The sequence below is a fragment of the Anabrus simplex genome, chromosome X, assembly GCF_040414725.1.
Source record: "Anabrus simplex isolate iqAnaSimp1 chromosome X, ASM4041472v1, whole genome shotgun sequence".
NCBI classification, from domain to species: Eukaryota; Metazoa; Arthropoda; class Insecta; order Orthoptera; family Tettigoniidae; genus Anabrus; species Anabrus simplex.
Genome location: NC_090279.1, coordinates 160,050,106 through 160,183,029, shown reverse-complemented (window position 1 = coordinate 160,183,029; position 132,924 = coordinate 160,050,106). Strand labels below are relative to the sequence as shown.

At 39.3% G+C, this 132,924-nt stretch overlaps 1 protein-coding gene across 1 annotated transcript; it reads left to right on the top strand.

The window, feature by feature from the left end:
- The first annotated feature begins 18,655 nt into the window (after positions 1-18,655).
- Positions 18,656-91,778, top strand: LOC136886210 (serine/threonine-protein phosphatase PP1-gamma catalytic subunit B). Its single transcript, XM_067158951.2, has 7 exons — positions 18,656-18,853; positions 19,354-19,485; positions 19,687-19,917; positions 56,226-56,440; positions 79,115-79,228; positions 85,615-85,758; positions 89,561-91,778. The coding sequence occupies exons 1-7, from the start codon at positions 18,799-18,801 to the stop codon at positions 89,654-89,656; spliced, it is 987 nt and encodes a 328-aa protein (XP_067015052.1). The 5' UTR covers positions 18,656-18,798; the 3' UTR covers positions 89,657-91,778.
- Positions 91,779-132,924: the final 41,146 nt, after the last annotated feature.

The following is a 132,924-nucleotide window of genomic DNA, read 5'->3' as shown; positions in this document are numbered from 1 at the left end:
TTATTTACTAATTTTACGCCCACCTTGGAGCACTTAAATCAATACATTTGAGTTAATTTCTTCTTTTTCTTCTGCCAGAACGTTTTCATCTTCCAACCTGGAAGCCCTTTGTTTGTCCGATATAGTACATTGTTTCCGTTCAACTGTTTTTATTTATAATAAATAAGTATTGATAGGTGGAACACATTTCTTGTCTGTACAGTGCATCCAATCAATACGGAAAATGAAACTTATAAATAATAAGTCGTATATCGTATCATCCCTTCCCAAAATATTTAACAACAATCAGTTTATTACCTAGCGTAAAGCTTGTTCAGCACACCAACTCTCATCCCAATTTGGTAGAAGCCATCAGCTGTTGTCTCGAGGATGACACCCAAGATTGACCTTGCATCTCCTTTTCACTTGTTCTTCTAAGCACGTATACGCCTCAGTTCTGTGTGTTTTAATAGCCCAAGTTGACTCGTCTAAATCAGTCAGGGAGTATTCATTATTGTCTGGAAGACATCCTTTCTCTCTGTTCTCAACCTCTGTTCCTGTTGGTATGTTATCCTCTTGCACTGGAGATTTGCTATGATCATTATCCTGCAACATTTCAGTCCCTTTATCACTAGTAACACTCACCTGATTAATTATATTTTCAAGGTCGTCCTCACTGAACATTCGCCAATGATTCAGGAGGTCAACTTGGTGAAGACAAACCATGTTTAGGAGGGCATCCAAATATCGCTTCGTTCGGGGACCTTTTAATTCCAAAATGTATAGCGCTGTTCTTCACTAACTGGACAAACCTTAGTGCACGGCTCCACTCTGCGGTGTTGTGCTCCTGCATCGATGTAGTTAGCATATTTTCTACATCTTGATTTGCTCGCTCTATGCTACCTTGGCTCTGGCCATGCACAATTTAAAATTGGCCCATAGTTCAGTTAAGCTGTTCATTATTTTATTAACAAACTCTCGACCATTGCCTGACTTCACAATGGGCGAGCGACTAACAACATAAAAATGTCAATAATATTATTGCATACCTCCTCAGCTGTTTTGGACTTCAGTGGCCTGGAACAATGAATATAGTGAGATGGTTCTGATAAACCATTATGAATTTATAGTCTCCATCTGGTTGTGATTGGAAGTCAATGAGATCAACTTGACATCTGGAATTTAACCCTTTGAACAGCATAGTAGTGAATACTATTCCTTCCTTCTGACCATTGTGTTTTTGTAAACAAGGCTCACATAAGCTAAGATAAATATGAATATCTCTGTATCTTAAAGTACTTTGACAGCATTTCATAATTCGGTCATGTCCACCATGGCCAGTCGTTACATGAGCATCATGCAGTTCTTCATTGTAAACATAGTATCCAATTTTGCCTTCTTCAGTAACACGTTGTGTTAATCTTGTTATTCCATTCACCTTGAGCTCTTCATGTCTCTTCAAAAACTTGTAGTCATTGCCGTCACTCTTTCAAAGAGCTTTTAGAGATTTAACCTTGCTGATAAATGACTCGTACTTTTCTCTGTCCATGAAGACAGTTATAATTGGGGTTTCCCCGTTCCACTCTAAGATGTTCGCAGAACTTCACTGATTCAATTATAGCTGCACTGTTGTATAACATAACAATATAATTACATTCATGTCAATGCCTGGTACCATTGTTGGACAATAATAATAATAATAATAATAATGGCATGTGGGCTCCGGAGAGACGTGGTGCAGGTCTTCTGAATTGACGCCCGTGGGAGACCTGCATGTTGTGATGAGGATGAAATGATGATGAAGATGGCACATACACCCAGTCTCCTTGCCAGGGAAATTAACCAATTATAGTTAAAATTCCCAACCCTGCCGGGAATCAAACCCGGGACACCTCTAACCAAAGGCCAGCAGCTAACCATTTAGCCATGGAACCAGACATTGTTAGACACTAATAGTAGGTCATGTTAGAGGACAAATATATCAGTCATTTTAATCACATTCATAGCCGGTAAAATTCACAACCAAATTAAACATGCACCATTAATCTGCCACTGTACAAATCCACTAACTGGGGCCAGTGATGGTACACCTTCACTAGTGGATGTGTGTTATTCATTTTATGGTAAGCTTTCACTGATCATTTTAGTGATGGTGTACATGCACTAGGGAAGGTTTACCTTCCTTAACCATCCACTTCCACTATACCATATACAAATGATATGAGTAAAGAAGTGGGATCAGAGATAAGGCTGTTTGCAGATGATGTTATTCTGTATAGAGTAATAAATAAGTTATAAGATTGTGAGAAACTGCAAAATGACCTTGATAATGTCGTAAGATGGACAGTAGGCAATGGTATGATGATAAACGGGGTTAAAAGTCAGGTTGTGAGTTTCATAAATAGAAAGAGTCCTCTCAGTTTTAATTACTGCATTGATGGAGTGAAAGTTCCTTTTGAGGATCACTGTAAGTACCTAGGTGTTAATATAAGGAAAGATCTTCATTGGGGTAATCACATAAATGGGATTGTAAACAGATCTCTGTACATGGTTATGAGGGTATTTAGGGGTTGTAGTAAGGATGTAAAGGACAGGGCATATAAGTCTCTGGTAAGACCCCAACTAGAGTATGCTTCCTGTGTATGGGACTCTCACCAGGATTACTTGATTCAAGAACTGAAAAATCCAAAAGAAAAGCAGCTTGATTTGTTCTGGGTGATTTCCGACAAAAGAATAGAATTACAAAAATGTTAACAAACACAAATCTCACCTCGAAAACACACAGCGACCCCCTACCACAAGCCAAGTCAGTATTCAACATCCCACCCACAGTTCCTTCCCCTACGCCCCCTACTGATGTAACAGTGCTTAATGCTCAGTCCACAGTCCCTTCTCCTACGCCTCCTACTCACTCTCCACCACACCCGCCCCATGCTTATAACACAAGAAGCAGAAACACGATAACAAGTAATCTCAGTACTGCAAAAAGCACAGCTAGGCACTAAAGCGTGAATAAAGGGGTAAGTGAAATTCCATCCACAAGAATTTCTCATAACAACTACAAACAACACACTCATAATATTCTTTTGTTACAGACACATTCATCCACAAATGTTGCAGAAAAACAATACATCAGTAACTAAGCATCATTTATTGTTATGATCAAACCGAGCTCGATAGCTGCAGTTGCTTAAGTGCGGCTGGTGTCCAGTATTACATGTGATAAATATCATTTTTGATCCGTATTGATGATATTTGATTGGAATAATAACAATAAGTTAATTTATTAATTTGACCATCTAGTCTTGACTTTGTTGATTTACATTGACATGTTAACTAAAATGGTACATGTTTCGCCTTGTATATAGGCATCATCAGCCATTACCTTAACCTTGAAATAAAATAAAACTAATTTATAAAAAGCCTTGAAGAGACTTGAACTAAAATTAACATATGGTAAAAGACTAGTACAATGTTGGTTTTAAAGATATTGCAATGAGTGAGGAGTTTACAATTGGTGAAAGTATTTGCAATATTGACATTGGAAGGCTACTATTATAAGTAAAATGAACAAAGCAACAGTCTGTTATAATCAAATGGTAACGTAACAAGTTACCCTCACCATCGTCAAATGATTCAACTGTCACATTGCCTTTTCGACTAGAATGTCAATAAACCCATATTTTTAACAACGTTTTAGCATCGCATCAAATTGAGATGGTCCATAGAGGTCCAATTTAAATATTGTTCATCAACCTTCAACTACAACTTCGTATTTTTTCATCAAAGTGAACCACAACTTCACCATATGCCATTGACTTTCGACTTTTATCTCATGTATAATCAAATAATTACAGGTCACTTGACCATCCTTCAACATTATTTTTTGAATAAATACGATTTTGATCATCATTCTTGTCACTGTCTAATTGTAACCGCTGGTCGGTCAACATAATTTTAATTTTATAGCAATCTTACCCCTTTTCAACTTGTACACCAGTGACATGCCTGACACCATCAGCAAGAAATTCTACTATGCTAACAACTTAGCCATCGCTGTCCAAACTGTCACATTAGAAGAGGGGGAAATCATTCTCTCCAATAACTTGGAAACCTTGAATGCATACCACACGAAGTGGAGACTTTGCCCAAATCCAGCTAAGACAGAAATATGCTCATTCCATCTGTGTAACCAAATAGCACACCAAAAACTCAACATTGTGTTCTGCCAACAAAGAATTAAATATAATTTTAACCCCAAGTACCTTGGCATCACCTTAGACTGTTCTTTAACATACAAAAAACACCTGGAAAATACAAGTCAGAAACTTAAGTCAAGAAACAACATCATGAAGAAACTAGCGGGTACGACATGCGGTGCTGATGCATCCACACTACACATTACTGCCCTCACCATGGTTTATCCAGTGGCTGAATATTGTGCCCCAGTGTGGCAACGTAGCGCTCATACTAGGAAGATCGACGTCCATTTGAACGAATGTATGAGAACCATAACAGACACACTAAAATCTACCCCAATCCCATGGCTACATACTATCAGTAACATATCACCTCCGGAACTGAGATGACAGGAATCAACTATACGCGAGTGGAAAAAGTTACACCATCCACAGAATAGCCCAATCCACGAGGTCCTTACTGACCTACCTCCTTCTCGTCTTAAATCAAGGAACCCAACATGACATGACATAACTGGCTTCAATATCCAGGAAAATGGCATCAAAGCTGCTCTGCATGTGTGAAACACCAAAGCATCCAAGAATCCACAACTGGACTCCCAGGATTTCACCTGAAGAGACACCAATGGTCTAAACTCAACCGTTTAAGAACAGGCCATGCTAGATGTAATGCCATGCTACATAAGTGGGGACTCCCGAGAATCCCCTGCTTGTGACTGCGGAGCCTCTTTCAAGTCAGTGCAGCATATTATTGAAGAGTGGCCCCTGAGGAAGTATTTTGGACCAGCCCAAGATGTCATCAGTGCTACACCTCCCTTCTTAGAATGGCTACAGCAACTGGACATTGATTTGTAAATGTGAACACTACCAACATCCTTGTCCTTGTATATAGTGTAAATTTTCTTTTTCTTTTGTATACTTGCCATACGATAAATAAAAAAATAAAACTGTTTGTGCCGATGTTACTTTATATTTTACAAACGGATTCATGGAATTCCCATTAGGAAATAACCATAATTAGAGCTACATCTATGTATATAAGATAAGAGTTTTGTCTGTAATTGCTGAGATTTTTAAAAGGCTGGTATTTCTGTATCAGTCATGTCCACAGTAACAAGGAAATGCACTTTTTAATTTTCCGTAATTTCTGTCTGTCTGTCTGTCTGTCTGTCTGTCTGTCTGTCTGTCTGTCTGTCTGTCTGTCTGTCTGTCTGTCTGTCTGTCTGTCTGTCTGTCTGTCTGTCTGTCTGTCTGTCTGTCTGTCTGTCTGTCTGTCTGTCTGTCTGTCTGTCTGTCTGTCTGTCTGTCTGTCTGTCTGTCTGTCTGTCTGTCTGTCTGTCTGTCTGTCTGTCTGTCTGTCTGTCTGTCTGTCTGTCTGTCTGTCTGTCTGTCTGTCTGTCTGTCTGTCTGTCTGTCTGTCTGTCTGTCTGTCTGTCTGTCTGTCTGTCTGTCTGTCTGTCTGTCTGTCTGTCTGTCTGTCTGTCTGTCTGTCTGTCTGTCTGTCTGTCTGTCTGTCTGTCTGTCTGTCTGTCTGTCTGTCTGTCTGTCTGTCTGTCTGTCTGTCTGTCTGTCTGTCTGTCTGTCTGTCTGTCTGTCTGTCTGTCTGTCTGTCTGTCTGTCTGTCTGTCTGTCTGTCTGTCTGTCTGTCTGTCTGTCTGTCTGTCTGTCTGTCTGTCTGTCTGTCTGTCTGTCTGTCTGTACATGCATCACGAGAAAACAGCTGAAGAGAATTTAATGAAAATCGGTATGCAAAGTCGGTGAATAAGTCACAACAATCTAAACCATAAATAATTTTATTTATACTGAGTTAAATGGTAGTTTAGGGGAATGCCTAAAATTTAATTCATCGTCGCCATAAGACCTATCTGTGTCAGTGCGACGTAAAGCAACTAGTAAAAAAAAAAAAAATAATAATAATAATAATTCTCAAATTTTTTTTGTTATTAGTGGTCGTATCTTAATGAAAATCGGTAGGTAAAATCAGGAAATAACCCGCCACAATCCAGGATATAAATAATTGTATTCATGCTGAGTGAAATGGTAGTTTAGGGAAAGGCCTAAAATTGAATTCTCAAATTTTTATGTTATTAGTGGTCCTATCTTCATGAAAATTGGTATGCAAATTCGGAGAATAAGTCGATATAATCTAGGTCATAAATAATTTTATTCACGCTGAATGAAATGGTAGGTTAGGGGAAGACCTAAAATTTAATTCTCAAATATTTGTTATTAGTGGTCATATCGATGAATACTACATAACTAGAGTTATAAAGTATTAAATTTCCAATTATTTATGTCTTATATATTGTTACCACACCGGCTATGACCACAGATATATTCATGAATTTGGATTTTTGTTACTAAGTCCATATCAGCGCTGAGTCACGAGAAAATAGGTAAACAGAATTTAATGAAAATCAGTATGTAAAGTCGGAGAATAAGGAACTACAGTCTATGCTATAAATAATTTTATAAGACGCCCTAATATCACAAAGTCAAAAGAAAACTAAATGTGGGATAGAAAGTTCATAAAATTGATCAACAATAACTTTACATTGACCATTCTTTGTTGTGAAGTGCTTTGTGTCTTCTGTTGCCACTCACCTCCAATAGATAGGATTACTGCTGTGTACCAAGTATTTGTTTTTAATTTGCTTTACGTCACACTGACACAGATAGGTCTTATGGCGACGATGGGATAGGGAAGGGCTAGGAGTATGAAGGAAGGGGCCTTGGCCTTAATTAAGGAACAGCCCCAGCATTTGCCTGGTGTGAGAATGGAAAACCATGGAATACCATTTTCAGGGCTGCTGACAGTGGGGTTCGAATCGAGGGGCGTATTCTCCTTGAATGCAATGCATTCATTGCATGCGTTATGATAACACAAAGAACTGTCTGATGTACGATTTTAGGTTGTTTCGAGTCAAATATTAACGATTTCATCTCTCAGAAGTTCAAAAGTTCCACGCAGCTGTACTAGTTCCGTTGCTTGACTACGTGTGGTGCTTGTGTAGTCTCACCGTCTACTCCACTCTAGGAAGAAAGAGACAACAAATGGAGGAGTTAAGGATGTAAGGCATTCAATCTTAAAATTGCATTCGGTGGCAGACGTAGTTCTGAAACCCTCCGAACGATGTCGCCACAATTAAAACTTGGTCAGAATTTGTCACCCCATATCCGTGCTACCCTCTGCCATCTGTTAGCACCTTGGAGAAAGTCGGAAATCTATTTAATAGATTGGTTGCTTGATCATGAGTGTCTATGGTTATATTAATATTATTATCATTTTTTAGAGCAGTGTATACTTTATATTTATATGCTTATAGCCAGCATGGTATAATATATTCTGGAATTTACTCTTGTTCAAGCGGATATAGTCGTGAATTTATTTTACTTCTGCTTCATTGATTACCATTAAATATTTTAGTGTTAAAGGGAGATTTATGTATATTGTGATTGTGTTTAAATAGTTGAAAGTAAAAATGTTGGTTTGTGATACCAGTGATGTAGGTGACTACTTTAAACCATTTTATGGTCATTGTCTATTTGTTTTTTAAGTTTTTTATTTTTGTTTATCGTAGCAATAATTTGGATAATTATAGGATTCTATTTTATTATATACGATTTAGTGATTTTTATTGAGTGAGAAGTGTTAAATTTGAATAGAAGTTCAATTGTTATAACCTTTTTGTTTGATTGGATATCACTTTTATTTATAGGGTTTGTATTATTTATTTCAGCTTTAGTAATTTTTTATAGAGATGAATATATACATGGTGATTTGACTATCAATCGATTTATTATTTTGGTATTAATATTTGTACTATCAATAATATTCTTGATTATTAGACCAAATTTAATTAGAATCTTATTAGGATGAGATGGATTAGGGCTTGTTTCTTATTGTTTAGTTATTTATTACCAAAATGTTAAATCTTATAATGCGGGTTTATTAACAGCTTTATCTAATCGAATTGGGGATGTAGCACTACTGATAGCTATTGCGTGAATAATAGCATATGGGAGATCAAATTATGTATATTACTTGGATTTTGGTAAGGATTCTTTTATTATAATATTACGGGAATATCGAGTTACAGCCAGCTCTATTGAAATAGGTAACTGTCACAAAAGCATTGATACGGGTGGATTTCGTAAGTTTCTAAAATTCTGTAAGGAGAAAATTGAACCTTCTCCACTCTACTGTGCTTAAGTATCTGCTCTGCCAGTATTGGACCAGTAATGGAAGAAAATTCAATTAAGTTTGTTATTGAAGATAGTAAAAGTTTTATAATTTATTTCAGGACATTCGGGAACTACAGTATGCTATTCATCCTTCCTTTTTGTTGATATGTACAATAATAGCCCTGTCTAAAGAGGTTGCGGAGAAACTCTTCTGTGAATTGTTATAATACGAGGCAAGTATATTTCAAACCGCACCAGTTGGCCGTGCGGTTAGGGGCGCGTAGCTGTGAGCTTGCATCCAGGAGATAATGGGTTCGAACACCACTGTCGGCAGCCTTGAAGATGGTTTTCCGTGGTTTCCCATTTTCACACCAGGAAAATGCTGGCTGTACCTAAATTAAGGCCACGGCCACTTCCTTCCCACTCCTTAGCGCTTCCTATCCCATCGTCGCCATACAACCTGTCTGTGTCGATCCGACGTAAAAGCAAATTGTAAAAAAAGGGGGGAAGGATATTTCAAATACCGTTGCAAAGTAGCAATGATTCTGAACGTTAGCTGAGAACCCGAAATGTTCTATTAGAGGAAAGACAACCGAGCAGCAGACACCACGAACCGATCGTAAACGTTCTCCATAGCAGCAGCACCAGCAGCACTAGTAGTACATGAATTGGACATACACTACACGGGGAAGGATGCAGCACGGAAGCAATGCATATGCTAGTAGAGGAAGAATATTTTGAAGGAACTGTGGAAAACTTACAAATCTAGGCTGTCTAGCTAGCTTATATAATGGCAAAATTCACAGGAAATGTGTCAGAATTCGGGGCTCATATGGAAGTTTCAAGATTCAAAAAGTGGGAAGATACGACAGCCGAGCGACATCCGAACTGGTTGCTTACCAATGTAGCGAAGGTACGAATCCCAGCCAATACATGTGGCTTTTTCAAGAGAGCAATTATGTCCTTATGATTACAATATCAAGAAAATTTAAAACTTCAAGGGAGCTTTGTTTTATGAAGAAAATTAGACTGAACACCTCAGCCCAACTCACTGGCTGAGTGGTCAGCGTTGAGGCCTCAGGTTCAATTCCCGGCTGAGTCGAGGATTTTAATCGCGTCCGATTAGTTCTTCTGGCTCGGGAACTGGGTCTTTGTGTTTGTTAAAAAAAAATTCTCAAATATTTTTTTATTATTAGTGGTCGTATCTTAATGAAAATCGGTAGGTAAAATCAGGAAATAACCCGCCACAATCCAGGATATAAATAATTGTATTCATGCTGAGTGAAATGGTAGTTTAGGGAAAGGCCTAAAATTGAATTCTCAAATTTTTATGTTATTAGTGGTCCTATCTTCATGAAAATTGGTATGCAAATTCGGAGAATAAGTCGATATAATCTAGGTCATAAATAATTTTATTCACGCTGAATGAAATGGTAGGTTAGGAGAAGACCTAAATTTAATTCTCAAATATTTGTTATTAGTGGTCATATCGATGAATACTACATAACTAGAGTTATAAAGTATTAAATTTCCGATTATTTATGTCTTATATATTGTTACCATACCGGCTATGACCACAGATATATTCATGAATTTGGATTTTTGTTACTAAGTCCATATCAGCGCCGAGTCACGAGAAAATAGGTAAACAGAATTTAATGAAAATCGGTATGTAAAGTCGGAGAATAAGGAACTACAGTCTATGCTATAAATAATTTTATAAGACGCCCTAATATCACAGAGTCAAAAGAAAACTAAATGTGGGATAGAAAGTTCATAAAATTGATCAACAATAATTTTACATTGACCATTCTTTGTTGTGAAGTGCTTTGTGTCTTCTGTTGCCACTCACCTCCAATAGATAGGATTACTGCTGTGTGTTGTAACCAAGGTTGAAATTTACAGAACACAACTTTTATTGCTTCACTTTATGATATTTACACAAATAACTGAAATTTATTTTGAAGCAAAAAGGAAAATTGAATCTTGAGAAAAGTCTGTCTTTATACAATATGTACAGGTTTACAGTCTTTATATACACTTCTATCTTGAAAAGATAGTCTTTGTGAATTGACACGTTGATAGTCGAGAACTATCTGGCACACTAACATGAATGTCCTTGAGAGTCCTTGTTTGTTGAAGTGCCTGAATTCCTAAAAAGCAAGTTCAATTGATTGAAGAAATTCCACCTAGCGAAACTAAGGGAGCTTGCATAAATTAGGGAATGAAAATGGCTTGTAAAAGAATTACGGAACATAGGCAGCGGAAACAGGTAAGGGAGCGGTGACCAGAGGTGAAACCTCGTACTGCCAGAAATTCAGTCCACCTGGTCGAAGCACATTTTCAAGAGGAGTAGCCTCCGTGCTCGACGTAGGGTGTATTCTGGAGCTGGACACCGGGGCAAGTGGGCCAGTGAGCAGGCAGGGAGCTCCTATTTATAGTACACTCGATGGTCAGGCACGCGCACTGAGGGCTGCGCGTCGAAGCTAGCAGAATGATACACAGGCGCGCGTGCAGCTGGCTGACGGAGCGAGACGGGAGCGCCGGACATACAACACCCTCCCCTCCTAAATACGCCGGTACGGCGTGAAACGGCGGCGGCGCTGGCGGCGACTGCGATGCTGGGGCGGAGCTGCTGATTTCTCTGTTGTATTGTCCGGAGCTGGAACTGGGCGGAGTGGCGCTGTCTCGTCCTGAAAGGAACCCATTGTTATTAAATGATCTAAGGCTCGTTCAGCAATAGATTTATCTGGTTTAGCAATAGCATCAATAGCTGGACAGGGGCGGTAGCGCAGACGTATCTGATCTTGATGGCGGCAGATACGTTTCTCCGTAGTCTGTATCTCGTATAGACGATGACCCAAAGATCTGCAGATGACTCCAGGTATCCAGAGTGGGTTGGATTTGAATGTCCTGGTGTAGACCTTGTCGTTGAGGGAGAACTTCGTTGGTGAGGTCTTATGCTGGGCCGGAAGAGGCTGTAACAGAGAAAGTAAAGTTCTGTGAGGTCGTCCATGGAGCTTCTGTGCAGGAGTGATATTATCCGCGCCGGGTAGAGTTCTGTAGGTGTTTAAGAGTTGGAGCAAGGCTTGGTCTTTAGTTAAGCCTGAAGAGACAGCTTTCTTCATACTTCTTTTAAATGTTTGTACGAAGCGTTCAGCTTCACCATTAGATTGAGGGTGAAAAGGTGGTGCTAGGATATGACGAATGCCATTATGTGTACAAAAGTTCTGAAAAGCAGTAGCTGTAAATTGAGGTCCGTTGTCTGAAATGAGTACTTGCGGTAAACCTTCTGTAGTAAAGATTTTCTGGAGAGCACGAATGGTAGCTTCGGTTGTAGTAGTCGAATGCATATCCACGACATATGGAAAGTTTGACAGTGAATCGATGACTATTAACCACATGGAATTGAGGAAAGGACCTGCGAAATCGATGTGAACTCGTTCCCATGGAGTAGTAGCAGGAGGCCATGAAGCAAGATCAGAAGACGGGGCGTTCTGATTCGTTTGACATTGCTCACAATGACGTATTAGCTTTTCGATGGCGGCATCAATACCGGGCCAGTAGCAGTGTTGACGGGCGAGTTGCTTTGTTCTGGAGATACCCCAATGGCTTTGGTGTAATAATTCGAGAACTTGTTTCTGTAGGCTAAGTGGGATAACCACTCGGAAGATGGTGCCTGCTTCTAGTAATACAACTCCGGCACGAGTCGTGAGACGATGCTGCATACGATGATAAGGTGCCAGGTGGGCAGGAAGTGTGCTCTGAAGAGGCCAACCGTTGCGGATGTAAGTACGTACAGTAGCAAGTGTACTGTCCTTATCCGTAGCTTTAGCTATGCAGGTAGCATCAATAGGAAAACTGGATACAGTATCTTCAAGTTCTATGTCCAACTGAAGACATTCAGATTCTTGAGAATCGAAGGCAGTATCAGGACCAACGGGTAAGCAGGAGAGGGCATCAGCATTACAATGCTGGGATGTGGCTCGATATACAATCTGATAGGAATAATCAGAAAGGAACATGGACCATCTTTGAAGCTTTCTGAGGGAATTCACTGGGATCTTATTACCAGGATGGAATAAGTGTACGAGAGGCTTATGATCGGTAATGATCAGGAAATGGTTGCCATAGAGATATTCATTGAAACGGCGAATACCAAAGATGATGGCTAAAGCTTCTTTCTCTATCTGTGAGTATCGACGTTGATGGTCATTAAGTGTTTTCGAAGCGAAGGCGATGGGGCGTTCTTGTCCATTACGATCCTTCTGGGAGAGAACGGCACCGACACCGTAGTCTGAAGCGTCAGTAGCTAGCGTGATGATCTTGTCGGGCTGAAAATGAGTGAGTTGTATAGCTTGAATTAAGGCGTTGTTGATTGTTTTCCATGCCTGTTGGCATTGCGGAGTCCACTGAAACTTAACACCTTTTTTACGTAGAGCGTTTAATGGAGCTGCCACTGTAGCGAAGCGTGGAATGAACTTATTATAATAGTTCGCTTTGCCTATGAAGGACTGAAGCTGCTTGAGGTTCTGAGGTGCTGGCATGTTTACTATCGCTGAGACATTCTGTGTACTAGGACGAATTCCATTCTTATCAAGTATATGTCCTAGGTAGTGAACTTGAGGTTGAAAAAAGGTACATTTAGCGAGATTCGCTCGTAGGCCATTGTCTTTCAATTTCTGGAGAAGGAGGCGTAGATTGGTTAGATGTTCCTGATGATCTTTTCCAGTAACAATAATATCATCCAGGTAGTTAGCACAACCGGGAATGGAGGCGGTGAGTTGAGCCAAATAGCGCTGAAAAATAGCTGCTGAGGATGAAACACCGAATGGGAGCCGCTGGAGCTGGAGCAGTCCGAGAGGAGTGTTGAGTGTGAGAAATTTCTTAGATTCTTCGTCTAAAAGTAGCTGGAGATATGCTTCTTTAAGATCAACTCGAGAGAAGAATTGTCCACCAGAGAGACGACGGAATAAGTCTTCTGGACGTGGAATAGGAAAGATATCTGTGTCGAGTTGTGCGTTGACTGTAGATCGAAAATCGCCACAAAGTCGAACATTACCATCAGGTTTCTTGATTACCACGAGTGGAGTAGCCCATTGACTAGAAGTAACTGGTACAACAATTCCAGTTTGTATCCATCTTTCTAATTCTTTCGTGACCTGGTCTTGAAGTGCTAGGGGTACTGGACGTGCCTTGAGGAAGCGAGGCTTAGCTCCGGATTTCAGCTGTATGTGAGCTGTATAGTTTTTTGCTGTTCCGAGCTGAGAGTCGAAGACTTCAGGAAACTGCGCTAGGAGAGCGGTAACGTCAGAAGTAGGATGCAATGTAGATACGACGTTAATGTTGTCATGTATCTGGAAACCAAATAAGTTAAATAGATCCATGCCCAAAATGTTTGATGCAGTGTAGTTGTTAACTACGAGAAGAGGAATGGCCTTCTGAATTCCTTTATAACTAGCCTGAAGCTTGATTTGACCTTTGATGTCAATTTTCTTCTTGTTAAATGTCACGAGCTGGATGTCAGCTGGAGAGCATGAAGGTGAACCTAAGTTATGGTAGGTAGTCAGGTTAATAATAGAGACAGGTGATCCAGTGTCTAATTGAAAATCGACAGATCGATCAGAGAATGAGAGAGGAATGATGATTTTGTGAGAATCCTTTGTGGGAAGAATAAGATTGATCTGATCAACTTCCATGTCTTGGCGGGGCTGTATATGCTTCCGGCGTGCTGCAGTAATCTTAGCAGGGCGGAGCGAACTTTGACAGACAGTCTTAATGTGTCCAAGTTTATTACATCGTTCACAAGTAGCTTTGAAAAAACGACAGTCACGACGTTCATGATGCTTGAAACAACCTCGGCAGGAAGGCAGGAGTTTCGAGGTGCTTTTAGAATTGGGCTTCCGTGTAGCATTGCGAGAGGGAACCTGGCGAGAATGCTTGGTGGAGAGCGCCTTATCCGTACGGTTCACTGTAGCAGAGGACTTGCGGGCCTGAGGCGAGACTTGTGCAACTTCGTGTGGAGAAGCTATGGCTGCGGCAGTCTTGGTAGTAAGCTCATAAACCGTAGCAATACGCTGGACGTCTTCTAAAGAAGGGTTACTCTGCTTGACAGCGTCGAAACGTATTTTGTCTTCAGGAGTATGTAAAATTATCATGTCCCGAATGAGAGAATCAGTGTAGGATGAACCACAACCGTCCTTGGAGCAGATGAACTGGCAGGGTTTAGCTAGACCACGCAATTCAGTTATCCATTCAGTATGTGTCTGATGGGGTTGCTTTCTGCTCTGAAAAAATTTATAGCGAGCAGCCACTATGTGAGGAGCTTTGGCATAGTGTTCCGTGAGACGGGCCAAGAGCTGCGTGAAGGGTACTTCAGATAAGTGTTCTTCCGGACTTAATTTACGTAGTAATTCACACGTAGCATTGCCAACCGAACTAAGAAAGAGTGCGCGGCGGCGTTGATCATCTGTGACAGAATGGCAGATGAAATGCTGTTGTAAACGGGCTAAATAAACTGACCATTCTTCCTTAGCCGGATCAAAAGCAGAGAACGGAGGAATAGCTGATGGCTGTGTAGAGACAGAAATAGGTTGAATAGCCTGAAGTAATGCTGCCTGTTGTTGTTGCATAAACTGTTGTTGTTGCTGCTGTAAGGCTTGGAAGACCGTAGCGAGTTGTTCCGCAGTAGCCATTGCGAGATGCGTGCAAGAAAGAGTAAGGTAAGCTGTGTGTCAGAACTGGTTGGAGTGTCGTTGTGTTTAGCACGTCGCCGTAGAGTTGACAACTGGGCCTGTTGAATTGTAGTGCCGTGTTTACCTCGTCGCTATAGAGTTGGCGATTGGGGCTGATGACGTGTAGTTTGTTGCTTTTTACCTCGTCGCTATAGAGTTGGCAACTGGGGTCGAAGAATTGTAGGTTGTTGCTTTTTACCTCGTCGCCATAGAGTTGGCAACTGGGGTCGAAGAATTGTAGGTTGTTGCTTTTTTACCTCGTCGCCATAGAGTTGTGTTGTAACCAAGGTTGAAATTTACAGAACACAACTTTTATTGCTTCACTTTATGATATTTACACAAATAACTGAAATTTATTTTGAAGCAAAAAGGAAAATTGAATCTTGAGAAAAGTCTGTCTTTATACAATATGTACAGGTTTACAGTCTTTATATACACTTCTATCTTGAAAAGATAGTCTTTGTGAATTGACACGTTGATAGTCGAGAACTATCTGGCACACTAACATGAATGTCCTTGAGAGTCCTTGTTTGTTGAAGTGCCTGAATTTCTAAAAAGCAAGTTCAATTGATTGAAGAAATTCCACCTAGCGAAACTAAGGGAGCTTGCATAAATTAGGGAATGAAAATGGCTTGTAAAAGAATTACGGAACATAGGCAGCGGAAACAGGTAAGGGAGCGGTGACCAGAGGTGAAACCTCGTACTGCCAGAAATTCAGTCCACCTGGTCGAAGCACATTTTCAAGAGGAGTAGCCTCCGTGCTCGACGTAGGGTGTATTCTGGAGCTGGACACCGGGGCAAGTGGGCCAGTGAGCAGGCAGGGAGCTCCTATTTATAGTACACTCGATGGTCAGGCACGCGCACTGAGGGCTGCGCGTCGAAGCTAGCAGAATGATACACAGGCGCGCGTGCAGCTGGCTGACGGAGCGAGACGGGAGCGCCGGACATACAACACTGTGTACCAAGTATTTGTTTTTAATTTGCTTTACGTCACACCGACACAGATAGGTCTTATGGCGACGATGGGATAGGGAAGGGCTAGGAGTATGAAGGAAGCGGCCTCGGCCTTAATTAAGGAACAGCCCCAGCATTTGCCTGGTGTGAGAATGGGAAACCATGGAATACCATCTTCAGGGCTGCCGACAGTGGGGTTCGAATCGAGGGGCGTATTCTCCTTGAATGCAATGCATTCATTGCATGCGTTATGATAACACAAAGAACTGTCTGATGTACGATTTTAGGTTGTTTCGAGTCAAATATTAACGATTTCATCTCTCAGAAGTTCAAAAGTTCCACGCAGCTGTACTAGTTCCGTTGCTTGACTACGTGTGCTGCTTGTGTAGTCTCACCGTCTACTCCACTCTAGGAAGAAAGAGACTACAAATGGAGGAGTTAAGGATGTAAGGCATTCAATCTTAAAATTGCATTCGGTGGCAGACGTAGTTCTGAAACCCTCCGAACGATGTCGCCGCAATTGAAACTTGGTCAGAATTTGTCACCCCATATCCGTGCTACCCTCTGCCATCTGTTAGCACCTTGGAGAAAGTCGGCATGTTTACAGCGAACGGGACGCGCAATTACCCCAGTGAGAACCCAACGTGACGAAACTGACCAATGCCACTGGGGTGACTTACCTCCAGTGCTTGAGTTGTGGCTAACTAGTGAGTTAATTCATTGTGTGTTTTGCTGATTAGTGAGTTCATTCTGTGTGTGTTGTTCCTGTGCTATTCGTCATTTTTGGTGTTTTATTATATTTTGCGCACAAGTGGTATTAACGATGGATGAGTCTAAAATGGATGTAATTGTAAATCGGTTTAAAAAGCTATTTACTGGCCGTTCGTTTGATGGAAAGATTCAAATAGTTAAAGCCAGGAGAGACCTCTACCTTCCCTTATAAATTTCTTCTTCTTCTTCTTCTTAATCTGCTTACCCTCCAGGGTTGACTTTTCCCTCGGACTCAGCGTGGGATCTCACCTCTACCGCCTCAACGGCAGTGTCCTGGTGCTTCAGACTCTGGGTTGGGATACAACTGGGGAGGATGACCAGTACCTCGCCCAGGGGCCTTGCAGGGGATGGGAAGGGATAGACAAGGAAGAGGGAAGGAAGCGGCCGTGGCCTGAAGTTAGGTACCATCCCGGCATTTGCCTGGAGGAGAAGTGGGAAACCATGGAAAACCACTTCGAGAATGGCTGAGGTGGGAATCGAACCCACCTCTACTCAGTTGACCTCCCGAGGCTGAGTTGACCCCGTTCCAGCCCTCGTACCACTTTTCAAATTTCGTGGCAGAGCCGGGAATCGAACCCGGACCTCGGGGGGTGGCAGCTAATCACACTAACCACTACACCACAGAGGCGGACCCTCGTAAATTTAAAAACAGAAAGCAAGAATTCTGTACGCACGTTCAATCCAGAAACTTACAGTAAAACTTTTTGGCTCGAGTTCACCTAATTAGGGTGAGTAGAACTGAAATTTACTTAACACATTGTGTTAACTGCATGGTTACTAGACTAGTCGCGCCTAACCACACGGCCAACTCGCCTGGTCGTACTGAGTGTAACAGCCTGCCTGAATGTTGGCGGGAAGTACCGGTAGCTGGGGAGTTAGATAACTTTCTTCTTCAGCATGCCATTCGTCTGGTTCATAATTTTCTGGTACTACTGGTACGTAACACAATGGTTCATCATATATTCGAGCTATTCAATCCCTACTCTGAGACACTGATTTAAATGATCAGTGTGCGTATCCTATTTAACGGAATAATGGCAGAGGAGTTTTCACGGCTGTCTGCGGCCTTCTCATTCCAGCTCTGGTACTCTGGACTGTTAGATCGGCACCGTAGTACTGTTTGTTAAACATGAGAAAATTTGCGGTTTTTATTTTGATCGAGTATTTTATCTGATAACCCTACATTCTTACGGTACTGATGTTTTTGTAATGACCTATGTTGACTTCAGTTAGGAAAATCACAAAGTCAGTCTTTCTGAGAATCCCGTAGCCTAGATCCTTGCCCGTAGCGAAGGACGGGTACATCAGCTAGTTTCGCAATAAAATTAGGAATTGTCAACAAACAATTTTGCAATTCATTTCTAAAATTAAGTGAAAATGACTAATCAAAAATGTGCTGGATAATTTTGATAGGACTCTTGAGGACTCTTCCTCACAAAATGAACGCTGAAAGGCATCGCAGTACGGACATTTTGATATCTGGGATGTCAAATTCCATTTTTGAAAATATTTGCCCGCACCGCGTTGTTGACTATATCATTGATGTAATACAGCTTAAGACGTAAATTCCAATGATTCAGATGGTTTTCTATCTTTAGTTTTAAATTACGACCAGCAGAATGCGCTTACTTGTCTCAAGGCAAAATAATCCTTTTACCCGGGACATTCTTTCCATAGTTTATAAACACTGTCTTCAATTTAGAAAAGCTGATTTGGTTCCTTAAAATACATATTTTGGTAAAAATTAAATTATCATAGTATAATCAATGTCAATACGAAAATACATGGAGAAACCTCCATGGTTTGGCATGTTTGAATCAATGCTGGTGACGTCAAACAACAAGCTGGACCAGGTCCGCCATTTCACAAGTTGATTTTCTGGTGAAGTTTAGATTCGTCTATCGTGAAATATTTACAGCATCTTGAAACATTCGTCCAGTTCAAGTACCTGAAGTTGTTTGTAATAAAGTGAACTGATGGCTGAAACAGACAAATTGAACATAGATAGTATTATAGCACGGTTATTAGAAGGTAAATATTTAGATGGATTTATGTTTTCCTTATCAGATATTTTTTCTAAACCTTACATTTCTGAATTTCATTTATAGTACTTCATTCATTATAGTCTCTGCAATGGTATTATTTAACACTCTTCTCGCCTCTTTGGGTAGGATTCCGGTTTTGTCTTAAGTGAATTGTATTTTTGAACTGTTTTATAAAGCCCAGCCCATGTAGTTCGGTCACAGTACTCGGTAAAGTAAATGTTACTGGAATACATCTGAACTAAAAAAGTAAACAAAACAAGATATTAGTTCTTGTAGGTCGTTGGTTATCGTTACATAGGTTTCGCATTTGAAATTTGATAATTTTGATTCAAACTTTTATGTATACTAGAAAGAGTTTTACGCCCTATAAGGAAAGAAAATCGAAGTATTACTTTTAAGTGTGCAGGATTATTATTTCGATTTGTGGTTAACTCTGTCTCATTTCTGAACTAAGTTGTTTGTAGAGATGTATTTATTTGTTTACAGTTAGAGGTGCAAGACCTGGCAAAAATGTCCAACTGACTGAAAATGAAATCAGGGGACTTTGCTTAAAGTCCCGAGAAATCTTCCTTTCGCAACCCATACTATTAGAATTAGAAGCTCCGCTTAAAATATGTGGTGAGTTGTTTGCTTCAGTTATAGTTTATTAGTTAAATTTACTAAATACGTTGCTGATGATGAGCTAAAATGTTTTTCTGACATGATTTGATGTCTAATTTGATAGTCACCAAGGCTGAAGCATATATAATGCAGAACTATTCTTAATTTTATTGTTGAGGACATTGGTTTTTATATACATGTATTTTTCTGTTTTTACAGGAGATATCCATGGACAGTATTATGACCTTCTGAGACTCTTTGAATATGGAGGTTTCCCTCCAGAATCAAATTATCTTTTCTTGGGTGACTATGTCGACAGAGGTAAACAGTCCCTGGAAACAATTTGCTTGTTGTTGGCGTATAAAATCAAATATCCAGAAAACTTCTTCCTTCTGAGAGGAAATCACGAATGTGCGAGCATCAACAGGATATATGGCTTCTATGATGAATGTGAGTAATCAGTTGTAATAAGTAGTTGGCTTGGTGGTGTTTCTGAACCCGGTGTGCATATTTAAGGAAGAGAAACAGCATATAAAAAGTTCCTTTCTTTGTGCTTGCCAGGGACCCGCCATTCCTCCTCTACAAGTTTTATTATTATATAGAAGAATTGAAACCGAGATTGTAAATCGGTGAAGTGATCATTTGCTTTGTTCGTATTGGCAGACCACTTTTATTGTGTCTGAGCTCTCATAGTGTCCAGACACAGGACTGCCTCATTCGGTAAAAAGAAGAAAACCGCACATTTTGAAATTGTTTTGGCGTGTGCAGTATGAAGAGTGCTGTATTCGAGACGTGATTACTTGGTATTAGCCGGCCCCGTGGTGTTGGGGTAGCATGCCTGCCTCTTACCCAGAGGTCCCGGGCTCGATTCTTGGCCAGGTCAGGGATTTTTACCTGGACCTGAGGGCTGGTTCGAGGTCTACTCAGCCTATGTGGTTAGAATTGAGGAGCTGTCTGACAGAGAGATAGCGGCCCCGGTCTCGAAAGCTAAGAATAACAGCCGATAGGATTTGTCATGCTGACCACACGACACCTCGTAATCTGCAGGCCTTTGGGCTGAGCAGCGGTCACTTGGTAGACCAAGGCCCTTGAAGAGCTGTAGTGCCATGGGGTTTGGTTTGTTTGGATTACTTGGTATTGATGTTGTGAAATTTGCTGTCTTTTTAGTTACGGGATTATTAAGCAATTTATTCCTTGTCGCTCTCCGTCACGTCTGTCCAGACCAGACCAGTGGTCTGAGTTGCGCCATATTGGATCTGTAATCTAACTTTTGCATACTGGGTATGGAAGCTTTACCATTGGCTCTTCATGTAATTAGCAGCAATATAAATAGGTTATGTGATCGAAAGGGATCTATGAAATGTCACTGTAATATTTGTCCCAAATGGAACATAATTGCTTTTACACAAAGTGAAAAACCTGTGGTAAATTAAGAAATACTGTTGTTGCTAGAGAAATATCTTGAGAAATATGTCTGCGTACTTACGGGCTGTAGACAGGGCTCCCTTATGTTGCATTCCGCTGGCCATACCATCTTTTGTTTCTTTCTTGAGGTCCAGGGATAGCACCAACGAATGGGAGTGCTTTGTCTGTGAATTCTCATTATCTTTGTCCATATGACTAGCGCAGGCAGTTCAAACAGCAAAATAGCATGATCCCTGGACCAATAAATATATTACTGTTTTCTTGAGAGGAAAAATAGCATGATCCCTGGACCGATAAATGTGTCATTTAATGAACGAATTAGGTCACAAAATGAATGAGCAGCATGAAAAAAAGACACCTAATTAATTCAAACAACTTCAGTGAGCAAAGACATCACACACGAAAGTGTTAGACAAACAAAACACATATGGAAGTGCTGCGACGTAGCAGAAAAAATAGTTGTAAGGTAGTTAAATATGTATCCATATTATTCTCTGCTAGTAAAATATTTTGTACCATTTCTTAATTTACTGCAGATTTTACACTTTATTTGAGTAAAAGACATTATCTTCCATTTGGGACAAATATAGTAGTATTTCCTAGATCCCTTTCGTTCACGTAACCTTTGCTCTTCAAAGCAATTTCTGGTGGTACACTGCCAGGTTTTGGTGTATATAAGCAATAGCCACTGTCTAAAATAAGTAGGAGCCTGAGGTGTGTACCATAAAGGCCTTGCCATCAGCCATCTAATTGGTGGTTGCTTCTGTACCTGTTGGGCACAGTTAGGAAAGAGGAAAAGCATTAAAAAATGATTAGCAATGATATCTTTCGTAGTAGAAAGGAGAGATCCTTCCTTTATGCTTGCCAAGGACCCACCATCCTGCCCCTAGAAGTATTTTGTCTGATAGAATAATTAAAACCTGTGTAAGTCATCTGAATGTGACAGTTTACTGTATTCCTATTGGCTGGCCAAGTTTTGCATTGTCTCCGATAGAGCCTGCTTTGTGTCCAGGCACAGGGCTACCGCATTTGGTAAAAGTAAGAGAACTGCAAGTCTGGAAATTGTCATGGCATTTGCGGGGTAATAGGGCTCTATCCATGAAGTGATCGCTTTTTGCAATTGTCATGATGTATGCGGGATGGGAGTGCTTATTAATTGTGGGATTATTTTGCAATTTATTTCTTGTGGGGTCTATGAAAGAAGCTCGATGGTCTTGTCACTAGCCAGACCTAACTAATCCAGACCAATGGTGGTGTTACGAGATACTAGAGGCCTGCGGGTTTATGCCCGCAGACTGTTTGCTTGCTCACAAACATTGGCAAGCCTGCGAAGTGTTTTGTGCTGTCGTCCGGGTCACGCCATGTTGCATCTGAAACCCAACTTTTTTCTGCCTGGTACAGAAGTTTTACCATCTAACTTGAACTGAATTGTGGGGTCAAACTCTCATCAGTTCTAACTAGCAAAAATTAGCAACATATGCTAGAGGGATTTTTTTGAAGTGCTTCATGAAGCTTACATTGCAGGGGCATAAGAGATAGGTTAGGGATACAACATGGCACAGCTTGGACATCACAATATAATAAACAAGGCTTGTCAACGTTGGCCTATTAAGCGACACAGCACATTATTCTGTGTTTGAGAGTGGATAAAACTTGAATTGATGAATACTGAATCCCATTATTACCCTTGCCATGTGGACAGTATGACTTCTGTGCAGAACACTGATAGAGATTGGCCTGGACCCTTCTAAAAACTGATAAGACCATTAGTCTCCTTTGTTTAGGTCCAGTAAGTGACAAGACCCATTGGTCAGCTGTGGTTAGGTCTGGGGAGTGACGGACCATTTGGTCTGTGTACAGAATATATGCAATTGAAGGGCTTAGGCTTCGTTTAGGTGTATGTCTTATTACATTTTCAGCACTGTACCAGCTGGTAAATCCTCGGAAGTGTGGAGAGTTGTTGCACACACTGTGACAGTTTCATACTTCTGTTTTTTTATTTTCACGGATTGTGGCAGTCCTATGGCCAGTCATGATGCAAGCTCTTTCGGAGACAATAGGAAACTTGTCTACATCACAGCTGACCAAAAGCGATATGGAAAATGGACACCTTTTGCAGATTTATAGTCCATTTTAATTCTTTCATGTAAGTAATAATACTTTGGGTTGATGGGTTCCTAGTAAGTATAAGGAACAATCTCCATTCTCTGCTACTTCAGGTATCACTTAACATTTATCTATACTTTTCCTGTTCCCTAAGCATGTGTCCCTGCTGTGGAAGCACCAATGGGTGTATCTTCTTTTGAATTAGTCTAACAATCCAAATTATGGACTCTTCATAATTTGTCCACACAAGCAAACACTAGTCAGGCATTACTTACGATTGTAAAGAGTGCAAGAATTTTTGTTGTTTACAATGGAAATCATTGACAGCAATGATTTTGGTAAATAGCAATGTGTGATGCGCTGCTATGTCATATAATAAAAAATCTTCAGTTGGAGCAGACTGATAGTTCTTAAAGTGAGAAAGAATACTCTTTATCTTCAACCAAGTATAACTTCTGCCTGTAATTCACTTGGCTTTTGTTTTATGAAGATCTTGTATATCTTGCTTCTGTGAATTACTTGCTAGCTCAAATGATTCTTTAGTATATTGTGAAATGTCTTATGCAGGAGTATCATTGGTTACGGTACACAAGCCGGCTATCGCCAGTTCTCTCGTAGGCGCCGTCATATGGTGTTAAACATGTTCATTAGGGTACAAGGAAGTAGAGGTGCGAAAATACGAGGTTTTTGTATTGTTACCTGCCATATAGAACACTGAAGAAGACACTATATAGGACTGGTAGAGCACATGGCGACCATGTTTACTTGGTGATGGAGGGGTGATGACATCACAGGGTGTAAGAGAGAGACAGGGAATTAATATCTGAAAACTAAGTCCGAATTTTTGCTACTGCGCATGCGCCGCCAATTTAATTATTTAGTATTTCACCGTGGACAAGAAAAAATGACGTCACGCCCCCCTGTTCCTCTGTAGATAACTCAGGTGGTACACCTGGTAATGGCGACGGGAGCTGTGACGTCAGACAGGGCCGTCAACTCTAATGCGCGTAACGAAGGGGGCATAACACCAGCTGTCCTGATGTGTGTGTGTTCATCGAAATATGTACATATCCATGGCACTTGAAGGAATATGGCAGAAAATGCATAATCTTGGTGTATACAACATGTGAATAGTTTACGTACAACTATTCGGGAATGCATACCTATTATATACATTTACTTTACATAAAACTATACATTCCCCAGCCCAACGTGTATAACATTATAAGGAAGTGGAAATAATGCACATCTTACTTGGAAGTCTTTGTAGAGGTGAGATGTGGGCCTAAAACTATTCGGGAAACAATAATCATATGATGTCCGTTCTTCGCCCATCAATAGGTAAGTAGTGCTGTTAGGAGTAGAAGGTGAGTACGCTGCTTATTATATTATGCGAATGTCGTGCATTCTGCTTCAGTGCTGTTGAAACAGGCCGCCGTTCCATATGTCGGCACGGCATGTCCTCTATCGCCAAGTGGTTAGGTTCCTGAGGTTGGTACGTCTCTGACGATATGTAGATCGAAGGTGGAGGGGTGGTGATTCGCTGGAGCTCCAGTCGCCATTACCATGTGGTCGTGAAACGTGTGCCTGTACTGTCAATGCACGTTTTGGATATTTATTTCCCTAATGGCTCGTATATGTGCGATATCGTGTACTTGACTCCGGAACGACTGATTCGTACATTCCGTTGCGGTTTATGTGCGTTGTAGGTGTGTTATTGTGTAGAAACATGCGATGGAACGAACCTCGTGAGTGCTGTTATATTAACGTATGCTAGCTGGCGTCGTAGACAATGGCCGGCCGTACGTGCAATGGATACCAAAAGGACCGTCTGTATTAATCGGTGAGTACCGTTAGAACACACTACTTCCTATTGGTACTGTGTGCATGTGCCATGTACTGTAGCGGGGTCGAAGCCGCGGAGCGGCCCTAGATCCACATCTCTCCTCTAAAGGGAATTCCATGTACAATGTACATTCGTTTCACGACCATAAAATGTTATGCCTGTTGGGCTGCGGAAGGTGAAGTTTTGCTTAGAAGTAAATGTATATCATAGGTATGCCGGCTGGTTGCATGGCGTTTATGCAGGCTATTTGCATGGTGTTTCCTTCCTTATACTGTTTCGACGCGGAGGGGCGGCCCTAGGCCTACATTCCTGCTCTACAAGGAATTCTACATACAATGTATATTCGTTTCACGTCCGTATAATGTTATATACCGGGTGGGCTACGGAAGGTAAAGTTTGTCCCAAAGGTAAATGTATATCATAGGTATGCCGGCTGTTTGCATTGTGTTCCCTTCCTTATAATGCGGAATGTACAGTTTTACCCAGTACCTTTCTATCATAGGTATGCATTCTGTGATTTGCTGTGCTCATTTTCTGCTGTAACCCATGGGATGCTTAGTTTTGTTTGTATGTACATTTAAATGTCAGATGTTGCCTCGTTACGTCATAGTTTCATCATGGCTGACCTTCCAGAGGTTGACGGGATGAACTATGACGTCATCAACGTGGCTACCCTGGCAAGAGAGCCGTAGCGCTTGGCACATATTGGCATTTAATAATTATGTACAAATTGCAAAAACTCAATTTTCGCATCTAAGTTCCTTTTGTGGACATAGTAGAATTTGCCCTTTAGGTTAAAAAAGTTTCTGAGATCTGGAGATAGCTGGCTTGTGTACCGGACCCGTATCATTTGCAATGTCCAGTTCTTTTTCACTGACTTAGGAAGCAGGGAGTATTAAGTGAGGGCGTTTGTACTATTCAAAACAGACTGCTGCATAAAGTTGTTCCAAGAATAGCAGTGATAACACATGCTCAAGAAACTCTTTTTTGTTCTTGAAAGTTTTTCAATTTAACTGTCAAGGAACGTTGGTACTAACTCACACAACCCAGTACTGGTAAAATGTTTTGCCAGCAAACTGTAATGTTGTGAAATATACTTAAAAGCCAGGTACACCACAGTAGGCCCTAGTATGTTATTTTGTTATATTGGAACTCATTTTTCAGTTTCAACGTAATCTATAACTGAAGATTTTTCAGTCTGAAACTCCTTTTCGGTTGCAAACAGCAGGAAAATTGTGCAATGGGATGATATTCTGGGTGTCTTTGGGTTACATTAGTTACAAAATTCATGCAGGTCATGAAGGTTTGAAGTTTTTTTAATGGATAGGATGGACATCAGTTAAATGCTATAATGTTAATGTACAATTCAACAGTGTCCTGTAAATTTACATCCTAGAAACTATTTTGAAGCCACTTTTTAACCCGTCTCTCATGACTTTCAGGTTGGTGATATTTTATTTAAAGAATTATTTTTAAAATACAATGAATTTCATTGTTTGTTAGAAAGTAAATGATTGGGATCTAAAAGTAATATATTCCAGTATTAGGACTAGAGTAAAGCCAATTGTATCTTGTTACCTCTGTCCTAAATGTTATGAATTTAAGCAATGGGGTTATTTGGAAGTCCTGAATTTGATTCCTCAGAATTCTGAAGCTATAATTAAACATGAAAATCATAGCACACACAACGCAGTGTAAAAATTTAAGTAAGACTCGCTTAAATCTGTTGAGGCATGAACTGATTGCGACCAAAGCCCCTTGTCTAGATAGAAATAGCATAAAGGTTGATTTTTTTCAACAATTTTCCTGCAAAACCAGGATCTCATTAGTATGCCATGCGAGTGGTGTCTGCTCGCACATGTTCATGACAAACCAGCTAAAGAATATAAGTAATTGTCTAGAAATAAAAAGTTATTGCATTGAACTTCATTATTTTTGTAGAAAGGATAAAAATAACACTCGCAATAGTGGTGATAGATGGTAGTTACCAATATTTCCAGTCATGTTTTGTGGCCCCAGGTCTGGTGGTTTTATTCAAGAAAGGAGGGATCTGTTTGAAGAACTAATCGGTGTTTTGTTTGAGAAGATTTTGATTAATAGATCAATTTATATATTTGGTGAACAGTTGCAGTTGCCTGCTTGGAGAAACCGTCAGATATCGTGTAAAAATTGCCTTGTTAGTAGGGTTGCTATCCTGTGCAATTCGAACATTTTCAAATGTTTATATCTGTGATATTAATGGAACAATGGGATACCGTATAATACACAAGGTTTCACGGCATTGCTTTATCACCACACTTCCCTAAACTCCCTTTTACACAATAGGAATGAAGAGAAGTTATGGAAGGTTTCATAAAGGATTTCTCAGGTAAATTGAGCAGGACAAAATTTTCCTGAGAGCTAAAATTTGAACCTCTTGGTTGCATTTTATCAAATTTACTTTCTATTTTGAAGATAGCTGATGGAGACCAAATATTACATTGGGGACTACCGAAACAGTAGAGGAGGTACCAGCGCTGCCATTTAGCATACTTTTCTTATTGTCGGGATCTTCATCACTCAACTCACCAACACAATTTCGTTCCACAATATCTTTCTATCCACTTAATTGAAAATCGCTCTCACTATCGCTGAATTTGTCACTTTCATCTAAAAGTCTGGCTATTTCCTTCTCATGCTGCTCGAACGACTCCATGTTGCTAAACAACGTTTGTTTACAAGCTCGCATGGTCTTCAGAGAATGCACACAAAGCGTTATTTCTACAAAATTATAACTATACATGGTTGCAAATTGTCATCGAAAGATGGCAGTAGCTTACTGTACCTGTAATTCATGCGTGCGTAACATGACAGAGGAGTTATATAGGCAAGAAAATCAACATAGGATCTATGCAGGATATTCTTGTCGGGCATGGCCCACCGCGCGAGTGCTAAGGGTTAGAGCTATGGGCTTTCATCAAAAACAAATGCAGCAACAGAGTTTCAGACAGGTAGTAGTGCTTCTCGATTTTGTTTTCTTAATAGGTTGTCCTCTGTTGACAAAGTTGTGTGGTGATTAAGGCATAACAATTTATTAAAATTTGTATCCACCTTATTCAATAGGCTACATTAAAATGTTGTTAAGATAAAATTACAACATATATTTTATCAGAACTAGTTTCAACACCTTTTTTTGCGTCATCATCAGCTGATATACATTTTAGGAAATATTGGCAAACACATATGTTACTTCACATAAAACAAATTTAAAAAAACATATTGATCTAAAAACCGTGTTAAAATCATATTGTTTCAACGTCCATATTATCTGAGACTTGCGAGTATTAAATTTTAAGTTGATGAGGTCCGCTAAGCTACTCGGTGCTTCACAAGGACAACGATCTTTTAGAGGTGAGTCACATAAATGTTTGCGTTATAAGACGTAAATTTCATATTCCTGCCTTTTCAGTTAAGCGATAGTTTACTAGATTCCTATTATTTCAGGTCCGCATTGAACTGGGAATGAGATAATTAACATGTTAAAGCATCGACTGCTCGTTTCTACCTCACTACGATTGCTCCATTATAACTGGCTTGAAGATTTTATTGAATTATTTTAATACGGTTCTACATCACAGTTAAAGAAGTGTTAAACTGAGCTAATGTTTCTTTAAGATGATTGTGTTTTCAGTGGTTGTTCTTGTTAAACCCATGTTAATTTATGAGGAAGCAAACCAACTTACATCGGACTTCATCAACTTACAGTTTAATACTTGCAAGTCTCAGATAATATGGACTTTGCAACAATATAATTTTAACACGGTTTTTAGATCATCAATATGTTTTTTAATATTTGTTTTATGTGACGTAGATAAACATGTGTTTGCCAATATTTCCTAAAATGTATATCAGCTGATGACGCAAAAAAAAAAAAGCGTTGAAACTAGTTCTGATAAAATATATGTTGTAATTTTATCTTAACATTTTAATGTATTGAATAAGGTGGATACAAATTTTAATAAATTGTAATCTTGGTTCAATACGGACGAATAATGAAATTTATTAACTTAACTGATTAAGGCTTAATACGAAATAATTACCATAAAAAGGTTTCTTAGTGTGTGTCCTGAGTTCTGTAATGCTTTTATTCGTTTGTTTTCAACTTTTGAAGTTATAGAGCTTTGAAATTTTGGAGTAACTCTTAGTCTTAGTGGCAAGTCACACCTACACGTGTTAATTTGAACGGAAATAATTTTTTCCTTTATGAAATTGTGACATTAGTATTTCAGTGAAGAATGCCGTTCATTCCATTGAGATTGGGTGTAAACCAAGGGAGCTAGAAGTCTTCGAAATTACTGCTGCCGAGTCCATATGGTGGTGGTGGGGGGGCTTAAGGGTGCATGTTTTACATTACACTATCATTTCAAAGGAGAAAAACTGTGATTCCAGACTGTCACGTTCCAGCATGCCGAAGTAAACGTCAGCTATAGCCTATTCATACAACCAGTTCCATAAGTGGGAGCTGTAACAGAAATGCTGTTGCATATAATTCACTGGAATAGCTTTGAAAAGTGTGACCCACAATATCAAGATCTGCTTACCTTATGTGCTACAAAATGCATTGGATTATACTGAACATTTCACAAACTTGATAAACCTTTCTATCCTACAGTTTTGGCCATCATATTCACCAGAGTTAGACTACCAAGTGCTAGTGTGGGCTTTCATTAAAAAAAAAATAAAAAATAAAAAAAAATGCAGCAACAGATCTCCATCTGTCTTGTAGTACAACTTGTTTCTTCTCCCCGTGAGATAGCAAACACATTTAACAGTAGATTTAAAAATAAGTTCACTGTAGCTGACAAGATGATAAAGATGTTGATTCCCATAGGCAACCTCAAATATTTGTTCCGAGTGAGTAAATTTATAATACCAATGTAGTTGGTCTGTTATTGGACATTATAAATTTTCCAGCTAACTCATTCCTGGTTGCAAGCATTTCGCCCCAGTGTGCTAAGTTGGGCTCATCAGTTGGTAAATAGCACACCCACCAAGAATCATGGCTAGTGCATACCGTGGAGGCCACTGTGTAGGCTACTTGGAGCCACCGGCAGTGCCAATGCACTGTGAGAGACTTTGTCTCATTTTCGAAAATTGATGCCTGCCTGGACAGCAGATGGTGATGTTCCAGTATGCCGAAATCAAACGTTAGCTATAGCCTACTCATACAACCAGTTCCCTAAGCGGGAGCCGTTACATATAATTCAATGGAAGAGCTTAGAAAAGTGTGAGCCACAATATCAAGATCTGCTTAAACCTGACATAATACAAAATGCATATATACTGAACATTTCACAAACTCAGTAAACCTTTCTATCCTACAGTTTTGGCCACATATTCACCAGAGTTGAAGACTACCAAGTGCTAGTGTATGTGCAGAAGTACAGGGACCCAATGGGATTCAACATCTTTATCAGCTGATGGCTAGGCAGGCATCAATTTTTGAAAATGAGATGGTCTCTCATGCTCCAAGTAGCCAATGCAGTGGCCTCTACGGTATGCACTAGCCATGCGTCTTGGTGGGTGTGCTATTTATCAACTGATGAGCCCAACTTAGCACACTGGGGCGAAATGCTGGCACCCAGGAATGAGTTAGCTGGAAAATTTGTTTTCCAATAACGGACCAACTATATCGGTAGCTGATAAGGGCAAAGACATGTTCACTGCAAGGTCACCCCATCCCTTCCATCCCCTAACCATTCTACTTTACTGCTAACGAGTTCGCAGCAAGTCTTTGGAGAACTTGTGCAGCAAACTCCCCAGATGACATGCCACTGAGAATTATCCACTGCTGTGCAGATGCTCTAGTAACTTCTCTTTATGCAGTATTGAAAATCTCAATGAACATAGGAACTTCATGAATGGAAGAATGCAAACATTGTTCCCATGTTCAAAGACGGCATTGGAGAAAATAGACAATTACTGACTGGTCTCAATAACATCTGGTATATATAAATGTATGGAGCGCCTAATCAGAGATGCCAACTATTACGATTCAATCGTAATAATTACGAATTACCCAATATAATTACGCCTTTACGAATGACACACCACAAATTACGATTTTTTGTTGATTTTGAAATCTAAGTGTATGAAGTGTTCAAAAGGATACAGTTCAATTCGCAGTAATAATTTATACCCCTTTCCTGTCCCTCGTTTAAGAATATTTCGTGTTTTCATGCGCCGAACGCGGTGTGTGCTTCCAGTACTGGAAATATACAGTAGGCACCTGTGAAGTGGTATATCTTGCGGAGTTGTTGTCTTTGTTCGTCACATGATCAGACTTCCATGCAAGTATGCGAGTTCTTTTGTCTTTGTTTTGGTGGTAAAGTAGTGACAAACTCCGTTTAATTGTGAATACTGTGTGCGTGCGGATATATGCTAATCGTGTGTTACGAAATGCAAAAGGTTTGAAATAATGAAGCAATTGCTTGTGCAGGAAATTACGTTACTGTGACTAGTGACGCAAGTAATAAATATAGTTGAAAAATAAGGGAGGTATACTCGGAAGAATGGCCCTGTTTAATGCTTTTCTCAAAATCTCATTCGCACGTGTTTTGTAGTGTGTGTAGCCGCGGTGTTTCGGATGCGCATGATGAAGAACAAGACTGAATTTTGTGCTAATATGAACTCCGAACTGTTAAGTGCTCTGTTAGTGCAGAGGATGCACATGATATCAAAAGAAAAAAGCATGTCAGCAGTGTACGTTTACCAAACAGCAACTACAAGCTTTAAATGATATGTTAGTAAGATCACAAAAAAAAAAAAAAAATCTACGACCGCCCCGCCCCCCGTGCCCTAACGGCTGCATTACGATTTACCTTTCTTGAAAGTTGGCATCTCTGCGCCTAATTGGGAACATGCATCATTTTCAAAAATATTTTTTTTGAAAAGTACACCAATGAAATAGTACGTAAACGTATTACATTGTGGTATGTTGCCTTGTTTTCTACCATTAAAAAAATATTTACTAGTGCCTTTCCGCAAGGCGAGTGAAACGGCCTCTGACGTAAGCGGCGCGCTGTGACGTCACGATCCAGTACCGCATGGAGCTCTACCAGCCGTTGTGCATCAGCCGTTGCTAAAAGCCGATTGTTTATTATTCATGATCGCGAATAACTTCAAAATGACAGAAGAAAGGTTCAAAACAGCACAATCAGACAATCTATCATGTGTAAATGTCATCATTCTTGAAAAATAGTGACTTTTGTGGCCGCAGAAATTCGCGGATAACAAGCAAGTTTGTAAGTGGCGTCTTTTATATACGTGCAATGTACTGTAACCCATAGTATTAGGATAACAACGAACCTGGATAGATATCACATCACTTTCAACATTTCCTTCTAGACTGATTCCCATATTAAAGAATAACATTACATTTTCGGGCTTTCAGCATTAGTAAAGTAAGAAATCGGATTTCAGCACTAACATAATCATATACTGTAGGTAGCATTATAGTACTAGTCCGCTTCTGTGGTGTAGTGGTTAATGTGTGTGACTCCCGGAGGCCCTGTTTCGATTCCCGGCTCTGCCATGAAAGTTGAAAACAAATAGTACGAGGGCTGGAACGGGGTCTACTCAGCCTCGGGAGGTCAACTGAGTAGAAGGGTTTCGAATCCCACCTCAGCCATCCTCGAAGTGGTTTCTCGTATTTTCCTACTTCTCCTCCAGGCACCTAAGGCCACGGCCGTTTCCTTCCCTCTTCCTTGTCTATCCCTTCCGATCCTCCCATCCTCCAACAAGGCCCCTGTTGAGCATAACAGGTGAGGCCGCCTGGGCGAGGTAATGGCCATCCTCACCAGGTGCATCACCATACTCAAAGTCTCACGTTCCAGGACACTCCCCTTGAAGTGGTAGAGGTGAAATCCCTCGCTGAGTCCGAGAGAAAAGCAACCCTGAAGGATAAACTGATTAAGAAAGAAAGAAAGAAAGAAAGAAAGAAGGAAAGACAGAAAGATCATAGTACTATAGGGCTATAATCTATCATTCCCCAAAAAATATATATTTATGGTTGGGACAACTGGCCTACCCACTTCCGGGGCACATGAAAGAGAATTAAATATCTTTGTGGAGGGAAAAAATATAAATATAAATATAAAGATAAATATAAAGATAAATATGACTTCATCTAGTTTTCACAAGTCGGGCTGAGTGGTTCAGACTGTTGAGGTGCTGGCCTTCTGACCCCAACTTGGCAGGTTCGATCCTGGTTTAGTCCGGTGGTAGTTGAAGGTGCTCAAATACGTCAGCCTCGTGTCGGTAGATTTACTGGCACGTAAAATAACTCCTGCAGGACTAAATTCCTGCACATCGGCGTCTCCGAAAATCGTAGAAGTAGTTAGCGGGGCGTGAAGCCAATAACATTAATTACATTTGGCTTTTAACAAGCTGAGCGTATCAGGAAATAAAAGTGTCCTGGTGACATTTTAATCGCTCAATACAGGAATGTCTTTGGGTGCTGTGACTTTTACATTTTTTTTTCTGTTTGCTTTACGTCACACCGTCACATATAGGTCTTATGGCGACGATGGGACAGGAAAGGCCTAGGAATGGGAACAAAGTGGCCGTGGCCTTAGGTACAGCCTCAGCATTTGCCTGGTGTGAAAATGGGAAACCACGGAAAACCATCTTCAGGGCTGCCGGCAGTGGGGTTCAAAACCCACTATCTCCCGGATGCGAGCTCACAGCTGCGCGCTCCTAACCGCACGGCCAACTCGCGCGGTATTTTTACCCTTCGGTTTATTGACTTGGCTTGTATAACCTAAAACTTAGGCTAAGTTGGATAATATTTTAAACACCTACATCACTATTTTCACCTGTGTGCAATTATGTTATTTATTTCGTTAATATTATGATAATTATTACAATTGAGCATTGTTAACTTATAAGACCCCAACAGACAAGCATTGGTTTTGTGTAGAGTTATACATTTGTTCAATTCACGTTGTTTCCTTGCATGATGTACACGCCTATTCTTTGTTACATTATAGAGTATTTAGATATAGCCTAAATTTCTTTACCAATTAAGCTCTTCAATAAAGACATACATAACTGTCCCATGCCAAGATATATTGGTAGAATTAGAGCTGTCAAAATGGTTCATAACCCCTTTGATTTATTATCTTGGCATGGATCACCCAAAACATAGGTTAGGTTTGGAGAATACTTTAATAATCAGCATTATTTACTGCACTGTTTATTACTTTCATATTCCAAGATGTAATTGAAGCATTTAAATAAAGCTTCATACATTAAAATTTAAAGTTTTACCACTAGAACAGCTGACATCGAAAAGTGATTTGAAAATTCAAACAAATTCATCTTACGTTAAAATCTTCAAAAAAATAAACTGTAGACTTTTCCGATATATCACCAGCATTTCTCCAGCTCGCCAAAATCCATTTCTCCCTAGTTTGAGCGTCTTTGGAACGTTTATAAACAATTTGTTTGGTATGGTATGCGATGTGCTATCGCACATCGGAACTCTGCACCATTTATAAGTTTTCTGCCTTACTGTCTGCGCAGGATTCATTTTAAGTCTAAAATATACCACTCAGATTATTATCCAATGTATAGACCTCGAATTTAACCATACTAGACACTAACGTAAAGTAGAAATACGCGAAGTGTATCCTGCTTCTCACAGCACACTATGTGTTATTTCGTCTGCTAATTCAGTCAACCTGTACGATGACGTCAGACCAATGAGATCGCGTACTTGCGTGACGTGACATTTTCGTAGATTTTTATCATGTTTGGAGTTATTATTTGTACATTCTGATCACATTTTTGAATTCTGCATGCAATTTTGAATCAGATTAGCATATTTTTAATTAAAACCCCGGATCATGCATGTTCCCTATTGGCAAACTTGTGCTGGATTTTCTTAATGAGAGTAACTTCTTGGATAAAAGCCAACATGGATTCCTCCCTGGAAAATCCTGTACTAGTGGCAAGATTCCCTGGATCAGTCTAATATCTCCCAAGTGGACTGCTTAAATCTTGATTGGAGTAAGACCTTTGATTGGGTACCTCTTTGACTATTGTTAAAACTTAGCAAGTACTGTATGTCATTCAAGGCAAACTGCTGGCAGGGCTGAGATCATTCTTGGTAGGATAAACATAGTACTTTTACAGTATCCAGTATTTGGGAGATAGTGGGTTCGAACCCCACTGTCGGCAGCCCTGAAGATGGTTTTCAGTTTTTCTCATTTTCACACCAGCCAAATCCTGGGGCTATACCTTAAGGCCACAGCCGCTTCCATCCTACTCCCAGCCCTTTCCTGTCCCATCGTCGCCAGATGACCTACCTGTGTCGGTGTGATGTAAAGCAACTTGTAAAGTAAAAAAATAAATTAAAAAACCCATTAAAATTCTGCTGGCTGCAGAGACTCCACATAACAAGTGGCCTCAGGGTACAGGAAACAGTTTTGTCATTACTCGTCATTCAGTTCACTTAACGGCTGGTGGTTGCTGTTTTGACCAGGTGCTGCTGGCAGAGTTTCGCTTTGAAAGCTCTGTATCACAGCACCGAAAGTGCTTAGAGCAGAATAGTGGTAAGCCCCTAGACATGAAAATATTTACATATTTTGTATAGAACCCCTAGGAGTTGCCATTAATGTATGTTGTAATATGTGGAGCATACCACCATTAACGAAAATCCCTCAAAATCATATAGGTTTGTTATGAACATCAAGGCTGGTTAGATCCTCAACAGGTCGACCATTGGTAGCCACTGCCTAGGTGTCGCCAGGATCGACTGATGGGTGGGGGGCTGTAGTTGGGAAATAATTGTAGAACATAATGTGTTCGTGCACGTGATGTGCCCACGCATGAGTATCACTATAAGGACACTGATACAAGTGAATTATGTTGATATTCACGTTGCAGTACTGGTACATAAAACCTTGTATTAAAATACAGAACAAGAACAATATGGTCAACAGTTTTATGGTTAATGGTATGTTCAGATTACAGTCTAAAATCCAACTTTGCGTCTCTGAATGTTCAAAAGAGCCAACCCATTGAGTAGACTTTCACTTGTTTTTTTTTCCCTGTTTATTTTCTTTTGTAAAATTTCTATGGGTTTATGCAACTGTACTGAGGTGGTGTACGGAGGAAATGGGGAGTGAAGTGGTTTCCTGTTGCTTTCCTTGCTGAGCCAGAAGGTCATATCAGTCTATCAAGCCCACTGAAATGCAAGAACAACACTTTAACACTATTCATCACAGGGACTGTCTAGATAAGGAATGGTGTTGCTAACTTTGCTCATTCTTGTCATTTTCATATTGTCAAAACCAATGATCAGAGTGAGACAGGTCTGTGAAAGTAAGTTTTATTTTAGCACAGTAAACACTTGTCTTTATAGAAATGGTTATGGGCTTGTTCCATTATACAGAAGAATTTTCTGATTTGTTGGTAGGACTTCAGCTGTCTACTTCAAATAGAAATCCTTTTTATTCCAGAGTAGGAGGAAGGAAGTATTCATTCCTGTCTTGCCCACGTTTGTGGTTCTTGGAATTCTAGTGTGTCATTTCCTGAAACAACTTGTGTACTGCTGCTTCCTTGTTGGAACTCTCATGTCATGGGATGTTATGTTCTTATCAGATGCTGTCTTCAGCTTCTTCAAGAATTTTGATAAAGGACCTGTTGCTTCTTTGGCTTATGGCAAGTCTTGTTCAGTGAGATGTTTTTGTTCCAACATTTTTCTGTAATGAGTGGAGTTAACCTCTAGAGGTTGAATCATTTAAGACATCACATTACTGTGTGATATATTGAAACTGGACTGATCTAGATTGTTAGCTTCATGTAAATAATATTATCACAAACTGTGGTTGGAACACATTGTGTTGCCCAGTGAAGTAATAACTCCGTTGCCATGGTTAGCCAGTGTGAGTCCCATTGGTAGAAAAAACTTGCAACATGAAAGGGGTAGGAGAAGTAGTGGTGTAAAATTTCTAATCACTAGATTGTGGGCCAAAAGGCTAGATTTAATTCCAAACCTCTCTGCAGTGTTCATGTAGAGTGAGGGCATATGATGCTGTTGAGCTGACCCCTTGGTTTTATTCAACAAGAGTAAGCTATGTAATAACAATGGGTTTCACCCTGCACCTGATGAACGAAACAAGTCCTTGAATACTCCCAGCATTAAAAGCCATATGCTAAATAAATACATAACTAGACTACTAGCAGTACAGGGCTGAAATTTCTCTGAAAAGGGTTTCTCTCATATTTAATCACCCTTTCATGCCAACTGTGCTGAGATTCAGTTCTTGAACAGAAGTGGCTAGTACAGTCAATTGTGCTATTCAGCTTGCCTTATTTTAAGTGCTATGTTTTTATGCTCTTCGGTAGAAACCTGATGTGTACTAATGTATTTTATAAAAATGACTTGAGAAGTCACAGGTTGTTCTTGATGATTTAAAACCATACTAATATTGCACACCGAAAATGCATAGACAAAAGGCTCAATTTGGGGACTGTTTCAATTACGTCTGGTAACCTTAGTGTGTAGTTCATCTTGCACGGTTATAAAAAGAAAAATGGCTACTCCAGCAACTGTTTATATTTATGCTGGTTCAATTTTTCAACAATGCAATTTATTGTGCCCGCTCCCAGACTAGAAAACCAACATGACACAGACACTTAGGCCACTGTGGGCATGAATGACAGCATATCTGTGGTCCAGTCGGGTGCCAGGACGACAGTATACCAAAGTACCTTATAGTAGAAACGGTGACTTGATCAGAATAGGTTACCCTTTCCAACTTTGTTCACAATTTTCCACTTAAGTCTAAACACTTGTCTATATGTTCCTACTTAATGACTTCTCTGGGAATGGCACGTCAAGATCTCAAATTGGTGACCCTTAAATGATTTCTTACAGTCTGGCTGTGGCCAGGAATATTAACTATTGCTTTCAAAATAGCAGTGGTATGAAAGGGATTCCTTTCAACCTCTGCAAGTAATGTGGCATCCTGTTGTTTTGAAATTTTCCTTCTACCACTCCCAGCTTTTCTGACAAAAAAATATCCGAACATAGATAACTTTGCAACCATCTAAGAGCTGTCCTTTTTTGAAATGTGGAAACACCTAGCTGCTGCCAATGCTGAAAAACCAAAATCAATCACAGCATGTATTACACTTTCTTTTGTTCCTTCACCACTTTGTGGAACCATGTTGGTCAGTTGCAAAGTTTCTGGCAGAATTGGGGTAGTTATATAGAGTGTTAGCCTGTACCTAGGTCGTAAAATATTGGCAAAGTATTCACAATGATATAAATATAAATTTTAGAATTATAAATTAATAATATTTAGTCATATTAACCCAATGAACTTGAATGAAAATGGCCTACAATTTGAATGACGAAGTGAGCCCGCGCATTACCCATGCTCAGATCTCTCCTATAGTCCACTCAGTCTGTAACAGTGGGCTCTTGCATTAAGATTATCATATACTAGAATGTTGAGGCAAGGGTATATCCGTTTCCCATTGTTTGATCTTCACATCACGTGCGAAACAGGATGACTGGGTGTGGGTAAATGGAGATAAACAATCCCATCATTTACCCCTTCAGTGCACACAGTGGTTGAGTTTTTAGTTCAGAAATATGAGGCCACAGCTCCATCAGAGCTCTCCATCTTTTTAGACTATATTGGACCCTTTATTTTCTGTAATTGCTACAGAGACAAATAATTATACTCAGAAGCAGCTTGCAGATGAGATTAGAGAAAAGTGAAAATATGACTAGAAATGGTTTAACAGAGGATGAAATAAAGGCTGGCTTTGCTTTGTGTGTCCTAATGTCCCAGGTTCGAAAACAGTGTATCCAGTTGTACTGAAGTAAAGATGGGTGTAATGACCCCTCTATCTTTTCAGAAGCAATGAGCAGGGAAAGATTTCTCCTCTCTTCTAATTTCCTCCACTTCACTGATGACATTTCAGGTGATTCTAGTGACAAACCGAGGAAAATCAGGTCTATGATTTCACACTTCTCGGACACATTTTCTTCGTTGTCTGAACTGTCAGAAAACATTGCCTTAGATGATTTCCTCACAAAATTTTGTGGTAGGCTGCCTTGCATGCAATGTAATTGCAGTAAGAGGGCCAGATTTGGCATTGCAATGCAAATACAGTCTACTGCAACACCTTTTGTATATATACAAGAAATTACATCTTTGACCCTTCCCTGCCTGCGAGAACTAATGTAATGAGCATGTGTGAACCTTTGTTCAACGAGTGTCATACCGTATACCTTAACTGGTACATGTCTCCAAACCTTTGCAAGAGAGTTAATTGGAAGCAAACAAATATTGTAGGGGCTGTGAGGCCCAACAGAAAACACATGCCACCTGATATTTCATCTAAAGTACTGCAAAGAGGTTAATATCAAACGTGGCCGTCCACCATTTTGTGTCTCAAATGGAAGGATAACAACGATGTTCATTTTCTTTCTTCAAAACCTGGTACTGCACTGGGAAAACTCAGGAGAAAGCAAGGACAAGTGACACAGGAAACAGTTGAGAAAACAAAACTGGCCCTTGAGTACAAAGATGGCATGAAGGGAGTAGATTTACAAGGCAAGGTCACTGCCCTTTTCCCCATCATGAGGCAAACAGTTTAGAAAGATATTTTTATATCTTCCAGACATTTGTCTTTTCAATTCCTTTGTAGTGTACTGTATTTTCTCATAGTTGGAACACGTACTACACAGACTTCAGTGTGGCTGTAGCGGCACAGTTGCTTGCGACTGTGCATCTGACTGATTACAAGGTCAGGGGACGACCTTCACCTAGTGCAACTCCTCTTTGGCTACAAGCTAGAAACTGGGCTCATTTTCCCATGCACACCCCTAGTACTGAAAAAATGAATAATCTCTCTAAGCGATGTTTTGTGTGCTCAAAATGGAAGAAGTGACAACGTGGCAGTGCAAGAAATGCAAAATTCCACTACATCTTCCGATTGCTTTGAAACCTATCACACAAAAACATCATGTTAGGCGAGTACTTGTATTCATTCACAAACTGACAAAATTTCAGGTTAATATCTTGTATGGTTCCCTTTTCACAATCTATTTTGCCTTGTGCTGCATAAGAAATGGAAAAGATTTCTTGATGGTAATAATAGGAGAGATGGTTATTTGTATAAACCATGGACATTTCAAGAAAATACATTCGCTTGTAGAGGTATTTAAATGAATCTGTTGGGTTAATTACTATGTTAGTTGCAGACATAAATTCCAAAGATTTAAAAAAAATATAGTTCATAATCTGGACCTTTGAGTCAAGACCTGCATTGGGAGTTGTATCCACAAAATAATTCCTTAATCATTGCTTTGGTTATAAGTTAATAAATAGTACTCTGACTGCAGCTACAACAACTGCATTTTCATAAAATAAACCTATTTGTATACCACATTATTAAATCAGAATGTAATCTAAATTAATGTCAAGTTATAGTGGTTCTGCAAATGCGTAGAATTGAATCTGTACGAAGCAAATCGTGTATAGCTGTCGGAATTTAGATAGCAACTTCTCCGGTTCAAGTCCTTGTGACTCCTTTTCATTTTATTTTGATACATGATAGAAGAAAAAACTAACATTGGTATTATGTACTTGTATTATTCCAAAACTAATATTTGTGTCATTTATATTGCTAAAGAACAATAACAAAATAAAAATTATAACTTCAACAAGGCTCAGACTTGCAACCTTCGAATCATTATGTGAGCACTTCACCGATGTTCCACAAAGCAGATACCGAATGACTCCTCATAAACTATAGTTCAGTGTTTGTACTGCATATCTACAAGCGCTTGCAGTTTGTAACAGCACCAAAACCAAAGTGGAACTTAAAATGTTCACTGTTCAAATGCAGCCATATTTTTCTTTTACAGTTGTACATCTTTTCCTTACACTTTTTTGGAACTTCCTCCTTCCAGATTACCGTAGGTTTCTTGCGTTCTGGGATAATGCATTTGCCTGTAGCGCTCTTTTGCAAATCTCTATGTCCAGCCTTTTGTTTTGCATTAGTTTGCTTCCTGGGTATTTCAAGCTGTTCATTTTCAAGGTTATGGGTGTATAAATGTTGCAGTAACTTCATTAAAGTGAAACTGATAACCATAATCCTTTCAAAATGTAATTTCTTGAATAAATTATGTAAGATGATTAGTATTCGGAATATGGGTTGATCGGTTTTCCATGGACAATATTTTTACCAAGTTACAGCTGCTGAATGCATTCGTGGTGTGGATACAAGTAATGAATGTCATCATATAGGAGCGTCTTCAAAGGTCATGCCTCACATCTTTTAACATGTCTTAAGCTTCAAGGATATGTTAATGTCATGAGCACTTACTGGATGTGCTTATCTCATCACAATGTCAGGGTCATTCTAAAACTAAATTGTAGCTCAAGAATGTTGAATGAATTTTAACTTGAAACATGGGTCTTCCTCCTGATGGATATTTAAGAATTAGGTCCAGTGGCTTAACATTCTCTACTTTCAAAATGAGCTATTAACAAAGTTTGTGAAAGGAAGTGTTATAGTATGAATCACTATACAGTACCTGAGGAAAAGTTTTTAATCAGTATATGGTGCCAAGATCATTAGCTTCATGACTGGAGAAGGAGCAGGATATGAGTTCTGGATTTTCAAGGATGAGGGTATTGGGATCATAGAGGCAGGAAAATAAGATTCTGTAGTATATGCACTTCTAATACTGTCAAGTTACATACAAGAGTTGGCCAAGAGAAAGTGTTAAGATGAGCCTAGCAGAAGGAATGGCTGAATCTCTATACTTTAATTAAGTCTTGCAAGCAATGAGCAACCTACAACATAGGGGCCTACACAGATTTTGATTGCAAAGCAATATAAAGAAGACCCTATTTAAAGTTCAGTGTTTGTGTAGTTTTTGAACCTTTTAATGGTCTGGTTTAATATCGTACAAAACAAGCTTCTGTGCCTTGTTGGACTGTGATATTTGTCACAATTTTTTACCACACATGCTCTCAGAAAATTCCTGAGAGATTTCTTTCAGTGTTAAGCTATGCAACACTGAAAAGAAGGGTCGGGTGGCGTGAACGCTACTGATCCACGAAATATCACTGTAATATTTGTCACAATGTGAAAGGTTATCATTGATTTACTCAAATAAAGTCTCAAATCCCAGGTAGATTAAGAAATACCGTCGTTACTAGCAAGAAATATGAATACGTACTTACGAGCTGTAAACAGGAGTCCATCATGTTGCATATCGCTGCTCGCGCCGTCTTTTGTTTGTTTCTTGAGGTCCAGGGCTGGCACCGATGAATGGAAGTGCCATGTCTGTGAATTCTTATTATCTTTGTGCATTTGTCTAGCACGGACAGTTCAAAAAGCAAAATGGAGGTGAACAACATTAAGAATGTTATCGCTTTTTTTGACTACGAAAATCACCATGTAATAAGGAAATTACAAGACCTAAATCTCGTGCCGAAGCAACCGGAAAATAGCATGATCCCTGGACCAACAGATATTACTTTATTAAAGGAACAGCACTATTAGACAATTGACAGTTGAAGTGACACAACACCAAAGCATTACCGTGAGCAAAGACATGACACACGAAAGTGTTGTGTTACACATAAACAAAACACGCAAGCCCTGCGATGCAGAAAAAATTGTATATAGCTGTAAGGCAGTAAAGTATGTATTCTGTAAAATTAAATATTTCCATAATTTCTTAATCTACCTGGGATTTTAGACTTTATTTGAGTAAATCAATGATTACCTTTCACATTGTGACAAATATTACAGTGATATTTCGTGGATCAGTAGCGTTCACGTCACCGAAGGGTCGTAAAGTAATCCAAAACAAATGCAAGATTAGTTCTCTTTTTGTTCTATAACTCTTTTTCATCTTAAACTATTGTTGATACTAATACAACACAAGTTATGAAATTTACTTCACTGTCGTAACTAAACTGTGATGACCTATGTTCTTGTGTCTTGAATGGAAGTAACAATAGCAGAATGTGTTTATAATGACTGGTATAATTATTCTCAGTATTCATGAAATGTCTTTTGTTTTGCATTCTTGGCTTGCATCATTACAGAGTTCATTCATCTATCATCTTCAGTTATTGTTTAGATTGTTCTGTGTCATTTGTTTTGCATATTATTCTGTTCTTGATATGAGGTTTTATCTTGGATTTTGATTGATCCACAGAGTTTAGTGTCATTGACATATCAGTGGCTGTGTTGTAATGCTTGATATGAAGATGTGGGAAGAGTGAGAGGTAGTTAAAACCTGTTCAATTAAAAGAATGGAAATAAGATTTTCTGTTGCTCCCAGAGCAAGTTAGTCTCTTGCTATGGCTGTCTGTCTGTTTTGTACATTTAAAAGGGTATCTGTTTGTTAGAAATAGCTAATTTTTGTCATACCTAACTGCCTTTTCTTCAAGCTTCTTTCATCTCAAACCATGAATTGCTGCCAAATTAGCATTGCTTTCACCTTTTACATATCCTGCTTTCCTTACTAGCTTGTCTTGTCAACTTTTCTTTTCCTGATTTAAATTATCAATTGAATCATGATTTAAATACAATTACTTTTTTTTGTTTAAATTACAATTTGATTTTCTAAATTCCAGTGTAACAGTGCACAAGAAAAATAAAATAGGACAATCTTAAAGATGTAATCTCTCAGTTTGATGGCCATTGTATCCACAAACAGGAAATGATGTTGGCATCTCTCTCTGGTGATATATTTGGTGTTTACCAGACAAAATTAATTAAAACTCTGCCATAGATCGTCCAGCAGAGATCTGGTTTATCTGTCATCTCGTAGAGTAAAACAGTAATGCCCTATGGGAATCAACATCTATATCATCCAGTAAAACTATGCCAAAATTGACATACAGGCAGCCTAAACAATTGAAATGTCTGCGCGTATTAGCTGAGGCCATTATTATAATTGTCATTTTAATGCTCAAGTTTCAGCCACCTTAATACTGTATAGAGAAGAATGGTAGAGGTAGACCAAGGTGTATGATAGATTAGACTAGATGTAGGAATTTAAAAAATGACATAAAATAGGGTAGCATGGAGGGCTGCATCAAACAAATCTAAACTCTCTTAGGACTATCGACCCAAATAATAATGAACATGGCTTCAAAACTTCATCTGCTGCCATGGGTTGTGCAGCATTTGTCTTCCTTACTTTGGCCTGGTCTTTCCTCCATATTTTCTATGATCTCTTGTGATTCTTGCTTGTCTTCCCCAATGGTATCAGACTAGTTAAGGATTTTAGTGTGATTTTCATAGCCATTCATCAAAACAACATAATATGCTGGTTATCAAAGCAATGTCATTGTGTTCTGGATTCGAAATTAAGGTTGTTTCTTGAACTGCTTGTCATATTGTACATAACAGTGCTTCTAGAACTATAAATCTGCGAGGTGATTGAAGACAGTAATTGACCTTGTCTTCACACCATCTGCTGTGTGATGGTATGGGCAGACACAGTCCTTGAACTACTCACTCCTAAATCCTGACCTACTCAGGCAGTTGGAGGTCAGCAACAAATTCTGTTTCAGAGACATGCCTTCCCTGGGTCTTTGAATGTTGTTTTTCAGCCTGTTTCATATAAATTTTACCAGATAGAGTTAAAGGTGGTTCAAGCCTGCAGAACAAAGCCAATGTATGTTTCAGGATATATCGTTATAAGTGGATCAAGAACAAGAGTCCTAGGGGCTCACAACCTGAGGGAGCTTGAGAGTTATCCTTGAGAATAACATTGCTTTATCTTATTTATGCTGGACTTCTTGTTTTCATCTTTCCTATCCTGCCAGCTTTGGTTAATTCCTAGTAATTTCTGACCCGGTGATGTTAGGTTTGCAAGGCCTAGGAAGTTTTCTGTTTTCTCATCCTTGTTTGTACTTTCTCCTCAGAGATTTTCAGTCTGTGGTATGTGAATTCATGGAAGAAATATTAAAATAGGGTATGGTTTCTCATTGACTTGTGTTGAAAATTTGAATACATTGTGTATGCATAAATAAACTGATAAGAACCAGTGTATTTTTATAGATCTTCTGTCCCCCTGCAGTAGCTTATTTATGTGAAAGTGGCTTCTCATCCTTTTTGTATTTGAAGAATGAATATTGAAATATACTTCATTAACCCAGACGTGCCAACTCCCCTGATTTAAGCGGGAGACTCCATATTTTTGGTCCTTCCTCTCTCCTGATCGCAGAGACTTATCTCCCAATTTTGAGAACAAATTTAGTGTTCCTGTATTTTTTGAAAATCCCAGGTTTTTCCTCATTTTTTAAGTAGCTGGAGAGAATTGATGTTCATTGGGCACTGGCAAGACAGATGCAATAAATAGAATCTTTAACGTCCTAAGGCAGTTACAGTGAAGAGTCGTGTTCTAAAGCTCAGATACATGCAGTATTTCATTATTTATAAAATACATGCAATATTTCGGTATTTATTAATAAACAAGAGAAATTATGTAATTGAGTAGAAAAGAGGTGGCCATGACTATATCATTACATATATGACAAGCTCTGTATTAGTACTTTTATAATTCTGTTTTTTCTGAATTGATATAGATTTGATGCTGTTGTTATGAAACTTATAAGTCATCTTTGTAATATACACTTACTGGTGTCCTGAATTTTATAGTAGTTTTTTTGGAAAATATGAAAATAGTGGTGCTGTGAAAGATTAGTGACAGTTGCTATGGTTATCATAATCAAGTCTTTTATATTCTTTGAAGATTGAAGTTTCTTTATATGGTGAATATTTTAAAATTTATATTTTATACACGTTATATGTATTTTATCTACACCATGAAGAACTTGGCATATTAACCTATTTGTTATTGTTCTGTATATTATCCAAAATTAACTTTATGTGGAATACATAACCTCTCCTGGCAATGAAAAGGACAGTGAAATGGACAAAGATTGGAAGAAAAATACTTTCAGATGTGCTTCCTGGAATGTACAAGGTATCTCATACAAAGATGACCAGCTGGACGACATTCTCACAAAAAAAAGACATTTTAATTGCAGCAATTTCAGAAACAAAAAGAAAGCTTCAGGAATCAAAAGAGACAGTAAATTATTTACAGTTTTACAGTGGGGTTGACAGATACTAGAGCACAGGCGGGTGTACTGCTCATGGTACACAAAAGATTAAGATCAACAATTGATAGCTACACTTTTTGGAATGAAAGGATTATCCAATTAAGACTAAAACTATTCAGGGGTTATCTTACAGTTACAGGGGTATACGCTCCAGTGGAGGGCAATTCAAACGAAAGTGATGGGTTCTATAATGATCTGCAAAAGATAGTCAATAAAATTAACAAACAAGATATGCTATTATTACTGGGAGACTTCAATGCCAGAGTTGGTAATGAAAAAATTCAGAATCGCATCGGAATCCATGGAGAAACAACCCCTAATAACAATGGAACGAAATTAATAGATGTCACTTTCTTCAATCAGTTAAAGATTATGAATACAATGTTTCCACACAAGGACACCCACAAGTATACGTGGTCTGCACGAAATCAGAAATCGATTATATAATTTGTAATGGTAAATTGGCAGATTTAGTCTTGGATACAAGAGTCTATCGAGGCCCTGAATTGGAAACTGATCACTATCTATTAGTAGCACCTATTCGTCTGAGGCCTAGATGGTATGAAAGAAACAAACAACACAAGAAATTAAAACTTCTTACAAGGTTAACCTATTAAGAGACCCCAGTATAAAATGGCTGTACCAGAACAGCCTTAATAAACTTACACAGATGACACCAGTTAGTGACAACGTGGAAATGGAGTGGTCTAATTTGTGTTCAATTTTAAAGCAGTCTGCTTGTGAGAGTTTGGGAGTTAAGAATAAATGGCAGAGGAAAAAGAGTTTAAGAATCTGGGATGAAGAGATTGAAAAAGTTATTTCAAACAAAAGAAATGCTTATAAATTTTTTTTGTCAACTGGCAAATTAGAAGATAAAATAGAGTATCACCACAAGAGAGCAATAGCAAAAAGGGAAGTGCAGAAAAAGCACAGAAAGAGTTGGGGAAAACTTTGTTTCACAACTGGAGACTGATGTAAAAGAAAACATACGCATTACTGCAATACCTCTAACGGAGTGGCTCATTTATTTTTGGAACATTTGGAGAGGTTCAAATATTGAGCCATTTCTTCTGCCAACATCTCTTAACAAGTCTTCGGAAACCATTACATTTGAAGAACTGGAGCTAATACTCAGAAAACTTAGAAATGGAAAAGCATCTGGAGAAGTTTCAATAAATGCAAAATTATTCAAGTATTCCAGTGACATCTTCAAGCAAAGATTTCTCAAATTCATCAATTTAATTTGGAATGGCAACAGACCACCAGAGAATTGGCAAAAAGCTATACTTATTCCTCTTCATAAGAAGGGCAGTGTGAAAGATTGTGGATATTAGAGGGATAAGTATACTCAACTCAGGTTACAAAATTTACTCTAATATTGTCAGAGAAAAATTATTCAGGTAGTATGAAAATGTGATTGGAAATGAACAACATGGATTTCGAAAGGGGCGCTCATGTTCTGATGCTTACTTTACCTTGAAAATCTTAGTCGAGAAACGCAGGGAATTTAACTTGGAAACTCACATAGCATTTGTTGATTTTAAGAAAGCCTTTGACCTAGTTAACAGGAACAGACTTCTTAATATCTTAGCAGAAGATAATGTCCCACAACAGTTAATAGATAACATATACAACATGTACAGTGACAATCTTATTGCAATAAAGTTAGGTAATCATCAGACTGAAAAGGAAACCGGTCAGCAAAGGTGTGAGACAAGGTTGTGGACTTTTTCCTTTGTTGTTCATAATCTATATGAACAACATAATACAGGAATGGAGGCATGAAAGGCATGGATCAATCCCAGTCAGCAGATATCTCACACATCTTGATGCCATACTCTTTGCTGATGATGTTGCATTGGTAGCATCATCAGAAGATGATCTTCAGTGGTCAGTATTTAATCTCCAGAAAGTCTCTTCAAAATTCGACATGATCATTTCACCACAAAAGAGCAAAATAATGGCCTTTAAGGGGAAGGACCCTATCCCGAGTAAAATCTGTTTAGATAATAAAATTTTGGAAAGAGTCGACGAATTCAATTATCTGGGATGCAATTTATCTTACCAAGGGGAAATTGATATCTCTGCAAAAATAACCAAATTTACCAAAACAGCAGGAATCATAAATCATATCATGAAGCCATCTCTTGTCCAAAAACACGCTCGCTTATGTCTTTATAACACTTTAGCCAGACCAACCCTTTGCTACGGCAGTGAGGCATGGACAATAAGAACTCAAGACATTTCCAGAATTACAGCACGTGAAATGACGTTCATGCGCAGAACAGCAGGCTATATGAAATGGGATCGTATAAGAAATGAAGATGTGCTTAAAGGACTGAATGTGAAATCAGTAATCGATTACATCTATGATTACCAAGAAAACTGGAAACGTCATGTTCAAAGGATATAATCTGGAAGACTACCAAAGATCCTACGCTATCAACCAAGAGGACAGATCTATAGGACGTCCAATGAAGCGATGGAAAGAAAATGCAAGACCGTAACGGGCCACATGGCCCAGTACTTGGAAGGAGGAGGAGGAGGATGATGATGATGATGATTGACATAATCTCTCCTGCCCAAAGGCCAACCTCACCTTCCCGACATGAAGAAACCTGTTCCCACAGATGAGGCCCTGTCGACAGTCACGGCGGTATAACCGTTACATCCGTTATGGAGGAAATGCTGCGATTTCAGCTAGTCCATTAGCTGAGAGGTGGCAGCACCACCAATGGTCTTACTTCCTTCAGGCTAGCAACCCGTTGGAAGAAAGTAAAATGCAAGACCGTAACGGGTCACATGGCCCAATACTTGGAAGGATGATGATGATTAGTATAATGTGTAAAATATTCTTGAAAGTTATGTCATCAGTGATGTCATAACGTGTTGGGATACGCTGCAGAAAATCTGATTTTTTCTTTTGAAAGTATTATACATAATTTAACTATTAAAAAATGACTTTCACATCACAATCGATTTTATTCAGTGGTACTTATGGCAAAAGTTTTGGGTTTAGGTCATATAGCTGTAAAACGTGGCCAAGTTCACTGCTGTAGAGGGGCCTCACCATTAGCTGACCTGTTGAAGCGAGTCCATAATTTTCTGGTCTGAACACGTGGGGAAAGCAGTTCCTAGTGCTTAAGTCAAAGGAATCATCTCTCATTTAAACTAAAAATTGTTTTTCTGCTAAGGGATGATATAAAGTTGAGTTGCTGCCAGGAACAGCAAATGGAACTCATAACTAGACCTCAGATTTTTAGGCAGAAATAGGTTAGAATGCAAACTAAATTTGGTTATTAGGAAGTGTCTAGCCCGTTCTTCTGTTATGTAGCGAGAGTACCATACATTCTAGGGGTTTTGATTGGCTGTACCCCTGTTTATGCAAAACTCCTAGCCTAACCGATGCGCAGGTTAGGCTATACTTGTTACCCGCTTCATCAAGTTTGCATTCTAACCTATTACTACCTAAATATCCGGGCTCTACACATAACTGTTGAATGGTTTTTGGTATACTTGCTCCTTCATGTCTTGGAAGAGATTTGATAGGGTTTTCCACTTTTAATTCGGTCATAACCTAGTTTAACAAAGTCCCTCCAAGTCAATTAAGGGTACATGGACTTTCCTGGCCTAGTGTTATCTGCTAAGTCATCTGGTTTAGTTCCTTGCAGGCTTGAATTTAAGTTATTAAATGTTTTCATTCAGATATACCTAGTCTTAAGGAGCCAGTGGGGAAAGTAATGCTGGAAAAGCTCCTGTTTTATATTCTGAAAAATTAAATTCTTCCTTTTGAAATGAGGACTATACATTTTAGTTGTCCTTGTAGTTTCCATGTAAAAAGAAGTTTGTTTTGGCAATGATCATATGTACAATCGTATAAAACTTCAAACTTGCTTTCTGTCTATATTGTAACTGTTGTTCAAGCAAACTTGTAAGCATTAAGAGGGCTTCTTTTATTTCTACCTTGATAGTGGTGGGCTGGTCTGTATATTGTTGTTGCACCTAGAAAAACTGCTATGTGATAATATTTCAGCTTAAAACTCTGTCATCTAAGGTTCAGTATTGTATGAACTATATCAACAATTTTCATTCTAAATTATGTGCTGCAGGTCAGCATTTCCCCCCTCAGCATTGTCACATAGCGCAGAGGTGCCAACTTCTACGAATTGTCCGTAATTATTACGGATATCACTTCACAATTACGGCATTACAGCCAAAGGTGAAATTATTACGGAAAAGTGAGATCTGGAAAAAAAATCTATGAGAAAAAGGAAAGAAGGAAAACTATCTAATCCTTTCAAGCATTACTGCTCAAACCTCTTCATTTCACACCTTATGAGTTGGCAACGATCCATATTTAATAGTTACTGGATATTAGGCCCCTTTAATAGAATCATCATCTCATTTTTGCTACCCATGAGCATTGCGAAATTCATTGCTCTTCTCCACTGTAAACCCTTATGTAATTTTTGTATTTGTTACCTGATAGCAACTCTCTCATAGGAAGTGTTTTCAGTGTTGATGGAAAATATCAGGCAATTTAGGGCTACATTAAGCTACATACAAATCACTTATGGTTCAGAAGTCAATAATGCCATCACAAGAGGTGGGGGCGAGAGGTAGGAGGATGCTTCAAGAAAGCGTACACTGAAAAGTAGCTGATGGGTGCAAAACAAGCTAGCTTGCAAAGAACGTTTTACCACAGTACTAACTGGCAACGTGCACATTTTATTATGTAGTATGATATACTTTAAATTAGATTAGATTGCTAACAGGAAGGACAAAGGAAGTGTTGCTATCGGGAAGGTAGGAGTATACTTTGGATTTGACCAGAAAAATTTTGTGTGAGAGATTACTGATAACCTACTTCAGAGGTTGGCACCTCTGCATAGCGGTATTTTGAGGCGCATTGACGGTGTGGTGTAATGTGCTGTACTCTGAACTGTACTGACAAAATGTACTAAACTCTGGGCAAACATGGCATCTGTAGGTACCAGGCTTTTATACACGTCATTTTCAGTTGTATGTAGATTTTGTTATATGAACCTGGCAACTAAATGCCTACTCATTTTATTGGGTCTACAAAGAGCAATGAAGATTTAAGATGTTCAAGTAGAGAATTGAACAGTGTCTTGGTTTCTGTACTGATTGATTGTAAGGTAAGACTTGGAAATTAAGTGCTGTCCTAATAACATGAATATGGAGAAAGATTGTTGCCTTAGGTGTGCTTGGATGGTCTTTGTAAATTAAGTAGAAAGTTAGAAAATTAGAAAGTTTGGCACATGCAGAATAAAGAATCCAACTGTATGGGAATGTAAGATAGCTGATGGACTGGTGTACAGGTTTCCTATGACTCATCTTGTGAGTCACTGGTAACATCTGTGAGTTGAGTATCCACTCTTTTACTTATTGCACCACAAGGAAAACTGTTGGGATTTCTTTGAATTATGTCAAACCATGTCACACAGCAGATACCTGGGTTTTCCTATTGGTGCAATAAAAACTTTATATATTCTGCAGCAGTTACTTTTGTGAATTGCACTGTTCTTACTATAGATTGCATGACTTTCTACGGAACTTTGGCCTTTAAAATTACACCGAACATATCTGAAAACCAGGCGAGTTGGCTGTGAGGTTAGGGGCGCACAGCCGTGAGCTTGTATCCGGGAGATAGTGGGGTTCAAACCCCTGTGTTGGCAGCCCTGAAGTTGGTTATCCATGGTTTCCCATTTTCACACCAGGCCAGTGCTGGGGCTGTACCTTAATTAAGGCCACAGCTGCTTCCTTCCCCCTTCTAGCCCTTTCCTATCCCTTCATCGCCATAAGACCCGCCTGTGTTGGTGCAACGTAAAACAAAATTGTAAAAATAAAATAAAGTAAAAAACATATCCGAAACATTCGGTTGCAGGGCAAATTCCTGTAGGTCTGTTAAACTTACAATGGCATTTTCACATGCCTTGCCACGAACCTGCTATGCTGGCGTAGCAGGGGGAGAGGTTATACTCCCACGTGGCGCGTCCCAGGTGGTGGGTCCTAACCGGCTTGCCGGCGCACTTGAGGAAAATAAAATACCTCTCGCGGACCAAACACACACCCCGGTGAGTGGGGGAGGCAGACGAAGAATTCACCCATGGTATCCCCTGCCTGTCGTAAGAGGCGACCAAGGGATGATCCAATTAGAACCATAAAACTACCTGTAATTAGTACCATCACGCAGGGAACACCCTGGGTTGCATTTACTTGCGTGTAGTACCACTATGTTAGGTACGCAATAGGTTTGTGATTAGTAATGACAGTGTGTGAATCAGGGTTTGGGTCCTACAGTACCTGTGATTCGTATCCTTATATGAGCGACACCATGGTTCTGCTTTACCTATGTTCAGTTCCCATTGTGTGAGAAATTCCATGGGATAGTACGAGTCCCTGTGATAGTCCATTTGTGTGAGGAACGCCATAGGTTTGCGTTGCCTGCAAATAGCGCCGCAATGTGCGCAGCACCATAGGTCTGTGTTACATGTGCACATTACACTACCTGTGAACAGTACCATAATGTGTGGAATACTGCGAGTCTCCGCTACTTTTGATTAGTACCACAGCATTACACATAGTATTCTACTTTCCTAGTGATAAATACCATTATGAGGGGCTGATGACCTGGATTTTGGACCCGTTTCGACTATAAGCATAATCGATTCATCATCGTGCTATAGAAGCAGTCCCTTGGTCAGTAATACTATTGTTTTGTGCCATCTTCTGTGCATGTGAGGCACTGTGGGTCACATTCACTGATCGTTTGAAATTCATATCCGTCCATCCATTCATTCTTCATCCTCACGTTTTGAATTCTGGTCATTGGAGGATTTTGGACTTTTAAGTTGTCATATAATTTCATCTCATTTCGTACCATTAGGGGCTGATGACCTCATTATGTTAGGCCCCTTTAAACAAATCATCAATCATCACATGCCTTCATTCTGCACTCAGTTGTTCCTCCTTTCTTTCTTGTAGTGAGGACTATTGAACCACAGATGATGAATTCCAAAGTTAGTTGATAGCTATTTGTAGAGCACTGTACAGAAAGTGGATTGTCCAGTCAGTCGAAGGAAATGCCCTGTAATTAATTCCGAAAACAGACAGTCTTGAAAGAAGGTCACTGTGCCATGTGCAGTACCTGCATCAGACTATGTAGGATGGTAAAAATATTGCTAAAACAGTCCGCTAAGATTGGAAATTTTTCACTGAAGGACATAATTTGGCTTCTATTTCCACATTTGAGTTTTCACTTAATTCAGTGATTTGCATAACATTTTGCGTCCAAATCAAGGTATGTGTAGTTTTCTGTTAAAGGCACATTTCTGTTTAATAGAGGGCCTATTTAAGATGGGTTTTATTGTATAAGAGATTCTTCTGTACTTTGAATTTCAATGACAAAATGTACTAGGTTCTTTGTGGATATAGCATAGAAATTGTTCTCCAGTTTTATTTGTAGTCTGTAATGCTTCTAACTGGCAAACAGGGCATTGGTCGTTATAAGGCTTCTACCACTTTTTCAGTTGTTTGTAGATGTATGATCATGGGCCTGTTCAATTCATATAGTATCAAGAGTAGCAGTACTTATAGGTTACCATACGGTTATAAACAAAAGTTGTCCACATTCTCAAGATTTCTCTTGCAATCTCCTCGTACGCTGCAGTTTTGTTCATTTTATTGTGGTACTGTACGGAGTGAAGTGAATATAGGCAGGGTGCACCTCATGTGTTTGTCCAACCCTTCTCTCGTTTTCCTACGGGGTCGGGTATGAGGCGATAAATCTGTCGTGGCGGGTTTTTGTGACCGGATGCCCTTCCTGACGTTTACCTCATCAGAGGAGGTAATGAGATGAAATGAATGTGATATATGATAGTAGGGAGAGGATGAAACCCAGTGCCGGCACATAGCCTACTCCTGTCGAATAGCACCAAGGGGTCTGCTCTAGGCTTAACGTCCCCATCCGAGGGACGAATCGCCATCAACAGTGTCATGTTTTCTCACTCCATATGAGTACTGCGGAGAGGTTTGGAATTTAATGCAGGCTTTTGGCACGCAGTCTAGTGATTAGAAATTGTATACTACCACCTCCCCTACCTTGCCGGCCAACATTCTGATGGTGAATTTTTTTTCGAACAATGGGACTCGAACCGGCTAACCTCAGTGTCAGACTGTTTAGACTTTAGAGCCTTAACCCTTGATTAGATGCCAAACATTCTTCAAATTATGTAACATAAATTTTTTATGTAGAAAAGGTTTAACTCTCACGACTACTGTATGCTCTGCGCATTGCAAATTTGATATATTTTGGTCAAGATCAAATTACCTTCTCTAAGCACTAATTAGGATTAGGCCACGTGGAGCAGCCCTGTAACAAACAGTTTACCAAAACAAACTTGATCTCTCTGTATTAATGCAGGGCTGGACAAGTAAAAGAATACAAGAACCAGCAAAATTTCTTAGAACTCAGACAAAAGAAATAAACTTTTGTGTGTTTATAGTATTAACTAGTTCGATCTCATTGCCTTTAACAGTCACCACTGTTTCCTTATTTGACCCTCCTGGCATGTTTGCATTCCTTTGGTTCGAAATGCCATTGGTCTGATTTAAAAAAAATTATTTTGGCATGACAATTTATCAAGGAAGATCATTGCATCTAATTTGGCATCTGGTCAATCATTCTACCCAGCAAACAGGAATTTCACAGCCTGAGCTAAAATATATTCCTTGTTGGATGTAGGTATCCATTATCTAGCTATTATCTCAATACTACAAGCGTGCCAACTCCCCTGATTTTATAGCAGATCCAGTATTCTTGCTTAAACAATTCTGCGCTTTTCCTTGTTCTATCAGTTGCTGAAGGGAAATTGATGATCGGTGGACATTAATTCGGTGTTCTTAAATATCACAGATTCTAAGGCAATGTGGGGCAATTTTTAGCAGGTTTATAAAAGCAAAAGAACAGTTTATATCAATGCTTTCTAAGAAAACTTTGGACAGTCAACCTTAAAATCTGTTCAGTAAGCCTAGCATATGCTTTGAGCAAAAAAGAATTTGGATTTTTTGAGGGAAGTGGTCAGCTGATGTGCTGGAACAGCGATCAGCACTGGTTACATTGTGATTAGTACATTCAAGGATGAAGAGCCACGTATTCTAAAGTTGTGTAGTTACAAATAAATCACAAAGTCAGTGATGTAATAGTGTACTGTGAAAATATTCTTGAATTGATACAAGGTAAGTCATTAGTGATGGCAGAAAAAAAGCTCGTGATTTTAGACTTTTAGGTTGATTTGTGTAGATTTTTGGAAACATTCAGATAGATTTTGTTGCTCTGCCTTGTGTGATAGGTTAATTGTAAAGTCAGAAATTAGGTGTATGGCATAACACAATCCTGAAACCCTTAAAAATCACATTCACTGAGTGAATTGGCTATGCAGTTAGGGTTGCGCAGCTGTGAGCTTGCATTCAGGAGATGGTGGGTTTGAACCCCATTGTCGGCAGCCCTGAAGATGATTTTACGTAGTTTCCAGTTTTCACACCTGGCAAATGCTGTACCTTAAGGCCACAGCCGCTTTCTTCCCACTCTTAATCCCATCTCACAAGACCTATCTCTGTAAGTGCAACGTAAAGCAAATTGTATAAAAGAAGAAATCCCGTTCACTATTATAGACATTTCACTTAATGGGCTGAAAGCTAATCTTGGCACAGGAAAACCGTACTTGCTACATAGTAGTGCAGTACATATAGAACATAATGAAGTAAATCTGTCTTCGCTTCTCAGTGTAATGGTTATGAGAAATATTAATAGCTGATACAGATTCTAGTCACCATTCAATTGTAGCTGATATTTATAACTGTTTATGATCTGTCTTCACATGCATTAGAGATATGAGAGTAAACAAAAACTTTAAAAACAAATTTTACTGTTGAGAGTTTAAAAAGCCACCAAGTTAAATTTTTCTTATTTCTGGTGTGGAAAGAGTTTTTGAAAATATTATATTGCCCTCAGGCTGAAATTTACCGGGCCCAGGTTAGAAACTTTTGGGCGCCTATGCAGTTTTCCCTGGCGCCTGGGCATTTTCCAGACCTGCATTAATATCTCTTCTTTAGAAATACAATAGGGTGTGACCTGAATTGTACTGTTTGACTTGTTTGTCCTAAATAGAACTGTGTGTGTTTTGCAGGCAAACGAAGGTACAACATCAAGCTCTGGAAGACGTTCACGGACTGTTTCAACTGCCTGCCTGTAGCAGCCATTGTGGATGAAAAGATCTTTTGCTGTCATGGTGGGTTAAGCCCCGATTTGCAGAGCATGGAGCAGATCAGGCGGATCATGCGGCCCACGGATGTTCCGGACCAGGGGCTCCTGTGCGATCTCCTCTGGTCTGATCCCGATAAGGTTTGTCCTTTTGAATTTATAACAGATGGAAGTATGTAAGTTGTATGCTGGAAAATGAACCTCTTTGCTAATCTTGTGTAAGTAATGAAATGTAGTGAGCCTTTTTCTTTTTTTGTTTGTTTGAAATGCTTACCACTTACATATCAGTAGTAGTAGCCTATGTGTTTAAAGTAAGTACTTAAGGATGGTGTTAGGCAAGGTAGGGATAGCTTGGCAAACATTCCTGAAAATGGTTGTGATTCTGGGAATACATGAACACTTTATTAAATCTTTTTTTAAATTAAAAATTGTTACAGGAGTTATATTTTCCTTGATATCATTGCACAGTTTCAAGCTTCCAGCAATTTTATGTTGAATGCTTACCTATATGAATAAAATAGTATCAAGGATACAGCACTATAGATTCCTGCAGAAACTCTTCTTCCATATATATACTTTGGTATATATTACAGTAGAACCCCTATTTAACATTTTTACAGGGACCTGATTTTTAACCTTAAATGAGGGTATACCTTAAATTGAGCTTTCAGTAGAAAGCACTCCTTTGACCAGACATCTTTGCCTGTATTAACATAAATTGTACCCTCATACATTATTTACACAGTGACAGCAATAAAACAAGGAGATATCTACCCTACACACTGAACTTCAGTTACAGTTTGTGCTTTTTTCTGACATATTTTTGTCGGTGAATGCAAAACCGCATCGGTTGAAGGTTGTTCTTATAGCATTATAGATGTTTTTCTGTAAAAGTCTGGGAAGATACCAAACTTCCACAAAAACGCATTAAAATCTGTATGAAACAGTAATCGGTTTGTTTAAACATTTTTGTGGATGTTTCCAAGCAGCAGCTTACTCATTAGCACATATTTTCTAATTCCAATAGTCTGAACATGCATTTTCAGTTTCATTCTTAAAAATTGTAATAGTCACTCCACAGGCTTGTGGCAAATATTTCAATTTTCTTACTTCAAATGGCGTCGCCTAAGCTAGGTTTACTGCGCACGTATTATGAAAACATTTTTCAAACTCCCTGTAGAATAACATTTTCACAACAAATTTACATGAGAACAGCCTTTCTGATATTAATAAGACGTGAAAGTACATAACCTAATCTCTGAAATTAGTTATGCACACCACTATATCTTGAGAAGAAGTATCACATTATTTTATTTCAGTACATAGTATTAAAATTAAGCAATCATTTACTTCAGCCTTTATTTCTAAGGAGTTAACTGCTCTTATTGCAAAAACATATCTTGATATTTGTTTACACGAGCTGGAATTTTGAGGAGACCTCAGGCTCACTCAAAATGAACTCGCTCGCGCGTAGCGAGGAATCAACACGGAAGATGATTGATCGCATTCAGTATAAACGCTGGAGTAGTCGCACACTGTACAGAGGTAATCTCAAAAATAAGATCTCCTATTTTTTAAATAAAAACAGACTTGTTTATTTCTACAATGGTTTACATCATTTTACAGCTTGAACATTTAGCTATTTTTCTACATAATCGCCATTTCAGTCGTTGCATTTTTGTAGACTCTGTGACAGTTTTCGTATGCCCATGTCATACCAACTCGCCGTCACGCTGTTCAGGAAGTTGTGAACCTAATCTTTCACCTCGTCGTCGGTGCTGAATCGCTTTCCAGCCAGATGTTCTTTCAACTTGGGGAACAAGTGATAGTCGCAGGGCGCCAAGTCGGGACTATAGGGTGGGTGATGTTCCACTGAATCTGTTGCGGGAGATCAACGGTTTGCCGGGCGATGTGTGGGCAAGCGTTGTCATGGAGAATGTTTACGCCCTTGCTCAACATTCCTCTTCTCCGGTTCTGAATTGCCCGCCTGAGTTTTTTCAGGGTCTCACAGTACCTGTCAGCGTTAATTGTGGTCCCAGCGGGCATAAAGTCGACGAGCAATACCCCTTTTCGATCCCAAAATACAGTTCCCATGACTTACTGTGTTTGCTTGATTTTCCGCGGTTTTGGCGAAGACGAATGCTGGCCCTGGCTTGATTGTTGCTTGGTCTCGGATGTAAAGTGGAACGCCCAGGTCTTGTCACCGTGACAATTGAGTCCAAAAAGTTGTCCTGATCGGCTGCAAAGCGTTGAAGAAATGCGTGGGAAGAATCAACTCGGTGCATGTGGTCTTCAGTCAGCATGCATGGCACCCATCTTGCGCACACCTTCCGATATTTCAACTTTTCCGTTAAAATTCTGTGAGTGGTGCTTTGGGAAACCTCAGGAACAAAAGTGCAGAGGTCATCCAGGGTGATCTGCTGATCTTCACGCAGGATTGTCTCGACGGAAATTGACGGTCTCCCGCTCCTTTGTTCGTCATGAATTTCAGTCCGACCGGCTGCAAACACTCTACACCACTTACGAACATCCATGCACGACTCACCATACACTTCCGTCAATTGGCGATGGATTTCAATCGGTTTTGTACCTTTTGCGTTAAAAAACCGAATAACTGCGTGCAGTTGGCGGTAACACCCAACGGGAGCTCCGTTCTCGACGGTTGCCAAGACTGATTGCCTCAGCGCGGCGTGCGCATGTTTATATGTGAGTGCGGGAAACGCTGTTTGCAATATTGTGACCAACAGCCACATGAACAGAGTTTTGTATTTATAACAAAAGAAAAAAAATAGGAGACCTTATTTTTGGGATTACTCTCGTATTTAGTAGTGTATGAATATTGATGTCTGTTGTCTGTTAGGTCATCGGCCCAGAGGCTGGTTGGATCCTCAAATAGCACCATCAAAGGTTATGCGGTTATAAGGAAACCCCCAAAACCAATGGCAGCACCAAAATGAGGCGTACTAGGCAAGATGAGGAGTGAGGGGTTTGCCATTGCTTTCCTCACTGGGTCAGAAAGTACTATTGCAGCACGACTGACCCTATGAGCAGCACCTTTCATAACATTCAGATGCACTAGTCATGCTCTGAATGTCATTACTCAGCACTATCCATACCCCAACAACTTCCATATTGTCACAGCCATGGATGTTGACTGGGACTTCGGTGGAAGCTACACTTTACTCTGGCCTGTGCCAAGAGATGGATGCAAAAGTACTGTATCCATCAAGAAATGACAGCAGGCAGATGAATATTGATAACGGATAAAAAATTAACGTGGCCAACTTTACCCATAATAACGGGTGAATCAGTAAAACGGGGTTCTTTCTGTTACAGCGGCTGCGGTCGGATACGTATCTGAGTCTGAAATCTCACTTCAGCCCTAAGTGCCCGCGCTCTACATTCCTCTTTTGCCTTGAGTCATCCTTAGCAAGCTTGTGGTGTCTTACATAGGTTTCTTAATGTCCCATAACCAAAATGAACAGAAAAGAAATATTTGAGAATTTTAACATTTCCTTAATGCTAAATGCAGGTTTTGCCCTGTTGTGAATTACTTTAAATCTAATATAAAATGGCATTTCCCTTATGAAATAATTTTTGGGACTGGAAATTTCTTCCGTTAAATGTGGATTTACGTTAAATTGAGGTCACGCAAAATCAGGTTTACATTGTTTTTTGTGGAAATTTGGATAGTCTAGCGTCTGTGTGTTTATCACTTCCTGTGATTATCATTTCCTAGCCTCCTTTTTAACATTGTAAAAGAGCACTTCTGCTATAGTACTTATCACGTAAGGATATGCACTAAAAAGCAAATTTGGCTGATTATTTCTTTAATGGCTCATCACTGCTGCCAACTTGACTAGTTACATATTTAAATCAGTCACATAACCATCAACAAACCAACCTCGTAAGTATTAATGATGGAGGTTTCCTAATCCAAGTGAATGATTAATATATTCATAATTAAGTCTGTTTTCAAGCTCAATGATGAATTAAGGAAAACATACTCTCTCTTAACATTGTATTTCTGCCTTTATTTTGATGTATACATTAATCTTCTGTGTTAGCCCGGTGTAAATAATTCAGCTCCCTTCTTGAAGTTCGCTATTACATGTCAGACTTTAGTGAAACCACACTGTAGTTATACACAGAAGCAAATATATTACATATACATATGCCTTAAGTCATGCATAATACACAAAGGCTAAGTCTGCAAACCATACCAAAGTTGTGACAAGACAACGTTAGCTTGATAACAACATTTCCTTCCATTTCAACTGAACTGAACTAATCTGGTTAGAGGAGGTAATGTTGCTTTCCTTTTCAGAGCAGTTCTTGGAGATTTTTCTTGCTTCTTATACATCCTAATTATATTCTGTACATCCGAATTATGGTCGAAATAAGACTGGTATTATTAAAATGCTGCGTTAGTCATATAACACGAACTATGTAATTGAATGCATTATTCGAACATATCAAAATTCTACTTAGCTGGAATTACCCAAACAGATTTATAATCCTACAGGAAAAGAAAATATTCTTTACTTACATCCGCAGATATAACGCTAGTTATTTTCACAATACGGCTATTCGCAAGTCGCAAAAAAAACCCTTAACTATATAGTGCCAACGTGGAAGATTAACAGCAAGATGTTGTATTTGCAAGTAGGGCCCCTAAACTGTGTGGTTAGCGGCAATGAATCAAACCCAATAGTTAGAAAACAACTGCAATCCACTGACTTTACTATTAACAGGGGAGAAACACCAAGATTGTATCCTTAGTGTATGCACTTACATGGCATGGAGTATGTGTGTGTAATTTTGAACAGTGTGGTATATCAGTTTACGTAGGGGGGCGTTTATTTTCGTCAGTCTGAGGTCATTTGTTGAGCTTTCTACTGTATCTTTTTGAATAAAAAAGTGTACTTTTTAATTTTAGTTTTAAGGCTTTTTACATTGCTACCTCCTGTAGCAAATATCTTAGTACATCTTGTACAATTGTCTAACGTTAGTCGGTTTCTAGTATACAATTCAGTGTTTTTCTCTACTTAAATTATGCTACATAAACCGTCAGTTGTTACAGATAAAGAGCATATCTACCAATTCCCGATTTAGACGGGAGACTCCTATTTTCGACAGTTTTTCCTGCCTCCTGTCTGTTAGGTCATCAGCCCAGAGGCTGGTTGGATCCTCAAATAGCATCACCAAAGGTTATGCGGTTATAAGGAAACCGCAAAAACCAATGGCAGCACCAAAATGAGGCGTACTAGGCAAGATGAGGAGTGAGGTAGCCATTGCTTTCCTCACTGGGTCAGAAAGTGCTACTGCAGCACGACTGACCCTATGAGTAACACCTTTCATAACACTCAGATGCACTAGTTGTGTTCTGAATGTCATTACTCAGCACCACCCATACCCCAGCAGCTTTAATGCGAGAAATGTCTGTGTATTGCAACGCGTATATCGATTGTCAGTCTCTCGTTCTCGCGTGCAATGTTCATGTTCGCTCACATCAGTCTAGTCTATTCTAGGGACTAGTCGCTAGATATGGATTCTTTTTTAGTAATTTAGTGACAGAATTGAAATGATAGCGACTAGTGACTTTTCTAGAGATTTTAGGAGCTATTTAGAGACAATTCTGACTAATTTTAATTTATCTCAATATAAATAAATTAAGAGTGTCCGTACATTGCTCAGAATTGAAAAAGAATATTTCTGTACCGGTCGTGACCACAGTAACGAGGATTCATGCAGTTTCAATTTTCCGTAATTTGTATGTTTGTATGTATGTACGCCCATCACGTGAAAACTGCTGAAGAGAATTTAATGTAAATTGGTATATAAACTCGAGGAATAAGTTGCTACAATCTAGGCCATAAATAATTGTATTCAAGCTGAGTGAAATGGTAGTTTGAGAGGACTAAAATGAATTCTCAAATATTTATTATTGGCCCTATCGATAATGCTACATAATTAAAGTTATTAAATTTCCTATTATTTATGTCTTATACATTTTTACCGTACCGGCTATGAGATATTTATGAATTTATGAATGAATTTATGAATTTGTTGCCAAGTCCATATCAGCGCCGAAGTATGAGAAAATGGGTGAACAGAATTTAATGAAAATTGGTATGTGAAGTTGGGGAGTCAGGAATTACAGTCTACGCTGTAAATAATTTTATTCGCCCTGTTTGAAATGGCAATTTAGGGGAAGGTGCCAAAAATTTAATTTTTAATTACTAATTTTTTGGCCATATCGAAAAGTACTACATTACAAAAGTTGTAGAGAGTACAATGTCTGGTTATTTATATCGGGTTCAGTTTGACTGTACCGACTATAATATTGGTGGTGATGGTGATTAAATTGTGAAGATTATTATAAGAATGAGAAAAAAATCATGAAGGAAGAATTGCTTAAATAACAACACAAGGGGAAGTAATGAAAGAAAGGAGGACTTGCTTTACATTAGATGCCCTAATATCACAGAATCGGAAGAAGACTAAATGTGAAGGTCTGCAATATAGAAAGCTCATAAAATTGATCAACAATAACATTACATTGACCCTTGTTTGTTGTGATGTGCTTTGTTTATTCTGCTGCCATTTATCTCCGATAACAGCCTGCCTGAATATTGGCAGGAAGGAGCTGAGGAGTTAGATCTCTCTCTTCTTTAGCATGCTATTCCTCTGGTTCATAAATTTTCTGATACTGCTGGTACGTAACACACTGGATCATCATAGTATTCCAACTTTTGGATCTCTACTCTGAGGCAGAGATTGGAATGAGCAGTGTGCATGGAATAATGACACAGGAGTGTACACGGCTGTATGTGGCCTGGTCGTTCTAGCTCTGGAACTCTCAACTGTTAGATCGACACCGTAGTACTTTTCGTTAAAAGTGAGAGAATGTGCTGTTTTCCATTTTATCGAATATGTCATATGACAGCATTACTTTCGTGACATTCGTATTGATGTCATTGAAATGACCTATGTCGACTTCAGTTGGGAGAGCTATAAGGACGGTCTTTCTGAGAATTCCGTAGCGAAGCACGGGTACAGCAGCTTATTTGATACAAATAGCATTGAGCTTCGCATAATTGCGTGGGTGCTTGATGCAGTGTATTAATCGGTGCATTTGCTAAGTAATGGCATCTATGTGCATGACCGATTAACACATGTGGAACATGTTCATACTATTTTTGGAAGGCTTATCAGAGACCGATTATCTCACTCTCATACTTCTTGTGAGTTAATAGAGATGTGTAATTTTTAGCCTTGTAGCCTTGTATCGCAGCAGTCAGCCTTTGAGACAATAAGTGTTATAAATATATCATAGTACTGTATTGCATAAGACATGTAGAATAAGCAGTTTTGACCAATTATATCTCCTGATTTTTCCTGATTTTCATATCAAAATCTCCTGATTTTTGGTTTTGTAAAGTTGGCAGGTATGGAAGAGAGATGTTATGAAATATGTATTTAAGAAATAATAATTGTACCCGTTTACCCTTAAGCTATGAATATTTAGTATTTTGCTTTCAAGTTCAGTCCTAATGTGCCTGTGATGATCAACAACGGATCCAATTTCTGACTTGCATGATGCAACTGTGTAGTCTGAGGCATCTTGACTGTAACTGAAAAGGAGTGTTCAAACACACTTTATTTTTTTCTGGTTTACACTGCTTTTTTCCCCTCTAGATATAACGGGCTCTACTCTTGATTTTAGCATTTTCTACTTTGAAATTTTTCCTCATTTCATGAGCTTTCATATTTTCAGCAGCTTGTTTACTTTAATTCCACAAATAAGTTCCAAACTGAGTGAGTTCACTTTGCATTTAGGGTCACTTGGCTGTGAGTTTGCATTCAGGTGATGGTGGATTCGAATCCCATAGTCATCAGCCCTGAAGATGGTTTCCTGTTGTTTCCCCCTTTTCACACCTAACAATTATTGGGGCTGTACTGTACCTTAAGGCCGCTGCTGCTACTTCCCTAATCCTAGTCCTTTCCTATCCTTGGGTTGCCTGATATCTTCAATGTGTTCGTGTGATGTTAAAGCACTAGCAGAAAAATTAGTAGACTTCACTTTTTCAGTTGTGAATAAATAGATCTGCATTCTGTTGGTATGATTTATGGAACTGTGTAATCTGTATGTGATTTAAGGAATTGTGTAAACTTTATATAATTTTAAACAACTTTAAAAAAAAAAGCTTTGATTTGGGTAATGTATTATTTGGGAAGTTATTAACACTGGAGGGAAAAGTTGAACCTTTATACTTATCTTTCTTTTACTCTGAGTTTTACTCTGAGGATCTGGAAGCAGGGATGCATAATAGTCACCCTGGCACAAAAGAATCATGGCATTTTAATTTGTTACAGTTGGCAATCACACCTATCTATGGAGTTCTGGAGTCTATGCTTCTGTTATAAACTTCAGCCAGTGGCATTAACCATAGACACGGGTTGAATGAAAAGTGTCGCATTTAATACTATTTTGCTATAAAAGTAACACATTTTGTGGAGTGGTTGGCGAGTCCTTAGTCTTCACAGTGAACACGTCATTCTCCTATAAGTAGGGACCTGAAAAAATTGCATTTACGATAAATGCAAATTTTTTGAATCTTGTACTGAATCCAAGCCTACGGTAATTCAAATTCAGAATAAAATCATTTTATGCATAAATAGAAGTGCATCAAAATGCGAATTGTGACCCAAAATGCAAAATTTGTATGAATATGCAATTTTGGTGAGAATTCTGCGAAAATATGCTATTTTACTGGCAAAAACAACATATTTCCGAAAAATCGTCGGAAATACTCAAAATATGATGCATAAATCTTTCGACCGTTCCGATCGATGAAGAAAAGTAGCCAATCGATTGCCGCTTGCTGACTTTAATCAATATTTACAATGGGAATAGCAAGGGGAGTAAGATCTGTATCGATTACTGAAATGTAAATAGAGTGTCACGGAAATAACGAGAGACGCAGCATTGTTTTCCTGTTCAAAATTGAAACTAGTGAAGAGTAGAAAGTTGAGCGATCGTTTGGGTTATGGGACGCACGACAAAAACTGCGCACGAAAGGGCTCAGCAATATGCAAAGGATGGTTTATATGCCACAGATTCAGCGAGTGTTTTGCAAGTATTGTAATTGCCGAGTTGGGTGGAGGGGAAAAAAATACAGCATTGTGAAACATGCTAAATCTGAAAAACACGTGGGTAAGCGATGTGATAACGAAGTTCAACCCCTGCTGCTAGTACGTCTCAATGAAAGCAATCTTATGTGCTTATACAGTTTGATAGTTGTAAACGACAAAAAATTTCCAGAGGTAAATTCACGAAACGCACAGTTGAAGTATTTGCCAAAGCAAATATACCTCTGGAAAAGCTGGAAAGCAAAGAGCTAAGAGCCTGGATTACTGAGTTTTCAAATGAAGAGCTGCTATGTGTTGTAACTCTACGTGAAGTATATTTACCGGGTAAGTTTCGATTTCATTGATCAGGTACGGTTTAGGTATTACAACATCGAAACCACACGCAAAATTGAAGTATACCGAATTTGAGTGCGCTTTCCATATCGAACTATCTTACCCGTCCCCAATTGATCCAGTAATTTTAAATTATTTTGTCATAATTTGAGCTCTTTCTTCCTTTCTAGAAGTTGCATCTGACCACCAGAAAAGAACAGCAGAGGCTCTAGTGTGGAAGAACATCAACATACTCTGTGATGAAACTACCGATAGGATGGGCTGTTGTGTTTTTATCATCATATTTTAAGTCCCAGCCGGATCGAAAAGAGAGCTGCATGTTGTTTCTGTGAACTGTCTTGATGCAAGAAATGCTACAAACTGCTCTCGTGCTGTTTTAGAAGCTCTGCGCAGTTATAGTGTACCATATGATGCAGTTAAAGTGTTTGTTAGTGACAGTGCCCCGTACATGACCCGGTCTTATGAAACATTAAGTTAAATGTAGTCATAGGGGATCATTTAACGATTGTACAGTGCTGGGCACATAAGATCAGCTTGGGTGGCAATAGTTGGGTCGCAGTTATGACATTTAAATCGTGTGGTTGCGATGGTAAAGTCTGCATTTTTTAACACAAGAAAGCGAAAATATAATTATTTACAATTCTTAACATCGAAGTATGGTGTTTCATAGGAAGCAAAGCTTTTTCCTGCACATATCATAACCTAATGGAATAGCTGGTTTCAGGCTGTCGTCTATTTGAGTGCTTACTTTACTGATGTCCGACATGAGACATCAACAACTGTGGTATTAAGTACCTGACTGATCTGAGTGACTGAGAAGTGAATAGGCTTCACTCCACATGGTTTTTGTCACAGATCATACAGCTGGATTGGTTGACCACCTTACTGAACTTGAAGGGTCTCTGTATCCTACCTCTTATCTCCTTTACCCCAAACTGCATAACTTTGATGCCAGCTTTACCTTTATTTGTGAGGGGAATTTTTCTGCGGCAACTAATGATGCTTCGATTAAGCTTACTCCTCTACAGCAGGCTGCATGTAGACACACATTTCTCAGCTGCTCTTTCTTCACAGTGCAAGCTAGGCACATTGATAAAGACCCCAACCATAAGCATTTTGTGTCAATTCCTCAAGCTTTGTATCCAAAAAATATGATTTTGAATAACACTGATAAATTAGATGAGCTTGAGAAATTGTTTGGGGTAACGGATCTCTCCCGAAACAATATCTGGTCTGGTTACTTTTCTCTGAAACATGCAATTCAAACCTAGATGAAAGAAAGTGAAAAATATGCTTGCATTAACTGCCGTTCAGAGTTCAGCATATTTGGTAAATAAATACTGTCTTGAGTTGTTGTGGACCCCAACGAACAAGGCAGATAGCGAGCGTGTGTTGTCTCATTACAATACAGTGGTTACAGACAGACGGTGCAATTTGAAAAAGAGCAAAGCCGAAGTACTGACAATGCTTCCGTTTGAATAATGAATTTGTATTGTGTGTTAACCAAGGACAGTAATTGCACTTCATAAACTTGGAATCGTTAAAATTAATAATACCGTGTGATTATTTTAACTTTGTAAATAGATGCTAATTTTTCAGGTCCCTGCCTATAAGTAACACGAGGTAAGATTATATGATCGAAATTGATTTTCAATCTATTAGTTTGTGTTATGTTCATATAGTACATGTTGAGGATATGTTAAGTACAGAACAGAATTGACCTACCGGACACCAGTGGGATCCAAATCCATAACCTCCTGATTTCACGTTGGTTGCTCGTGGTTGTGAAAATTTAATATTAAGATTGTACGATGTACCTTTTGATATAATTTAACTTATTCTGTGGTGAAATTAGTTAATTTCTATGCAATTTCAGAGTTTGAAAGCCATCCCATTTGTCCTGTAAAGTATGCGTGATGAAAGTGGCACAAGGCTGTGCATATCAAACACATGATATTGATGCCCTCAAAGTGGTCTGGCTGATCCAACTGACTCGTTCCCCCCTGTGGGTGAGAAATATAATATATTCACGGAATCCCTTGCCTGCCATAAGGGGTGACTAAAAGGGGCAACATCAGCAAAACTCGGGGGTTTGGTATGTGTGGAGGTAGTCCGGCCCCGCGGTGTAGGGGGCAACGTGTCCACCTGTCACCCGGCGACCCCGGGTTCGATTCCCGGCTGTGTCAGGGGTTTTTAATTGTAAATGATTTATATCCGTGGCCTGGGGACTTTGTGTTTTTTTCGTCCTTAACGTTCCTTTCCTCACATTCAACACTTTACCCTTCCTCCGTTCCAGTTACATGCAGGTTAAAATCACATGGTGCAAGTAGAGGCAAAAGATCTCTATAGGTCGATGCCCCAAACAAATAGCATTTTATTTTTAAAAAAGTGGCAGTGTTAATAAACTCTTTGGAGTTTGACAAATTCACAATTTAATGCATGTACTGCTTGAGGAAGAGCCCGTTATGTGTGTGACTTTGCCTAAAAGTCGCAGGTGCAGTCGTCGCATATCCATGCTGTAGTATCCGGCTGAAAACTCGTGTCCCCTTACAGCCGAATGCCAAAGCTGAAAACCCTATGTATATGGTGTGGGGTACATGCCTATATGGCATAGTTTAACATTGGATCCTGGGGAGTACTTTTCAAACCAGAGGGTTATTTATTGCCTTGGCGCCTTTTAGGCATGGCTTTGAAGAAACAAAGCTGCCCAGTGTGGTCTGCCACCCAAGTTCCTAACATTCGATTCCCTCGGGCAACCCCCAGGAACAAGCACAGCGTGAAAGTTTGGGAATTAGTTTTCCTAGGTTCCTGGTTGCTACTTGATCTGAAGTTGCTCAATGTTAGTTTGTTACTCAAGACATGCACCGCAGCTGAGACTGATTGGTTTCTCACATTTGACCGCGTAGGTGATCATCCTATTAAAGTAGAAATCTGTGAATCGGGTGTGCCGTGATCTTCCACCTGAGACTGATCTTGAGCTAATGGATGATTTGTAAGAACTGTGGAGTGACCCGTCAGGTACATTTTGGGCAGTCACCGGCAAAGACATTGCCAAAGACTTATAACAATAAAAATCTTCCACCTTTTTGATACTTATATTTGCATTTTATCAAATTAATTAATTACACACAGTACATGTTTTGTTCTTTTTAAGAACATCTTCAGCTGTTTACATAGCTTAGGTGATTCACTAAGTGTATCTTTTTAAGTACTTTATAATCAGGTACCTTGTTCTTATTAAATACTACGTAAATATAAATTGAATTAAAATGATTTAAAAACAATGTGGTGGTTAAATGAGTTAGTGAAATGAGATGGAATGGATATACTTTATAGTTAGCCTATTTTAAAAAACTATTTCTATTCATTTGACCAGTTGTTAAAAAGTATCCAGCACTTTTTCTCTAAAATGTTTCGCTTGTCTTCCAGTAAAAAGTTTTTGAAAAAATGTGTCTTTTTTGACACTGTTCTGAATATTGTTAAGTGTTCACTTCATTCACTCCCTCCAATGTGGCTGCTATTTGTTTTTGAACTTACATTATATATCTTGAATTGGGTTAGTTACGGAACCTTGAAGCTGATTGCCGTTTGCTAATAATAAAGGAGCTTCCCCATATTCTTGCTGTTGTCAAAATCCATTCCTACTGTGACCTAGGAGGAGCTACGTTTGAAGCAGCCTTCCGTCTTGTATCTTTCTTTCAAAAGACATTGCCACCAGTGTCTTAGCATCTTTTAAGGTGTCGTTGGCACCAGAGAAAGTCGAAGTAACAACCGGTTATTACAGGCTTGAGATTGTACATTCTACCTCTGGCGCGGTGCGATAATTGACAGTCTGGACACATGGTATCTCGTATCGATGCAAGTTATGGGCAAGATACCAAGCTCATGGCGTGGAGCAGTGCACACCTTCCAACATGTGCACTAACTGGCCTGGTTTTCATTCTTGTTGGGACAGAAAGTGTTCTATCTCGTTGAGATGGTGCAGGAGATTAAGATCTTGGATTATCTTTGCTTCTGCAAAACAGATTATAACATAGAGCTTGTCAAGTTTGTCGTTTATTCTACCTACGACATCGATGATCTGTATTCAAAGAGTAAAAGCTTGAAGGTGCAGTCTGCTCCTCTTTTGACCACAAATAAGACTGTGCTGATGAAGGCAACTAAGCCGGCGCTGCAGGGGAAGAAGAGTCTCCTTCCCTCAATACTTCGGCAAAAGCTACTCTCCAGCCAGCAGTGGCTTTGTCGTCCATTCCATCTAAATTGGCTTACAAGTTTCCTGCTAATGACGTACGTTTCAGCTCCGACATTTGGTAATGTCTTGTTGTGAGTAGGTGTGATAGATCATCCCTTTTTTCAATAAGCTGAGAAAAAAAGGGACATTGAAGGTACGATTTGCTTCCCTTTGGGTGTTCTGGAGGAAAGCTGTGGCATTGTGCTGTTTTTGGATCAGCCATAGTGTGGTGACGCACCCCTATGTACCAGAGAGAGAAGTCCTCCCGGTGTGTACCTGTGACACTCATCTGACCACGGAACACATCATTAAGGTTAAAATTTTACTTTAAACTTATTTTGTTCATAGTTGTCACCAGTCACACACTAGTTTTCAGGGCGTGGTGCTCAAGCAGTCACCCTTTGGTCCTGTCATATAGTTTCTGTTAGTCCATATCCTTCCCCTTTTCTCAACTTCTGATCTCGCAGTCTCCGTCTCCTTGGCCTTCCCACGGGCCTCTTTCCTTTCACTTTTCTTTCAAAGTATTGCCTTGCTGTTGTAGATGTGTCCATTCCAGTTGGGTGCCCACAACACTGGTGTCGGCACCTTTGTATGATGCCAGTAGACATTTTTGTTTTTGATGTTTTCTTGTTTTTTCATTTCATAGTGTTAATTAATTTCATTTTTGCTGCTTGCATTTTGCTAAATTCTTAATATGGTACTGGGTTGTAGTCCATAGGTAAGGATTGGACCGAAGTAAGAGCTGAAGATGGCTATATTTTGGCTTTCGGGGGTATTTTCTTATCCCACAGCAAATTTATTGCATGGTTGTGGAAGTGTTAAGTTTTTTTTGTCCTATTAGGTATCTTGCTGAACAGTATTATCCTTTGAGATGATGCTTCCAAGGCTTTTGAAGCTAGAAACTGTTGGTACCTTAGCTCCTTCCAAAAAGATGGCGGAACTTATATCGCGAACCATACCGAATACCACACGCTGAGAGCGAAGTACGTTAACCACATGGTGAATGTAAATATTAGCTTTAGTAACGAGGTTTTGATCGCACTGTGCTGATGTAAGTCGATATGAATGGCATTTTGGGATTGGTTGGATGTCTATGTTTCAGCGCATAACCACAAGACGGAGCCAAAATCGGGCAAAACTTCAATTTAGAAGTAATGTGGAGTATATGTAGTGAACTCATCCCAGCTTTTCTTCCTGAATTAGCTTTCTTACAAACAGCTTCTTGTTCCTGTATTCCTAAGCCATGTATTCTATTTCCTAATCCATCTGTTTTTTTTTTTTTTTTTTTCACGATGTTGCCTTTTCAGCATATTTCTTTCACAGCATTCATGATCCATTCATTGCACTATGGTGTTTCTTTCTCCCTGATCGAGGAACTTGTCTCGTCACATATTTAAACTTCTGAGACAAGGGTGTTACTGAATAGTAGTCATTCTTGGATATTCTGGCAGATGTTTTCCCTTCTCTTATTTTCTTTCAACAACCCTGTCCTTATCTAGGGCATTTTATTGTGTTTAACCTGGATCCACCCAAGATTTTATTTTTTGAGAATCAACTTGTAACTTTTAGCGTTGGATAATGTGCATATGAAGATCCCAAAAAAGCTTTAAATTTATTTATTCGACATGTAACTTCCATGAAAAGGCTCGTGCCATATATGGCACGCTGGGCAGAAGTGCTGTCTTTTGTTTCACATACGGGAATTTGGATGTTATTCCGCATTTGGCTTACAAATATGCTTTTATCCAATACTTTCTTTTGTAAATCATCTGTATACAAGGTTTTCTTCAATATTTGCATATATTACAAAAATAATGATGTTCCAGAACTATTCAAAATACCTAGATGTTTGATTTTTGGTGCTAGGGGTGGAGTTATAGGGGTTGTAAATGACCTAAGTTTTTAGTTCTATGAGAAAATTTATTTTTTGAATAATAATGCTAAAATCTCACAACTACCCAAAACACTTACAGTGAAACTCTGTTAAGAAGTTTTTCAAGGGACTGTAAAAAATAAACTTCTTAATCAGGAAACTTCTTAAAAGGGGTAATGCCCAAAAACTTATTCTGTACTTTGAAATACATGTGAAACACACAGCCAACAATTTTCCTTGTTTGTGGACAATACTGAAATAGGCCGATATATAAGAGCTGCTAACAGAAAGCCACAATATAAAAAATCGATTATCATGACAATATTTTTAGAGATAAAGTAAAATAATTGAACATACCGTATTATAAATATAATTGATAAGAGAAGGGAACATATTAAGTTAAATAAAAACGTTGCGAGGTTTGCTTATTTTAGCAGGCAGAACCATTTCCTTGCACGCTTTCCTTTCCTCCGCACTTACAGTCTGCTTCGCAACAAATTGTTTTGTAAACGATGTCGGCTCAATTTTTAAAGCGGTCCAGCCACCCGTTCGACGCGGTAAAAGGTACCCTTAATTTGCGTGCGGCTTTCTCCTGCACAATAGTCCCACTGAAAGGTATGTTTAAACTTCGCTGCTGTTTAAACCACATTAGCAGAGCTTGTTCTATTTCATCGTACTTTTCAGATTTAACTTCCTTACAGTTTGCTGAAGTATTCCCAGCAGAAGCAGAGATCTCTTCTTTCTTCGCTAGAATACCGTTCAAAGTAGACGGCGGCATCCCCAGCTCCTTTGTCAAAGCAACACGGGAAAGTGTAGATGACTCCACTTTCCTTATAATCTCCACTTTGTCTTTTGTTAGTGCCTTTTGCTTGATCTCTTTCCTCTGAGTTCCGCTCATTTCCACTTAAAAAGTTTGTACGTTGATATTACAACTAACTTCACGGACTCCTATTCATACTAATTACGACGCTACACTATGCTTGGCAATCCGTAGCTTAGGCTTACAAGACACAAAAACAAGACGTGTACTACAGTTTGTTAGCATGTGCTTTCTATCTTCCTGACACCCCCGACACCTGCTTCAAGGATAATGGCAGCAAAAGGGAAATTTAGCAACTTATTCTTATAGATCTTAGAACCTAGGCCTAAATCGCCCCTGCATTCCTACTGGTTGTCACGGCAACGGGCGTAGTTTCTGGCTGTTTCACAAGTACCGCATGGCCAAGCCAGTATTGAGTTTATTTTCCCGCTTCAATCCTCTTCATGCTATAGGTAATGAAGAAAAGAAACACAGTTTCGGAGTTGCAGGAGTGAGTGCATGGAAAAGTATCTGGGGTATTACGTGGGAGTGATAAAGGCGCAATAGCAACGCTAGCACATCTAAACGTAAACTGTTTCTTTCCCTGCAAGAATTTTATTTCATGTCTCCTCATCCTTGTGCTACGTTCTAATAATGCGATGTAATAATTACGAGTGACACGATAATACAATGTTTAGCTTCTATAAAGGTAAAATTAAAAATAACTTTCAATTTTATGCCAACACGTGGTATTGCAATGCGTCTGTGTGCCTCCCACCAACACCCAGTTGGCTATCAACATTCGTTCAACTTCGTAAACGATCGGGATCTTTCGGCCGGCTGTGGTGGCATGTGTATCAGCTGGCTGCTGGCAAGTCGGCTGTTTCCCGCATAGAGTCGGGAAGTTGATTTTATTCACCTTACTAATAATGGACACGGAAAATCTTACCAGTTTAGTTCAAAAACGTAATTTACTCTACGGCAAGACCCATAAGTATTATTGCAACAACAACGTAAGAGAGAATGCCTGGAAGGAAATAAGCAAGGGAATGAAAAATCAAACAGGTTAGAATATTCAATTTTGTGGTAGGTTAACAGTAATGTTGTGGACAAATACACTTTACGGTTTTTAATTAATGTTTAGGCCACCTCGATTAATGACTTCACCCTGTCGTGGCCGGCAAATTACTGCATTAAAGTTTTATCAAACCATCCATTACGTGCTTTGTTTCCCACGTTGAATCCCGTTCGATTCTATTCCACGAGATGAACGCTGGAGTGGAAATTTCGACTGATGAATTCGATTCGATTCCACAAGGTGAGAGTGTGAATCTGCTATCCGTGTTGTCATAGCGGGACGTCATATGACTTTGGCAGGCCGGCACATGTTCCGTAACACCAGACACACACCGCGAGCGCACGAACAGTCTAACACAGGGTGCAACTTGCGCGGAGACTGGAGGATTCTAACCATGGGTTGTTTGAGCGGACGTTTTCTATCTCAAGGCGCTCTAAAATCTGAACGGTTTAACCGGGAAATATATTTACAACAGAACACTTTAAACGGGAAAAATATACATATATCTTAATACAACTGATCAAGGGACCAAGAATATCACACTTCTTAGGCGGGAAAACTTCTTATGCGGGAACTTCTTAACCGAGTTTCACTGTATTACATCTTGAGGCAATCGGTGTGTATGAGGAATTATAGCAGCGGTATATACAGATGTCACCCGTTCATGTGGGTACTGCTCTAACGGTGATGTTCTTAAAGGCAAGTACACAATACTTATTACCTTAGTGCCTAGCAAGGCAATTTTCTCTTAGCTCCTGGACTTGTAGAAGGTCAGTGATGCATTCCATCGTACCGAAGTTCCTACACTGCATTATATCCAAAACAATGAGATCTGCTGAACAAGGGAGCAGCTTTGTAGCGTGTGAGATAAGTCTGGACAATTGCTTGTCGAAAATCAAGATGAGAAGAAATGCCTTCTCTAGGCATGTATTTCAGCATTTCTACATCGACGAGCTAGACAAATATTGCCCACCACCCCTTTTTTTCTGCGTTCGCTTGAAGCTAGCTACCAGGTAAATTTGCGGCGAAACCACCTGCATCTTCGTCCCTGCTGTCTTCATACGACAAAACTGCAGCGTCTGGAGGCTCGATGAATACCTTTTCTATGTCGGAAAGTCCATCATTTACCAACAAGTCGAGTACTTCTCGTAATGAAATGTGAAGCATGTGAAAAGACGGGATGAATAACTGCATAAAAGATGCATTTCAACAAGGAAACCGAAATGTAGTGTCAACTTTATTTGAAAATTTTACACTGTGCGAGTCAAAATTGTTAAAACATATAACTTACAGCCTACACTATTATGTGTTGCTAGGTTGATAAAGAAGAATGAAATGAACGGAAAGGAGCGACAGAACTATAAAAATGATAGGCCTAGTTGTGCCGGGCAGAAAGACAGCAGTTACGCCCAGCGTGCCAGATAAGTACCATCAAACTTCTACTTCAAATGAAAGGACACCTATTATCACCAAGGTATATTTTAGCTAATCCCCATACATATAAGGACCTTATAGCAAAATATATAACAACAGGATCTATATAAATAACTATAGAAGTAAAGAAAGAATTACACACATCAGATGCCATTACTGGCACTCATGAAAACAAGACTTCCTTTTATGTAGCTGTTCGCCATAAGACCTATCTGTGTCGGTGCGACGTAAAGCAGTTAGCAAAGATTATGTAGCTGTACCGTACAAATGACCACGATATACTAAAACAAACCACGTAAGATGTTGGGCGGTACTTCTCTGAACACGACAATACTGTAGTAAACAATACAGTACACGCCGTTTCAATAAGAAGAGTCCAAGAAGACGGTGTAGTTTGCCGTGCCATATATGGTACGCTGGGCGGATCCAGGTTAATACTCCGCACATGGATATTCTTGAGGTGTAAGACTAGTTATGTTGTTCTTAGTAATTATTTTAATCTAAATTACAGTCTTAACTGGTTTTATGTTTTAAATTTGCACGTATCTCTCGACTTATTTCAATACAGACCCCCCTTTTAAAGTAATGCATACCTGCCAACTTTCCCGATTCAGGCGGGAGACTCCCGATTTTCGACAGTTTTTCCCGCCTCCCGAATATTCCATCTTTTCTCCCGATTTTTTGGTGAACTTCAAACATTTGTTTTCAAATCCCTCCATTTCAGCTTTTTTACGTCAGTGGCCGGAAGTCCTTCGCTCAATGGCCGCTTTCAAACGAAATATCGAAGTTTATTAATGCGAGAAATGTGTGCGAATGTGCGATGTTTATTGAAACCTGTATATCGCGACGCGCACATCGATTGTCAATCTCTTGTTCTCGCGTGCTATGTTCGTGTTCGTTCACGTCAGTCTAGTCGATTCCATCCTCTTTGGTCGATTCTAGAGACTTAGTCGCTTTCTTAGTAATATAGTGACATAATTTCAATGATAACGACGGGTGCCTTTTCTAGAGATTTTAGAAGCCATTTGGAGACAATTCTGACTAATTTTAATTTATCTCAATATAAATAAAATGTTTTGTCTGTACATTGCTCAGAATTTAAAAAGAATGATATTTCCGTACCGTTCGTGGCCATATTAACAAGGAGAAATAAGTTTTAATTTTCCGTAATTTCTGTCTGTCTGTCTGTCTGTCTGTCTGTACGTGCGCAGACTCATCACGAGAAAACGGCTGAAGAGAATTTAATGAAAATCGGTATATAACGTCGGGGAATAAGTTGCTACAATCTAGGCCATAAATAATGTTATTCGCGCTGAGTGAAATGGTAGTTTAGGGGAAGGCCTAAAATTTAATTCTCAAATATTTGTTATTATTGGCCCTAATGATAAATACTACATAACTAAAGTTATATATTATTAAATTTCCTATCATTTATGTCTTATACATTTTTACCGTACCGGCTGTGATAACAGTGATATTCATGAATTTAGATTTATTTTTATTATTATTATTATTATTATTATTATTATTATTATTATTATTATTATTATTATTATTATTATTATTATTATTATTATTATTTTGCTAAGTCCATATCAGTGCCGATGTACGAGAAAATGGGTGAACAGAATTGTATGTAAAGTCAGGGAATAAGGAACTACAGTCTATGCTATAAATAATTTTATTCACTCTGTTCGAAATGGTAGTTTAGGGGAAGGTGCCAAATTTTTTTTAAAATTACCTATCTTAGTGGTCATATTGAAAAATACTACATAACAAAAGTTACAGAGAATGCAATTTCCGATTATTTGTCTTATTCAGTTTTGCAAGAGACACTTCTCATGATTGATTCGTATAACTTACGCTTCTCAGGGACATTTTTTGCCCCTTGTTAAGGGCATCATCAACCTTTAGGTAACCTTAAGTTCATATGTCTGAAACATTATCTATTCATACATGGATTAATGTGTAACATACTTTTCATTGTAATCCATATATGAATAGATAATGTTTCAGACATTTGACCTTAAGGTTACCTACAGGCTGATGATGCCGTTAACAAGGGGCGAAACATGTCCCTGAGAAGTGTATATAGTATTATGTAGATTTCATCCACGAAGCACATGGCTTGTATTGAATAGGTGGTAATAATAGAATAAATTATTTTTGTGATAATTTGCTTATTCAGTTTTACTGTTCTGACTACAATAATATTGGTGGTGATGGTGATTAAATTTTGAAGATTATAATAATGAAGAAAGTCATGAAGGAACGATCGCTTGAATAATACCACAAGAGGGAGTCATGAAAGAAAGGACGACTCGCTTTACATTAGATGCTCTAATATCACAGATTCAGAAGAAAACTGAATGTGAAGGCCTCCAATATAGAAAGCTCATAAAATTGATCAACAATAGCATTACATTGACCATTGTTTGTTGTGATGTGCTTTGTGTATTCTGCTGCCATTTATCTACGATAGACGGGATTACTGCTGGGTTTCAAGTATAACAGCCTGCCTGAATACTGGCGGGAAGAAGCTGGGGAGTGGGGAGTTAGATCTCTCTTCTTTAGCATGCCATTCTTCTGGTTCATAAATTTTCTGATACTACTGGTACGTTACACACTTGATCATCATAGTATTCCAGCTATTCGATCCCTACTCGGAGGTAGTGATTTGAATGAGCAGTGTGCACACTTAAACAGAATAATTACACGAGTGTTTGCGGCTGTCTGCAGCCTGGTCATTCTAGCTCTGAAACTTTGAACTGTTAGATTGACACTGTAGTACCTTTCGCTAAAAGTGAGAAAATGTGCTGTTTTCATTTTATCGAATATTTCGTATGAAATCATTGCTTTTAATCACGACATTCATACTGGCGTCGTAATGAGATGTTGACTTCAGTTGGGAAAACTATAAGGACAGTCTTCCTGAGAATTCCGTAGTGAAGCACGGGTACATCAGCTAGTTATTTGATCCAAATAGCATTGCGCTTCGCATAATTGCGCGGGTGCTTGATGCAATATATTAATCTATGCATTTGCTAAGTAATGGCATCTAAGTGCATGACTGATTCACACATCTGGAGCATGAGTTCATACTATTTTCGGTAGGCTTATCAGAGACCGATCATCCCACTCACACACTTCCTGTGAGGGAATAGATATGTGTAATTTTTAGCCTTGTAGCCTCGTATAGCAACAGTCGGGCTTTGAGACAATAAGTGTTATAAATATATCGTAGTACTGTGTTGCGCAAGACATGTAGAATAAGCAATTTTGACCAATTGTATCTCCTGATTTCTCCTGATTTTTCCTGATTTAAAAATCAAAATCTCCTGATTTTTGGTTTTGTAAAGTTGGCAGGTATGGTAATGTCTTAATTGAATTTTATCATGCCTAAATTGTTTTAATCCTCTTACAGAAAATAAGGTATTGTGAAATAGATCTGCTGATTATTTAAATTCATTATCATTTTCATATGGGTCATTGGGTAAATTTTAAATTATCATTTAATCTTGTACCATCAGGGGCAGATGACCTAGACGTTATGTCCCATTAAACAATCCTAATCACCATATCAATTCGTTTAATGCTCCATAAGATTTCCTGTATCCATCAGCACACAATTTTTCTTTTTGTATATATTTGAGCAAGCAGTAGTTGGTGCCCTAAGAACAGGATTTCACAATATTGTTTATGAATTAATCAATAGTTTGCTCATTATTGTGCAGAAGTGCATTGTTGATCTCCATTATTCCTCAAGGTATTGTTAAAGTTGTTAAGCATCTTAAATTCTATAAGCTTAACTCTAAGAACAAGAATGCCATGCTATTGTGTCCCTGGTTATCTTTATTTTGTACTTTATTGTCCAGAAAAAGTAGCAACCCATTATTTTTCTCTCTTTCTAGGACACAATGGGTTGGGGAGAGAACGACAGAGGTGTTTCATTCACCTTTGGTGCAGAAGTAGTCGCAAAGTTTTTGCATAAACACGATTTTGACCTCATTTGTCGGGCACACCAGGTAAGAGAGAAGATTTTTTCCATTCCATGCTTGTTATACTTATATTAATCCTATTCGTTTGCTAATGATGAACAATTATGGATCCAATTTCTGATTGGTTCTATGTTGATAATTTCTTTCTGAAGCAGATTTGCTTGAACAATTGTATCTAGAATTAGTGTTTTGAGTAATGTAAATATAACTACAAGAGATGGCAACTGCCTGTCATAGGCTGGCAGTTATTTTGTTAGCAGAAAGCTAGAATTGTGTACGTGCGCGCATTCAAAGCTAAATCTTTCGGCTATCGTATTGTACGATTTAGTGACGGTTTCAGACAATATAGTGCCTCTTAACCCTTTCATTCCCACATTATGAATTCAGCTGTGGAAAATTTTTTATTCAGTATTTCTGTATTAATACAATGCACTAAACACAAACATTTGTTGTTTAATATTTTTTATCAAATAATTTATTTTTTACATCATGTTGTTCAGGAACAACAATGGGACTCGACGGTCAAATGAAATGCGAAATATAATACTAACACAACAGATGGAAACTATTATAAATTTTGAAATAAGTAAACACATTCTTTGGTGAAATTTTCACTCTTAATCATACTAAGTACAAAAATTAACATAATTATGAAAAATAAAATACAAACATTATGAAACAATTACAAACGAAATAAAGACATCAATGTTTTTCAACATGCAACGACTATTTCTTGTGAGAGTCACTGAAGCAATTATTTTTTGCTGTCAAGCACAAATGATCACCACATTTTCTGCACATGATATGTGCAAAGCCCTTTGGGCAAAGTTTGCACCGGCCTTGCTTCACATCATATCCTGGCCAATGGCCAATATTGTCATATCTGATATCAGCAATTGGATTTGTTGATACTTGCACCTTCCTCTTCTTTGGATTCTTCTCACTACTGCTGGGTCCCCCTTTCCTTTTCACATCGACTTTCCCACTCTTTGTCAGGCCTGTTGATATATCAGCCTGAAATTGCATCAGTGAGTACTCACACTTTTTCCCTCGTTGCTCTTGGTATCGCATGTACAACAGCCAGCTGCTTACGACTGCTACCCCCAGACACCAGAATACCAGTCGCATATACCACTTCTTCGATCGTATGTCAATGATATAAGGCTCCAGAAGCATGTCAGCTTTATCAACCCCTCCCATGAACGTGTTGTACTCTTTTACGACAAACGGTCGATCCACCTCTATAGCCTTCTTTTCTGTAGCTCACCACCTTTTGCATTTCGATTCAGGCTCTATGGCAGCATGTGATGATATGAAATTGATGGCTTTCCGATCGAACCACCGGATCAGGGAAAGGTTAGACTTGGTTTCAACTCTCCAGTCTTTACTACCACGCCCCAATTTCTTCAGTTCTTGCTCATTTGCCAAAGGACATTTTCCCATTCTATCCTGTCTAATTGTGCCAACGCAGAGTATACTCCTAGCTCTTAGTGCTACTGCCAGTTGCAAGGATGAGAACCAGTTATCAAGGAAAACTTTGAAATTTTGTCCTTTGGGTAAATCTTGACAAAGTGCCATTACGATGTCCCCAGAAAAGCCAAGTCCGAAATCACCACAGGTACCTTTGCCCACATATACGGAAGAGCTCATCATCATCGATATAATCTGAGAAATAACTAATTGCTGATAAATTTCCATCATTTACACCCTCAACAAGTTCGTGAATTTCCTCAATAGTCATATTTTCTAAATCCAAACGTTCCATTGTAAAACTGCCTTTAGCTTACCAAAAGTTATAAATATACACAAGCTTTCATAGTTTTAGCCTATAATTGAAACCCATCTAGTAGTCCAGTAATAGTACCACCTGAAATGAAGTAAATGGAATACTTGTGAGAATTGAATCTCCGCTTATCACTCATTTTATCAATCGAAACAGCAAAATGTAGTATTATTTTGATATTGACAATTAGTAACCTTGTAGTCCCAATGTTGTTCATGGACAACACACATGTTTATTAAGGTGTATTATCATTTCATAAACTATTTAGTTGATAATTACTATGTCACAGCAATAATGCAGGCATAACCTTCACCAAAGAAACAAATAAATAACAATTCACTGCTGAAATAACAATAAAAGATTATAAATACACCACACAAAAAGCCATCCCTAGACAGCAACTTAACCTGACATCCAAGTCAAAGAGATTAATACATCTGAAGTAGATTCATGCACCACCAAGTGGCAAAATACCATACTAGAAGCTTGTTGTCCCTCAACAACAAGGGGATTTCAAGGATTGATGAACATAATACTGTATATAAGAGCTTTAAATATGATGTTGTCTACGAACAACACTGGGAATGAAAGGGTTAACAATATGAAACTAAAGCTGTAAGAAAATTTGGTACTTAATCTCACTTGTATTTGATAATGCACTGCAGTGACTGTTCCATGGTTGACATTTCTCTCCTTTGATAAGGTACTTTCATGCATGAGTTTCAGTTAAGAATTGAAACTTCAGTGGTTTTTCTTTAAGTGAAAAACAAGGCAAAGCCAAACAGAATGAGATGATTTACACACATATTTGTAATGTTTTAACAAAAGGTAGGCTGTTCCAACTCATTCGTCACATATTTTGTTTATGTTGTCTCCCAGGTTATTCAAGAAATGGTGTAGAACTCTAAATTTGCTGTCAATATTTTGTTCTGTGTAAGCGTCTATCAAAACTTGCATGACTCATGATGTCTGAAAGGCATGAATAGAGGAAGGTGATTTTTTATTTTACATCCTGCTTCTTTTTTTATGGTTCATGTATTTCCACACCTTCAAATACCATCGGACTGAGCCAGGATGAAACCTGCCAAGTTAGGCTTAGAAGGCCAGCGCTCTGCTGTCCGAGCTACTCAGCTCGGTGATTGATCTGCTAGTCGTTATCATTTTAATCTTCAACATTCCTCCAGGGTGTCATCTATACAAATCACTTGATTGTAGCACTGCCTGTATTGAAGTTCTTTGTTGAATTTAACTCGTTCTTTGTCCTAGAAATTTGAAAAGGGAACCAATCTTGTCTGCATTAAGTACTGTACAACCATGGCAGAGTAGTTCAAGAGCACTTCTTTTAGAGATCCTGTTATCCATTCCCGTAGTGTTTAGTCCACCCTTGTGCTGCAAATAGTTCATTGTGGGTGTAAAGTAATGGTATTAATTAATGGCTGTAGAATTATTAATGTCATTGGAATTGCAATGAAAAATAGCGTGTGCATGGACATCATTAAATAGGATGTGAACTTTTGCATCTAGGAAGTACAGGTATTGGCTGTGAGAGTGGGTATGTGTAACAACAAAAGCTGTCTGTTAGGGATTGAATGCAGATTGCTGCACATTGTGAAATGTGGAATTCCATTGTTCTTGTTTAGAGACATTGGCATACGGTCCAGAGATAATAAAGAATTGTCACTCAAAGCTGCTGACTGCAGGTTCAGTTAAGGATGCAAAAAGTGGCTGTCCATCCCCATCCCGGACTGTGGAGAATGTGAGGGTAATGTCCGATTGCAGCCCGGCTAAATCAAAATGTTTGGCAGTTCACAAAAGCGGACTCCTAAGGTACACAGGGTATTAAGGGAAATATTGCGTTTCTACCAATGGAAATCCAATAACGTGCAGCAGCTGACACTAGAAGACTGACCGTAGAATGGAGTAAGAAAGTTAATGCTGGGGTATAGAGACTTTAATACTGGTTTGGGACAAGAACTGGCTTCAACTGTTTCAAAAACATCTCTGCAGTGGCGCGGCTGTATTCCATGTGGGAAGTTTTATTAGTCGACTGAGCGAAACACGAACCTGGGATGTTAGAGAAGATGCAGAGTTGTGCAAAGTCCCAGTGTGTTGTGAATGACGATCACAAATGTCATCGGGTTATATCTCCTGCTTGACACTATGAACTCGGTACGCTATCACGAGATGGTTGAAGGTTACTTGGTGCCTGTATGGGAAAACAGTTATTTTCATGCAGAATGCCATACCTCATTTCGCAAATGACGCGTGTATGTGGTCATATATGTAGTGCCCGGGTCATTTGTTGGGGCTACATAGACCTCACGAATGGCCTGCAAGAAGTCCAGACCAGTGTGACATTTTTCTGTCAAATAGGCCAAAGAACCTACTGTTTGAAAACCAGGAATCCAGGACATTATCACCAATGTGATATCCCATGGGACTTCCTTCATCCAGAAGACTGTGGATTCCATTCTTGGCCGTTTTAGGAAATTGGTAGATGCTACAGGTACCTACATTGAATTTTGAGGTATGCATCGATATTTCTAAGAAACTCTGCACACATAACTTTAATTACATACAGTAAATTAGAAGTATATTATTTATACTTCTTCAGTACCTAGACTTCCTGCCCAACCAATATGTCTTGAGTTTGAATTTGTACAGTTAGATGACACACCTGAAACTTGAGAATGGAACTGGAAATATACTCGATGGAAGAGAAGCTAAGGACTTGACTAACATGGCATGGGCATGTAGAGCAAATACCTGGTACAAGAACACAAAGTGCCTAAAGGGTTGAAGGAAGAAGACCAGTAGGAAAATCTAGGAAGAGATGGCTTCACCAGCTGAAAAAGGATGTGTAAAGAGGATGGAATTTGTCACGTGGAAGCTGTGCGGACATAGTGTGTATTCACAACAGATGGCACAAGGAGTACTGTGAAGTCATTTGTATGGCAAGCGTTGTGCGAGATGGAGGTAATCTGTGTTGAGCAGTGCGCATATATCAAAATGTTCATTCTCTGGGAGAGAGATTCGAGAGAATGTCACATTGAATTGATAGAGGCCCTTGGGAATAATGCTCTGCCATACAGTGGCATGGTGGGTAGGAAAGTTTCGGCAAGGACGTGGAATAATGCTCTGCCATACAGTGGCATGGTGGGTAGGAAAGTTTCGGCAAGGACGTGTGGCAACCGGCGATCTGCTACGCTCGGGATGACTTGGCAGATGCTGTTTTCGAGCAGCTTCTGGAGGAAGACCGAAGATGAATGCTACACGAGTTAGATGGGGTAAGTGACATCGAGAAACACATCGTCCACAGGATATTGCGAACAGAGCTGCAACTGCGCAAAATCTCATCACGGCGGGTACCTCATGCACTAATGGAAGTTCAACGGTGGATGCAACGTACTCAGACCACTTAGCATACTGGCAACAGAACGGCGACCTCTTCCTGTCGGAAATAATCACCCCTGATGAATATTGCGCCAGGGCATACAAAACGGAACTCGAGCGTCAGTTCATGAATTGGCAACATACCGGATCACCAAGGCAGCAGAAGTTCCATCAGAATCCTTCCGCTGTGAGATTGATGGGTGATCGTTGCATGTGACGTCAGGGGTGTTATTGTCTGCTGCTTCGTTCCACATGGCAGAACAGTGAGCTCAGAGTAAACAGGGACTTACTGGTGTGACAGGTACAGCGTAGCGTTCGGGTCAAACGTCTGGATCTTGTGGTCAGTGCAATCATACTGCATGACAATACAAAACCACGTAAAAGTGTGTGTGAGGCAGTAACTGCAACGCTGGAGATGGAAAGAATTTGAGCACCTGCTGTATTCTCCTGACCTTTCGCCCTGTGACTTTCATCTCATACGAAAGGTAAACGAAACACTGTGGTAGGTGGTTTGTGACATTGCCAATGCTGTGCGGCAACTGATGACTCTATTTACACATGGGGCGGCAAATAGTGATGCAGTTGGTATTCGGTGCCTCCCATATTGTTGGCAAAGTGTAGTGAACGTTGCAGGTGACTACTTTGAGGGCCTTTTTGTCAACTGTGTCTGTGTGCTTTGCTTGGCTGTAATTATTTTGCACCATGAAACCAGTACCAGTATTGTGCTGTACACTACCATAATAAATTTGAGGCACAATCTATGTGTGTTCATCAATGTCCTCACGTAGTTCCCACCTCGTTCTTTCGTCTGACGCATTTTCCAACCGGGCTGGTATCTGCAAGAAAGAAAATGGTTGCAGTGACTTCCCCAACCCTGTGGTATAAAGAAACTATTAAATGACTGTGTACCTGAAATGTCTTCAATTTCTTTATTGTCCTAAAGGAAGGTTATGCTTTTCATTTTCTTTTTCAAAAAGATTATCTTATTTCTTTATTTTCAAACTCTTCCATTGAAGCGAGGGAGGACCCGTCCTTGTTAGTAGACTTAGAAGGCCTTTTTCTGTCTGGGGCAGTAGCGACTGGAACCTTCGTTATTTCTGGATTTTGAAAGCAGCCTTTATTAAATTGCTGGGGACATTTTATATTCTGGCTTTTATTGTATGGAAGACGACCTAATCTGCACTATCTTTGTAAAGTTGTGGTTTTCTTCTTAATGATTCACAAATCATATTTTCAGGTTGTGGAAGATGGTTACGAGTTCTTTGCTAAGAGGCAGTTGGTGACACTATTTTCAGCACCCAATTACTGCGGAGAATTTGACAATGCAGGAGCCATGATGTCCGTTGATGAGACCCTCATGTGCTCATTCCAGATACTTAAGGTGAGTAATGTAAAACAGGTTAGAAATGAAATGGGTAATTTTATATGCAACATAATGAAGTTGGTTCGCATTTCCTTTATATAGGACAGTAAAGAGAATGGAAAAATATGCTGTTCATTCTGCAATCCCTCTATTCTCAAACCTTTACCTAGAAATTGATGGGGAGCAGATTTGATCATTTGAGGCTCATGTGGACACCATTGCATTTGAAAAACCGAGAAATAAGAATCCTTGTAAAGCTGTTTCTTCTAAATATTTTGTAATGTTTAAAAAATTAACATTCTCTGTTTTTCATTATATGCAGTCACGGGAACTGAATTTTATTGCTTTCTAACCTCTTGTTTTACTAGCGAATCAGAAAGGCCAACATATATTAATTTGTCATGGACATCAAAATATTATTCTGATGAATCGTCAAATTTGACTAGACATCAAATAAAGCTAATGTGTGTTGGTGAAATGTTTTTCATTTGAACGAATCGTCAAGCCTCGATTGACTGTCATATTTGATGTTGATCAGGCCATTTTGACGAAGGTTGGTGAAATCAGGCATGAATCTAAATTTGAAGTGTTTGTAAAGGGTTGATCCTAATATTATTCTACTTTCAAGTACCGTATTTTCTCGCTTAATTAACACCCTTGCATAATTTACAGACCCCAATATTTTTGGGCCCAAAGTGGAGGAAGAGAAATGTTCACGTATTCGAACATCCATCACGCAGTTCCGGGTGTGTGCTGTTATCAGCCGGTAGGAAATACCACTGCACTGGTTCAGTGAGAGAATCAGTGCAGAAGTGACTATTGACCCTCTTTTTCCAGTCTGGTACAAACGTATTTTACGAGTGTTTCGGGTGCAGGACATGTGTTTTCTTTGACCTCAGAATTGTTTGTTAGTCCACGGTGAGCAAGTGTTCGACTAATACTGCGTCATATAAACTTGCGGGGATCAGTTACGCCAAAACATGCGGGAATAGGGCAGTGGGCCGCAAGTTTTCATTGTCCGAATGCACCATGCACTGCGGTAAGAGAATGCACATCAAATGACCAACAAGTCTCACAGAGCAAATCATAGACTAAAAAAGCGCAAGTTTCTGAAAGTAGGGGGAGGATGTGTTCAAAGATGTGATTTCGTTACACAAGGTTGAATATGCTGTTTCTCTCAAAATGCTGTATTTTAAAGGACGAGAAATAGCTGCTGCACATGGCTTTGGCTTTGAAGGTTAGCCAAGGCTTGATATTTAATTTTATGAAGAGAAATAGAATTTATCTTCGATGGACACCATTATGCCACAAAGTTCTGAATGATTTCAATCAAAAAGTGATCGATTTTCATCGCTTTGAAAGGGACATCTAGTGTTATCGTACGCGCTACTGGAAGCGAAAAAGAACTGTTTACTGCAATGCTATTCTCTTTGGCAATGCTTGTTGTAACAGGTGTTGGCAGAAAGCTAGCACCTTATGTTGTTCAATAACGAAAACCCATGCGTAAAGTAAAATTTCCGCAAGGGATCCACGTTCCTATCCAAGAACAAGGGTGGATGGACACGTCACTCGAACAAGATTGGATACGAACAGCTAGGGGAAATATAGCAGGGGTTGCTCTTTCGATGCCCTGCACTTCTCATGTTGGAGAGTTTTCCTTCTTTTGCTGGCATGTCATTATGTTCTTACATGAATTGTACTTTTATTGGTATACGTTTATTTCACTTCAGGCCGTATTGTCAGCTTGTAACGGGAAGAATATTTTCCAGTGTCAGTACTTCAAACCCACGTGTCCAACTTACCTGATGTACCCTATTCGACTTTTCAGAAAAAATCACATGCAGGAATTTTACGCTAAATGACGATTAACCGCAGATTAGTTGAACCAATTGCATGTATATTATATTTGATTAATCTTTTATATGTAAATGAAATGTATTTTTTTTAAATATCTGAATTCCTCAAATAATTTACACATCCGAAATTTTCACCTGTATTTTTCATCAAAGGTATGTGTTAATTAGCGAGAAAATACCGTATTACTGAAGGAGAGAGGCAGTAGTCATAATTTCTAGAGATGGCCATGGGACCAGGTCATAAATATTCGTAATGTTGGAAAGCAGTTACAGAGTTGTCAGCAATACAAACAGAATATTAAAGAATACTTCGTTTGAATAGTATTCCTAGAATGAAGAAAGACATTCTGTGAAATCATAAGCATGTTTCTGTTTGTTGTGGTAGTTTTATTATATATTCTGTTTTTGGACTAATGTAATGCACAGGCAAAATAGCTTTAAACCCTTTATAATTTGAACAATTGCTGAATGATAATGATGTGGAATTAATCTACAGCCTCTTTAAAAGAAATTTACTAAAGGTTAAGTGGAGGGCCAAATCAGTCAAGCTGGTAAAAGAAAAATGCCAGGAAAGAGCAGCATCCTAATTCGCTGGAGAATAGGAAGGTATAATAGATAATATTCATCGGTTTGAGAGGAAGAACAGTTGAGTTTTGTTGTTAATTTACCTGGAATTTATTTATGATATTTACATATAGTCCATACTTAAATCTTTCTAATTGTTACTGATATGGAACCAAGCTATAATTGTTTGAAACGTGTGGTAAAACTACTCTCCTTGACATACTTACGACTAGCAACCTTGTTTCAATTTGCTTCTGAGTATTATTTGTGTCAATTTCTGTACGTTACTGCCTCTAATTTATCAGCTGTGGTAAGTTATTTTTCACTTCCGTACAGCAACTGTGTAGTGTATAATTTCTTAGTATTTTGTTTTTTTTAAAAGGCCTTTTTTCCATTTTATGAGGGGGGGGTTTGCATGTTTGGATAACTCCAAGAGGTAAGCATTTCAGCGGTGTGAGGAGTAGATTCTGATGCCGTGGCTACTGAACGGTGTGCCATCTTTTAGTTGCTTTCAATGTGTGGAAATATTCTTGGATGTTTTATGCTACGGTATTTCAATACTATACTTAGGTATGAAAGCTAACAAGAGGCGAATTATACACATTAAGAAAAAAAAAGACCAGCAGGTAAGGACGCTGTTGATAGCGCATTAATAGATGAAAACCGTCACATTGGTTGAAAAGTTTTGGTGTAACTATCGTTGTAGGAGAGGTGAGGAAGTAGCTCTCTTGATTGTTGTGTACCTGGTTGCTGCTAGGAATTTTATAGGTTAGTAATTGTAGAGAAACACTGGTGTTGTTGCTTTTAGGGACAAACCAAGATTTTCAACACTTCTAAAATGAAAAAAAGTCTTGTAGGTGCATATATCTATTAAGGCTGGGTACGTCATTAAAAATTAACTCCAACTGATGTCCACTTTAGTAATCCTTTTGAGTGAGGTTATTGTAAGTCTGAGAGCTTATTTCATAAGTGCATGTGAAATAATTGTTAAGCATTGTTTAGCAGTACTTGAGGATTAAAGGATTTGTGCTGGGATATTACATTTTTCATAAATGAGTGCTGAGTGGGTAAATAAAGTGCACAATATTAATTGTAATTTCTTTTGCTAATATCTTAATAAATCAGCTACTAACCTGATAGGTTATGGTTATTACAATTTTTTTGTACAAAACTTTCAAATGCTTGTACATATAGTTGGTAATTTTAGTATTTGACTTCAGTTTTTTCATTTGAATGGAGTGCTAAAATTTTCAAAAATCAAATTCCATTATTCTAAGGGATCGGTCAGGACATTTTGGTGTTCTTTTTACTGGTTAAGTTGGAGCTACTATTAATTGGAATTTTTAATCTTCGATTTGTGATTGTTCTCATTTCTTGATTAACTCCTCTTTTTCTTTCAGCCTGCGGATAAGCGTAAGTTCGCATATGGTGGCCTGAATGCTGGACGTCCAGTGACTCCTCCCCGTGGTGCAGCGAACAAGAACAAAAAGAAGTGAGATGTTGATGGCTAGGGCAATCGGCTAGTTCGTGCGCTTTTTTGTTCGTGCACTGCATTTGATGCAACGCGCAAATGATACACGAGAAAAGAATAAGTAATATTTTGAGAGTGTGTGAATGAATTGAGAGTATTCATCCACGGACCACTGTTTAAAATATCGCATCAGTACGTACATAATTTCGCTTCTTAAAAAACAGAAAAAGAAAGTAATGTCACCATTTTTTCATTTCATCTCTACCTTGATTAAGATTTGTAACTTTTATAATGTAATAAGTTACTGGTGTCTTGAGGTGAAGAGTAAAAAGAGGAAGATTGCCTGCGTAAGGAACTGTTTTTTATTTTTTGTTTAGTACTTTTGAGTGGATGGGATGCCTAGACCCGCTGTTTTGGAGCTTTTGGTTACCTGAATAGAAATTGGGAGAGAACATTTTTCTACGTTTTGACGCAATACACTCTCGCACCTTTATGGGAGCTAAGACTCAGGTCGTGTATGGCCTTGCATGAGCACCTGATTCTGAGTGAAAGGGAAGGGAGCAACATTTATTTTTCTTTAAGAATTTGTGTTTGCGATTTCTGGGAACTTACCGGAGAGAGCAGAACCGTATTTGGCTGCATTTGGCTTCTGTGTATAGGATTTGGTTAAGGTTGGGAGAATTTGGAGTACAGATAAGTAGTAACATTCGGTAAGAGACAATGTTCCGTCCTTTGATTTATGGATAATATTTGCTTTCCTGTTGAGGCTAGATTCGTGGTTGGAAAAGGTGCATAATGTAAATGAGATGTGTTCAGCCAGTGTATACAGTGCCTAGTTTATATATCTGCATACTTAGTCTGAACACAGGCTTCTTTAGAGGCATGTTTTTTATGGAATGCTTTTATTAAATTTTTATTTAATTTTTTGCTTACAAAGTCATATTTTCCTTCTGCCAATTGTGTATCCTTGAATCATTTGAAGTTTTGTAAAATAGTGTGTTACCAACCTATTGCCGCAGTGATGAATGCCTCTTGGATGCAGCCAATTTCAGTATGATGACAGTGTAGAGGCAGTAACCTTGATGTTGTAGGGCTGAAGTGTTTGCAGAAGTTAGGAGTACTTGTTTTCTCGACAGTCTTATGATACAAGCAGAAATGGAGAGGTGGGGGTGGGGGTTCCTTTCAGGTTTCTTTTTGTGCTGCTATCTTGCAAAATATTTGTGTATGGTCTGAATGTAGTTGCATTTTTTTGAGTGACTGTACATAATCTGAAAGAATCTCGGCGATAATGTACAAGTTTGTTCATGACAGTTGTATAAATGTGTTCTGACACAGAAGTAAATCTTCTTTATTATTTTTTATGAATTCATCTATGTAAACAATTGATATGTCCTGCTGTATTATCATACCATTGTACCATATGAGATAAAATTTGTGTGGTCATAGCCAATGACAAAAAGTAATAGTATTTAAGATATATATAAATATGAAACCTATTTTACAAGAAGGTTGAATTACATGATTAGTGAGTAATGCTCTTTGCGGGTTACCTTCGTAGTCCATAATTACCAGTGTCAGTATGTGAATATCATTGCTCTTACATTGGCGGATGTATTTTTATTAAAAATGCGTTTTGACCATAATTTGTATCTTTTTTTAAAATACTTAAATAGACTTTGAACAATCCCAGTATTACCCATTTTAGTTCAGTCTTAACATGTCCTCTTGTGCAATATGTTAGGAGTTTCCTTCAGGTGTTTTGAGCTCCATATGGGATCTGTATGGTGTACAGATTTACTGTTATGATGTACCTAATTTACAATGTGATTAAAGATTTATCTTATTATCCTATGTGATGTTCGATAACAAACCGTTGTGCACACACCAAACCCTCGGATCATTTTCGGAACTGTTTGAGTATATATGTAACGAGGCATTGGAAATGATCTAAACTTTAACCTGGAATGTATGCATGTAAATATGTAAAGAATAGCCTAAAATAGCAGCCAAAGTTCCACAGTTACAAAAGATCATAATTTGCTCTCTTATTTATTCCCTTCTCTTTGCATTTGTTTTGTAGATTGCTTCCTTTTGTAGGAAAAAAATACAAAAAATCAAATTTAAATATATGTACTCTACATAGCAAACACATTAATCATTTTCACCATTTAACCCTGAAATCCTAAATAAACCTTGTTACTGGAATGTGGCACATTTTGTGTAGGTTTCATGTCCACCTGTACAACCACTTATGCTCACAAAGCACCTAATTCCAAGATATTTTAAAGTTCTTTACCATTTCTGTTCCCTTTTGTATAAGGTTAGATTAAGAAATGAGGAAAAGGCCTCAGGCAGAGAAGCCTTTGTTAAGGTATCAAAGGAAATACTTCTGCAGTTTTTTTCTCTAGCATTGTACAGAAGGCTCTAATTCTCTTCTGTAAAACTTCCAGTAATTTTGTGAATTACAGTATCTCAGAAGCTCATAGTAAAATGTAATTAACTTCAGTTTCATGGCTCCAGCTCACACTGTCTTAATTCTGTGGGCTTTGCTTCCCTCATTTTGTATGTCCTCTGTCCACTGTATTCTGTCAGATAAAATATAAAAAAACTGGGAAGGGAAGTAGGAACTTGTTAGTTGGATAAATATGACAAGTTGCTGTGGGGATGGGAACAGAAAGAGTAAACAAACTTCCTCTCCATATAGATGTATTATGTCCTTGTCTACAAGATTTCTCAGTTTCTCGCTACACCTGACCACCTTGATTTGGCTTCTTGGCTTCGTTAAAGAAGCAGGCATCGACACTGGTACAGGACCACATTCTTGACCAATAAGTGTTGGGATTTGTGGGATATAAAGAAAGCCAATTAAACACAGTGAAAATGTAAGACAGTTCAGATGAGAGTAAGAAGTAACCCAAATGGTTTATACATGTAGCTTAATAGAAAAGGTATTTATAGAAAACTTGATACAAGGAGAGAAGCAATCACAAAGATAAATTCTATGATAGGTCAGCGTGGGAACGAGGAATTAGAGCCTGAGGGTGGAGTAACCAAAATGGTTTATACAAGTAGCTTAATAGAAAAGGAATTTATAGAAAACTTAATACAAGGAGAGAAATAATCACAAAGATAAATTTTATGCTAGGTCAGTGTGGGAACGAGAAAGTAGAGCCAACAGCAAACCTGAAAAAACAAAGTAAAAACCCCACAGGTTCATGTAGATATGATTTCTCTTCATTGAGTCAATGCCTATCCTGAAGTAGTTGGGAGTAATAGCAGGGCTCTTGAGGGTCCAATAAAACCTGTCTTAAGCAGAATTGAACAGGGCTTAAAAATGTCTGTTAAGGATAGGTTTCCAATTAGCAAAGGCAGACCTGTGCTAAAATAATTAAATCATGAACATGCATACAATGGATGTACTGAGAACACCTTACTAGTGTTTCGTTTACATATTTCTCCTATGAATTAATACAGTACACACAAAACTTATGATGAACAGACAGAAATCACTGTACAGGATTAATTTATTTTTTCCGTCAGTCATAGAGTGTTTTCTGTACACATTGCTGCTTAGCTGTTCAACTTGCCACAAATGCTTCAGCCTGAGAAATCACACCACAACCTCCCACAACGCAAGACTTGCACGCACTCTACAGTGTTCGTGGCAGTAGTGCTAAACTTGTAGCTTAGATCCTTTCCAACAGAACAAATATGACCTAGGCCATCATTGCTCAGTGATAGAGAAACCGAATGCAAAATTGGGAGGTTGTGGATTCGGATCCCACTGGTGTCCGGTTGGCCATTTTTGTTCTGTACTCTTCAACATGTACTGTATGAATGTAACACGGTCTAATAGGTTGAAAGTCTATTTCAGTAACACTTGTGGTGGAACCAATCAAGTTGTACGTTGGTAAGTTTTATGCGGGAGTGGCGTTACCTTATCCAAAAAAACGTGGGTTTTGCCATTTCATTCTTCCACGATCTGAAATATCCATGCCTTTTTGTTGAATCTCCAATCAGTGGGTAGGTCAGTGTTTTTAAAGCATGGAGCCTTAGCAACCTTAGTGATTCCTAAGGGTTTCTCCATTTCACCTGTTCTAAAACCGCATAAAAAGCCTTCAATCTTTCCTTGGACAGTTTTCCTGCCGAACACAATTGTTCATTTGATAACACACAAAAAATTTAGTCCTGTCTTGTTGCAATTTTCTGCAGTGTGTTTTCAGGTTTGAATTAGTGATGGGACATTCGATTCCTTTTACTGAATCGATTCATTTGATTCCGTTCACGTTACTGAATCGATACAGTGATCCGATTCACGGCTCATTGGTCACCGCTCCTACTGCATCTGTGTAGTATGTGCTGAGACAGCACCAACAGCATTCAGTGCTCACAGCTGCCATCTGGTCTTCATACTATGAACTCCTTTCTTAGAAAAAATGCTAGTTACTTTAATACATCGAAGGTTTCCGGCGACGCAGGGTGGGAAAGGTTAGGATTAGGAAGGTAGCAGCCATGGCCTGAATTAAGGTACAGTCCCAGCATTTCCTGGTGTAAAAATGGGGAAACTACGGAAAACCATCTTAACGGCTGCCGACGGTGGGATTCGAACCCACCATCCCCCGAATGCAAGCGCATAGCCACGCGATATTAACCGCACAACATCTCGCTCAGTCATTTTTGAAAATATGTTTTTTTTCTATCAGCCGAGGATTTTTTTAAATCGTCATATTTTGTATAGGCTACCCGAGATGTACAGTAGCGCGCTGGTTTTCTGATTTAACATACTGTTATTGCGTCTGTCCACATATGATTGAAGTCTTGTGCAACGATGTGACATATGAACTGAGAAAATACTGAGCCGTTCTTCCCAATATAAAACAGGTACTTTTGAGTGGTCATGAGCATGACTCATAGTCATAGGGCATGCTAGAGTCGAGTTTAATTGTCAAATGTCAACTAAGTTATAATACTAAGATTCATTAAACTAATAAATAGTATAACCTAATAGCCTACCTACTTACTAGCTACTTCAGAATTATGTTGTGACTACCTTTTTAACACTGCAAATAAATCCATCTATTATTTAAACCTCCCTGTAAGAAGAGGACAGTGAATGCAAATGGGTATTATTTTTAAATGAGCTGAGCTCGAGAGTCCATTATAGCATACGATTCTTTCAGTGTAGCATGGCTCACTGTATGTCTCGATGCAGCGGAAGCTCGGCTCTCCGCGTGTCCAGTGAGCCAATAAGGAGCCGTGTGTATCATGTGTCTCACTGAGCCGCGTTCGTTCACGATTCTTTCGATGTGCCATGATTCAATGTCTCGCTGCAGCGGAAGCTCGGCTCCCTGTCAACGTCCAGTGAGTGCGCCACTCAGCACTGTCCGCTGGGAGTAAGCTGAATCGTGTGCCTTGAGCTCGCCGTTCCTGTGAATCTATTCACTCGGACACTTGAATGAATCGATACACAGCTTCGAATCATGCATTCAGTAGCCAACACTAGTTTGAATCCATTGATTATGGAAGGTAATTTTAGAAATTCATTCAGCAATGGTTTCACTCTTGACCCTAGATTCACCACAAAGTTTGTTAAAGACTATCTGATATGTCATGTGAAAACTTTCAAACTATCCATTAGAGGCTTTGAATTCAATTTTTTCCATTTAATGGAAGGTCCATTGAAGGCAGGTTTTATTGATGTAGAGAGAACCCATCTGTGTAAAGACTTTGTTTTCCTTGCGCTTTTTATTGTATGGAGAGTAGCGACCCTGTAGTGTTGATTACACAAGAGACTGAATGCCTTGTGATTATTCTTTATTTCAAGCTCTCTGTATTTGACATTCATCATTTTATATCCTCTTCATGCTCATACTATGAAGTTGTCATTTTTTAAAATTTTATGTAAGTTGGATCAAAGCTCTCTGAATGAATACATTGATTGCTGAGAGATACGGCTGTTGAAGACTATTTCTCCTATTTTTAAGATTAGTGTTCATTTTTATGTCTGGAAACCTGTAGGGAGTTTTGATACTTATTCAATGCATTTGGTACAATAAGACTTAAAATTGAAGACATACTTGCAATTCCATCAAAATTCATGTCAAAATATACAACTAGCAGCTTTTAATAATATTTAAAAGAATATCTGCATTGAACATTTCTGTTAAAATCTTAACGTGAATCTTTGAGATAATCTGTTGAAAAATCTGAAGCTCTCTCATTTGTTTATACTTTTAAGTTTTAAATTATTCGCTGGGCTGAGTGGTTCCGATAATTGACCTGAATTTGGCAGGTTTGATCCTGGTTCAGTCTGGTGGTATTTGAAGGTGCTCAAATACATTGGCCTCATGTCTGTAGATTCACTGGCACGTAAAAACTCCTGCGGGACTAAATTCCAGCACCTCGGTGTGTCTGAAAACCGTAAAAGTATTTAGTGGGACGTAAAGCCAATAACATAATTATTTGTTTTTTAAATCCTTTAATTTTTGGCTGTATTATGGAATACAAGCACCCTGTGAGGAACCATTGATCTAATTTGTGAATTTTAGATAAGTACACTTGAATGCAGGAAAATCTGGCCTATTCCTGTTGATCACAATGGTGTTTTTCTTCTGTAAAGTTTCTACGTTTACCTAACATTTTACTCAAACCAGTCCTTACAGCTTCTTTATGATTGTCTCTAGGTAAATCCAGAGAAAGGGAAAACACATGTTATCGTTGGCGTATACTAAGGGCTACCAAGGCGATCAGTGAAGCCCAAACCTCAATTGAGAATGATGGAAGTCTAAAGCACATTATAATGTAAGCATGTAGCATCTGACATACTGTTCCATTTACAAAACTTGAAAGCGCTGAGAAAAACCGTTGCACGTATTTCTGACAGCAAGGCATCGGAGAGAGGGATTGCAGCCGATACTCTCATCCGTCTCCCCTCGACTCGCCCCGCGTGGCTTTCTGTTGCATATCGTACAGGTGTGGAGAGCGGGGAGATAGGCGTGCTAGGCTTTGGTCCGTCAGATCGCCACTGCTAACTATCAATCATGCGCTGCTCATCGTATACATTTCCTCACCTCATACTTCTGACTTAATTATATAGATAATAGTGTGCTGGTATTTAATTCCCGTTTACGTCTACATCCTTGTAGAAAGACAGTGCAGGGCTGCTGTTATAGGAGCAATATAGGTTTCTTTTTATTGATAGATCCGCTAAAATGCAATCTTTTAGGTTTAGTGTTCTCTTTTGTTGGTTGGAATTGAACTCGTGATCATGGATTGGACACCACCACTGATCTCCCGAGGAAGCTAACTATCCAGTGAACGATGGGTACGACTGTTGTAAAATTCAACATTTTTATTTAATAATAAAGGTGCCACCCTATTGGATGTACTTCATGAATATGGTGTTGACAACAAAACAACGAAGTTAATCCAGCAGACTTTAACCAACACAACTTCTAAAGTGAAATTCATGGGCGAAATCTCTGAATCATTTGAGATAAGAACAGGCGTGAGGCAGGGTGATGGATTATCTCCACTGCTGTTCAATCTTGTACTAGATAAGATCGTTAGAACATGGGAGAAAGAAGTACACGGGATAAATATGGGAACGAGAGATAAGCGAATCAATATTAAGTGTCTTGCCTTTGCTGACGACCTAGCAATAATCACCCGCACTCCCGAGGAAGCCAGAACCGCTCTTGAGAATCTGCATGAGATTGCTATTAAGACTGGTCTCCATATATCATATGAGAAAACACAATACATGGACTCCAAGAACACCAGTGTGGAATCACTTAGGACCAAATATGGCAATATCACACGAGTTAAACATTTCAAGTACTTGGGTGAAATTACTTGAAGCACTGATAATGACAGGATAGCCAACAAAACCCGTGCCGAAAAATTACGTTAAGCCTACACAGTCACCTGGAATATCTTCTTCTTCTTCTTCTTGTGTTACGGCCTCTGTAGGACCACGGACAGCTCCTTCACGGATTGCATTTTCTTCTTCTCCCAGAACCTCTTCATCCTTTCTCTTCTTCTCTCCCGCTCTTCTTCCGAGATATTCAGTATCCTCTTCTCTTGTCTACTCCACTGGTGACTCTCAATCCTTTTCCTGTATCCATCCCTATCATTGATCTCTGGCATATTAGTCGGTATGTACTTGCTTTTCCAATTTTCCTTTTCTTCCACCTTGATCCCCAATTCTGACCAATCTTTCCGGAGTTCAACTACCCACTTGGTTCCTGTCTTTCCTCGTGTCCTCGCTGTTGTTTCCCATACTCTTTTCGTCATTCTATCCATATTCATCCTGATTACATGTCCCGCAAACCGTGCTCTTTTCAGTCTGATTTCTTCTGAGATTGTCCTCATGTTCCGGTATAGTTCTTCCCTGGGTCTCCTCATCCATCTCTCACCTCCTCTCTTAGGGCCTAGTATTTTCCTCAATATTTTTCTCTCTTCTTTCTCTAGTTGTTCCGCACCATTTCTTCCTAGTGCTATTGTCTCAGCAGCATATAATACAGCATTTCTCACCGTTGCCTTGTAATGTCTGATCTTTGCGTCTGTAGATATATTCTTTTTATTGTATATATCTCTGGTCATACAGAAGGCTGATCGCATCTTCTTTATCCTCTGTTATTCCCTCATTACTCCTATTCCTATACCTGGAATATCTACAATAAGAAATCCTTTTCCATCCAAGCCAAGCTGCGTCACTACCATACAGTAGTTCTTCCTGAAGCACTCTATGTGATTGAAACATCAACACTGACCGTCAATATCAATGTTATCGAGAAAATGGAACGGCAAATACTTAGGAAAATATTTGGACCAAAGTTCCAAGATGGAATATGGATGCGAAAAAGCTCGGAAGAACTCTACTCGCTGACAGAAAGATTCACTTCAATCGCCCGGAAAAGACGTATGCAATTCTACGGTCATCTAGCTCGAATGGACGACTCGCGACTGACCAAGAAAATCTTCCTCATTATCAGCGGAACCCGACAAAATAAAGTACGGTGGCTTGCTGACACCCGAAAAGATCTCGCAGAAGTCGGCGTTGACCCACTGACAACTACACGGGCTACATTTAGACACAAAATTAACTTGCACAGCTTTGCAGCCAGACAATGTACAAGAAACTTGAAACTCCAGGAGGCATGGACTCAAGAAAGACGACAGACTCACAGTGCGAGGATGAAGAAGTTTTGGGAGGATAAGAGAAACAAGAAGAAGAATGCTAACTAATGGTTCTATGTGCGGTTCTATGTGCTCCTTAGAGGGCCTAACGCGCATATATATATATATATATATATATAGAAAGGTGCATGGCATTTTTATAGGCTTGGTGGTGACCTAATGAGGATAAAATGAATGGTGAAGACATAAATACCCAGTCCCCAAGCCAGGGGAATTAAGAGTATAACGGGGTTGATTCTGAAAATTCAGCCGGGGCCATCGGACGAAAGAAAAGCATTCTGTCCATTTAGCCACAAAGCCAGACTTTAATTTGCTAAACCTTAGGCTACCATCTCTACTGATCAGGGGTTGAGCATCGGCAGTAGCAGAGGCCAGGGCAGTAGCTTGTGAAGCAGCCTTGACAACACAGTAGGCTTCTCTGATGGCCGTTAGCTGCATCTCAAAACGCTGATGGCTTGACGTTCACTAAACCAACCATCAAAATGGGATAACCAAAGTCTATTGCATATCTGCCAAGTATCCCGTAAAATTTTCTGATTTTGAGTGTGTTTTACGGTTGTGTGGATGAATGTTATTTGACGGATTTTGAATATCCGCGCTTGGTTTCACTTTCTGCGATCAAATCGGATTTGTTTGACTTTCGATAGTAGCTGGTAATACGAGATGGCAGCGTTTGAAACTCGCCCGTTAAATGTATAATCACATTATCGATTATCACCGTGCTTTCGTCACCTGTTTACCTCAACTGCTACTTCATTCGATGAGATATTCTCAAACAAGTAGCAGGCTGCGATTTTGATGAAAAGAAATCCGTGAAAAGTAGCAGGCTGTGAATTTATATAAAACAACTTTAGTAACTGCGTCGTGCTCCATAGCAGCTGAAAGGCTTTGTTTGTGTGTGTGTAACATTGGCGGTAGTCCTGAAACTCGTGGAATTGTGTGACGAATTTCTAAGCGATTTCGTAATGTTCATAATGAGTTAAGTTAAGAAACAATATTATCAATCTTTTCAGGAGCCATATTCTGCTTAATTTCCTTGTTTTATACGATCACAGAAAGTGTTCGCAGTGTTACGTGAACACAGATGACCGCTCATCAAGATGTAACTTAGTGTAAGTATTTAATTTCAGGGGTGATCATAACGTATACAGTCAAACTTCGATGCATCGTTTTTCAGGGGGCAGTAGGAAAATGACGATGGATGCAGGAAAACTGCAAATATGGGCAACATAAAAAATAGGGGGAAAGCAAAATAAAAAAATACGGGTACTGTATTGGGACATTTTTCATTATGAAAATATATTATAATAAAAACAACAATAATGGAGCTTGGCCTCCTGAGCCGGGTGCAGGTCTTTCGAGTTGTCGCGTGATAGGCGATCTATGCGCATATGAAAATGCGGCCCTACCTAGGATGAATTTTAATGTTTAATTCGGCAGACAGACAGCCCCCGAACCGTTATGAATTAACCAAGGAAAGTTAAAATCCTCGACCCAATCAAGACCCCTTGAACCAAAGGCCAACACGTGCTAACCATTTAGCTCATACTGTACATACCGGTATCAAAATATTGCAACCATGATATAGGCCTACGAGATGAAAATAAAAAGCGTGACTTTTATGCCGTTTCGTTTCACATTTCATAATAACTGAAAACCTTCAAGTTCAGTTCTCTTATTGCTAATTAAAGATATACGTGGATATTACGGCGGTAACCTGTATTTAGGAAAATATTCCGTAGACCCTTTGCGAACGATAGGTTAGATACCCAACACCGTGTGGCTACCGCAGCTCAGCTCAGACGATGTCAGAGGTTAGAAATTCAACGCGGCGCGTCTCGAACGATATCACAGCGGCTTGTGCGAGGCTGCCAACTTAAGAACTAGTTACAGGCTAGGCTATGAGAAAAGATTATTGGTCTGGCTTTTCAAGACTATTGGGCAGAAGGCAACAAAGCGGTCAACAGGCCTCTAGCATCCCACACACTCCACAAGGTACGACACGATTAATCGCCCCGTGACTAATTAAAACGTATATGGCGCACTGCACGATTTCTCTTTTTTTCAACGAAGTTGGCAGCCCTAGCCAGCCTATACCAACACAGAAAATGGTGACAAGTGTGAGTTTTACGCTGTCTACGTTTTAATTCTTGTAAATAAGAATAATTCTAGGGGTCGGTCAGTGGGTCGAGGAGAAGCGTTGGCACCAGCAGCCTCATAGAGAGGTTGCGCATGAATGACCTGCACACAGCACTTCAGTCTACAAGATCCTTGTTCAGGACTAGCAACTAAAAATCGCTCGTACATTTTCACGTAACAGGTTGCCACTGTTACATGCTAAGAGTATTGAGCAGTCCCTCTAAATTCAAAAAACTGTTGCGTATATTTTTCTTAAGTATGATCCACCTGTGCACGAAAATTGTGACCAAGGACAAATAATTTTTCGACGATTGATGCAATAAAACGATAGTTCGAGAAACGATAGATGAGTGGAAATTTAACATTGGTTTTGCAAGGAACATTTTTGGGACCGAATAAATTCAATTATGAATACGGGAAAACGACATTTCTGGGAACGATGCATCGAGGTTCTGTTGTATTTGACTTGTATTAGTATTGTTTATAATCTTTCCCCCATCCCCTCCGCCTTGCCGTCCTTTTTCATTATGTCTCAAGACTGTTATTGTTAAACATTTTCCGCTTAAGGATCTTCCGGATTGCTCTTTTTGAAAGTTGGCAGGTATGCTAGTGGTAGCCCACGTGTTGATCCCAGCATATGCCACTGGTTGTTAAGCCCTGCTGTGAAATGAAGTCAGAAATAGCTTCCTTTAGCGAAATTTGCTCTTATTCAAGTAAATACAGTGTAATATTAATAAGAACTGGACCTTATAGTGGGAGTGGTGTGGAGTATTCGTCCAAGAGGGGAAAGAGATTGACTCTGGAGAGGACTGGGCTGTTGAGATATATCATTACCAACCTAAATCACCACATTTTCTGCATCCAAGTGTACATGAAGAACAGTATGCAGTAAGCTATGATGAAATTTATTCCATGCATTTGGTACAATAAGACTTAAAATTGAAGACATACTTGCAATTCCATCAAAATGAAGAAAAAAAAAATTCACTAATGCTCTTTGATTACCAAATACACAAGAACCTCGTTTATCCAGATTAAGTGGGGTCGGAACTGATCCGGATTATTGAAAATCTGGATAATCCAGAAAAACTAAACGAATACAGTACGTTATATAATATATTAACGTAAGTTGTACATTAATACATTTTTTCAGTGATGCAAAAAAATATAAGAACACTTTTCTTACATTTACAACTCTGTTTTATGAACTGAAATGATGTGTGAGCTTTTTCTGTTTTACATTTGTATAGCGTTTGTGCGCAGCACTATCACGGAAGACGTTTTACTAACATCAGTTCTGCCAGTGTGGTTTCAGTCTGGGATGCTAAATAGGCCGTTAATTTGCCCAGCTGCATTGTTGCATCTCCACGAGTTATTTGTTCTGATGGAGCACCGGTTTCATTTTCAAATTCACCATCACTCGTCATTACCTGCCGAGGAACAAGAGGCAATAATTGATTCATCTGTCATTATGCCGTAGCCTGAATTACAGTAATTTTTCAACAAGTCGATGTCATTCACATCAATGTCTGAGCATCCGGGAATACATGCAAATGTGTCAAGGAACTCAGAAGAGTCCATGGTATCCCATTCTCAATTCCAATCGACTGCCGGGATGGTACCTTTGATAGACCGCGGCGACTTCCAATTCATGTCCTTGACTATACTTGTCCGAATAGACATTCAAGATGAATTGACCCCATGAAAGAAATACTGTACGAGTAAAAATACATTTTTATTTTCGATCCAGAGAACCAGATTAATGAGGGCCGGATAAACGAGGTTCTTGTGTATACTAACAATTCCAAAGTGGTTTGACGTCATCAGCGTTCGCTGAGAAAGATTTTAACTCTTGAGAAAATTTGCATTCAAGTTTATGATCTTTGCCGGTACAAAAAAAAAAAACCTAGCTCTACTGGGCAGGCATTGGCGAAGAATGGGTAACACGGCACCGAGATATATTGTGGTCCTGAAATAATAATTTTAAGGATACTTTACCAAGTGATCTTCTAGATGATATATACATATTATTTCCATTAGTTTTCATGGTGGTGATAATCGTTTCTCTGAAGATACTGAAATGCTGCAGAATATTCAAATAATTGTTGTCAGCCATTGGTTATATGCATGGTGGACGTATAATGGTGAAGTGGTACGCAGGTACTGGCTCCACGCTCTCATGTTGATGAAATCACGCTGGGAGCTCCAGTCTTGCCTTTCACATGGCATAGGATGGGGTATTTGAGACGGCTTTCATCTTAATATAATTTGACATTAATAAACACATATTTACTATAATATTGTACATACATGGTACACACTCCCGGTCTACAAAGCCAAGTATAACGGCTGAGAGGATTCGTTGTACTGACCACATGGCACCTCATAATCTGCAGGCCTTCGGGCTGAGCAGCGGTCGCTTGGTAGGCCAATTCCCTTCAAGGGCTGTAGTGCCATGGGGTTTGTTTATGGTATACACTGATAATGTTGAAGTAATTGAGACTGCACCGTGGTTCTAAATAATATTATTAATGGTCCATTTACAGGTTGGGCTATATTATTTTCTTACATTGGTAAATGTTGAGATTTTACGATCCAATTTTCTCTGTGAATTGCTTTAGCTTATTTTTCTGTTTGTCTTGCAACATTATATATGTTTGGGTTCGAGCTAAATGGTGAAAAACCTCATATGGAATGTTAATATCCATTGCGTTTTTGGTTAATTAATTGAATATAAACATATCACTTGATAGCGAATTGCTGTGGCATTCATGAAACTCAGCGTCCATTGTTGTTGGAACTTTCATAAATTCATTACAGAGATACAGAAATGTTACTGAAATAAACTGGAGTCAATCTGGACCATTATTAATGGGTTCAAGTCCTTGAGATAATTTTCCCAAGTTATTTATCCTTGAATCTGTGTGCTACATAACCTGTAATGAATTTTAAACCTTCATGGTTCATTCCATCTTTAAAATCTGCAAGATCAAATTCATGTAACAAGTCATTGTGTTGTTAGGTCATTTCAAAACATCTTATGTTCATTCCCATGTCCATTTGGTTCAAGAAATAAACTAAAAACTAGTTTTTGATCATTGGGAACATATTTTCTAATGCAGTTTGCGTAAAACAGATGTCTGTTTCTGTTTGCATTGGTTTAATCAGAAAACTTTATATCCTCCTCTGTATTTCTATTTTCAGTAAAAACTGAAGCCGAGTGCTTGCCCAATCTATATTTAATGTCCAGAGGAGCTGTGGTTTAACAGTTGCTGTCGTAGTGGAATTTCAAAACTGTCTTCAGTGAAGTGAAGCATATACGAGCTAATAATAATAATCTCCACATGTAATTGTTACCTGGTTTGTCTATTCATTTATATAATTATATAATATTTATAGTCTGAAAATGCGTGTGGGACTATTCCAATGTTTCAGTTTTAATGATACATAATTTAACGAATAATTTACTGCTATGCAGCTTAATTGCCATGTTACAACTTTTAGAAACCATAACTTACCTTGCTTTAAATTAAACTTGTCCTCCCTTCGAGCACTCACCCATGAGCTTGCTGTATCTCTTGTCCTGTGGAAATGTAAATATATTCGACCTTTTTGTTTTTTGGAATGGTTGTTGGAATTATACATAGCACAACCCGGCATTGCATAAAGTTTCTTTTACAGAAATTAAGAAATACTCTCCCTAGCAACATACACAGCTGTCAACATATTTCATTTGACTGCGAATTAGACGTGCATTTCTCCCGCCTTGCCAGAACTCTCAGCAGCTCCCAGAGTGACTTCATGCGCAAGACCGAACGCAATTGAGTCAGCGATCCGCCTCGCCATTATACTTAAACCATGGTTATATGTACACCAGTACGGCATGTAAGGATATACATGTAAAAGCAACTATTGCCATCTTATTTTCTTTTTTTGAATGGCTGATCACTGCTGCCAACTTGACTAGTTATATATTGAAATCACAAGACATAACCACCAGCAAGCTAACCTCAGTGTAATTAACAATAATGGAGATTCCCTTACCCAAGTAAATGGTCATTCAAGATATAATTAAGCCTATTTTCTAGATCAATGAGGAATTAAGGAAATAGCCACACTCTCTCAGCCTCACTCAATTTAATGTTGCCTTTATTTTGATATCCGTCTGTTAGGTCATCAGCTCAGAGGCTGGTTGGATCCTCAAATAGCACCCCGAAAGGTTATGCCGTTACAGGGAAACAGCACAGATCAATGGCAACTTCAAATTGAGGCATACTAGGCAAGATAGGAGCGATGTAGATTGTCATGGCTTTCCTCACTGGGCCAGAAAGTGCCCTTGCAGTTCGACTGACCCTATGAGCAACACCTTTCATAACAATCAGACACACTGGTCGTGCTCTGAATGTCCTTACTTGGCTCAACCCATACCCCAGCAGCTTCCATATTGTCACAGCTATGGATGAGATTGGGGCTGTGGTGGAAGCTATATTTTCTTCTGGCCTGTGCCAAGAGAAAGATGCACAAGTACTGCATCCATCAAGAAATGGCAGCAAGGCATCTATTTTGATGTACGCATTACTATAACTCTATTCTTTTATGTTTGTCTGGTGTAAATAATTCAGCTCCCTTCTTGAAATTTGCTGTTGTCAGACTGAAGTGAAATCATGCTGTAATAATACACACAAGCAAATATAATACACATGTATGTGCTGTAAATTAACAAAAATACGCAAAGGCTAAGCCCTAAAACCATACTAAAGTTGTGGCAAGACAAGATTAAGTGCGGTTAGGTTGATAAAATTTCTTCCCATTTCAAATGAATTGATCTTTATAGAGGATGCAAAAACTTTTATTGAATACTTTAACTTTGTCCTTAATATATTTTTTAAATGGTTCTTGTTCTTTTATTAGACTGAAGAAGTACCGAAAGCGGGACGAAACATGTCTCATTATTATAGCTTAATGTAGTCTTAACAATAAAGAAGTTTTACAGTATTGTAAAGGTGGAATATTTCACAAGTTAACGCTTACGTGCCTCAAAATCTGGGGAGCGATATGAGGGGTAGACAAAAATGTTGTTCAGTACATGCTAATGACGGGTTGTACAGCTAGTATCCAATAAGAATATCGTAGGAATTTGGTTACTCACCTTATGCACGCGAAGACGCCTATCCATGAATCTTTCACTGTCAAGAATCGTGGTTTTTTTTTTTTTTTTTTTATGCAGATAGTTTGTAGCATAAATTTGGAAACCATTTTCTACGTTGTATCCTAAGGAAGATTGTGGGTTTAAAATTAATTGAAGCAGAATGAGGTTCAATTCCGGTGATAGTTGAAGGTGCTTAAATATGCCAGCTTCATGTTGGTATATGTACTAGCACGAAAATTCTGGCTCCTCGGCGACTCCTAAAACTGTAAAAACTTAGTGGGATGAAAAGCCAATGAAATAATATTAATGTCCTGGGAAGCCTCAGCTGGTCAGTACTACAAAATTAGAATGTTATTTGGCTTAGGGCCATTTTCTCCAAATCGAGTTAAACCTGGTATAAATTAAACCCGTTTAACTTTAGTACCTAGTTTAAAGTTGCGTCCATTTTCTCCACCAATTTCTGACACTCGTTTAGTTTAAACGGGCGAGCTGTCGTTGGCGCTAACGTTGGCTGCACTGAAGGAATAGTCGAAGGCATGGTCGATTGGAATTGGCCAATCAGAGCCAAGTAATTCAATGACCGACATTTTTGTAATAATTAATATATTTAATGCAGCCAAATAGCCAAATTTTTGTAATAATATCAGCTGTTTGTGGCGAATTAATGCTATCGTACGTAGTGAATAAAGAACAAATTCGGCGGGATATTAGCTTTACTGATAAATAAATTGTTAACATTTGTGCGAAGTGTTGTGTCATATAATTCTACCTATTGCTGTCTACAATTTATTGGAACGCACTTTTATTTCTTACTTTTCTCTGTCATGCTTTACCATAAACAAGTACCGTGGGCCTAATACGTGTCTTTTGATGTCTGTATTGTCGTATGGAACACACGGGAACGTTGAAATATTAAAATCCTGGTCTTTCAGCAATAGGCCTACGGTATTCCTTTCCTCAGAAAATCAACATTTATGTGAATTTCAAGTAAACAAATTCCAAGCATGCTCGGGATCTATCTCCTATCAAAATCCATCGCCCTCGGCCGGGATCAATCTCACAAACCTTGGATCCAGCAGACAGACCACTGAGGATGTATTATTTTGAGATGTATTACTTGATTCCATATTCCATATTCCATATGTCGTACTGTATGCATAATACTCTTCTCCCTATAGCATTAATATTTCTATTGCTGGTATGCTGGCAATAGATACGATGAAACATTATTCACTATAATTCTATTACAAGTTTGATAGCAAGCATGAAACACTTTATTGTTTTTCTGATCCTATAAATATATAATCTAGCGATTAGAAATTGTATACCACCGCGTCTCCTACCGTGCCAGTCAACATTCTGATGGTAAAAATATTTTCAACAAATGGGATTCGAACCGTCTTGTCACGGATTCGGACGATGCTGACTTAACGCGTTAGCGACCACAGCCACTAGGTACCACATGAAGAACGGACGTATTACATGACTTATGTAGGAATATTTTTATGCTTCACATTACAGTATTCATACCACCAACAGTATTTTATAGTATATAATATTATAAGGAGACTGCAATTTAAGGTCTGTGGTCCCCGTTGTTAATGAAAATAAATGCCTGCTGCATCATATCTTAAAGCAACCAGAATCATTGCTTGTAGCGAAATAGCATTATTTCGTGCAGTTGACGTTTTAAATGACTCCTTCTTCGATACTAGACAATCCTTGCTGTTCGCTTATGAATTATAAATCCATCAAAGAACTCCGTTACATCCGATTTTCCAAGATTGTAAACTTTTGTTGGAACGCGCCTTCTTAACCTCTCTTGCACATCAAAATTATTTCCTATTAAACCAAAGACTTCAATAAATTCTCCCATTTTTCTAATGCTAATACTAGGTTATAATTTTAGTACGTTTTTCATTAAAGTGCTGCAGTACTGGTAGTCAAAACTAACCCTTCTATTAGGAAAATCACAGATACGTTAATAAAATGTCAAGAAGGTTGAATATAAACAGCAGTTTAAACCAACAATATAGAAGGTTTAACTCTGAGCCAGGTTTAAACTTGATTCAAAGTTTAAACCAATATGGGGAAAATGAATATTAGTTTAAACTCAGACTTAAACCAGATTAAAATAAACCTGGTTTAAACTCATTTGGGGAAAACGGCCCTTAGTTGATCATCTTGTCTACCAGCTGCACTTTAACACTGAGTGAAGTATTTTAAGTATTATATCAAAGAACTTTAATATGTGTATTTTAATTACTCTATAAAAGCTTCTTGCCCTCGGTCATGGGTGTACATTTTTATAAAAGAACATTTACAAAGACAGCAGCTTGTGAAAATAATGTGGCTTATTCGTCTCCAGCTATTCTGTTTACTACTTCTACCTATTCCAACCTGTCTTTGTGGCTATTCTTGTATTTCCTTTCCTTAGTTTGTTGTCTTTCCGGTATACTCCCCAGGCAACACTAAAAATTGTCTCATGCTAGACTGTTCTTCCTCCAACTGATGAGGTAGTGTACAAATGTCTAGATTTTTCCATTTTACTACATACTCTGCAATTGCCTTTGTGAGCAGTGACCATGCAGTGCCATTTGGGTTATCTCACCTTCAGGAACCCTGAAAATTATTTTCAGTTTTCCATACCATGCTTTACCTAAGTTAACATGTTCGCGGCCGCTCGGATATTGGCACGTGGTACCATAATACTTTTTTTGTTTAAAGGAGTTCATTTCTGTCTCTTTATGCATTTTAGATTATTATTTTCATTATTTCAATATTATTTATACGCATACGAGCCATGACGCACACGCTGCGTCAGCGGCACTACCAATGAGCTTTTCGCCTTCGGTGCCGTTTGACGCAGCATGTGCGTCATGACTAGTAATGAAGTGGAACAAGGAAAATAATGTTTTGTTTGATTTTAGAACTTCTTTACAACAGAAAAATAAGTTTTTCAACTTTTCACAAAAAATACTCTGCAGTAGAATCTTATTATTGCTGTGTGAACAATGTATACTTACATTACTCCATAAGCTGTACAATGTAACTAGTCAATACAGTGTGCTACCTTTCAGTGACATTTCCTCGCAAAAATAACTCTTCTGCAAATGCGTTACATTCAGTTACAATGTTATTCAGCTAGTTGTCATCTGCAAGCAAGCTAAAATAATCAATAGGTTTCGCGTCACTTAGCAGTGGAATGTTCATTCCCAGCCGACCAGTGAAGTTTATTTGTTTCATTGAGGACGAATCTGAACTCCAAGAAATGACCCCTGAAATGTTGCCCATGTTATTTGGCGGGAAATTTGGAGATGAGATGTTACTTACGTCTTCCTCATCTTCTGTAATGTAAGAATTGGGAGTAGACACTGGACATACACATCCGTGATTAAAATTCTCACTCGGGTGGCTACAGTCACTATTAATGATGTCACTGTCACTAACATTCAGGAGAGCTTCCAGACTATCATCATTAATTGCAGATCACCTGTTTATCCCACTAAGACGGGGTTTCTTCCGGTGAGAAGGTTCTGAAACTTCATTGTTCCCATTTTGACATCGCGGAAATGTATGCCGACTTTTAATGGCTACAGAGATTGTAGCTAACAATTGATCTGATGCCCGGATGGTGCACATGTTTCATAACATCTTAACAATGCTCAGATAACAGGTCTGCTCGTTTACATACATATTGGCAGAAACACGAGCTTTAATATTTGGTGCGGAATGTGACGCACGTGTCGTCATCGGCACAGCGTGAAAGTGGAGTCATGACGCATATGTGTCGGCGGCGGCCGCGAACGTGTTAAGGACATAGGTGCTACCTTCGTACTCCTTGCCCTTTCCCACACTTGTGTTGCAGAAATCCTTTGATGTGTTAGTGCAAAGAAAAAAAAAAAGAATGAGCCTCTGAGATAAATTGCGCACTCTCCTGTTCCCAGCTTGACTGTTTGGTTCAGTAGAGAACTATGTATGCATATTTTTTCATATTGTGTGATGTTTCATGGGTTACATACTTAGGATTTAAAAAAAAATGATAAAAGTGCACTTTTACGGGAATGTTAAATTTATAGGTTTGGCCAAAAAAAAGTGTAATTTGGAACACACTGTGAGGTAGTTCATAGGGATGGGAAATCAAGAGCCCATCTTGAATATCACAACTTCTTAATGTCGTGCTGTACTGCCTGCAGTACTCTACAAAGTGGGATACCCCGAGTAGAGTAACATGCTCTGATGATCCGAACGAGTCAGGTGGCGGTCTCCCATTTACAGTGAATAGTGTAGGTCAGTAGTTTCAAATTAATTATTAGCCAAGGTCATATTGTAATGAAAATTAAGTGATATAATTATAGTTTTGTTCTCAAAATTGAAAAAATGCAATGTTGAATACAGAGATTAGCAAAAGGGTGCAACAGATAAATGAATCCCCAGAATGTAAGGACCTTAGTTCAGAAGAAAGAAGTGATGAACTATACAGGATGGTCGGAAACAACGTGAACTGGGTATATGAGCATTAGAGGTTTGGTCATGCTGATAAATTTGAAAAAATGAATATGATATCTCGTACCATTGTCGTTTTATCAGCTGCTTAATTTAACCAATCAGATCGCTATGCGAGCAAATTCTAATGGGCTTTGCGAGGCGGTGTTGCTTATCAGTCAATTAACACGTTGGGTGCCACATGCCACCATATGGCGTCACGGTGGTCTTCAAATTTGAGATGGCGTGACATCTATGCGCGTAAAATTGGTACTACGTGAAGGGCGAACTTCAGGGTCTATTCCAGCTATGTATTTTTACTCTATGCCACCATGTGGCACCACAGTATTCTTCCGAAGCCACTGACTGGCCAGTGGTCATTGTCACAGGTGAAAGTGCGCCAGGCATTGTTTATTCCTCCTTTACATACGTATTATCACTCAGTTTATATAGTTGTGCAAAAATATAAAAAACGGAAGATGTTGGTAATAGTCTTACGAGGGAACACATACATGTGTTACACTCGGATTCGGTTGAAATTTGGTAGGAATATTCGTGGGAGGCAGTAGAATGCTAAGGTGAAAACTGCATATACCCAGCGCAAGCTTAAACGCCAAAATTGAACAAATAAATAGTCATAAAATTAGAAGTGCCACGGGAGTATCGGAGAGGTAGGGAGGAGCGAAGCAGCAGACATGAACCAACCGGGCTGCGTCGAGCTGCACTAGCAGCCAGGTAGCGTATAGGTAGCGCGTTCCCCTTAACTTCCCGATCAGATGTGCAAAACGTAAATATGAAAATAGCACATGAAACAAGTGTACAAAGGATGATGTTTGAACCACGATGCCAATAAGGTTTGAAAAATTACGAATAACAAGAACTCGGGCATGCCGAGACACATATTTTCATTGTTTAGAGTTATCAGAAAACTGTTCACAACAATATGTAATATAATATATGTACTTGTTTTGCATTTTACTAGGTTTTCATAAATATTGCGTTAATTTGAATTAGCAAATACATATTCCGTATTTGAAATTCGTATTGCACACTCCATGTCAAAAAATTCTGTGACACCATATGGCATCACGCTATATTTTATCTTTCCTAAAAATTGATGTGACACCATATGGCGTCACACATGACCATGGTATGGTGAGATAAACTTTACTTAGTACATCATATAAACACATCCCAAGATTATATAAACAGACTACAAAAATGTACAATTGCTTCGGCACCAGCGGAATGCAATTCAAAAACATGCCTGGCACCAGTGGAATAGTGTGCTACAATCGGCTCGGCACTCAACGTGTTAATACTGATCTGCATTTAGGGCAGTCGCCCAGGAGGCAGATTCCCTATCTGTTGTTTTCCTAAATGATTTCAAAGAAATTGGAAATTTATTAAACATTTCCCTTGGTAAGTTATTCCAATCTCTAACACCCCTTCCTATAAATGAATATTTGCCCCAGTTTGTCCTCTTGAATTCCAACTTTACCTTCATACTGTGATCTTTCCTACTTTTATAAACGCCACTCAAACTTATTTGTCTACTAATGTCATTCCACGCCATCTCTCCACTGACAGCTCGGAACATACCACTTAGTCGAGCAGCTCTTCTTCTTTCTCCCAATTCTTTCCAGCCCAAACTTTGCAACATTTTTGTAACGCTACTCTTTTGTTGGAAATCACCCAGAACAAATCGAGCTGCTAAATCTGTTTGTGACTTAAGACCGGCATGGGAGCACCAGTCGAAGAATAAAAATTTGCCAGTGGAGGGTTTTGAATACAGACCTCCGAGCGAACAGGCTCGCGCCAAAGCAAGTACGCTACGGTGACACTGGCTGAAACCAACCGTGTGTTTGATTCCGATTTCTCAGCATGGCCCTCGAGCAATTGTTAAATCAAGTTCACATTTAGCAACAGTGCCACGCAAAGTCCATTTGAATTCGCCTGCAAAGCGATCTGATTGGCTAATGATTCCAGGAATCATTAATCTACAAGAGGAGTGTGTATGCAAAGATCTTCAAAAGGCAGAAGTATTCAGTCAGCAGTATGTAAAGATCGTTGTTTACAAGGATAATGTCCAGTTAAAGGGGGTCACTGTTACTAAGAAGTATTAAAATTTACCTATGATAACTACATTTAAAATAAGATACAATAGATGAAAACTAGGAAAAAGGCATGAATTGATAAGATTTCGAGGAATATACTAAAGACAATGGGTTGGGATATAGTACCATATCTGAAGTACTGTACATATTTGATTATTGTTTGCATGAAGGAGCTATACCAAATGAATGGAGAGTTGCTATAATAGCTCCTCTGTATAAAGGAAAGTGTGATAGACATAAAGCTGAAAATTACAGCCCAGTCAGTTTGACATGTATTGCATGTAAGATTTGGGAAAGCATTGTTTCTTTATATTAGACATGCTTGAAAAATGAATACCTGGTTCAATAGAAGGCAGTTTGGGTTTAGGAAAGGTTATTCCACTGAAGCTCAACTTGTAAGATGCCAGTAAGATATAGCAGATATCTTGGATTCAGGAGGTCAAATGGATTGTATCGAGATTGACCTGTCTAAGGCATTTGATGGGGTGGATCATGGGAGACTACTGGCAAAAATGAATGCAATAGGACGTGACAAAAGAGTGACTGAATGGGTGGCTATATTCCTAGAAAATACATCTCAGTAGGTGAAGCTTTATCTGACCCTGTAATGATTAAGAGGGGAATTCCTCAAGGCAGTGTTATTGGACCTTTATATTTTCTTACATATATAACTGATATGAGTAAGGAATTGGAATCTGAGACAAGGCTTTTCTGTGAATGATTTTATTCTGTAGAGTAATAAATAAGTTACAAGATTGTGAGCAACTGCAAAATGACCTCTAATGTTGAGATATACAGTACGCAATGGCATAATGATAAACGGTGTTAAGTCGGCTTGTGAGTTTCACAGTTTTAATTACGTTCAAGAACTGGAAAACTCCAGAGTAAAGCAGCTCTATTTGTTCTGGGTGATTTCCGACAAAAGAGTAGCATTACAAAAACGTTGCAAAGTTTGGGCTGGGAAGACTTGGAGAAAGGAGACAAGCTTCTCGACTATGTGGTATGTTCAGAGCTGTCAGTGGAGAAATCGCATGGAATGACATTAGTAGACGAACAAGTTTGAGTGGTGTCTTTAAAAGTAGGAAAGATAGAAATATGAAGATAAAGTTGGAATTCAAGAGGCCAAATTGGGGCAAATATTCATTTATAAGAAGTGGAGATGTTCAATAAATTTCCAATTTCTTTGCATCGTTTAAGAAAAGGCTAGGAAAACAACAGATTGGGAATCTGTCATCTGGGCGACTGCCCTAAATGCAGATCAGTAGTGATTGATTGAACTTTACTAGCTAATAAAATGACAACGGTGCGAGATATTTAATTATTTCTTTCAAATTATTTATCAGCATGACCAATCCTCTAACGCTCGTATACCCGGTTTACGTTGTTTCCGACCATGCTGTATATGTGTATTGCATATGTATGGCGAAAGTAAACTAAAAAAAATTATCTTTATGCATGTGAGCACTTCACCTCTTTCCCCTTCTCCTTCTCTGTTCTGCCCACCACACCCAACATATTATTGACGTCGAACACTAATGCTTCATTCTGAAATAGTGAAAAATCAAAAGAGATTTCTTCTTTCCACATCGTTGTACTTTGATTATGTACTGTATCTATTTATTTCTTCGTTGTTTGTACCAGTTACATGTCCATATGTTGTAACATACAGATTACTGACGAATACTAAGCCAGTGAGATTATGAAATTTAGTTATTCTTCCCGCAAGAGAAGCAAGGTTTCGTTCTATTTCATTATTAGCTTTGTATGAGGCACATGGGGACTTGGTATATGTCATCATACTTTTCGTTTTGGGATGGTGCTCTTGAACAACTGGCACTGGCAATTTCTCAGTGTCTAACAAGCTGAAAACCCACCTGTGAGTGTGATTGCATACTACAGTATATTAACAGGAAAGTTGTAAATTGGGTTACATGAACAAATTGTATCCATGAAATTTCATTGTAATTTGCCCTAAATGGAGGATAATTGCTTTCACGCAAATCAACAGTGAAATTTGCCGTAAATCAACAAATACTATCATTACTTGTTTCCTTCCTGTGGTCCAGGGTTAGCACCGACGAATGGGAATGCTATTCAAAATTAGAACTGAGGAAGATGTTCGTTCACATAACCAGATATTCATTGTAATGTGTTTATGGGCCTCTAATCCCACATCTCAGCGACTGCTAAAGATCTTCGAGCATACAAACAGATAGGGCGCTCCCTATATTTCTACCAGCCAAGTGTGCCACCAACATCAAGCTCTGAGCGATCAGCTGATGTATGGCAAAACAAGGTGGTCTTCCTTAAGGAGAGCATTATGGAGCCCTTTTAAATCCCAACTTCAGCATGTTCTTTATGATTGATTTAAACTATTGAAGATGGTGATAAATACCATTCCCTAGGAATATTTCCTTTCCCTTTTGTATGAGAAGTGTTAAGTGTCATTATTATATGTGCGATATTTTGATGTGTTTACATATAATTTAAGCGATGCGGTGGCGTGAATAGGCGTTGCGTGCTTAATCTGTTCTAGTTATCTGCCTTCTAATTTCATAAAATTAATGTTTCTTCATAGTATTTGTCTAAAATAGTTATTTTAAAAATATTTTTACAGTTTTTGAAAAATCGACAAAACATATCGGTAACCTGCATTTCTTATCATGCTGATATTATGCTGGTTAAGCCTTATAAATCAGGAACGTGGCCAATAATAACACAGTGTGTCCCATTACACTTAGAATAATTATCTTCAAAGAAAATTTGAAAGTATGAATACTTAACGCACCTGAGAACTTCAAGGTTCTGCCCTTACGAGCAGCTATCACCGCCACTATCACAATTATTTGCAGACATTCACATTTAGTTTAAAGAAGTATCATACACTTATGCATGTTGATATTTTTGGACCAAGCTCGATAGCTGCAGTCGCTCAAGTGCGGCCAGTATTCGGGAGATTGAGAGTTCGATTCCCACTGTCGGCAGCCCTGAAGATGGTTTTCTGTGGTTTCCCATTTTCGCACCGCGGCCGCTTCCTTCCCAGTCCTAGCCCTTTCCTGTCCCATCGTCGCCATAAGACCTATCTGTGTCGGTGCGACGTAAGGCCAATAGAAAAAAAAGAAAAATTATTGTTTTACGGAGCCTAACATCTAGGTTATCAGCCACTATTATATATGAATAAGCATACGCACACCACGAGTTGTTCAACACTTCTAAATGCTTCAGGCTATATCAAACCATAAATGAGATAATGAAGCCTAATGAGAAGTACCATTCACAAAACTATCCTTAAAAATGTAACATAATTTACAATATGATGGAGAGGAAGCCATGTGGGCTTCAACTCGCTGAAACAGCTGCAGCCAGGCAGTACAAAAATGTATGATACAATGCAGGAAACTAGTATTTATGTGTAAGGCATACACCATTCTTCTCCAGGATAAAGATCAGGAATGTTGTGAAAACCTGAGAAATGCATGTCTCGACAATATTGTCCTAAATCACTGATGACTGAACAATATATACTTGTTCCAATACACTTCTTACTTTATATCTGTCTCTTTTCTCCCCTTCTTTAGAACATTCATGTTGCATTCTGGAACTGGAGTACCTAACACTTCACAATTAATTTCACCAAGTCTGTTTCATGGCTCTTTGCAAATTCTTGTTCAAATAAATGATTCTTTATGCCATGAAACGAGGTTCCATTCTTTGACCTCAACAGTTTACAGAGAACATTTTGATGAACTACTTTGCGTGTTAGTACATTCATGTTTCTGACTGCACTTTTAGTCAACTTACACAACTCTATCACATATTGGGAGGGCACGATTAATCCTTCACCTCCAGAGTATATCTTCTCCTTGAATAAGGCATAGTCTTTGTAGTTCTCTCTGGCACTTCTCAGAGCCTTCAAACATACTGTATATTTTATAAGACATTCCACCATCCTCACCACATATCCAGCAATATATATGTCCCTCTTTGAACTGTATTTCCACTAGTTTTTTCTATGTATATCCAATTTATTGCATCACCTTCATTGTTAAAAATTGTGCCCAAACTACCCAAGAATTCGTTACCAATTTGAGCATGTGGCACATATCTAGAAAAGTAAATACTGGCTGTATTATCACTGGGTGTTCAAATTATTTTTCTTAATTGGGTTGGTGAATATCTAGGCCTAGAACTTTACTTTTGACAAGATGCTGGCTGTCCCACCAAACGTTGAACTGACAACATGAATACTAGTGTCGTGCAATGTGGTCAGAGCAGTGGTTATTAAATTTCCCTTAATTTCTCCTGACAAGCTTGTAATTTAAAAATAAGCAGTGGGAACCTTAAAGTGCCATGATGTTACCTATGGCATTGCCATCTTCCACTTTAAGCCTTAGAGCCGTTAGTGCTTCCTTTGTAAAGCCAGGGGAGCCATCAACAATTTGGTATAATTTCCTAAGAGTGTATGGATGAGGCAAGCATACATTAAACACTTTGCTTACAGTTGTAAGCCTTACTGGAATAAAAGTGGAATGTAAGGGCAAAGTATCTGTGAGAATAGTGTTCCTATTTGTTCCCCAGCATTTTCTGAAACAGTTCTCTTAGCAGGACTGGAGAAGGAAGCATGTGAAGGTAAAAAAATTAAAATAATCCTGGAAGGAGTGTGGGGAAACTCAGGGAAAACCACTCTCAGGGTGGCCACTGTCAGGACGTGATTCAAACCTTTCTCCGGACGTTCGGTTCAGCCGCAGTCATGGTGCGCGACTGACGACTACGATGCGAGATCCAGAAAATGTTCAGAGTAAGGTAAGTCCACGATGCGAGTCCGGGAAGGGATTTCGGTCTAAGTATTTTTTTTAACAAGTTTCTTTACATCGCACCGACGCAGATAGGCCTTATGGCGACGATGGAGAAGGAAAGGACTAGGAGTGGGGAGAAAGCGGCCGTGGCCTTAATTAAGGCACAGCCCCAGCATTTGCCCGGTATGAAAATGGAAAACCATCGTCAGAACTGCCGACAGAGGGGTCCGAACTCACTACCTCCCGAATATTGGCCGCACTTATCGAGCTGGGTGGACTAAGTAGTATAAGTCGGAACTAAACTATATATACAGTATTTCATTTGGCCGTAATGGTACAAGTAAACATGTTGATACCCATGTAGGGGAGAGGAGTAAGTCATTTTGTGACTACCGTAAAACGGGGTAACTTCGGCCTCTTTTTCGTATATTTTGAAAATATATACATGGAATTTTCCCTCTTAAATTTCTCAAAAAAAATAACATTTGCCGTATGTTTTCTTCATTATGTATGTACATAATAGTTATTGTAATTCAGTAATGAATTATGATTATCGAAAAAACGGCCGGAGTTACTCCGTGTTTTGGGGTAACTTCGGCCACCGTATAAGGTTTTTTAAAAACTTGTAAAATGCCCGATATCAATAATCGGCAAACAAATTAAAACCATTCGGGGCAAAAAAGACTTATAAAGATCAAATTTGCAAAATATTTCCAAACAACTCACATTTTCCCCAAAGAAGAAACAAGTTTATTTAACTTGAGCCTATAAGCATTCGGTGATATAAAAATTATGTATAATATTACGTAACTAATTTTACTAACATGAAAGATAATGAAGATAGCAAAATCAAATTCTCTTGAGTCCAACGTATGAAGAAAGAAACTAGTTGAAAAAATAAAATATTTTTGGATTGTTCTCTCAATACACTCAATATATTTAGCCTGTAAATTAAGCTCTTGAATTTGTATCGCCCACGTCTGACTGGATCCCGGACTTTCAATTTCCTCACAATATCATGTTTCTGGACGTCACATTCATCATCAATGACTGGGAAAGTGAAGTACACATCTTTTCCAGCTTTCTTCCTCAAAAACTTCACTATCAAGTGCTCTCCAGTTTCTTTAACTTCTCCAATATAAGATCGCTGAATTTTGTCCTTGTAAAATTTTACAAGTACCGTACGAAGTTTCCTATTTCATATTCATCAGTCCCATCTACTTGAATTTCCAAACTTGCCGTCCTGTCTTCAGTTAAAATTCTCCTTGGCTGCAAAGTTCATTTCCTTCAAACTGCTCCTGTTCATCTTGGGGTTGCTCTGATATGTGGTTTGTGGTTACACTTCGTCCAGGCCTCGCATTCAGTCGTTTTCCTTTCAATCTGGAATTATTTTTCTCTCCTAATCGAGATGTCTTCAGGACATTCGTGAACGATTCGCTCCATGACTTCTCCGAAGTCTGATTTTCGTGAAGTCAGGAAGTCCTTTTAGGACAGCATCTCTATTTAGACGACAAAGTCCTGCAGCTCTGAAGCCAGATGTCAGGCTAGTTTTCAACCTTTCATCCCCTATATCCTCCAGGGCCGCCTTGAAAACTCTGGGAAATTCCTTTTTAGGTAGGGTTCCTCTATCCTTACTCTTCCATTTGTTCAGCTGTTTCCTCCAAGACATTTTACGTGGACGGAAAAGTGCAACATCCACTGGCTGTGTTAGATGAGTTGAATTTGGTGGCAGGAGCACAAACGATATATTGTTGTTCTCACACTGTCTGATTACTTCCATTGACATATGGCTGGACAGGTTGTCACCTATTATTACTTTTTTACCAGGTAACTTCTTGAGATACGACAGGCAAATTGTAGAAAACAATTCCTCAAAAATGGCCATATCAGATCAACCACTTTCATTAATGTCCCTGTTTCGGCACTGCTGGTGCACAGTTATGTTCCGCTGTTCCAGAACGTCGAGTGTCAATTGTCCCGAAACATACTCAAGCGAAACGGAGACACTGACTCGCTGTCCCGTCAGAAGCGCCACTATGCACTGCCCTTCGCCTACTAGCTGAACTGTGCAGTGGGCGCACGGGACACGGGATTGTAACTGCGCAGTAAAGAGAATTTCGAGAGGCAACATTACATGCTCCGCGCCGGCGGGAACGTGGTGTGTGCCTGTGTGTAGTTATGGCCATGTCCAGCATAAAGCTGCACAGAACGTGAACGAACAGTCGGAACAATGAAATTCGCACTCAATAATCACGTTTAAAGGCTGCTTTTAGGTTAAGATTTTTCCGGGCAATATAAAATACACAAAACACGGTTACAATGGCAGTGCAGGTGTTTACAAATGTCACAATGTTATTTTCACCAATTAAAAGTATACTCGCACAGTTGAAGAAACATTCGTCAGTGCTGTATTCACATACCGTCAAACGGGGCGATTTCGGACAGTGTGGTGGATTTGCCGTATTTTGTCGCATAGCAACGAGCCGCCGGTGCTTTGCACTTCCGCGCGCATTTTAGTTTGACCCCGTGTTCTGTGACTTTTATTACGAATCGACTTCATACTTTGGAAAATTCCCCGTGTGTATTGGCACTGTTGTAAGTTCATGTATTATCGTTAAGTGGATACTTTTGATTGTCGCGGTCTGACTGAAGTGTTTATAAACGATTGCTGCGGAATTTTGGTGTGATTTAGTTAAAATGCTGTTTTACGCACATTTTACTGAAAATTGAAAGCAGTCTGGGTGATTTCGGACAATGCCTAGAAATTATCAGGGGCAGAAAGAAGCTGCTTCGAGGGGTAATTACGAACCAAAAGTATTACAAAAAGCCGTACGTGATATTAAAAGTGGCAAGTTGTCTTACAGGAAAGCATTTGGTTTCTGTGGTATGCCTTGATCCACCCTACGAAGTAAAGTGCGGAATGTACATCCAAAAAAATGGGAATACAACCAACACTAAATGAGGAAGAAGGAAATGTTCAAGGAAGCTCGTCACCCTCCGGCCATGCTCCAACCCAACACAACCTGCTACTTCCCGCCGCTGCCGCAAATAAAATGTTCTTCCTGGGAAGTCGATTTTTGGCCGTGACTTCCGCCGAGATGAAAGCAGTGCAGAAACAAGTGATGGCGTTGGTAGCAGCAGTGAAAATGAATGCGATGAAGCACACAATGAATGTAATGACGTTCTGGTGTTGCAAGAAGAGGCTTTCCTTGTTGCAGATTATAAATACAAGTTGAGGAACAAAGAGCATACAGGCAGTATTTTGGCCTGGCCTGAAAATTTCATATGCGTTCAAGGGATGTGGATGTCAAATACTTGCACCCATATAAAAACAGCAGGAAAGTGTTTTTGTTCCCTAACATCCCTGCTGAGGATACTGTAGCTAAAGAACAAATTTCGAAAATACTTCCAGTCCAAGTTTAGAAGAGAGAAATGTTTATTTTCAAAGAAAACGTATTTTAGATTTATAGGCCGTGGCAACCACATGCTCATTGTATCGATCGATCTTTTTTTGCTCTGATATTTGTATCGTTTGTAAGAAAAAATTTAAGATTTCTCAGTAGGATCTCTGTACAGTTTATAACTATTAATATTTCAATTTAGACTGAAAAACTTTACATTTACCTTGTCAGAAAAAAGATAGATCAGTAACACAATACATTTATCATTCCGATGATTTTAACCAGCTAGTCATATTTTGGACACCCTCAGAACACTTTAAATATCACAAAACTAAAGCAAAAAGAACGAAGAATTGAAATAAAGGACTATTTATGTCCGAAATCACCTAATACGCTTTGAAACTTAGAACAGCGGTTTAAAATGCATGTGCGTCCGAAATCACCCCGAAGTACGGGGTGAATTCGGACACTACTTTTTGTTTTCTCAGGAAAACCTGCGTTGGCGTATATTTTTCGTTTGTAGGGTATTGCATTAACTGGATATATTCCTAATTATTAGGATGATAAACAATACAATTTAAGATTCCCTTCGTGAGTTAAGACGAAAATAACCTCAAAACCGTCCGAAAGCACGCCGTTTGACGGTACAAAATATACAAGCGGAACACGAAAATAAAAACTGTGGTATGTTTAAGTTTGAAATGTCTTGTCATTGTGCCGGTTGAAGCTCCCTTTGCAGACAAAATAGAACATACATTGCATTTCACTCTGTCTGGTTTTCTTCTAGTAAAAAAGTCCTGAACAAGACTCCGATGCGACATTATGCAAAGTTTACCGTCTTTCGTATGGTTTAATTACCTTCATGCTGTTATGCTCTTTGCACTTCGAATTCCTTCCCTCTCAACTTCCATTTACCTTCTTTAATATCTCGAAAATTTCCCCCAACATTTTCTCGGGGATTGACGTTAAAAATTAATTTGGACTTTAAGGAAACCTTTAAGCCCAAGAAAAATATAGGTCATCGCTTTGGAATTAAAGATATAACTGGATGAAAAATGTTTACACTCCAGCACAGGGCGGCACACAGCCGGTATTGGTCAGACACAGCCAAGGCCAACTAATCTATCTAGTGCGGCCTTGACACAGCACGTTCGGTACAGGCACATTCCAGCTGACGCGGAGCATGTCATGTTGCCTCTCAAAGTTCTCTCTACGATGCAGTTACAGTCTTGTGTCCCGTCACTCTGTACCGAAACACTCCGCCTCAAGCTCCTAATGTTGCGGAACAACTGAATGTTCCGGTCTGCCCAACCCTACCAGTGACACCACCTTCCGTCCAGCCTGGGTACAAATGTTTGGCTCGGTAGAGCATATATGGAGGCAACAATTCTCCTGAGCCTGTTCCTGCCAGCATGACAGAAGTTCCACTCTTTGATGAATCAGTAATCCTCTCGGGATGTTTACTTCCTCTTTTTACAATCACTTTAACTTTACCCGGATTATCTACAAAATCAGTTTCATCGTAGTTTACGTTTTCTGGAGGAATTCCGTCCAGTGATGTTTCTAAGTTGTCGAAGTATTCACCAAATTCTACTGAACCTACGGAGGCTCTAGCACGTTTGATATTTTCCGCAAAGCGAAGCGATAAAATAATCTCTATGTCTATCACGAAAACTTTTGAGCCTGTCTGCACCAGGCACATTACCTTTGAAGATGGAAATTTTTTCCCTCTCTGTCTAGATAATCCTTCACCACAATCTGATGTCTCCAGGTGTTACCGGATATCCCCATACAGCACACGTAGTAAGTCCATGAATGAGGTCGGCTTCTTCCTGAAAACAAACACCGGAGATAATAGGAAAATAAAATATCTCGGTTAGCAATACCTGGGGGGTATAAGCGTCAAAGCAAACCTCAGCTGAAAGAATGCTTGGACGTCTTATTTTTCCCGTGTGCTTCTTATTCAGCTTGTCTTGCAGGGTAAATCGCGGAACAGCATATTTCTCCGAGTCTTGTCGAATCGTTATTGTCCCTTTCTTTTTTAGGTAAACGGGATTGTAATTACAATAACCGCGGCCGCCTAAAAATTTCTTGTATCTTCTTGGCATGGCCGAAGTTATCCTGGAAGAGGACAACGTTTTTATCACAAAACTATTACATGAAAAACCTATTTGAATAAAATGCATCAAATTCGACTGATCACTTACCAGACATACTTTCTAACATCATAAACCGCTGGAGTAGAGAATCAGATGTTGGGGCTGGAGAACGGTTCGTTTTCCAATGTTATCCAACAAGACAATAATCGGTGCTGCGAAACAAATCGCTTTACTCGACAATGAGCCCGCCTATATTCTTTGAACTAGCGAATGTTGATAAGAGCATTCTATTGCGCTAGTATTTAAATTGTTGCAAATTATTCATCTTTTATAGTATAGTGGGCAGGAGAAAATCAGTGGTGCCGTGCGTCAGTGGCCGAATTACCCTGGATGGCCTAAGTTACCTCGTTTTACGGTACTCATTTTCCCTGGCAGCCTACACACGGTATGTAATCATGTCAGTGTCTTTTCAGTTACAGAATTTAATCCCTCCCCTAAAAGATATCTTGTTCCCCTTTTCAGATATCTGACTAATTGTAAGCAGCGCAAGATATGGCCATTTTTACTTTTTTTCGATTTGGCATACTTCATTTATCACATTTACGAAAATACATGCTTTTATGTGTTTGTAATATATTACAAATATATAGAAAAGGCCTCGTATGCCGATAATGATTACTTAAAATCTCCCGCTTATGCCGACAGCCCCGAGCATATTCATCATACGTGCCCAACATCAGCTGATTTCATCTTTGCGCCGTATTCTGCTGGCAAGCGGTCCCTCTTCCTGTTTGTATGATGGAAGGCTAAGCTGCTTTGTAAGCAAGCTGTGTAGTCTGCTTCATCATGCCGTCTTTTGTCTCCCAGAGATCCAGGGTAACGCCGACTACTGGGAGCGCTGTGTCTGTGAATTCTCATTATCTTTGTCAATCATGACCAGTACGGGCAGTTCAAACGGGAAAATGGAGGTGAAAGTATATGGCAACTAACACAAAAATTATGTTTGTTGACAGAAAAAATAGCATGGTACCTGGACTAATAATTATATTAATTAATGAGTTATGGGCTCAAGTCAAACAACTCACCCCATCAAGTAACATCAAGCAAAGCAAAGAAGTTAAGCGAGAAAAGACACACACGTGTTACATGAACAAAAGGCACACTGAAGCGACGTAACCTAGTAACCGTGTTGAGGCCCCTCCTGTTTTATTTACGGCGAACTTAGTTCCCATTGAGCTGGCACACACTGACTTACAGACGAACGACCGTATGTTTTCTCTCCTATAAATATGGCATGCAACTTAGTTGAATTACATTTACTGTAGCTTCCATCCCTTTGATACTTATTTACATAATTCACACTATTTCCTAAAACTAAATTGTCATTGACTTTTAAAGGGACGTGTCGTTATAAAAAAATACTCAGGACACATACTGTATTAACAACCACGGAACAGCATGTACGATATATTACAACAAGAACACATAATTCCCTTTTGACGAAATATACTTTCGATTGAATAAATTATAACTTACGAGTGCCGTCGCTAATATATATATCAATTTCTTCTATTCCACTGAAGCCTCCGTGGCTCAGGCGGCAGCGCGTCGGCTTCTCACCGTTGGGTTCCGTGTTTCAAGTCCCGGCCACTCCATGTGAGATTTGTGCTGGACAAAGCGGAGACGGAACAGGTTTTTCTCCGGGTACTCCGGTTTTTCCTGCCATCTTTCATTCAAGCAACACACTCCAATTTCATTTCTTCCGTCAGTCATTAATCATTGCCCCTGGGGAGTGCGGCAGCTGGCACAAATCCTATCCTCGCCAAAAAGATGGGGGCTTCATTCATTCCATCCCTGACCCGATCACTGACTGGGAAACAGGTTGTAGGATTTCATTTTCTTCTATTGCACTGAAGCTACAGCTCGGCGATTTCTTGACAGTCGGAAACTCGTTCCTAAGAATGAATCTATGGACATTCCTGCGTATATCACTTTGAATAAAATCAGAGTAAATGTGACACACGAAATGACTTCCCTTTGTACGACGGTCGACTTTTCAAAGGAGCCTGATTTTTTTTTCTCGTGCAGTTTAAATTTCGCGCGAGCTATGTAAACACTGTACGTATAAATACCGGTCAGGGGAGTGGTCATTTTCACCATTTCTTCCACCTTCCACTCCGGATTCTCATCCCGCAAGCTGTTGTATATGTTCAAAAAATTGCTGCGATTTCGTACTTAATTTCTCCCACTTGCGTTGGCTTTAAGGTATAATACAGGTGACTCAACCGTTCCATAAGAAAAACCCACATGTTGCACACAGCTGGCAGCCATTATGAATACTGATAGCCTACAGCCAATATTGCCAACAGTTCACTTCGATCCATCTTCAAGTTGTAAAAATTATGCGAACTAATCTGTACCGGTAAGCTGTAACAATGAAATTAATTTGAACAAGGTTTACAAATACACAATACAATTTATATATCAGGCTCATGTTAAATAATTGTATATTTTGCTACAAATACCACGAATCAATATTTCAGGTTTAGTGTTCTCTTTTGCTGGTTGGAATCGAACCCGTGATCATGGGTCGGACACCACCACTGATCTCCCGAGGAAGCTAATTAACCAATGAACGATGGGTACAACTGCTGTAAAATTCAATATTATTATTGTTATTATTATTACTATTATTATTATTAAGCCTCCGTGGCTCAGACGGCAGCGCGTCGGCCTCTCACCGCTGGATACCGTGGTTCAAATCTCGGTCACTCTATGTGAGATTTGTGCTGGACCAAGCGGAGGCGGGACAGGTTTTTCTCCGGGTACTCCGGTTTTCCCTGTCATCTTTCATTCCAGCAACTCTCTCCATTCTCATTTCATAGCATCTATCATTCATTAATAAATCACTTTAGGAGTGGCGACCCCATCGTTCTAACAGCCTATATCTGTTTCATTCATTACATCCTTGACCCGGTCAATGACTGGAAAACAGGCTGTAGGTTTTCATTCAATAATAATAATAATAATAATAATAATAATAATAATAATAATAATAATAATAATAATGGTTCATGGCATCTGTATAGGCTTAGTGCCGACCTAATGAGGATAAAAGAGGTCATAAACACCCAGTCCCCAAGCCAGAGGAATTAACAGTATGAGGGTATTGATTCTGAAAATTGAAGTGGGGCCATCGGACCTAAGGCAAGCATTCTATCTATTTAGCCATAAAGCCGGACTTTAATTTGCTAAACCTTAGGCTACCAACTCCACTGATCAGGGGTTGAGCACTGTCAGTAGCAGAGGCCAGGGCAGTAACTTGACAACACAACAGGCTTCTCCGTTGGCTATTGGCTGCAGGAAAAACGCTTTAGGCATGACGTTCACTAAACCAATCATCGAAAAGGCGTAACCTAAGTCTAGTGGCAGCCCACAACTTGATTCCAGCATAGGCCACTGATCTCCATATCAGATTCTTATACAACTCAGCCCATAGTATCCATGGAAGGTAAATATCTGTCCACTTCCAATTGTCTTACGTGATCCAAGTGGTCCATTTGGTCCCCTTGTGCTTCAGAACATGATCCAACCTAATTTATATAACTTTTTCAAAAGCATGAAAAGTAGACAAGAGTATTCTTGAACAATGACAGGATAACAGTCTCTCTCTCTCTCTCTCTCCCCCCCAAAGTTGGAACAAAATGCCTGACTTCACACCCACAAAATCTATACGTAATTCTGAAAAAATGCGGCCATTCCAAAAGATACAACTTACCTTGTTCAACCTTTGGAAGTATGACTTTTTCTCTCTGAAAACCGTAAAAGTGGTTAGTGGGACGTAAAGTAGTGAGGGGCAGTGCTCTCGCTCGAGACTCTCGAGACTCCCGTGTTCACAAAGTTATGGTATTCAGTGCGATACAGCACGGGCTGTAATGATCGTAGGAGTTTGAAATTTCTTAGATATGCTAACTAAGCAATGCGCTCGCGAATTGTGCTACAAATATTATTAGTTACAAGTATGCCACCAGGCGAAAATGTATCGCTGTAAGCAGTGGTAGGGGTTACAGAAAAAAGGCAGGAAATATCAAACGCATGATAACGGTGATTCTGGGAGGTTTATTAGCATTTATGGTTACAAACACTGTTCAATATGGTCTCCGAATTCAGCAACATGTTGCACCCGTAACACGGTATGGCCCACAGCATATCGGGTGAAATCAGAGCGATATGTCATCGTATGCTAGCCTTTAGATCAGGCAGAGACCGGGCATGTTCCTGATATACATGATATTTCAAATATCACCACTACCAGAAGTCACATGGATTTAAGTCGGGGGACCTCGAAGACCACGAATCCGGAAAATCCCTAGAGATAATGCAGTCGTTACTGAAGGTTCATGGAAACAATTCTTTTCCCTGGAGAGTGATATGTGGTGTTTCCCCATCTCCATGAAAATAACGGTGTGGTCACAGTTGCATCCCTGCAAAGCTGGAATCACGTGTTGCACAAGGAGGTCCCTGTAACGTGCAGATGTCACTGTACACCTAACAGGCCCACAAGGGGTCATCCCCTCAAAGAAAAATGAACCGAGAAAGAAGTAGCTTGTAAAACCACACCAAACTGTCACGCAAGTTGAATGCAATAGTTGTTCCTGCACAAGGCTTGGAGGAGTCGAACCTCGTTTAGGCTCCGATCTCACTCCAGTGCACATCATCTATTAGGGATAAGTTAAGCATATTTGTTTATGGTGAGCTTGTGGCTTGATGCATCTCAAACAAAGGATCGCTGCTGCCATCGCAAGCATACGAGGCAAGAAACTGATTATTCATTCGATCCCTGCCCTTCCACTAATGGGACACATATAGAAGTATAGTAAGGTATGTAGAAACAACTCCCGTCTTTCCTCTTCCTTTTATGACCATAATCACCCCGGAAAGGCCATTTTAAAAATATGAGTGTTCTTTTTCGATGACTCTGTATTTCAAAACTACTTCGAGCATGATTTACAATTTGAAGAGTTAAGAACGGTTCCAAGGCATAGCCTACGAAGAAATAGGCTCTGTGCCGGCACCGGGTTTCATCCTCTCCCTTCGTACTGTCATATATCACGTCATTCATTTCATCTCATTAACTCCTCTGATGAGGTTGATGTCAGGAAAGGCACCCGGTCGTAGAAACTCGCTGCGAAGGTCTATCTCACTTTATACCCAAAGCCTTAGAGAAACGGGATACACGCACACAAGCCGCACAGAAATAAATGAAACCATAGGCTTATTGGAATTAATGTTGCAAAATAATTATTTAATTGTAATGGGGATTTTACCAAGAAGGCATGGGATTTCTAATGCGACGGTTTCTCACAGTTTTTTGCTGATATATTACGAAAGTAACAGGAGAATTTAAAGAAAATACCTACTATGAAGATGTTTAACTCTGGCCTCGATATGTAGACGATACGTTAGTGCTAATGAATGGATAACGTACTACACCCGAATTATTTTTGGTTCCTATAAACCGAGCAGGTGCATGCGCAGTTTGGTCACGTAGCTGTCAGCTTGCATTCGAACTCCACAGTCGGCGGCCCTAAAGATTGTTTCCCAATTTCACACCTGGCAAATGCTGGAGTTTTGCCAGTCTAATATATACAGTCGCGAAGCTCTAATAAGAGGAAGGTTCATCCACTTGACAGCTGGAGCGACACTAGCACCTGTAGCGGCGAGGTAGAGGCAACTTGCTAGCAGACAACAGGGAACGAATTACCACTACAGTCTGAAATGGTCATAAATTTTGAACCATTCATGCAAATAATGTCCTGACAAGGTTGTTGTCATCCTTATGAAATAGGGAAGGAGATCAAACGATATATTTCGATGAGGAGTTCCGAGGATAATATCGAAATATTTATTTAATCTTAAGGAGTCATGTTTTTTACCGCGGACTATAACATAAAATCGCTTCTAGAGGGCAACCGGTTCGAAATAGGTATATACCATTTCGGACGTTTTTTGTAATGGTTTATATGCTCTACAATTCGTACGCTTACACTTGGAGTCTATCGTTGACGGTTCAGACAGAGTAAGCCAAGAAAGCAAGTGATCGACCATGGTAGAGGCTGGCCTCCTTAGCCCAACATGGCAGGTTCGATATCGGTCGGTCGGCAATTAATTTATACAGCTCTCTTGTGTTACACAATAAACTGCTGTTAGATGCAACCAAGTGGGAATTCCTCTACGAATTATATAAAAAGAAGAAAAATTATTTCGATAGATTTTCCAAAAATGTCCAGAACATTTCCGAGCGAAGTGACATTAGGCTATGTTTTTTGCGAGAATTTGCGGGGCCCCATGTAGACCCGTACTCGCCTGTTTTGCAGGCCCTAACGTTACGTCCCTGAAACCGACACAATCCGTCACCACAATAAATGTGATCTTTAATTATCCAGCAGCTCGAGAGAATGTTAAATATCTCAAGGAACAAAGAGATAGGAAAAACTAATAAAATATAATATACCGTAGCAGAGGAGAATGCTTACGGCTCAAATATGATAAAATTATACACAAACAAGAAAAATGAATATGAAATAACAAAAGAATAAATATTTACATATTTCGGAAGCGAAATGTACATGATTTCTAATATGATATAGATGTTGATTCCCACAGGGAACCTGAAATATTTGTCCCGAATGAGTAATTCTTGGTAATGAGACAGACCCTCATAGTGCATTGGCACTGCCGGTGGCTCCAAGTAGCCTACGCACTGGCCTCCACGGGCATCCTCTTTGGTACGTCGCACGTCCACGATTTTTTCGGCTGGGTGGCCCTCTTCCCTGCTGCAACTCAGTCGGCCCAAGAATAATCAATCAGCAGACGCCTAGTTGGCTGTCGCCTCCCCCCTCCACCATGCACAATAGTCTCGTCACCAATGTGGACATTACGTTCGAGGAATCCTACCTTCTCACGGAACTCGCAAGTCCGCCTCTCCAGTCATCGACGTCATCCGATTCCGGGAATACTCCACCTCCAGGCCTGCACCGCTGGTCCTGGTCACCTTCCCAGATGCCGCCGACCAAGTAGCCTGCCACACCAGCGGCGCAACCATCAACGGCCGGTTCCATGAAGCGGTTCCCATTACTGAGTCCACCTTAAGCCACCTGTCCCTTTACCCTTCCCGTGATCCCTCTGCTTACACTCCTCCATTTCGTACATCCCCGTCCACACTTATTACTACTACTACTACTACCACCACCACCATCATTACCACTTCTGCCTATACTCCCTCGTATATTTCTACCCCTACTACTACTACGACTAGCCACCCTTCACCTATCATGTCAACACCCATCAACTACCTACCTACCACTCAGCAACCCCCTGCCGACTACACGGATGCCACCATCGCAGCTGCACCAGCCTCCCAAGGACAAGCAGATGCTTCAACAAGTGCCCAACAGCAGCTTCCATCTCAGAGCTGTGTCATCCGTGGCATTGACCCTGACATCACTGAACGGGACATCCTGAATGAACTTCAACTGGCAGGCGTCCCCGCACGTCGGGCGTACCGTATCTTCAACTTCAACGGCCCGACGTTCATGATTCGCCTACAACTCTCTTCTGCTGCCAACGTAGACCATCTCATCACCACCGGCGTCCGTTTTCGCAGGCTAACCTACCGAGTGGAGCACTCTCGCTCCGCACCCCGTAACGACCGCCCCCTCCTCTTACCCCTTCTCATAGCCCACAACCCGCCCCACCATCGCAAGCCATCTATCCATCTGCCCCACAGCCGCCCTTCTTTCTATTGCCCCTCCCGACCTTGGACCTTCTTCGCCTTCTCGCCACCTTCATTACCAACATTGCCATAACCCTCTATTACCTACTGTCCCAACACTACCCTACTCCATACGCCAACTTCATCCCGACCCCCCCCCAATTGTACCAGCTCAATATATGTAACTACTTCTGTAACTCTCTGTAATAATATGTCTTTTTCAGATTTGCGCGCCCGAGATACGTAGATATGTAAATAAATTTCGCGTCCCTCTTCCCCTGGTGTTTGTTGGGGTTTGCTTGCGCGGGGTGCTTTGCGGGTCCTCCCTGGGTCCAGGCTTGTTGTTACGGTGTCCTTGCGCCGATTCAATAAGTGTCTTCCCCCTCTGGTATGTACGACACATACCCCCTCCACCTTAATTTTCTTCTCTGATTCTTTTCCTTTATATACGGCCGAAGAGCTCCTCGTTGAGCTGATGGCCCGCCCTTCCTCGTGTGAGGAGAGGGAATGAACTAACTTACGTTGCGTTGCCTCCACGGTATGCACTAGCCATGCGTCTTGGTGAGTGTGCTAAGTACCATCTGATGAACCCAACGCTGGCAACCGGGAATGAGTTACCTGGACAATTTATAATGTCCATTAACGGACCATTTATATTGGTATTATAAATTTACTCATTCGGGACAAACATTTCAGATTCCCTGTGGGAATGAACATCTGTATCATCTGATGGCCAAGCAGGCATTAATTTTTGGTAAAGAGACAATATTTCTCATAGTGCATTGACACTGCCGGTGGCTCCAAGTAGCTTACGCAGTGGCCTCCACGTTATGCACCAGCCATGCGTCTTGGTGAGTATGCTAAGTACCAACTGATGAATCCAACTTAGCACACGGGGGCGAAACGCTGGCAACCAGGAATGAGTTAGCTGGAAAATGTATAATGTCCAATAACGGACCATTTATATTGGTATTATGATTTCTAATACTTAAGAAAATTTAAAGGTAGATTTCAGTGGCAACAACGAAATATCGCAGAAAATTCCCAAATCTGATGTATTATAATTTTATTTCTATATTTATCTTAATTTCTTAATGTATGCAATGTATTAAAAAGTACATTTACAGTGTAATAACACGTGAGTGTAGAGGCTCACATGCATGGATTGTGATAAATTTTATATACAATCAGGCACTACTGGTCTGCATTTAGGGCGGTCGCCCAGGTGGCAGATCCCCTATCTGTTGTCTTTCTAGCCTTTTATTAAATGATTTCAAAGAAAATGGAAATTTATCGAACATCTCCCTTGGTAAGTTATTCCAATCACTTACTCCCTGTCCTATAAACAAATAGTTGCCCCAGTTTGTCCTCTTGAATTCCTCAAAGATTTGACTTCACTGATGAAGGGAATGCATATTGTTCCTGAAACATCTATAATAGAATCAATAATTTCCATTCATTAAATGTGTATTGACAAGGTGGACTCAACAAAACTATTTTAAATAGTTTCTTTAACATATTTATACAAGTCAATACAGGATCAAATAAAATACCTATTATGGTTAAGGTTGTCAACAAACCACGTAGTCAAGGAGCACGTCTCCTTTCTCCCAAGGCTTCCCAACCCAAACTTTGCAAAATTTTTGTAACGCTACTCTTTTATCAGAAATCACCCAGAACAAATCGAGCTTCTTTTCTTTGGTTTTTTTTTCAGTTCTTGAATCAAGTACCGGTAATCTTGATGAGGGTCCCATACATTCGAACCATACTCTGTTTGGCGTCTTACCAGGTACTTATATGCCCTCTCCTTTACATTCTTACTACAATCCCTAAAGGTGGCGCTCACATGAGTATTGGTCTCCGCCCATGTGAGCGTACACATAGTAGACTTTGTATTTTTTTTGGAAGGCGCGAGGGAGGGAATGACACAAGAGGGAGGGATAGGGCGGGACTATCCCAAAGGTTGTTGACAAAGGTAAATAGATGGAGGTCTAGAGGGAGAGAGAGAGACTTGGATGCTGGATTCCAGCGTGGGAGTGGCCTGTAATCAAGCGGAATATTGAGGATATAGCTGTGTGAACTGTGTAGAGGGCCGGTCGTGTCGTTCCAGGGAGGGCGGCTCCTTTTCCCTT

Coding starts and splice junctions, on each gene's coding strand:
- LOC136886210 (XM_067158951.2), top strand. CDS start 18,799: ATGGCTGAAACAGACAAATTGAACATAGATAGTATTATAGCACGGTTA. Junction 18,854..19,353: donor TATAGCACGGTTATTAGAAG/GTAAATATTTAG, acceptor ATTTGTTTACAG/TTAGAGGTGCAAGACCTGGC. Junction 19,486..19,686: donor AGCTCCGCTTAAAATATGTG/GTGAGTTGTTTG, acceptor CTGTTTTTACAG/GAGATATCCATGGACAGTAT.